General features: G+C 46.6%; 2 protein-coding genes across 3 annotated transcripts; both read left to right on the top strand.

Moving 5' to 3' along the window:
- Positions 1-70,471: 70,471 nt before the first annotated feature.
- Positions 70,472-84,626, top strand: SALL4 (spalt like transcription factor 4). Of its 2 annotated transcripts, none has more exons than XM_033075346.1 (4): positions 70,472-70,589; positions 78,055-80,580; positions 81,098-81,405; positions 82,454-84,626. In XM_033075346.1, the coding sequence occupies exons 1-4, from the start codon at positions 70,520-70,522 to the stop codon at positions 82,862-82,864; spliced, it is 3,315 nt and encodes a 1,104-aa protein (XP_032931237.1). In that variant the 5' UTR covers positions 70,472-70,519; the 3' UTR covers positions 82,865-84,626. The 2 variants fall into 2 exon arrangements, with proteins under 2 accessions (XP_032931237.1, XP_032931238.1); XM_033075347.1 differs by lacking the exon at positions 70,472-70,589 and adding an exon at positions 71,166-71,226.
- An 8,421-nt stretch (positions 84,627-93,047) lies between these two features.
- On the top strand, positions 93,048-141,724 carry LOC117004228 (probable phospholipid-transporting ATPase IIA). Its single transcript, XM_033074846.1, has 28 exons — positions 93,048-93,139; positions 99,726-99,870; positions 100,184-100,297; positions 101,922-102,030; positions 107,450-107,508; positions 108,373-108,424; positions 109,518-109,612; positions 109,895-109,975; positions 110,159-110,234; positions 112,256-112,332; positions 112,896-113,056; positions 113,690-113,832; positions 114,514-114,626; positions 118,435-118,647; positions 123,254-123,415; positions 127,549-127,641; positions 128,509-128,592; positions 130,003-130,173; positions 131,827-131,925; positions 132,179-132,268; positions 132,710-132,854; positions 134,287-134,351; positions 135,096-135,251; positions 135,579-135,643; positions 136,379-136,487; positions 137,742-137,799; positions 139,638-139,841; positions 140,912-141,724. The coding sequence occupies exons 1-28, from the start codon at positions 93,072-93,074 to the stop codon at positions 141,046-141,048; spliced, it is 3,144 nt and encodes a 1,047-aa protein (XP_032930737.1). The 5' UTR covers positions 93,048-93,071; the 3' UTR covers positions 141,049-141,724.
- The last annotated feature ends 364 nt before the right edge of the window (positions 141,725-142,088 follow it).

Raw genomic sequence — 142,088 nt, 5'->3', positions numbered from 1 at the left:
CCACACACACTGTGGGCTCTGGAATTTTAAAAATATTTGCACAGGTTGTGTGTGAGCAGGATGTGAGGCTGCCCCTGGTGTGGATGGGAGCAGCACTTTGGCTGCCAGGTTCTGCACCCCTCTGTGTCCTGAAAACACAACCAAGGAGGTCTAAATCTGGTTTCTATCCCTTAAAAGCCATATCTTTTTTAGCCAGTTAATGTTTTGACTGATGAATATTATCCATGTTCTGTGCAAAAAGACAGAAATTCTTTTTCTGGTTTCCTGGTGTCTGTCAGTGAAGTCAGATACTTTAAAAGGTTGAAATTGAGATATAAAAGAGTCATCCCTGTTGCTGTTATAATATTAAAAATAATGATGGGACATCTTTTCAGAATGGTAAGGAAAACTAAAAAGAACTTTCAGCATGGTTTGGGAGAGATCCATTAATCTCCAGGTGCCATCCCAGGGCAATCAGCTGTGTTCTGTGCGAAGGCAGGTGTCACCAGACTCTCCTCTTTCATTTCAAGGTGAAGGCCCAAAAAATGCTGCCCTGAAAGCTGGGAGGGGTTTTTACCTTGGGAGCAGGAGGGAAAGGTTGTGCTGCAAGTTTGGATCTTGTGGAGGAGTCCATCCTGCATTGCTGACTGCAGGGCTGTGCACTCCAGGCTGCTTTACCTCAGCACCTGTTCTCCCTGTCCTCGGAGAGTGGAAAGAGTTTACTGAGAAAATCTCAAAAATATTCAGTGGCGTCTTGCTCCATTATTTTAATTTAAAAATTAATTTAAACCTTTCATGGGAAGGGTGCTCAGGCTTTGGCAGGGACTGCCCAGGGAGGTTGGAGCCCATCCCTGGAGGTGTCCCAGGAATTCCTGGAGGTGGCACTCAGAGCTCTGGGCTGGGGACAGGGTGGGGATCAGGCACAGCTGGGACCTGATGGGCTGGGAGATTTTTCCAACCTCAATAATTCCATGATTCTGTACAGACCTGCTGGAACAGCCTGTAGAATTTTCTGGGGCATTTTTCTTCCTTTTGTCAGCCAAAGACACACCAGTGGAAAGACCACATCAACCTCAGCTGCCCACAGAGGGGTGGGAAATGGTGATGCTCCTCAGGAAATGGTGATGCTCCTCAGGAAATGGTGATGCTCCTCAGGGTCCTCTCCTGTGGAACCCCAACCTTGCAGAGCTGAGTGCACACTGTGCAGTGGGAGGGAAGGAAATTCACACCTTAATCACTGCCTGGGACTGGGGATGGAAATATCTCATTGTTAGGGCACAGCAAATGGAAGATCAATAGATAACGAGGTGAGGAGCACCCAGAAGAGGCAGAGGTGGCAGGGGCAGGCAGGAGGATGGAGGGAGGGCTAGCCATGGGCACAGTGAGATTTTTGCTGCTCCTGCTGCAGTTTGGGCTCCTCTGCTGCTGCCCATGCAGCCACTCAGGGCTGACACACACCACACACAACAGTTGTTCACAGAATTTCTTCACTCCTGCATTTGGATTAATTGAATCCTGTGCAGGCCTTATCAGGAAGAGCTGTCAGCAAAGAATTCCAATAATCCAATCAGGAGGTCAGGAGTGCAAGAATAAGTATCTACAAATCGGATTGAGAGAGCCAAACGTGGAGCTAAGCAATATTCCAGAGATGGCAGAAGAGATGATTTCACCACGTTGCTGATATCATTAATGGGCATTGATAAGTTCAGCAAAACACCCCTGTTTTGTTTATTGTGCTGGAAAGGTGAGAATCTAAAATGCTGATTCAAAAGGCAGCAGAACAAACCAAGAAGTGTAAATTGGGTGGTATTAGCACCTAAACAGCCCCAGATTTCTCGGGCTATTTTATGAATAACAAGGAGTAAAAGGAGGTGTCCAGTGTTAACCACCAGGTGAAGTACAAAGCCATTGATAACTGAGCAACAGATGAGTGAAGAGTTTGTTAAAAAAAGATAAAATCATTGGTCATGGGACTGCTCATGTCCAACATCACCTAAAAATAGCAACTATTCCGCAGTGCAGGTACTCAGGAATATTGTTTGCATCAAACTGTTCTTGGGAGGAAATATTTCAAGTGAGTGACTCAAACCTTACTCACTTCTTGTTGTGTGTTTCCTGTTGCATTTATCAGTCTGTTAACCTGAGCTGTCATGTAAAAATGAGAGAGGTGACTGAAATACAGCAAGTCCACCTTGCAGCCTGGTTTCACCTGTCAGTCTGTTGATTTAAGTTTTGGGATGGGTTTTGGTTTTTTTGGTTTTTTTTTTTTTGGTTTTTTTTTTTTTTTTTTAGTTTTTTTCTTGTAGGAAATTATAGCCTCAAAAAGAGAGCTGCAGTGTGTGCTCAGGGCAGGACTTGGCTCTCCAAAAGGAAGGAGTCTGGGAGTTGGAGATGTGAAACTCCTGATGTGTCCTGGGACCAGGGGTCTCCTCTCACTCTTTCTGAACAATCTCAATTTCCTGGCTGCAGATGCAGGGTGTTTATCTGCATCTCCCTGCAGTGCTTGTTTCATTCCTGTCTGTGTTACAGGATGCTATCAAATGGTATTATCTGCATATGGCAATTAAACAGAATGAACTGAAGATGGGAGCGAGTGAAAAGTGCTCAGCTCAACTTCCCTCACACAGAAATGACTGGGAGTAACTTTGTGATTTAAGCCAGTGTGACTGAGAGTTGATTTGGTCTCTTGCTGACTGCAGAGAGGCTTTCCTGAGCCAAGAGGTGCCTCTCTATTGTAAAACTTTGTATTTCTAACCTTTAACATCTTACCAGGAGTACTGTCCATTGCTTTCACATCATTATCTGAGTTTAAATACCTCTTCTCTGGGCTTAATCTTTAAACCTTGCTTAGTGCTACCTTCATACTTAATCATTCTCCTGCTTTGCAAAGCACTTGGGCATCATTCCGATGATAAATTTCAGCTTCATCAGCCACTGACCCACATATGCTCTGCAACTGCCTGTCCCCACAGGTCCTGGGGTAATGTTATAATTAAAGAGCAGCTGCTGGCACATCCAGGCTCCATGGGCTCTGTCATCAAAGGGCAACTGATGTCCCACATTAACTGAATGGATCTCTGAGGAATTTCAGTGACAGAAACCAACTTTGGAGAAATCACAGCACATCTGCCTTGTCCTGGTGCTTGTGCCTCAGCCTGGAGCTTTGGCCATGAGGTCTTGGAGCACACAGGGACCACCACCCATCCCCACGAGGCTGATGATTAAAGCTAAATAGCAGAGGAATCTAAAAAGTCCTTTTATAAATCAGCAAAAATGGATACAGGCAAATAATCTTGTGTTTGGTGTATGATTAACCCGTGGAATTTACTGCAGTGGGATATTACTGAGGCAAATAGTTTAGTAGGATTTAGGGATTAGAGACATGAATAAGAAGAGCATTTACTGGTAACCTTCTCTAGGTTTAGGAAAGGTAATTTCTTCCTGGTGCAACTCAATACACGATTGAGCAAACACCCACCAGCATGGGGACAGGCAATGCCTTCTCCAGCCCGTGGCTCCCAGCAGCTCTCAGGGACAAGGATTCCCTTCCAGGACAAGGTTTTTCCCTTCCAGGACATGGTTTTTCCCTTCCAGGACAAGGTTTTTCCCTTCCAGGACAAGGTTTTTCCCTTCCAGGACAAGGTTTTCCCTTCCAGGACAAGGTTTTCCCTTCCAGGACAAGTTTTTCCTTCCCAAGACAAATTTTTCCTTTCCTGGAGCAGGATGAGGCCCCAGTGTCCTTGTCAATCCAGCACTGTCCTAGAGCCCAACTTCTGCTGTGGGAGGAATATTCTGGCCCTGGACCATTCCACACCCTCAGTAGTTTGGGGCTTTGCCCTCCCACCTTTTTTTATTCCTTCCCTAATTTCCCAAAGCCAGTGCCCTGTGCAGTGATCATTATGAGTAATGGACAAGCTCATTTATTATAAATCTGTTTGGGGTAGTTAACGAGGCCAGGTTTCTGTTTAACAGTCCCACTGTAACCTGCTTGGGAGCAGAGCTGCACTCCACACATAATGACCTCTTAATGCTTCTTATTTATTTATTTAGAGGCAGTATAAACACCCTAGGCCAGAACTCTGTGGATACATCAGCCTGCCCCCAGCAGCCAGGATCTGCTGAAATCAATGGGGCTTTACTGATTTACATCCCCTGAGAATCTCCATGTAAAATAAATTCCAGCCAGGAGGTAGAAGATATATGGATATGCAGAAGTCAGATAAATTGGTGTGTTTGTATGGCACACAGACATTTCAGGGTCAGCAGCAGGTACAGAAATCAGAGTTCCTTTAAAAGAAAACTTCACGACTAATCCGACTTATTAAAGCTGATTTATGTTTGTTAAAAAACAGTCAGGTGACAAGTGACTGATGCATATCTTTATTTGCCTTGGTGTAATCCTGCATTTCTGTTTTGCACTGGCAGCTCGGATGTCTCTCTGTTTTCAGGTCAGAGTCTGATCTCAGCTGTCCCAAGGAGGGTGGTGCAGCACAGCCCTGCTTTGTGTGCACGCACAGAAAAAACAGCTTTTGCAACACTGCACCCCTCCTCACTCCAGAGCTGCAAACTGCCCTGTCCACCTTAAAAACAACAAAATGCCTTTCAGTCAAGAGCTTGCAAAATGCTTTTCAAACTGCCAGCCCAGCCAGGCGAGTTTTAATAACTGCATAATTGCATATTGGAATCATAATTGCAATAATTCTAATTTCCCCCCTGCCTTGACTGAGGTTACTCCTCAGAAAATGCCATGCAGGTTTTGCTCCGAGTGAATATGCAATTTGTGAGACCACAGTCCGTGGTGTGTGTGCAACTGGAAGTTGGATTAAGCTGAAAAAAGTGGAATTCTACTAAGGAATGTTAGTGTTGCATATTTTGAGTGCATAGTCCTCACTGATTCATTTCTCTGCTGCTTCCTCCCCCCACCTCAGGATGAAAGAACCACCCAAAACTTGCAAAACAACCATTTCTGTGGGTTTTAGTGATGCAGCCTTGTCCCTTAAGCCATGACTACTGTACTATGACTTATTATAATGCTGTGCCATGAAACACCTCATAAAAATGTTATTTCCTCTGCTTTCTTCTGAACCTTTACAAGAAAATTGCTTTCAGTCTGCTCAAATCCTGTTACTTTTCATAGCAGCCTCTTCTAAACAGAAGCAGTGTAATTAACTTAGGTTGATAAGAACAAACCAGAAAAAATAAGGGAGATGTTTAACTTTCTTTCCCCCCATTTTGTTTATTGTTTTGTCACTTACCAAAGGTTGGAAGGGAAAACAAAAAAAAAGTAATTGGATGGTTTATAATTTGTGACCATTTAAAAGAATAAATGACCTGAATCAAAGGTCAAAGCCTTTGTGCTTTCTGCAGTAGAGAGGTTTTTTGTTTTGTTTTCTCCTGAATCTTTTTATACTGGAAAAAAAAAAAAAAAAGAAAAGAAAAAAATTTAAAGCGGAGTGAAATAAAAATCCTCCCGGGGCGCGTTCGCGCACGCCGCGGCTCCGAAAGGCCCTGCACAGCTTCTGATTTAAACGCCTCTTTTCCTTAAAGCTCGCAAATATCAACAACATTCCTGCACACTGTAATCAAATACTTTCCCAAAAAGCCATGGAATGTGCCATAATTTGTCAAAGATCCTCACTGACAAGTTTTTAGTAAAGTCCACTACAGCAAACCCTCCTCGGCCCCCTTGACCCACGTAGCAAGAGACCTTTGACCCTATTTGGGCCCCTTTTATGAGCTTCTTTCACTCTGACCAGATGGCTAAACTATCAAAGGTTTTTATGAGTAAAAACTGCTTTTCAAACCCGCAAGTTGTATATTTCTCTCCATGTTAATGTGAACTATCAACCCAAAGGCTTTAACGGGGAGCACAAAAGGTGCGGCGCAGCTGCCGCATTGTGCCGCCGGGGTGGGGATGTTTGCAGAGTAAACAGCTGATGGCCACATGAAGACAGTTTAAGGCCAAATAGTTTAAAAAAACACCCATCCCAAACCTAATAAATTATTTTTTTTCCCCCCCCGGATATTGTTGGGGTGTTTGCATATTCATTCCCAGCTCCCCCCAGCCCAGGCTCCCTCCCTGCCTGGAGAGCGCTGCCCCAGTGGCAAATTAGGACTAATTAGGCCAAATTGTGTCAGAAACAAAAATAGAGAGATTGCAGACTTCTAAATCAGTTTGAATTTCAATGCAAACATCTCTGAACACCTGGACATCACTTTCTTAGAGCTGTCTTGTCCCTTGCTGCCTGTGTGCTCTCAGAGTTGCACTGGGAGGATTTTTAATCTGAGATTTGTTGTTACTGTACAGTTCAAATGCTTTTTTGTTGTTATTTTAATGTAATATACTCCTAATATATATTTTATATATTTTTCTATAAATTATTAATATACTGTATATGTTATTAATATACTGTAGGTGTTTCACAGCATTTGGTCTCCCTGCTTTTAACATGTATTTACTAACTTCCAAATCAAGATCCTATAAATCACAGAGAGATTGATAAAGAAAAATCATACCCTCCCAGGCTTTCCCAAGAGAGCTAGGGAATATAATCTGCTCTTCCTCTTTCTCACAGGTCTCCAAGAGCTCTTTTTTAACCCTTCCCATCCTGGCATGCCCTTCTCTCTGTGGAGTATTTGTTTCATTAATGGAAATTCTTGTGTTGTCCAAGTGGGAGAACACATTTGGCAACAACTCCATTTCACATTCTTAATGAAATCACTTTTATGCAAGGTGTTCCTTTAATTCACTTGGAAATGAGGGACTTAACTGGCTATGTGTCTTTTTGAGTCAGATATCCTCTCCTCTCAATTAAAATCACAAAAGGGTTTTGTTTGAAGGAAAACAGTGGAGTCCAAGTAGGAGAAAAGATAAATATTGGGAAGTTGCTTTAGTGAAACCAGAATGTCTAGTGGATCCTGTGGTCATCATGCCTCTGAAATCTCAAATCTCAAATCCCAAATCCCAAATCCCAAATCCAAACCCCACAGACCAGGGCTGTGTCCTCTCATCAGCAGCTGCTCAGCCCTACTGTACTTGGAGCTGTCAGTCACGTCAGGAGAACAAAATGTACAGGAAAAGAGATGTAAAAATGTGTCAAATTTTCTCATACCTGAGAGAAACGAGAAATCAGCTTATCCTTCCCTCCTGTCTAAAGCTTTTCACTTTCTCAGATTTCTTTACATGTGACTTGTTAATCCATCAGTCTTGTTTATCCAACCAGGTTTATTAATGACAAATGTTGCTGGCCTTGCTGAGTTATGACTGTAAACTGAAAGAATATGAGGGCCAAGGTGAAAAGGTGATTTCTTTATAACAGCTGTAATTTATCCTGGGCTTTGGCCAGGCCTTTGATTTTGGACTGGCCCTGGATATAGTATTCCTACTGATTGCATTAGAATAGCCCTCAGGGGTCATGCTGAATTCCAGGGCCCTGGAACCAGTTAGAAGAATGGAAGATGACCATATGTGCAGGGTTAGGGAATGATAATAAGGTGCAGCACAATACCAGCCTGGGTGTTGTGGAAATCCTCTGCTCTGCCTTCTGCAGGCTGTCATTCATATCAGCATTGCATAAGAAATGCACCCCAGCCTGGGCAGGGGGAGGAGAGAAGCAGGCAGGAAAAAAGAAATTAAGTCTCTTAGTTAGTCCTTGGGTTCATTAAATGCCTCCTGCACTGGGAGGGTTTGAGTGTCTCGTGTTTCCTCTGTGGAGCTTTTTGAAAGGACAGGAGAGGCCAGTGCCATCTAAAGCAGCTTCAGCAATTGTTGTCCCCAAGTGTCACTCCTTGTGCAAAAGGCACCCTGGCCTTGTCCCACAGAGAGGGGGGAGAGGAGAACATGAGGGGCTCGTCCCTGGCTGGGTGTTCCAGAATCCAGACTCAGGAGCATCCCCTGGCATGGTCAGCTCTGTGCCAGGGGTGACCTCCCCTCCTGGGGCTCTGAGCTCTGTCCCCAGCTCTAGGGGAGCTCTCACCTCCTCCAGCCTGCCTGAAACCATCTCTTAACCAGCAGCACATCCTCACTCTTTCCTCTTGAAACTGCTTCCATGGAATATTGAGAGTTTAAAATGGAGTTGTAAGGAGAGCACAAGAATGTGTGTGATTTTCCTAAGGTGGGGTTAGGGCACAGCATTGCAGAGGTAAATGGGGCTCTGCTCTAGCAAATACTTGCATTATTTTTATTAAGCAGAGAACTTACCATAGCAACCAACTTTATTTTCTAATGTGCTGTTCTGAGCTGCAAATCATAAGAAAGCACAGGAAGCAGGAGGGCTGGGCTCACCTGCCCTGGAGGCAGCTGCATTTCCACTTTGGAGGTGCAAACAGCTGATCCCACTGCAGTGCCACTTGTCCAGCTCAGTGACACACACTGCTAGGGACAAGTTTTCACAGGTGCAAGATTGCCTTTGAAAAGAGATCAATCCACCTCTTAAAGCAGTTTTATTAACTGTTGACAATTCCCATTATTTTTCAGGCATGGCTGGTGGCACTGTCACTTTTGGCCAGTGCTGGGGTGGCTCTGCTGGCCTCAGGGGCTCTGGCCCTGCTGTCCCTGAGCCCCACAGAACACAGCTGCTGGCTCAGCCAGGGCAAACCTTTCAGTGTGGGGAGCCAGCCTGGCTCTGGGGCTTGCACATAAAGCTGGACATGCTGCTGCTAATCCTGCTGCCTGCCAGGCTGTCACTGCGTGCTGCAGCTGTGATTTGCAGCCAGGCTCTGCCTCAAGCCGCTGTTTTCACACCAGTCAGTCTCTATTAGCACACAGCCTGGCCTCAGCTCCTCCTTGCATCTGCATCTTCTGGCCTCTGCAGTGTTTCATCGTTGCCATGCATGAGCTGATTCATGGTCCAGCTGTACTTCATAAATCCAAATGATGCAGGTTTCACCAAAGGTCAGTGTGAGCCTGTTCTGATTCACCTTGTCAGGGCACATCTGAGCATCTTCCTGAAGTGCAGTGAATGCTGTTCCTGGTCAGTGAAATGCACGCCCAACCTTCCTCAGAGGATGAGCTCAGGCTCAGGATCAGGAGGGACACATTAGGATTTGCTGGGAGGTGGAAGGAGAGGGTGAACATTTATAAGGCATTTGCTGCAAGAATTTAACATACAAAACCACTCAGGCCCCAGTTTTGTGTTCTTCACAGGGAATATTTCAGAAAATGCACCTTTAAATTCCTTTATGTTTGGTGGCACAACTAACAGCAAGGCATCAATCTGCATTAGCAGAACACAAGTTATTTGAGGTTCCATTACTAAGTATGGAGAGGCTGTGAGGTTTTACCTCAAAACCCACTTTCCATTTCTAATGAGGGAAAACAATAATGTTTATTCACATGTCCTTGTTTCTGAGCTGTGTTTCATATTTTTCTGTGTAGTACCCAGAGCCTAAAGACACAGGGATAAGGTGTACCTGAGTATTTGGGGAGTGGGCAATCAGTGGTCCTGATAGAAATGCTCCACATCTCATTAATTAATTAAGAAGCACTAAAATAGTCACTTTTGCACCAATTCTTAGCCCAGCTGGAGTTAGTGGTGCTGCGGTGGGGTGCTGCAGTATTCCCAAAGCACTGCACCACTGAAGGTGGTGCAACAATTCCCTGAAGGAGAGCAGGGCAGGCTGGGGCTGTCAGAGCTGCAGTTTGTCAGGACAGGGAGTGCTGACTGACAGATCCTTGCAGGGCTGGCTGGTGCAGTTCCCTGCCTGCCCCTGTGTCATTCTGACTCTGCCTTGCTGATAACTGCCTGAGAGGTGGGAGCAAACAAAACTTCTTCAATTGTTCAGGTAGATCCGTTTGTCAGCCTGCCGGGTGCTCAGTCTGACACTGCTGCTTGTTTGCCCAAAATTTGGCACTCCTCGTTTAAACAGGCTCATTAAAAAGGGCAGTATGAAAGTTGTGTCCCTCAGTTTGGTCCTAGAGGGCTGGGCAGAGCCCTGGAATGAGCAGGAGGGAGGGAAATGAAAGCTTTCCCAGGTAACTGCACCTTGGGCTCACATAACGCAGAGCCCTGGCTTTATCTGCACATCTGACATGCCATGGCCTCACTTGCAGAAAGCTGACCTCGTGTCAAACAAGATGATCTGACCGACATTTTCTATTTCTGGAAATGATTAATCTGTTTAGAAAAAGTTCAGTTAAGAAAAGCCTTATAGTTTCCTTCTACCTTTTCATTGATTTCTTAAAGATTGAGTTACATTTCCCATTTGTTGGAGACTGAGAAGTTGCTATTCAGAGAAATTCTGATCCCAGGGCTCTGGCTCCTGCTTTTGAGGTATTGGCAGGGGCTGCCCAGGGAGGTTTGGGTCCCATCCCTGGAGGTGGCACTCAGTGCAGAGCAGTGAGCAGCTGTAATTTCTTGTCACCTTCACCTGCACTCTGGACAACAATTCCATCTCAAAAGCCACACAATGCCTCCTTTACCCCACAGAACGGCAGGCTGGGTTCTCTTCTAATCTGTTTGCATTTCATTTTTTCCCAGCCTGTCCTGAGCTATAAATACTCCCAGGAGCCATTAGGCTCCTATCAGATATGTTCATATTTGCCCTTCTTTTGGCATTCCAGTCCCCAGCTGAATCTGATAAGCAGATCAGTCACTGCCATGTCAGCTGAGAAGAGCAATGCTGTACCTTAATATTTGTCATCATTACCCAACACACCCATGCAGAGCAAGCTGTGAGGAATGCAGGTTTTCATGCTTTATCAGCTGTAACTAAACATCTGGTTACAAAAAAAAATGAATCACTCACAGTTAATGAAGGTTATGATTTCATATAATCCTTTTGAAGCAAAACAAATTCCACTGGAAGAATATAATGGATTAACTGTGGAACTGAGTCAATTGAGGTTTTGCCATCAGTTATTTATAACCCATCCAGTTTCCATTCTCAGCTCAAACTTTGTTTTGTCATTGCCAGCAGGACTTTTGCATCTCTTTTTAAATGTGTTCTCGAATGCATTCATTTGGTAGTTTCCTAGAAACATAACCACTGGTTTAGTTAGGAGGTCAAGCAGATTAATGTAGTTGGTGGTACTGAAACACTCCTTTTAACAAGTGAAAATAAAATGCAGGTATTCCTTAAATTCAGGTTCTGAGTGCAATACCAGGGTGCAGCTGCAGAGGTGGAGGAGCTTGGCTTTCTGTAGCCTCCCCATCAGCAGGTCTGAACTATTTCACACCCAGCAGGAAGATCTTGGCAGTGCCCTGCCAGGATGAGGAAGGAAATCCCAATTTCCCTTCTGAGAAGGGAGGGGCAGTGAGGGACTCTGGTGCTCAGAGCTGCTGCCCAAGGTGGGGAGAGCTGGAGTGGGCAGTGCTGTGCTGGGCAGGAGGACAGAGAGGCAAAGGAGGGAGATATTTCATGGTGGTGCTCGTGGAGGGAAGGTTGAAATTGGCTGGGAAGAGCAGGCAGGCAGTCTGACAGCTCTGGGCAGGGCACACCAGCAAAGACAGACCACAAATCTCCCAAATTGGAAAGGGATGTATGAGTGCTTCAAAATCACCAAACAATTTCCTGGCACAAGGGTGACAAAATTTTAGGACATATTACAGAGCAAATGAAAAGTGCTTTAATGAAGCCTCTGAATTTTATTACCTAACAGATTATGATTTATCTTCATGTAATTTGGACTATTCATTTAATTTCATGTTAAAAACAAAACTAAATAGAACTGCTTGCTTTTTAAGAATGCTGCTCCCTGCACCCCTGAGTCTGGGATTTAGCAGACTAATGGGATCAGTCATCCCCTACTTAAATACATCCTGGGCAGCATTCAAAGGAATGTCGTTGTTTGTGTCCAAACTGGGCTGTCCTCTTGTTAGCATCTCTGAAAATCAGAGAAGATCCTGGAGGTGCTGGTGGTGCTGGGTCAGGGCAGGCTGTGCTCTCCCTCCCTGCTGGTTCTCCTTGACTTGCCCTCTGGTTTTGAGACTCAGTGCTCCACGTTCAGGGTGCCCAGGCTCTCCCCTGCCCATTGCTGGCTCCTGCCAGCCCCAGTGCCATTCTTGGGTTGGAGGGGGTGAGGGACAGTCGTGGCCAGCTGGGCTGGGGAATGGGCAGCAGGAAAACCTGGCAGCAGTGGGAGCAGTGGGAGCAGTGCTTTGGCATCCAGCCTGTTGCTGTCTGAATCCCTAAAAACTCAGGTAAAACCAGAGAAAACTCACATGAAATAAAAGGCATTAGTGTTGGGTACAGGTCAGGGCTGACCCCCAGAGAGAACTAAAACTCCCTGTGGGAGAAATCCCAGGGGCTCAGCTCTGTCCTCTCGTGCTGCCATGAAAATCCAGAACCGTTTGCTTTGATAAATCTGAAACTGGGACAAAGCCACTACAATTAATCATTGTTAGTGATTAATTAGTGATGAAGTACAAAAGCAAATGGATTCAGGATCTTTGTGGAAGGCGAATATGAGCACAAAAATGGAGTTGCTTTGCCAGCCCTCTTTTTGCTGGATAAAGTTTCACATCCTTCCAACAACACCCAGTTGTCTCCTCTGTGGAGCAAAGATCTCCCACTTCTTTCACAAAGCTTCCATGACTTATCTATTTTGGTTTTTCCCAGCTGCTGTTGTAAAATCTGTTATCTTTAATGTATTACCCTGAAAAACAACACACCTTTGAGAAGGCCAGTGGACTGTGACATAATTAGATGCAAAATGCACATCTAAAAGCTGTTTACTTCCTGTAACACCAGGATAACTACTAATGAATCACCGACTCTGGGGATTCTCAGTTTGTAACTGGATACTCCACAAACTTCCTATCAGATCAACAATGATTTCTGTCAAAAAAGGGGGGGAAAAAAAGAAAAGTGGGGGTGGGCAGGTTTTTTTTTTCCCCTGAAACCAGAGTTTCAGAATATGCAGCAATTCTAAAGCATTTTTAGCATGTCAGGCAGAGTAGTCATGGTGAGTTTGAAGGGATAAGGGAAGATAAAGTGTATCAAAGCAGGATCTGACACTCCTGATGCTATGCAGACCTTTCTTTCTGAGAGCATCTCGCAGGCTGGACTGACAGCAGGGATTAATCCATGCAATGGCAATAAACAATAGTTGAAGTGGGGTTGAGTCCTAACACCTGGATGTTGTGTTAGCAGCAGCAGAGGAGCCTGTTCCGTGCTGGGGGTGAATATATTATAATATCAGATATTATAGAGGAGTGTGACACTGTGGCTTTGCCAGCCACAGGTAAAACTGCTCACACCTCCTTTGTGGAAGGATTCTTTTTCCTTTTTTCCTTTCTTTTTGTCCATGGCTGTGAGATACAGATGAAATGATTTAGCACGTTTCTATAGGGCCCTCATTGCCAGGTATGAGCAGCAGATATTGTGTGGTGATCTCCAGACACATATTTATCCATATTTTAACAATATTTATGCATATTTATCCATTTTTTATCACTATTTATCCATATTTATCCATATTTATCTGTATGTATCCATATTTATCCATATTTACCCATATTTATCTATATTTACCTGTATTTATGCATATTTATCCATACTTACTCATATTTACCCACATTTATCCATACTTCTCCATATTTTATCCATATTTATCCATATTTACCCATATTTATCCATATTTTATCCATATTTATCCAAGACCACCCTTTCCTGAGGAGCACCTTGAGGTGGGTGAGGTGTTCCCAGGGGTGAAGCCAAGGTTCCCAGGCAGGACAGGGTGTCCCCTGTCCCAGTCCCCTGTCCCCTATCCCTGTCTCTGTCCCTGTCCCTGTCCCCATCCCTGTCCCTGTCCCCTGTCCCCAGCAGAACCAAGTTTGTCACCTCCGCTGGAGCGTGTCAGCCCTGCTGAGGGTGCAGCAGGGACAGCACGGGGAAATCTCCCTTTATCTTCCCTGGGGTGGCTCTTTCTGGTTATAAAACTTGCCCAAAAGTTGGGCTGAGGAGGCTGGGAGGGCACAGAAGTGCTGGAGGCTCCTCGGGGAAGCGAGGCCTGGGAGGGAAGCGAGGCCTGGGAGGGAAGCGAGGCCTGGGAGGCCTTTTCTCCATTTTTGACCTCATTTACTCTCGTGTATTATCTCTGACTCCTCAGGGTCAGCCTATGTAGGTCAGGGATTCATTGACATAAATGTTCATCTCTCCTCTTTACAAGGAAAAAAAAAAAAAAAAAGGCAGGCGGGAGAAAAGGGAAAGTTGGACAGATTGAGAAGGCCCCAACAGAGAGATACAGTGGGAGAGGGACTGGAGCAAAAGGAAAAGTTCTTCAGGTGATGCTTTGGGCCACCAAGGTGGAAAATATGGAAAATACACCCGTGGGAGCCAGCAGTGTGTTTGGGAAGAGCCCTGGTGTGCCTGGGAGCAGAGCACTGCCGGCATGGCACACACAGCCAGAACAGCCAGGAACAGCCAAGCCAGGACAATCACCTGCAGGGTTTAATTATCCTAGTCCTTACTGGGAGATCCCTCAGAAAACCAGATAAATGGGTGTGTTTGCTGGTTTATGTTCTGTTGCAAGCATTTTTTGCATTCAGCAGCACCAAGAGATATTAATTGAAAGTCCAATGGCTAAAATACTTGGCCAAGATCAAGAGAGATTTTGCTTAGGAAAACAAAGAACTAAATCCAGATTTCCCAAATCCATGTGCAAATTCCAGCCTGCCACTCTGGGTTACCTACAATGAATAAAATCAACCTTTAACGAGGGACAAGATCACGTTTGGCTGTATTTGTGTGGAGGTAGAATGACTATTCCACTTTCACCTGTCTCATCTGGCTCTTTATACCCACCCAATGTTTCCTCAAAAATAGCACAGGGAAATATCAAATCTATTTTTGTGAGCTAACCATTCTGTGTCAGCTCCTGTAGAGATATTAATTTGAATCAGTAGCTGTGATTTTTTTTTTTTTTCTTCAACTCCTTTCTCCGTCTGGACAAACAGTACAATTTCATCCCCTTCCTCTGCTCTTGGCCAGTGTATTTAGATGTTACAGAAGAGATTTTGAACACACTGAAGGCTTGCCAGGCCCAGCTCTGGGGCTGGGAGGCAGGGAGGTATCTGGAATACAGGAGCCTGACTAATTCAGTCCCACTCATGTGTTACTGGAAGCCTTTCTGCTAAATTCAGGCTTACCATCAGCCTGTTAATGTTTACAATGTGGCTCTTTTGGAATAGATGGGAAGGATTTGCAAAGTGAATGTGCCTATAAAATCTCTTATTTACATGCATCATTTGAGTGATTGTGTGTGCAGAAGGACAATGACGTGAGTTGTTTCCTATGCAGTGTATTCAGCACTCTCAGTCTTTTTCATGCAGCAGCGTGGGCACTGTGGGGTTTTAGGGGCATTCATCAGTGCCCTCCTCTGTAACCTCACAGAGTTCACTGCAACTCCATTTCAGGGACTGTTAGATTTCCAGGAGGAAAAAAAAATTAAAAAAATTTAAAATGCATCAAGCAAGGCTTGGAAATCCGGGCAGGCAGGCAGGGGAGTGCTGCACATCTGGGCAGCTGCTCAGCCTGGCAGAGTCTTTGGAGCCCACTCATTTCCACTGCCTGATGACTGCACCTCTGTGGGCTTTGGGGTGGCTTTTAACCAATTTCAGAAGCTGTTTCCAGCCATGAAGGCTGTGCTTGGGAAGGGAATGTTCTTGCTGTGGTTATGAACACGGGAATGGCTGATGGATGAGCTGTAATTACGTAGGAACCACTTTGTGAAACATCTGATGGTGGAGCAGGAGGAGCCTCTGGGGTTTAGGCTTGGTTTTACCAAGGCTCATCACAGCTTGTGCCTTGCTCCTCTCTCAGCTCTCCCTGTCTTGTCCTTCCATGAGGACATGAGCGTGGTGGCTTTTCCCAGCACACAAGGATGTTCAGCTGCTCTGAAAATTCTGGAAGCTTCTAAAACACAGATAACACATTCACAGCATTGGCTGGATGTCAGTACTGTATTATCAGTAATAAAGCCTGTAGGGTAAGGAGCACCTTGCAGCAGAAACAAATCTTGCTCACAAAATTTCACCTGCCTGTGATTTATTTCCTGATCCACCAAATATTGCTTACAGTTCTACAACATCTTTGGATCCAAGTGTTCCAAACTTTCAAAACAGGAACTCCCAAGGTCTGGCAGCAGCACTGGTGGTGGATGCTCATCTTGTACATTTACATTCATTGAACTACTATATTAATTTTTTTAAAAAGCAAATGAAGTCTGTATCCAGCTCTGTTTGGTGATGAAACAGAAATTAACCTTTTGTCAACAGCTCTTAACAGGAGCTGCAAAGACTTCCTGAAGTGCGGAAACAGCCGAGGAGCAGCAGAACTCTGACATCTGAATTTTAATACAGCAACCCCTTAGGAAGCTGATCAGGAGGGGAGGGGGGGAAGTATTTGTGCAAAATGCTTTTATTTGACTGTTTTCTCTCCTTTCAGGAAGAGTAGTTGCCCTAACAATGGCACGAATGTAGTGTATCGGTGAGTTGTATCCCTTGAACTCCAACTTACAGAACAAAAGACTTCTAAGAAGCATCCATGCAGCAGATGTTTAGTTATCTGAAGTGTCAGAATGCCAATTAGATATTGAACATGGCAGGAGGAGGGTGGAGTTTCCAAAACAAATGAATGATGAATAGGAACAGTTCCCGAGTTTGGTCTAAAGTCCTGCTGTTCTTTTGTAAAATGATTTGTGGCAAATTTGTTTTGTCACTGAGGCATAGTTCCCCTTCAGGATTTAAGTGATTTTTATAATCACTCCAAGGAAACTTTAAAAAAAAAATAAAAGGAAAAAAAAAAAAAAGGAGAAAGAATATGAGGATAAAATGCTTTATTTGTTATGAAGAACAGGGTCTAAAAATGAACATGTTTTAAAGTGTAACTAAATAATCCTGTCTTCCATGTGGTTCATAGATAGGGGCTACTCCCCCACAGTGAAATCCTAGCCTTGCATTGCAATAGAAAGGGGATTCTTTCTCAGGAGGGAGTGGGGGGGAAAACATGAATGAATTCAGTGAAAATCGTTTGTTTCACAGATTAAATTTTACATTTGATTGCTAGCCAGTGCCAGGGCAATCTTGTACATGGTGGCATGAAGGGGGTTAAAAAAAAAAATCAACGAGGTTACAAAATGCCTCTCTAGCTGACTTGCATTTTTATTGTCATTGACCTCAGTAAATCATTGCTAGAAATTAATATAACGTGGACATTTTCAGCTCAGTGCTTTGCCTGGCGTTGTGTTTAAAATACTCATCTTTGACTCACCAAATGCTCCGGATTATTCTTCTAAACAGTCCCACACGACTTGCAAATGTGCTCAGGACAAGTGATCCTGTGTGTCCCTGGCACAGAAGAAGAATACTGGACAGTATAAAATCCCAGGCAAGGCAGCAGAGAGGAAATTGGACTTGCATTGACTTAAATAAGCGAGTGCTGTGACAAAATTGTTTAGTTCTCTTTTGACCTTTGGAGGTCACGTTTGACTATTTATGCTATCTCCTAATGCTCTGCTTCTCCCTGCCTGGTAACAATTATGTGTTTATGCTGTGCTCTGCCTTCCCAGTTGGTATATTAAACAATCACTAATTACTGCATAAAAATATACATTCCTGGTTTGGAGCTTCCTGTAAGCCACTTCCAAATGCTCTATTTAAACAGCCAAATGAAAACCTCTGTGTTTTAGTCCTGTTGGCTGATTTGTTTAAAACAAAGGCATAGAAACCAAAATACTAAAAATATTACTTTTCTTTTTTTTCCATATGGGAATAAATAGCAAGATTTATTTTGGGGAGGAAGGAGTTGAATGATGTGGGTGGACTTGGAGTTTGTTTGCAGCAGCGTTATCAAAGGAAAAGCTCAGCTGAATTGTAATGGACATTTTGTGCTCATCTTTACTGTAGTATTTGACCCTTTTGTCTTGGGAGGGGCATTGTTAAGAAAGCTGAGAAAAAGGCTTTTTACTCTCCCACATATGACAACTGCAGTCAGGTTCAGCAGGAAGGACAATAAGAATGCAGGGTCTCAGAGTGACTACTGAGTTCTGCTGCTTTGAGAGCTCTCCCTGCTCCCACTGAGCTCCACAGACCTTGCTTAATTCCAGAGGCTGCCAAGGCAAAGTGAAGCTAATTTAAGGTTAAATCCTGATGCTCATATTTAAGTACTGGAGTGAAAGAGATTTGATGTTTAAGATACTCAGAGATTTCATTTTTCTACTAAGCAGCAGCCACCAAAGACTTTCAGAAAATATTAATAATCAGTTTTCAAGCTACTGTAAAACCTCTTTGTTTTCTTTTTTATTACTATTTCTCCTGCCTTTTTATAAATTGTATATCCTTTAGTTCAATGCTGCAACTTGAAAATAATTCAGGCAATTTGTTGTTGCTACCATGGAGAGACAGATTGAGCAATTCCCCCCACCAGGGTATTTCAATGCATTTCAATAAGGCTGTTAAGCACCACATAGGTCATGCACTTTGCCCACCTGGTTCTTTGGTGTGTACTGCTTAAAAACAGAGGTCTGATAAAAAATTGGTTATAAAATACAATTTTCTTCTCTCACCTTTAGTTTGCAAACTTTAATTGCACACTGAGTGTTCCTCAGAGAAATCAGTTCATGACAATGACAGTGCTGGGTGACTTCTCTGCTTCCTGGCTGGACTTGGTCTTTCTGCTTTTACCTTGGAAGTGCTGGGCAGCTGCTCCACAGTGAGTGTGAATTGTGTCTCCATGGCTCAACCATGGGCTGTTTTCCACAGAACCACCACTGAAATCCGAATACTGTGTTCCTGCCTTGTACTGAAATTAAACCAGCACCATGGTGTTTAACTGATGCATGTGCTGCTGCAGGGAGGGGACAGGGTGCTGGGACACCCCAGAGCTAGGATCCAGCACAGTGACAGAGCTGGGACACCCCAGAGTCAGGAGCCAGTACAGTGACAGAGCTGGGACACCCCAGGAGCCAGCACAGGGACAGAACTGGGACACCCCAGAGCCAGCACAGTGACAGAGCTGGGACACCCCAGAGCCAGGAACCAGCACTGGGACAGAGCTGGGACACCCCAGAGCCAGCACTGGGACAGAGCTGGGACACCCCACAGCCAGGAACCAGCACAGGGACAGAGCTGGGACACCCCAGGAGCCAGCACAGGGACAGAGCTGGGACACCCCAGAGCCAGGAGCCAGCACAGTGACAGAGCTGGGACACCCCAGGAGCCAGCACAGGGACAGAGCTGGGACACCCCAGAGGCAGGATTCAGCACACAGTGACAGAGCTGTGACACCCCAGAGCCAGCACAGGGACAGAGCTGGGACACCCCACAGCCAGGAGCCAGCACAGTGACAGAGCTGGGACACCCCAGAGGCAGGATTCAGCACACAGTGACAGAGCTGTGACACCCCAGAGGCAGGAGCCAGCACAGTGACAGAGCTGGGACACCCCAGAGCCAGCACAGGGACAGAGCTGGGACACCCCAGAGGCAGCCCAGTGCCAACCCTTGCTGCCCATGACGTTACAGTACGTAAAGCAGTGAAACAGGGCAGGAAAGCCATTTCCCAGGCTATTTCCTGATTTCCTGCTCTCTGCATTCCTGCACATAAACCTTTAATTCATTTCAGAATGCAGAGGTCATGACAAAAAGGCAGAGGATAAATATACCCTTCTGACAAACAGAAGGGTGACAGCAGTTTTTAGCTGGCGGTTTTGGGGCCAGGTGTTTCCCATACACTGTATGGAAATGTGGCCGTGTTGTGTTAGTGTTCCAACTGTAAACACTCTGCAGAGCTGTGCTCCAGAATCATTTCTTGAATTAAGCAAGGCAGAAATGTTCACATCTATATTTTCTGTCTATCCAAGGAGATTTGGGGTTACAGGGACCTGGGGACTGCATGGTGTGAAACGAGTCACAGAATCAGGATTTGTTTGTTAAATGTCCTGCAGTGAATTGCTGCTCATGCAGGAACTGCACGTTTCATATTCTCTTATGATGGAGCAATGCAAATATTTGCTATTTAGTAACAAAGCAGCCAAAGACTTCACTGGCAAAGAGTCCATTCTGTGATCTCTGAGTATTACACTGCAATTTTTTGTTGTGGTTTATTGTGGGAACAGACTGTGAGTGAAGGGAGAGTTTTGTCACTATTATACAAGAGGAAATAGGTTGGACATCAGGAAGGAATTTCTCCTTCATGCTCAGGGCTTGGCAGGGGCTGCCCAGGGAGGTTTGATCCCCATCCCTGGAGGTGTCCCAGGAAGGGCTGCAGGTGGCACTCAGAGCTCTGGGGACAAAGTGGGGATCAGTTACAGCTTGGATTTGATGGTCTTGGAAGGTTTTCCAACCCAAATGGTTCCATGGTCCTGTGAAACAGAGGGATGAGGTACAAAGCTATGACTGGTGGCAGTTCTTTGCCCAAACACTGTGCTGTTCCTTGCAGATATTTTTCAAATAAATATTTGGGCTGTTGGAATGGTGAAACAGAAGCGTGGCCTGCACTGTGCTGAGCTGAGAGTCATGCAGAGAATCTCCCAGCAGAGAGAGAGGCAGTGAAAATTCTGCAGTGCAATACAGAATCCATGGGATTTGGTCCCTGCCAGGAGGGCTGCACCCCCCAAGGGCAGCGTGGCTGCCCACGAGCCCCAGCTCAGCTCTGGGGACGTGCCACAGTCCAAGGCAATAAAGTGGAGGAGTTTTGTTTAGCTAAAAAATCTTTTGGATTAGATGGCTCAACTTCAAATGATCTCTCTGATAAGCTGAGAGAAAATACACACCCTCAATTTGCTGTTATTTGGAAAAGAAGATCCTGAAGAGGAAAGGGATAACTGTGAGTGCCTGGGAGCAACGAGTTCAGGGGGGTTGCAGATGGTCCTTAAACCATGAGAACCTCTGGGCTTCCCTGCTGAGACACTGCTTAAAAAGATATCTCAGTGCCTTTACCTCTTGTGGCTTTTGGTTGGTTTGTTTTGTTTGGTTTTTCCCTGAGCAACAGAAAGATTTGATCATTCAAATAAAACTAGAGTAGGACCTGCCCTGAAAGATATCAGGAAAATATGAGGATGGGAGGCTGATCTCCCTACTGCAAGCACAGGATTTTGTGTTGTGCTTCCACTTGCACGAGGTGTGGGATTAGCAATGATCTGTTGGACCAAAAATATTCTGGGCTGCTAAGTGAGGATAAGGAATAGCAAAAGAGATTGGAGAGAAGATGGATGGGAAAAGAAAATGAAGATGGATGAGAAAAGAAAACTCAGTTTCTCTTTTTCTGCTCTCTTTAGCTCCATCCTCAGCCCCAGTCCCCCCTGTGCAAGGATTTCCAGTCACCCAGCACAGCTGAGAGCCCCAGAACAGGAGGGGTGGATGGCACCCAGGAGCTGTTATCTCCAGATCAATGTTTCCTGCAATCCAAACCACTGGAAATGAAGGGATTGCAGCTGCCCAGATGTCACTGGCTCCCAGCAGCTCCCAAAGTGACTTCTCTCCTTGGAAAACTGAACTCTGCACTTTCCTCACACATCAGGTCTCCCAAGGGACATCCCTGTGTCATTATCCCTTATTTTGCCAAGGGTGCTGGCAGTGGGTGACCAACACAAACCTCCTCTGCAGCTCTTCCAAAAGCTCTGATAAAACCTGGAAAATGCTGCTGAGAAACAAAACAATGCCCTCTGCACATCACAATTGTTATTTGCTTTAGAAGTCAACTTGGTTTCATTAGATACCAAAGTTTGAAAGCAACCTTCAAACAACCCTCCTTGCCCCCATCCTCCAAATAAAATGTGGAGGAGATAAATAGATTAGGGTCCTGTTTGCATATTGATAAGGAAAAGTACATTACATCAATGTAACCAAATATCTTATCACAGCCATTGCAGACTTCAAGGTCCCTATTAATATGAGAGCAGGGAAAACCTGAGTGTTGAAATCAGCTCATGAAAGGGTTTGGTTCCCCTCAGTTTTTATGAAGTGATGTGGATTACTGTTAGCCAGGGACTGAAGGAAGTGTGGCATCCTCTGAGATGGTTCAGCTGACCTAAGGCTCCTTAAATTCCTCCTGTGCTTCGAAGTGACTCATGTACAGCAAAGTTTCCCTCAAACTGTGGCAGCAATTCCACCTGGCAGCATCTCCTTCATGCACCAGCTCCTGCAGACTGAGGGAGCACAGCTTCCCTCTCAGAATTTCTTTTTTTTTTTTAAAATGTTGAAGGGAATGAAGTGATTTTGGAAAAGGAATTTCTAAACCCAGGATGTGAGTGTTGCAAGGATGGATGTGGGTTTTGTTCAGCTCTTCACCTGACTCTGCTTTCCTGCTCAGCCACCTCAGAGGCCTCTGGTTTTGCTCTTCTCCCTGGACAGCAGCAGATTTTGGTGTCCTTTTCGTGTGTTATTTTAGCTCCAGAGTGGATATTTCATAATGTGATGATTTCCTTTAATGTTGGTCGTTCTGCCTGGCCCAGCCCTGGCATGGGAGCAGGGAACAGGTTCTGTGCTGGAAATTCAGCACAGCCTGTGGGGAAGCAGCAGCCTGAGACCTGCTCAGACACAGAGTCTGTGACTCTTCCTCTTCTCAAACTGGGTAACACGATGGGATTCAGCTTGGCCCTTGCACTTTATCCATCTGTGACGGGTTTTCCATTTCCAAATTTCCCCTGAAAAATAACAGAGGGAGTGGAGGAGTGTTGTGGGATCTGACACAAAGAAAATCTGCAAGCCTGCACTCAGATAAAGGACAGAAAAACAGAGAAAAGCAAAATTGTCTATATTTAACAAGGTGGAAACATGAAGAATTAAAACCCCAAATCTCATCTATCAACTGTGAGGCACTGCCAGCAGTTCCTTCCCAAAATCCCAAAATCCATGAGTGAGGGGAACAGTAAGGCAACGTTTTCAAAGTTTCCTTTTTTTCTTTCTCCTCTCAGAAAATCCGGGGGACTCCAACCTGAATGATTGTTGCATGCTAAATAATATTAGCATTTAAATAGGGCAGCATTGTAGTTAACAACTGGGTGAGAGTAATGGGAGGGTGGCAGTGCTGGGTTCACACCTCTGGCCCTTTCCTACCCTCAGCGGAGCAGGGAGGAGGCAGCGCCTCTCCCCCTTTGTTTGGGATCTTTGCAGGGATAATGAAGATCCAGCAGCAGCTATAAAAAGCTAAAATCCTAGGCTTGTCTTTCAGCTTCCCCTCCACCTGCCTGCAAACCCATGCCTTGCTCGAAATATGACCCTGATCAAGAAACTCTCCATAAGCTGCTCGAAACACATTTCAAAATTCTCTTTTTATTTCGTTTAATAAGCTTGAACAGGCTCTTGCCCGTAAGGAGGCTGCACAGAATATGTGTATACTCAGGTGTCCTCATTGTCATGGCTGAGATGTTGATATGTTGCCATGGAGGAAGGCTATTAATGAGAGGAAATTAAATTAGATCACCTCTGTGCATTTATCTGCACGCAGCACAGCTTCAGTCTCGAGGAGAGGGAGTTCTTGTGGGAAAGCAATTAATAGATGCAGGTGCACAGGGAAAAAAAAGCATTTCTTACAGATCTCTGAAGGATGCAGATGATATTTGGGCTCTTTGACATGCTAATCAGCAAATTTCACAGATACCAGCTGATTTATTTCACACAAATTTCATAATTAGCAAAATGTCCTGTTTTTCCAGAGTTCATTTCCAAAGGTAACAGATGCAGTTGTCTAAGGCAGGGATGTAAATCACCTGCAGCTGGTGTAGAAAGCTGTTAGAGACACCCCAGCCTTGTGGTGCAGAATGTGGGATCAGAAATGCCCAAAAATCCCAGAGTGCTGCTGCAGAGATGAGACACCAAATGAATGTGAGTGTGAGCTGGGACAGGCAAGGCTGCAGAGGAAAGAGATGGATTCTCTGAAAACAGGGCAGGAGCCATGGAAGGAGCTTTGTGTCAGCAGGAATGTCCTGCCCCAGATCCGAGGAGATGAGACCTGAGCAGAGGCTGGACCAGACACGGTGCTGACAGCTTGTTGGGCTGTGTGCTTTGGGGTTTTCCTTCTTTTCCATGTCCAGAGGAGCCTCTTGTGCCAGCTTGAAGGAGCTGGGTTTGCTCCTGGAGGGCTCCAGAGCCAGCAAGGTGGGCAGGACCCTCCAGCCCATGGATCTCCCTCCTTCTGACTCCCCTAATGAGGAAGGGACAGTAATTACCAGCCACGGCATCTCTGACCAATCAATTCCCACTCCGTGACAATTCTGCACTTATTCTGCGTGATGGGGTGACAGATGAAACATTTTATAGCTCTAGGTAGTTGTCCTCAGTTTAAAAACAAGGAAATTGAGCCCCAAGGTCACCAGAATTACAGTCAGGTACAACACAAGGTATTATCACAGGATAAAAATCCACCTTCTGAACAATGAGATCAGTAGGAAATGGCACAAACTCTTTATTCTGGAAGGAAACTCAGTAGATTATGAAAAAAATGTAATTAATACAAAATACATAAATTATACATTAACAGTGTTGTAGCAATAAACAAATATACTGAATTTCAATAATTACGTCACCGAGGATTTTTCAATAGATCTTTGACTTCTTTCTTGAGAGATGTACTTAAATTAATTTGGATTAAGAAAAGGTACAGTATATTTACTGAGGTTTTGTCCCAAGGAGAATGAATTAAGGACAACTTTTCCTTCTCTGCTCAGCCACAATCCAGTCGAAATCTGAACAATGAATTCTGCCCCGGGCTGAAATCCTGTACAAGCCACAGCCCAGGGCGAAATTTCAGAGATGAGCCACGTGAGCCCTGCAATAGGAGCTGGTGATGATAACAATCACTGCCAAACCTTTCACCGTGCCTGTGCTAGTGTGTGGCACTATAATACAATTTCGTATGTTAAACAACAGATGTCAAACAGAAGAAAGGAAAGAGGCCTTTGCTTTTCTTCTGTTGTGGACCTTGTTCTTCCAAAGCAGCCATTTTTTCAGTTGCCATGACAGTGTTAATAGGAGTTTATCATTTTCCCATGCCTGCTGCATACTGATGAGGGATCAATTCATGAGTGTTATCTGTAGGGCTGGGAGGGCCCAGCACCAGGTCCCTGCAGCATTCAGCACCTCCAGCCCCAGATTCAGAGCAGCACTTTGTGCTGGGCACCTTTAATCCAGGCTGAGGATATGCAGCAGCCAGGGCTAACGACCCAGTGCAGCCACCGAAAAGTTTGATTTGCTATTTCCTGACCTGTGCTGGGGGAAAAGCAGCTGTGAAATATTCACAGAGATAAGGAATCCCTTCAGCTGGGGGGAGAGCTGGGATTTCTTCGAATTTGGCTGAACTTGGAATCTTTTTCCTTTGGAGCATTCAGGGGGGAAAGGCAGATGTCACCTTCTGCAGGATTTCAGAGGTGTCAAGCACCTTCCTCAAATCCAGCAGTGAAAACAGATGAAGAAATTTGAGATTAGGGACTGGCTGCAGAACTGGTGGGGGTGTGATTAAAGTGATGCTGAGCAGTTTGAACCTAAAAGTTTAGGAATGCCACAGCACAAAATCCAGCCCAGCATCACAGATGGGAAGGTGCAGAGGCTGCTCCTGCTCATCAGCTGCTCTGGGAAGTGTGGGGTTGAACTGGGATTTTTCACATTTGTGCTGTGATTTATCTAGGAAGCAAAGTGAGTTCAAAACAAGGCCTATTTCAAATGCATTATATATCATCACACTGATAATGCCACGGATTTCTAGATGTAGATTTTTCACTCATTTTCCTTTTGGCTTCCTGTGTTTGTTTTGCTACTGTAAAAGCCCAAAGAAATGAGAGCAGACCGTTTTCCCTTTTCTCCACGCAGATTTTTTTTTAAAGAAATCTGAAAGCATTTTGGTACTTTTTTTTTTTTTTTCAATTCTTTTCCTTTTTTTTCTTTGTGTGTGTGTGTTATTTGCAGTTGTTCTTTTATCACTATCTTCAGGAAGCAGCATTACCATGCTGCAGATAAGAGGCACATCCAGATGTGCATATCAAAGGATGAACAACTACTTATTAAGAAAAACTTCTTTTACTCGGAGCAGGGTTCAAAGGAAGAGTAAAGTCTGAGGCATAAGCGACAAAACTGTCTGGCAATTCTGTGCATTGTCAGTCTAACACAGAATGGGGGAGAAAAAGGTTTCATCCCCAAGAAATGGTTGCAAAATGCATGTGGAAAGGCAAAAATACTCAAAGAGCAAACACCCTTCTACACAGTGACAGCATCACCCATTCCTTTAATTTTTGTGCATTAAAAAAAATTAATTTGTTGATATATGCTGCTTTTTTTTTTTCTGTAATATAAAACAAAAAGTTCCCAGGGAAAGGCAGATGAAGCCAAACTTGTGATCCCATTTGGATAATGCTGGGAAATGCCTGAGCTTGCAATGACTGTGGCAAAATATTCCTGTGTTACCCAGCATCTTCAATAAAATATTCTGTGTTCTCTTGAAAACTGAAGGCAAAGCGTGTTCAGCTGGCTGTGTCACTGTAACCCTGGTGGAATTCAGGGCTGCAGCTGGACTTGGGGTGACCCAAGGCAGGGATTGCTTCTCCTGAGGAGTGTGAGCAGCTCCTGGGCATGGCCAGCTCTGCCTGGGGACAGGGACAGGGACAGGGACAGGGACAGGGACAGGGACAGGCTGCAGCTCTGGCTCTGCTGGGAAAATGACTGAGAACATAATTTCCCCTTCTCTGCCACCATTTCCCCCTTCTCTGCCACCTCCTTTCTTTAGGGACACCTCTCACAGAAGCACCAGGCAGCCAGGAAAGAACTGAGTGCAGTAAATGCAGTTTTCTGAGTGCAGTAAATGCTCTTTTCTGAGTGCAGTAAATGCAGTTTTCTGAGTGCAGCAAATGCTGTTTTTTCTGGACAGTTGCAGGATTTGCTCCCTGCCCTGGTGCTTTAACACACCCTGAGCTAAGCTGGAGCAAAAATCCCAATTTCCTCTCTGTTGCAGGTTCAGTGGGACAGCCCTGGGTTAGATTTGCTGAAGTCCATGAAAATCAGCTTTTTTCCCTCTGTTTCCCTGTCCTCTCCCACCAAAGGTTGGGAAGACATCTCCAAGGAGGGTTTGTGCTTTCTGAGAGCCCTGCAGTGCCCTTGAAACAGCTGGACTCTGAATATCTGAAATTACAGCTCATTCAGGAGCTGAAATGTAAAAATGCTGCTGAGGTGCAGGACTGTAGGACTGGGAATGTGATGGGAATGTTGGGGTGAGCAGGATGTTCTCATCCTGTAAATGATCAGGGAAACTCAGTTTGCAAGCAGCAAGATTCCCCCTCCTTCTCTGGAAGGCTTTTTGACACATTGATTATTTATAATCAATCTTTCACTGCCAGTAAATTGAAATAAAATCATATTCAGGTTCCATCCTGGCAACAAAACAACACAGGACAGTTTAGTTTGGATAAATCACTGCAAGTTTCTGAGCTCTTTTCATCTTTAGCTCTGTTGAAAATATGAGATTGCATAATGCACTCCTGTGTTTTATATAACAGCCTCACATGGCTTCACATTATAATTTCACATCACTTTTACCTCAGAGTTTCTAACAGGTCAAGTAACCTTCTGATTTCATTTAAAGTTTCCATTATTCTCTCCTGAAAAGGAAAATCTAGCTCTTGTTTGGACAGCTTTGGTAACTCCAAAGGAAAAATTGGGCATTATAGTGAATACAAAAGATTCACTTTCCATGCATTAGGCTTTTGAATTGCTTTCTTAATGCAAAGTTGGACAGGAGAGTATAGGCAGGGAAAAAAGATCATTTTGTGTCCATGGTCAGATGTCAATATTGACAAAAATAAATGGAATGTAACAATAGATCCTTGCAAAGATGAAGGTCATATGACTAAAATGTCTAAGCAGACCTTGCACTGTGGCTGTATTTTACTGCTGTTTGTGATAAATCACTGGGTCTCCCCCCACCCTTGTTTAAAACATGCAAAAAAAGCAAATCTGGAATTTTAGCCTATTTTAGGCAATAATAGTGAAGGTGATTATGAACTGCAGCGCTTAAACAATGACAATAAAAATAAAATTAAGAAAAAGAAAGCAAGAACTAAGCCTAGGGAGGTCAGGAGTGCTGGTGTCTCTGAGCTCTGTGCACATCTCACCCCACTGCACACTTTGAAATGTGTTTGTTCCAGACTCTGAGGATGCAAAGTGCTCTCCCTGCCCTGGGCACTGGCTGAGCTCCAGTTTGTAAATTGGGTTAATTACTGAATGTCTGTCAGCTCACTGTGCCTTCAGCTCAGAGTTTCCCTCGTGTCACACTTCCTTGCCCAAGTCCATCCCTGGTGAATCAGTCTCTGGGATTCTCCCAGGTTTTTGTTTCCCAATTAATGCCATTGTTGGGAGTGGAAGGGGCTGCTCAGCACTCAAACCTTCCCCTGGAGGCTCTTCCCAAGGTGGGGAGCAGAGCTCAGCCTGCCCAGCCCGTGTGGCACCGAAACCCTGAGCAAACCCTGCTCTGCCCCAGGGACCCTGGAGAGCCCAGCTGTGTGAGACCTGTGCTCAGCAGCTCCTGAGGATGTGGAACTGTCATCACTGATGGTCTCCACACCCAGTTTCTCATGGGTTTGCTGTCCTACCTCTTCTATTTTATTCTATGGGGTCCCTAACCCAGGATTGCTGATTGTCTGAATGTCTGGGTGTCTTTGTGAGACTGAAAGATAAACCCCTGGATGCCCAGTGTTCCCTGTTCACAAATATGGACAGACACTGTAAAACAATTTTTTAAAAGTCAAAAACCATTTCAAGTACTTCAATTTCCAGCTGATTTATAGACCTGATGCAAGCTATTTTCTTGACATGAAATAATTGTCTTTTTTTTTTTTAATTACTCATTTTTTTTATGACCACTGCAGTCTGGGAAGTTCCTCACATCTTGTCTTGCATGACAAAAATCGACTGTTGAGTTCAGTGCAGAAGACAAAGCAGTGCACAAAGGTTCTCCAGCCCTGGCATTGTCCTCCCTGAGTGCTGAACAGCCCCACCGAGCCTGTTTCAATTACACTGCCATTTCCTAACTCAATCCAAAATATTTCTTCAAAAGGCTCATCTGGTTTAGGGTCACGATCATAGGTGGAAGGTCAGTTAGTCATTGGCACAGACATTCGCTTCTCACTCAAATCATCTTTCATAAATCTTCCAGGAATGCAGCAGTTTATGCAGGAGGAGCAGGGTGAGAGATACACAAAATTTCCTCCAAATTCAGTGTAAATAGAGTTTTTCCTTGAGAAAGGAGGCAGTTTCCCTAAAAGGAGGAGCAGCTGCATTGTCCCTGAGCACGGGAGGCTTCTGTCCAGCACAGGATCTGCCAGGGAATTGAATCACTTGTTATTTATGTGATGTGCATATAATAATGCTGGGCTCAGCCACTGTCTCACCTCTGTGTGCCACTGTCACCTCTGTGTGCCAGCACAGCTCTTGTGAGGACAGGGATGAAAAAAACTGAGAGGAAAAAAAATTCAACAAAAACCACATCATGATCGCTTTATTTGCTGTTTTATTCAGTTCAGGACATGGAGCTGTGCCTGCCCCAAGCCCTGAGCAGGGATTTAACCTGAGCTCTCCTGGCAGAGCCAGGTCCCCAGGGATGCCCTGAGCTGTCACCTCCTCCCCAGCAGCTCCTGGGGTCTGCAGCCACCCTGTGCCAGTGCTGGGCTCATCCCAGCTGGGACAATTTTATTCAACACCCAGAGGCTTTTGGAGAGATTTAGGCGGATTCATTTCTCTGATTAAGGATCTGAGTAGTCTGGAATTCTTGCTCTGAACGTGGCCAGTCTGGAGTGCCCTGAGCGAGCCTGGGGCTTGTCTGATCTGCTCCAAGTACAAAGAGCCTGTCCCAGAAAACCAGCAGTGCTGCCACTGAATGGCAAAAGGGAAGTTCCTTAAACAGCCGGCAAAATAAACTATTTATAGATGCAAAGAGGAGAGGGACTGTGCCCTTAGTTGTGCTGGAAAATGTACAGAAATTGTCTGGATGCTTCAACTTTCTTGTGTAAAAAAAAAATAAAATACAAGAAAGGTTCAGTTCCATTCATTTCACAAAAGTGTTTTCCCTCGTTTGGAATAGTTTGTGAAGTTTGGTAGGTGAAAACTGTTAAAAAGATGTCAAGTGTTAGCAGCAATAAATCCATATTGGTTTTGCTTCTTAAAAAGATTACAGATTTCAGAAATCCATTCTAGGGATTTATCCAGTGCCAGCAGAACTTTTAGTGCCTCTCATAAAAAATATATGGGCTGATTGTCCCCTCCTGGTTATTGGTAGAGCACAACAAAAGAGTTCTGAACATGGGTTTGATGATGAGGTGTGAAATGTTTCAGTGATTTGTTTTGTGTTTGTTCCTTTCATTTCTAGATCACTCATGACAAACAGCAATGTATCAGCAGGACGAGACAATTTACCACTGCATGAGCTAAAAGGGGAAAAAAGTTCCATACATTTTATATCCCTTTTGTAGTCACTATACTGCTCTAAAGATGACCGTGGGTCACAGAGCCTGTGCTCAGCAGTTTATGGAGTTTTATCACTTCTTTGGCTGATCTCACCCTATTTATTTTAGGCTCCTCAGATAAGGATGGTGTTGTCTGGGCTCTCTTTCATAAAACCCCCTTTCCTGACACCATCCCAAAAATTACTTTCTCGTTAAAATAAAAAGCCCCCAAACCCCTCAGCTGGAGCTTTTCCCCCTTCTCAACTGAATGGATTTTTCCTTTGTTTGTACATGACAATTTGGGGGGGGAGAGTTTTGTGCTTAAACTGCTCATGTGACAGTGTCACATGCGTATCAGCCACAAAAGGAGCTTTGGCATGTTATGTATAAATCTCCATTAAGAGAGAAAATAGGCAAGTTTTACGTGACTGGTATCTCATTCACAATAATTAACTCATTAACCATCTCCAACCACGAGCAAAGGCAGAACAAGCAGCAGAAGAAGCATTTTAGTTGTGGCACCTACAGGAGCAGTCAGAATTCTCATCACAGCCTCTAGTTCTCACGGTGTAAAGTCTTTATAAATGACAAGTTGTTCATTTAAACCTCTTGTCCTGATTTATGCAGGAGGGGAGCCTCTGTGATAACGTGCTGCCTCTCTCTTTTTGTAGACATTTCACCCCAAGCAACTCTCAAATTTGTTGCCTGGTCTGACCTGAGTTTGAGGGGGAGGCAGAAGTCTCAAAGATTGTGATTCATTCCATGAGAAGTGCTGGATATCAGAGAAGAGCATTTTTATTTCCAGACTGCAGAAAGGGCTCAGGTGTGTTCAGTCTTTATTGGGCTGTGAAGTATCCAACTGCAAAATGCACAGGAAATCCTCATTAATGTCATTGATGCTCTTTCTGTAAGATTTCCAGCAAGTCAATCCCTTACAGTGGGCAAAACCAAAAGGACATGAGCACCACCAAGAGAAATTACTGTAAGGCAGGTTTTAAATTTGAGACAAGCCTTGTAGTTTGTTCCCAGCCCTGCTGTGCCAAAGACACTCAACCCCTTTCATCTCTGCCATGTAAAACTAAAACCAAGCGAGCTGCTGGAACAGCCTGGCAATCTTTATCTCATCCATCAGCATTTTATGATAATTTTGGGTTAAAACTCTGCTGAAGGCAAGTTCCTCTCTCTGAGAGTGTCACCACATCCCTGGCAGGGCACAGGGAGCTGCTTTTCCAGAAACCCAGTGTAACTGTGCTGTAGGACAGTGACCACTCAGGCAAGATCCCTGCATTAATACTCTGGGAACCTCTGCAATGTCCTGTGCCCATCCAGGGCTGGAGAAGAGCTCTGGTGGTTTGGACAGATCAGGTTGATTCCCTCAGTGTCAGCCAAGTGTGAGCTCCCAGAGCAGGAGAGGGAAGGACAGTCCCAGCCAGGTGTCTGGGCTGTTCTCCCCTTGGCAGAGCTCAGGCAGGGCTGCTGGCATCGAGCTCTAAAAGCAGCAGTCTGCATCAGGAGGAAATGGGCACATAAAGCCATCCCCTGCAGAAGGGGACATCCCTGAGATTATTCTGGCTTTAAGAGGCTTTTTAATTTGGCCATGGGTGAAATGTGGATTCTGCAGAGAGGTTCTGATAAATCTCTCTGTGACAAGAGGCAGTGGACGAGTCCCAGGGACAGATTCCCTGCAGGTGTGGAAGGGGTCTGTGCCCACCCAGAGCTGTCAGCTGAGGGCAGGATCTCTGCAAAGTGCAGCTCAGCCTCCAAAAGGCTTTGATCAAACATTCTGGGGGGAGTTTTCTTCAATATCACAGCCTACCTGAGAGATGCACTCCTCTTGTCACGACAGTTTTCGTTAATAATGTCAGAGCAAGGTGGAAGTGGAGGTGAAGGTGACAAATAATGAGTAGGTGTGATCCCAGGCAGTCTGCTCAGTGTCTGCACAATTTCCACTTGTCACAAGTTGGCTCCAACACTCAGGGCTGTAATTCATTGCCAGAGGTGCTCCTGTGCCTCACCCCCAGCAGCACAGCACATCCTTTGGGAGCTGCAATGTTCCCCAAAAACCTGGGGGACCTGCTAGTGTTAGAAAATGGAGCTGAAGATGTTCCTGGGGAGGGGGATTGCCAGCAGGCCAGGCCAGGATGGGCACAACCATCCCAGCATCGCCAGGCACCAGCAAACCTTGAATTTACACAGTCGGTCTGAGCTGCAAATTGATCTAGACCTGTTTGTGCATCCTCTGAATTTCCTGGCTTCACTATTTGGTCTTTTGGCTTCATTGAATGGATTCCCTTCTTTTGGGGATGGTGTGGAAGTCCTGTTTGCATTTAGCCCAGAGGAAAGGCAGCTTGCCTTGGTGCTGTGGGCACTTTGGGAAGGAAATCTGGCTGAAATTGAAATTGCTGCTCCCATCATAACTGAACGGCACTTCCTTTGATGCCTCCCTTCAAATGCAGCTCTGATGCTCGCTGGCCATAAATGCAGCCTGGTCCCTGCCCTTGAAAAAGCTGGGGAAGCACATAAGTGATTCTGGTATTTTCCTGTTCCCATTAAAAATGCTCCACGTCCTGTATTTGCACGGCTGCCAATGCGATTTCGCTCCGGCCTGCTAAGCTCTTTTCACTCTACTGTAGGTCTAATTGTACAGTTTTTTCCAAAGAGAAACGCCAGGTTTCCCCCTTTCCACGGGCAGAATGCTCCTGCTGTGACCCTGCAGAGGCAGGGGGGGCACTTCCAGCCCCATTTCCTTCCCCAGGGCAGCGTCCCTGGCTGCTGTTTGCCAGCTTGCAGCCACACCTGCTCCAGCCCACTCAACCCTTTTATGAGGAAAACCTTAATACCTTCCAGTAAAAGTCACTGCCACCCCCTGAGCCTCCCTCCCAGCTCCTCTGCTCATCCCTGGCTTGGATGCATTTGGTATAAACATTTCCTGGAGCTCATAAACACCTTCCCCATTTATCAGGGCACTGAGAGATGTTTATTGGCCAGAGAGAAAGCTCTGATGGGATCAGTGCTGCTGGAGACCCCCTGATCCCTCCCCAAAGAGGGGCTGAATGTGGGGCCAGGTTGGAATTCCCAGTGTAGGGCTCCCCCCAGTTTTTAATTGCTGCTGGTGATGATTGCAGCTTCAGCAGGAGCTGGTGAGCACTGTCTGAGCAGAGCCCCTTTTACAGCAGTGCCTGCACGGACCAAATTGAGGGAGGTAAAAGGAAAGGGCTGGGGAGTGGGGGAGGAAGAGGAGATCTATAACTGGCATGTTAATAAAACTCCAGTTTGTCACTTCAGCAGCACACCCTGAGTGTAATAACTAAGCTTCCTTTCTATACCCCCTATGAGTTCCTTTGTATTGACAGATGCCATTTGTTCATTTACGACGTGATAATAAAAACCTTCAGCTTCACTGAATGTTGTTCTTTTCCTCCCCTGACACTGGGGCACCAAATGGTTTGTACTGCACTCAGCAGGCACTTTTCATTAAAGATCATGCCATGAAAATGAACTGTATTTGAAAACCATTTAGGAGCAGAAGTTCTGCTGCTGAATAGGCTGCACAGAAACCTTCCCAGGAGCCTCACACACGGATGGGGGCTCAGGGGGGTTTGTGTCCAGCAGCATTTGGGATCCAACTGCTCAAATCCCTGCAGCACTGATTCTCCACTGCAATCAGCTTCCTGCGGCTATTTCTTTTTTTAAATCTCCATCTGATTTTAAATGACTCAGAAAGTCTTTCTTTGTGCTTATCTGGGTTTCGTGAAACTGGTGATTTCAAAATTTTCACACTCATGCAAATGAAGCCTAAACTGCAAATTTGGATGGCTGAAAACGAACATTTGAGTTGATAATTAAGCCTTTATTCAGGAATGCTTTAAACGTGGCTCAAACCATATTTTTAAGTACTGGTCAAAATTCAGGCTGGGACAGCACCTGTGACTGTGATTTGATTTGCAAAGTTACAGAATGCTTCAAATTCCCACTGAACTGAGCAAAACATGAATGCACAGCTTTGGGCTGGGCCCAGGGGTTTGCAGTGCTCTGTCCAAAATGTAGCACGGTAAAAAAAGTTAAAAACAAAGCAATGAACAACATTTGTTCAACACATTAATGAATTTTAACCCTGGGCAATAAGTAATATTTCTCTCCCTCTGCAGAGTCAGTTCAGTAGTTCTGCTGTGAGTACAAAGAAATAATCTGCATTAATTATTTCTATTTAAGCAAAAAAAAAGTTATTATTGAAGCAAAAATAATTCACCAGATTGGGACACAGCCACACACTGCACTTTCTAAATAGCAACAGAGTGCTCTCAGCATTTTCCACAGGCAGAACTCTAGAAAGTCATCACCAGCTTCTGTCCTGCAGTAGGACAATGCATTTTTATTATTTTTATTATTATTATTATTAATAATAATAATAATATTGCATTTTACTTTACCAAATACCTGTAAAAGAAGTGATTGCTTACCACAAAAAAGGTGCTAATAACTGTTCTCATCCTTCCCTGCCCATCCAGGAGGGACTTTTATCACCAACATTATCACTTGTTGCCAAACAAGTACAGAGATGTTAGCCCCGAGGATGAAATAGTTTAATCATGGGGAAACAATTTGCAGTGCACAGATCTCAGCTGGTTCCCTTTCATCTGCTCACAGTTACTCAGCGACTCCCGAAATTCTGTTTTGTAGCTGTAATAAAATTCATTCACTCTAGCACGCACACACCAAATGGTTTGGCCAGTTCTGAAGTGTTACAGTCACCTGGAACAAAGACAGGATTCATAAGTTTGCAGGGGGAGGATTCTGGGCTTTTTAAATCACATAAACATGATATTTGTCTTTCAAAAAATAAGCAAAGTGGAGATTGTAGATGTGGGGTTTGTCTCTAGGTTTACAGCATCCATGTGATGCTGTAATCCATATTTACACGTGTGTTCTCACTCTCTGCACAGATGCACTTTGACTATTAAAAAGCAGCAGTTACACTTATTCAATAGCTCCTTTTAATTAGTATGACTAAAACCAAGCAATTACTTATTGGCAATTTTTTGTTAGAATATAAATAATTTTAACTTCGTTGGAGCTGTCTATCAACTTCTAATTTGCTGCCTGAGCGAGCCCGTTCCTTAAACTTTGATTAGACTGGCAATATCTGCTGTAATATCTCTTAAGAAAGTGCCCTCTGACACTTCAAAGCCCTGCAGATCCGAATCCCAGCAGTGGAAATACACGTCTAAAGCTTTTCATATTCCCTTATCTCTTCCTCTCTCGCACAAAAATGACTTTTGCTGAGCGCAGATAAGATCTGCCTGTAAGCACAAAGCTCTGGGGTTAATTCAAAGCTCTTCTCAGGCTCCCCTGCTCCTGGGGCCGTTATTGTGGTCATGTACAGAGAGCCAGAGCTGGGTTTAGCTGGGACTGAGCACAGAGCTAGAGCTGGGTTTAGCTGGGACTGAGCACACAGAGCTAGAGCTGGGACTGAGCACACAGAGCCAGAGCTGGGTTTAGCTGGGACTGAGCACAGAGAGCTAGAGCTGGGTTTATCTGGGACTGAGCACAGAGAGCCAGAGCTGGGTTTAGCTGGGACTGAGCACAGAGCTAGAGCTGGGTTTAGCTGGGACTGAGCACAGAGCTAGAGCTGGGTTTAGCTGGGACTGAGCACAGAGAACCAGAGCTGGGACTGAGCACAGAGAGCCAGAGCTGGGTTTATCTGGGACTGAGAAGAGAGCTAGAGCTGGGTTTAGCTGGGACTGAGCACAGAGCTAGAGCTGGGTTTAGCTGGGACTGAGCACAGAGAGCCAGAGCTGGGACTGAGCACACAGAGCCAGAGCTGGGACTGAGCACACAGAGCCAGAGCTGGGTTTAGCTGGGACTGAGCACAGAACTAGAGCTGGGTTTAGCTGGGACTGAGAACAGAGAGCCAGAGTTGGGTTTATCTGGGACTGAGCACAGAGAGCCAGAGCTGGGTTTATCTGGGACTGAGAACAGAGACCTAGAGCTGGGACTGAGCACAGAGAGCCAGAGCTGGGTTTAGCTGGGACTGAGCACAGAGAGCCAGAGCTGGGTTTAGCTGGGACTGAGCACAGAGAGCCAGAGCTGGGTTTAGCTGGGACTGAGCACAGAGAGCCAGAGCTGGGTTTATCTGTGACTGAGAACAGAGACCTAGAGCTGGGTTTAGCTGGGACTGAGAACAGAGAGCCAGAGCTGGGTTCAGCTGGGACTGAGCACACAGAGCCAGAGCTGGGCTCAGCTCAGAACTGAGCACAGATCCAGAGCTGGGCTCAGCTCAGAACTCATGGCCTCCCTCAGCTGGAAACCTCCTGGGCAGCCTGGAGCACCCCCTCTGCTCCCTCTGCCTCAGTTTCCCCCTGAGTGAGGAAAATGGGCAGATTTTGATGTTTCCCAATGCCAGCAGTGCTGTTGTGACACATCATATTCAGCTTCTCCCTAATGGGGACCATATAAATTCCACAGCTGCTTTATCTGATGCAGCAGTCGTGAGTCTGCCTGTCTGGAAGATGCTGCTGCTCTCGATAAGGAAACATTCCTGCTCCAGAAATTCCTTCTTGAGGGAAGGGCGAGGAAGGTCTCAGTCATGTTCTGTGAGCAGGTGCAGGGCAGCAGCAGATTCACGGTCACATCCCTGTCCTGGCACCCTGTGGGTGGCAGTCTCTGCAGAAATGTGCAGCAAGGTCCCTGGAGAAGGGGGACATCCCTTGGCAGGCAGCTCCTGCCATTTCTGCAGTGCCAAGGTAGCCCAGATTGTTGGTCACTCCTTTTAAACAAACTGGGCAGAAATTACTGCTCCCGTGGGTTTGGTTTGTGGTGTTTCTTTAAAGGAAAATAATGGAAATTCTTATTCTAATCTCGTTTGAAAATTAGATTTTAATGTGTTTAAGTATGCAGAGAAGTTCTTGACTTAACCACTGCAGTGGCCCCTGAATATTGAATATCTCTGTTCATTTTGGGTGGCAGCTGAGGGCACTGGGGTACAGAGATGCTTTCCTTACCTTCAGTGGCAAACCAACCAAAAGAACTCCAGAACACACCTCTGTCCCTCCACACGCAAACAAAAATCAGGTTTCTGGGTTACAAATGCCAATGGGCTGCCATTGATACACCACTGATCTCAGGAGGCATTAAACAAACAAACAAAAAAAAAAAAAAATAAAAGGCATTTTACCAGGTGAAGGCTGTATTGATTTGAGACTGGCAGTGTCCCAGCTGGGCACAGGTGATGCCAGGGCCATGGAAATCCTTGGGAAACGCCTTAGTGCAGCTTCTGTGAGCCCTGATCTGCTCCTGAGCCAGCCAGCAGAGGCACAGGAGTTTTTGTGTGTTTGTTATTCTCCCCTTCCCTCCCCACTTTTCATCTGATTCCACCTCCCTGCAGCCAGTCCTGCAGGGTTCACTCACATAACCTGTTTATTACTTCAGCAGTTCACAAGAAACATGACTTGTCTAGTTCTGTTTATAGAGCATGTAATCATTAGAATAAAATAACAACAAAGATCAAATCACCCTCTGTGTTTAAAAGTGACCTGGAGTTTTCCTGGGACAGAAGCACTGCTGGGAACTCCTCAGAGGCTCTGGGCACCTCAGCTCCAGCCTTTGCCATTTGGAACAATGCACATCATCAGCTTTGTTGTGCTGTGTACAGTTATTTATGCTTTGTTGCTATGGCAGTTGCCTCTGAGAGGTGGGGATGTTTTGTCAGTCAATTGGAATCAGATTAATTGAGCCCCTTCTGATATAAAAGTCTCAAATCAATACAGTGTTCACCTTGTAAAATGCACTTTTTTTTGTTTGTTTAATGCCTCCTGAGATCAGATGCATTAAAATCCACGTGGAACTAACTTCTCTTTCTCTTCTCACCCCCACACTTCCCCATATGTGGTTTTGATTTTCCCCTCAGGGTACCTATGGGAGGTCTGGAAAACTCTTGGGAGCTTTCAAAGAATGTTAATATGTATAACACTGCATTTTCAGTTTTAAATGCAACATGTAAAGACCTTTCTTTTTGAGGATAAACAAGTAAAGCTGCTAGTTAAAAACTATTTGTAAGAAAAAGTTCCCACTTGCCATAAAAAAGCTTAATAACATTTAATTGTATTTCGTGGCATTTTGCACCCATAGTATTAAGCTTTTACAGTTCCTTGTAAAATGTCTGGGCAACACCGACTTTTCATTCTTCTGAGCTGGTTTTTAACTCTTCTTGATAAGAATTTTCCACCTAATGGTGCAGTACAGTTTTCTATTCAAACCCTGAGCATTTTGTTTGCCTCAGAGCAGAATCTGCTCTGTATCTGCAGTGATCTAACAAACCCCATCTCTGCCTGATGCTTTCTGTGAGCTCTGAGATTGCAATCACAAGTGGGAGCAGAGCTTTTTGCCATAAGTAATTCTGCAGATAACAAGAATAAACATTTATAAGATCAAACTCTGCAGCTGGAGCACAAAGACCCAGCACCTCTGGCTAGATGGAGATTTCCTGGTGGTGATCAGCAGCATTAAGTTATTGGTTATAGCTGCACTGCCTCATTTTATCCTCACTCGAAGAGTTGGCTGGGCAGTGCTTCAGATAAAGACTGTGAAATTTGATCACTGGAACTAAAATGGATGGCTTAGCTGCCTAATCTCCTCCATCCCGTTATCATCAGCTCCCAATCCCCTCCCCACACCATCCCTCAAAATTGGGAAACAGCCCCAGACTTTTGGGAATATCTGCTGGGTTAAAGCAAACAGCTCTGCCAGGCTGTGTGGCCCCAAGCACAGCCACAGGTGGAGCTGGGGGGAGCCCCAAGGAGGGAATGGAACTTTTGGGGAGATGATGGCACGTTTGTCTGTGGGATCAGCTTGTTAAAGTGCAGATTGCCTCGATAGCAGGGGGATCTGAAAGCATCTGATAACAGATTGTAACGTGGATAATCTGCCTCCAGCCCAGCAAATTGCCTCTGGAGGCTGAGTCCTGGCAGCCCAGGGGAGGTTTGGGGTGAGCCAGGAATTGTTCTGTGCTCAGCCACCAGGGCAGCACTAACAGGGCACAGAGCCTGGCTCTGCTCCCCCAAAGAGACAATTCCTCCTCGAATGCAAATGAGGAGAATTCATGTGGCAGGATGGGTTATTGATCCCTTCCCTGTGGATGCACTCAGTCCCCAGATGTGTTTCCTTTGTGCTGGGTCTCTTCCCCACAGCCTGGCACCCTCCTGCAGATGCTCCAGGATTTCTGCCTGAGCACCACCCATGGAACTTCCTTCACCAGAATCACTTCATGTGAAAAAAAAAAATAAATTTACTACTGATCACACATCCCTTTTCATCCACAGATCTTACTGAGCTTCACAGAGGGGAAAATGATTCACATTTTTGTGATAACAGTAGTAAAGTACAACTAAAATCCTAGTTTAAAGTACAACTAAAATCCTGCTTTAATATCAGGTGTTTATACCATGCTGCAGGAGGATATAAACACATAATATCCCGGATTTTTAATGTATTAGGTACTGAAATATTTTTAGGGGGGAAAAAAGTGTTTTCTTTTCCAAATTGCTTCAGTCTCTTTGAGAAAAGATAAGAAAGTGGGACAGAAAGCAAATGGATTGGGTTAAGGACCTGAAGCTCTGCAATTCCAGAAATATAGGTTTATTATAGGTTTAATATAGGTTTAATATAGGTTTAATATAGGATTAGATGTTCACTGGACACTCATTGGGCATATTGATAAATCATCCCCATGTGCACTGTGCACCAACAGAAAGGAGCTGGTGCTGATTAAGGCAGCTGCATTATCCAGGATGTTTTTAGTGGGGTTTTGCCACTGCTCTGTCAGCTCTGGCTCCTGCCTGGGCACCAAGTCTGTGCTCTGGGCAAGGGGGAATGTCCCAGGCACAGCTGGAATATTGCAGCTGGAACTGGGGCTTGCCTTTGCTCTTCACACTGCTCTTCACATCAGCATTGCTGCAAGTGAGGAAATGCTGGCCTGAGTGAATCTATTATTGTTATATTTATGGATTTCTTCTACCTCATTTCAAGTCGAATGTCCTCTGTCCAACAAGAGAAGCCTCAGAGCCCCACTCCCATCCCCCTTACCAGCCAAGGACAAATTTAAAACTTGAGGGCAAATGTTCCATAAAACGCTGCCCAACCCTTCGCAAATTCCCTGCATAACTCTCACATGCATCCCCCAGCTCCAGTCCATCCCTACCCCAAAGTTGTAATTTGCCCTGCAGTCCTTTTCTGTCTCTCCCCTCTCTTTTTTACAATCTCTGAGATGGCAATTAGCTCAGGGATGCACTTAGAGCTTCGCTTCAACTGCAGATCCCTCCTCTCACGGCTCTGCTGCTCCCTGCTAATTTAAACGTCCTTTTGCATCACTCCAATTCTTTAATTGTTCCCTCCTTATCGCACATTTGGCTCATGCTCTCCAGCACGGTGTGGCAATCACAGTCCCAAAGGCAAACTGGACTTGGTTTTGTTAAAGAAAATCCCCTGGGGCAGAATCGGTAAAGCTGAAGGAAAAACCAGCACTGCTGGAGCCGACCATTAATGCAGATTTTTTTCTCTGATAGAGCTGACAGAGCTTCCAAAGAGGAGCAAGCGTTGTCATCTGCATTTTGGAGGTGTAGGAGTTACACCTGATGGATCCAAAGCCAGAGCTTTGGGGGATTCCTGGCTTTTCCTGAATTATGATATAAAGGGGTTTTCTGAATTATGGCATAAAGGGTTTTCCTGAATTATGGTATAAAGGGTTTTCCTGAATTATGGTATAAAGGGTTTTCCTGAATAATGATATAAAGGGTTTTCCTGAATTATGGTATAAAGGGTTTTCCTGAATTATGGCATAAAGGGTTTTCCTGAATTATGATATAAAGGGTTTTCCTGAATTATGGTATAAAGGATTTTCCTGAATTATGGCATAAAGGGGTTTTCTCAATTATGATATAAGGAGTGACACAGCAAGGGTCAGCCTGACCTTCCCCTCTGCAGGTCCTCAGGGATTGTGGATTTGGTCTGAAATACATGCAGTGAAATGTTTCTCCTGCTGGGAACCTCAACTTTTCTGCCTTAATTTAACTCTGTCAGGGTGTCCAGGGTGTCCCCTGTGCCTTCCACACAGAGCAGATTCAATGGCACAGCACAGACATGTGAGGTATCAGATAGTGAGGCACCAAACTCTGGAGCAGGCTCTGGGAGAGCAGCACAAAACTGAGAATTCAAAGAAAGCTGTGCCTGTGTCCATGTCCTGCAAAATGGTGCTGTGCTGAGCCAAAAACTGAATGTGACCATTGGAAATGGCACAATTAGAAATGGCACAACTGGAAATGGCACAACTGGAAATGGCACTTTCCTACCCCTCCAAATTCCTGCTGCTGTGTATCAACATCCCCCTGGTGAAGTTAAAGCAGCTCATAAAAGTGTGAAGCAAAAAGTCCAAACTTACACGGGGACTGCTCCATTTTCTCTGTGTGGCCATAATGGGGTTATTTATGGGACATGTAGGAAAGATTAAAGGTTTTCATAATAAAGGAAAGCGAGAGCTCAAGAACTGGGTGCCTCCTAACAGCACTGGCTCTCAAGGCAGGATAAATCACCCAAGCAACCATTAAAACTTCAAGAAGATTGCTTGTAAACCTCCAAGCCATGCCAATAAAGCATATTCCTTGCCATGGAGCAGCCCAGATGGAGGAGCTCAGCAGTTTTCAGAGCTCAGGGCTGGGTTTACCCCTCCTGTCCTTCCCTTCAGAGGGCTCAGTGCCAAGGAGCCGCTGTGGGATCGATGGGATTTGGGATGGGGATCACAGGGACAGCAGGAGCTGGCACCTCCCAGCTCCACCCTGCCCTCAGCAGCTCCCATTTCTCACTGTGCTGCTTCCTGGGGGTCTCCCATCACAGCACAACCTCACAGACACGTTTTTATGGGCTTCAGGAAGTCAGGAAAATATTCCAAGGCCCTTCAAGGTTCTGGTTCATTTGCATTTTAAAAAGTCAAGTCTGCCTGTTCCTTCCACTCTGCAAGACCAAGTGGAAAGTGCAATAAATCACATTTCAGCTTGTGTGTGGCACAGCACCAGCCAGGGATCCTTCCCTGAGCCCTACACCAGAGAAAAGCCCCAAACCAAAGCTTTTTATATTGTTTCTCCTCATCTTTTTTATGTTTGGTTGTCTGGTTGGTATTTGTTAGTTAAGCAACTGTTCAGATTTTGTTTTGTGTTGGTTTTTTCTTTCCCATTTCTGTTTCAGGAAAACCTAACCCAGATTTTGAGGTGTGACCCAGAGGAAGTGCAGGGGAAGGTGATGAAGGAGTTAATCTGGCCCAAGAATCACTCCCAGAGATGGATCATGCCTGGTTCTGGATTTTCCTCATGCTTTATTTCTTTTTCAAGCCTTGCTCACGAGAAGTAACCAGATCCAATTTTCATTTAATTCTTAAACTTGATTTAAGAGAGAGGAGCAAAGTTATGAAGAGTCTTAATTCTGCAGACTGCAGGGTCCCCATGGGGTGTTCAGTGATTTTCTGGGGAATTCTGAACAGCCTGAATTCCCACAGCAGCAGCTTGGCTCTTACTGGGGGATTTCTGCTGTTGCCACACAATAAATCCCAATTCTTATAACAAAAATAAGGAAAATCTACCAATAATCAAACCACTGATAGTTAAGCAATTGTTCAGATTTTGGGAAGCATTTTTTTCCAGACAATATAGGAAAGTCTTTCTGGGACAGAAATGGAGTAAATATCTCATAAATGCATTACCATTGGTCACCTGTGCAAATCAGTGGAGTGTGGCAATGACAGTGCATTGTCATTCTGGTTTTCCATGGAGAAATTCTAAAGCTGTGCAGGAGGAATTGTCTCATTCAGTTGAAATCCATGGATCTCTGTTTGATGACTTTGGTGCAAGCTGGGATTTAGTAACAGGAGGAGATGGATCCAAAGCTCCTGTCCATACAAACCAGGCTGTCACAGTGTCCTAAACAACCTGCAGATATCTCAGCTGCCTGCAGGCCTGGCTTTAAACTCATAAATATTCCAGTCCCTGAATGAAGGAATGAAGCAAAATGTCAAGGAGCTAGAAAAACATTTCTTAAAAAATTAGGTTGATAACATCATCAAGCCAAAATCCTACATTTTTCCAGGGAGGAAAAATGAAGAAATCTCAGAGCCAAAACTCTCACAGGTGAGTTGGGTGCAGACACGAGCACTGGGTGCTGGGGGCCATGGAGGGTGCTGGGAATTTCCTCCCAAGCAATTGGAGCCAAGTGGGGAAGGGGGAGCTGAGTCTAGGAACCCCCAGGAAACCCCACCCTGCTGCTCCTCCAGCCTTGCACTGCTCCAGGAAACTGAGCCCAGCACTTGGCACCTGAGTGGGGACAGAGTTTCCTGTCTGGAGACACCAAACTGTGCTCCCTGCATTTGCTTTGTCTGTGGGAAGGTCAAAAGCACTGAAGCATCAGTCCTGCCCTCAGACCAGAGCAGGAGAAGTGAATTGGGAATATAAAAAACTGGCAAATGTGAGGCAAGTCCATGAAAATCTCATTTCTATTTATTTCTGCTCCTTTACTCCCCAGGTATTTGTGTGTTGCCAGCACAGCCTCAGTATCTGATTTTTTTGATTTCTTTTTAAAGTTTCCTCCTGAATGAACCATCCAGAATCCTCCCAGAAATGCCCATGGGAGTTGAAGTCAGCCTGGAAATCTTTCAAAGGACCCCGAAGATAACTGCACTGGCTCTTCTATTGCATTTCCATTTTATGGCATCTTTTTATATTCTGCAGTAGCCTTTTCTGAATAAAAATGAGACAGCCTCTTAAGAGGCCTTTTTATTATTTGCATTTGGCAAAAACAGCCTTAATGAGCTGTTAAGAGTCATTCCCCAGTCCTATTGTTGGCGATGCATGGGAGCCTGTAAAGTGCTGAAAAGCCAAAAGACAATTTATGATCCCTGATGCTGTCCCTTCCTGAGACAATCCCGCAAAAGGAAGATATCTGCCGAGTAGGAAGTCCCATTATTTCAGTGCCTGAGTAACTTTTACTGGAGTCATAACTGTGGAATTCGCTGTTTTCATTTCAGAGCTGCCCCCAGCGATGTCACCGTGATGTGACATGAGTCAGGGACAGCTCCCCATTCCTGCCGGGACGGAATCAACAGCACCACATTCCAGGCAGAGTCAGCTCCTGAAACTGCTGCTCTTCTGCTGGCTGCAGGCAGATGTTCTGTGAGAGGTTCTGTGAGGTGTTCTGTGAGAGGTTCTGTGCAGATGTTCTGAGATGTTCTGTGAGATGTTCTCTGCAGATGTTCTGTGCAGATGTTCTGTGAGAGGTTCTGTGCAGATGTTCTCTGAGATGTTCTGTGAGATGTTCTCTGCAGATGTTCTGTGCAGATGTTCTGTGAGAGGTTCTGTGCAGATGTTCTCTGAGATGTTCTGTGAGATGTTCTCTGCAGATGTTCTGTGCAGATGTTCTGTGAGAGGTTCTGTGCAGATGTTCTGTGAGGTGTTCTGTGAGGTGTTCTGTGAGATGTTCTGTGCAGATGTTCCGTGCAGATGTTCTGTGAGGTGTTCTCTGCAGATGTTCTGTGAGATGTTCTGTGAGATGTTCTGTGAGATGTTCTGTGAGATGTTCCGTGCAGATGTTCTGTGATATGTTCCGTGCAGATGTTCTGTGAGAGGTTCTGTGCAGATGTTCTGTGAGCTGTTCTGTGCAGATGTTCTGTGCAGATGTTCTGTGCAGATGTTCCGTGCAGATGTTCTGAGATGTTCTGTGCAGATGTTCTGTGAGAGGTTCTGTGCAGATGTTCTGTGCAGATGTTCTGTGCAGATGTTCTGTGCAGATGTTCTGTGCAGGTGTTCTGTGAGATGTTCTGTGCAGATGTTCTGTGCAGATGTTCCATGCAGCTGTTCCGTGCAGATGTTCTGTGCAGATGTTCTGTGATGTGTTCTGTGCAGATGTTCTCTGAGATGTTCTGTGAGAGGTTCTGTGCAGATGTTCTGTGCAGATGTTCTGTGCAGATGTTCTGTCATATGTTCTGTGAGATGTTCTGTGAGATGGTCTCTGCAGATGTTCTCTGCAGATGTTCTGTGCAGATTTTTTATATTATGCATTTAAGCATCCCAGTGCCCACCCCAGGCCTGGCTTCTCCTCGGAGGGAGGCAGAGCAGGGCACAGAGGAGCAGACCTCGCTCATTTGTGCATATTTGTATTTATATTTGTATTTATATTATTTATATTTATATTTATATTTATATTTATATTTATATTTATATTTATATTTATATTTATATTTATATTTATATTTATATTTATATTTATATTTATGTTATTTATATGTTTTTTATATATTTATATACAAATAATATATAAATAGCACATAAATATTTTATATGTTATCAATATTATAGATACATATATTATACACATAAATTTAAATTTAAATGTATATTTAAATATAAATTTAATATTAATTTTATATTATATATTTATATTTACATTTATATTTCTATTTAAAATTTTATTTATAATTACAATTATATTTATATATATATAGAATTTTTATATTGCATTTCTAATTTTTATGTTATGTATTCAATATAATATTTATAATTTTAATATTTATTTTACATTTATTCTATTTCTAGTTCTAGTTCTATTTCTAGCTCTATTTCTATGTTTCTATCTATTTCTATTTCCATTTCTATATTTCTATTTCTATTCATATTTCTACTTCTATATTTATATTTCAATTTCTATATATTTTTATATTTATAGATACATTTATATGTTTATATTTATATATATTTATATTTATATTTATATTTATATTTATATTTATATTTATATTTATATTTATATTTATATTTATATTTATATTTATATTTATATTTATATTTATATATATTTATTTATTTGTCCAGAGGAAGCCCCAGCTCAGGCTGAGCTGTGCAGCAGCCCATGCCGATGTGCCTGTGCTAGAGCGGTTTTCACTGAGTTCAGTGAAGATGACAGAAGTAGAGTTTAGAACAGAATTATAAAGCAGGTGAGTCTTATTGTAATTCTATTTTCAACAATTCCCTGCTCATAATTTCTATTTTTTAATTATTTTTCCTAAAGAATTTGTGGGTTGCAAGACGGCTACCAGGAATGTTTTTGTTATTTGAAGGATACAGCATTAATTAATAAAAAATAACCTGAAAGAAAAACCACAGAAACTTGTAAAAGCCTAATTTAGTTTAGTACAGAGTTATAGAGCATCTCCCTCTTGTAGAAACTGGTTTGTTCTTCTACAAAAAAAAAATTCCAAAATAGCTAAATTTCCATCTTGAGTAAGAACTGGGGTTTACCTCCGGGTAAAAGAAAGGAATAAATAAAGGAACTCATTAAAGCCGGCCATTTAGCCGAACAATGCAGCTGTTTTGCTGTTTGCCTGAGTTGTTGCATGCAGCAGATTTCACAAAAGAGACACTTTGGGTTTTTATCCCCCTCCCACCCACCTTCCCCAAACCCATCAGCACAGCCCTGACCCTCTGCATTGTTTTTAAGGCAAAGAAAAAAAATCTCCAAGTGAACAGTGACAATGAGTTTTCATTACCAAGATTAAAATTAACAAATCAGAAAAATTCAGGATGGGATTTTTATTTTTTCCTCCTTCATGCTGCTGCTTCAGAGAAAGTCTTTGACCCCTTTTGTTTGTGCATCTTCAGGCTGCAAAGTTAATTTAAAGGGGCACTGCCAAGGTTAGCAAGCTCAGAATTGGATTTGACTGGCTGTGCGTGTTCCCTAAGAGCTGCTTGGAAATTCTGCACAGTTCTACATCTTTTTATCTTAAAGGGAAAAAAAAAATTCCTCCAGGGAAATACATCAAAGCTGCAGGTCTGACTCCACGGGCAATCCTGCAGAATCTGCCCTGTACAGAATACAAGAAAAACATTTTTGAAGGAAAAACAACTTTGTAAGGTTCCCAAAGGGATGAGTTTGGTTAAAGAAGGAAAAGAAGGGGATTGAGGGAGGAGGAGGGGTCTGAAACTCAGAAACCAAACCAGCACAGCAAGGATTTGTCCGTGGCTATGGGGACACTTTTTATTGCTTAAATAACTTCAGAGTAGCAGCCTCAAATTATTTTCTTCATTTTGTTCTGAAACCATCACGTATTATCCATTACTCACAGCTATAATCAAGCCCCATGGAATTATTCCTGCAGAACAGAACGTGGAGCACCTGAGCTGGATTTTCTGTGTCCCCTCCAGCCCCTGGTGGGTTTTCCTCGGGAACTGAGGTGTGTAGGGTCTGAGATCTGCAGCAGATTCCATCACCCCCTCTCTCCATGGGCACGAAAAGTCATTGTCACTGCAGGGAGCTCAGGTGGGCTGGGAGCTGTCCAGCAAGGAGAGAGCCCCAGATCCTGCCGGGAACAGGGAAAATCCAACAAAAACCGGGAACTGGGAATTGGCACTGCTGGGGACTGTGCAGAGCCACAGGGAAGGGAAGGGAAGGGAAGGGAAGGGAAGGGAAGGGAAGGGAAGGGAAGGGAAGGGAAGGGAAGGGAAGGGAAGGGAAGGGAAGGGAAGGGAAGGGAAGGGAAGGGAAGGGAAGGGAAGGGAAGGGAAGGGAAGGGAAGGGAAGGGAAGGGAAGGGAAGGGAAGGGAAGGGAAGGGAAGGGAAGGGAAGGGAAGGGAAGGGAAGGGAAGGGAAGGGAAGGGAAGGGAAGGGAAGGGAAGGGAAGGGAAGGGAAGGGAAGGGAAGGGAAGGGAAGGGAAGGGAAGTCTCTCTTGAGGAGCCCCTGGTCCCCAGCCCTGCCTGCACTGGGGGTTCTGTGCCACTAGAATAATCTACATGAACAATTCTCCAGGGTTTACTGAAATATTTAAAGTTGGCTATGAGCAGTTTGTTGAATCAGGACCCAAAATGGCACCTCCTGCTCATATAAATTACATTTTAAAGCTCATTTTGGAGCATCATAGTGAAATAAACCCTTATCTCAGTACTAATAAAAACCTAATACTGTTTTTTTTTTTTTTAAATACACTATTATTGGTACCTTTCTGTAGCAATTCATGGCAAGAGAAATGCTGTGCAATTCCTGCTGACCTTGCTTCTTGATCAACCTGATAATTAATAGGAATAGAGAGAAAACCCTGTATTGCTGAGTGCTGATCAGGCAGCAAAGGCACTCTAAACATCTGAAGAAAAAACAGTTTGTTAATTGCTGTCTAGACAGTTTATTGCTGCAATAAGATCAAAACACAGAATACTGAGGTTTGTGGTATGAATCATGCAGACTAAACAATTGTTTTATTGCATTTACAGAGCACTTGATTTATAATGCAGTCAGCTCGGTAATAAAATTCCTCCATTGTATATCCTGAATAATTTCACCTCGTTTCACATCTCCCTGCCCGAATTCTGCATGGAGATGTTTTAAAAATGTCTGGGTGGAAGGGGATTAGTGCCATGTGTGTATAAAGTTGCTTATCTGGGGTCTCTGTTGTGTCAGCAGAGGATTCAGTGCTCACCCAGCGTCCATCCCCTGGATCAGCTGTGCCTTTGGGGTGCAGATTCGTGGGGAGTGCCCAGGGAGGCACTGCAGGCACAGCCAGGGCAGGGTTCATCCCACTGCACCTTCAGCCCAAAGGGATCAATCACACAAATGCCTTTCCCTCTTTTTTTAAACTTTATTACTCGACAGAACTTCCCTAAGAAGGAAGATTTATCTGGCTGCTTCTTTGGGCATCTCTGGGGGTGAAAGGAGCTTTTTTGGAAACCAAGAAACTTCTGGGATGATGGGAATTCCTCTTTATTAAGCAGTGAGCTGGGCTGAGGGAATAATTGCATGAATTATTCTGTGCAGGGAGCCAACATTCCCTGGGAGCACCAAATGCTGCTTCTCTGTTTTGGGCAAGACATCTCTGTGTCATTGTCATTTCCCAGTTTTGACACATTATAATCATCCCAATGTCCCTGAAGACCAAAGAAATAACAAATGAGGAGGAAAATCAAACCAGAGACCTAAATCTGGAGAATCCCAGTTCTCCAAATGCTGGGCTGCCATTCTGCACCCCCTGAGTGGAAATTCAGCCTCTGACTTCCCTGCATCCCAAGGTACCTGAAATTTGTGAACTTGATCAGTCTGACTGCTGGGGTAGAGCAGGATGATATTCCTCCCTTTATCACTGCCAGTTTAGGCAAAGATTGGAAGATTTTGAAGGAAGATTTTGATGGAAATGCTGTTTGGTAAGTTTAGATAAATCCCTTTAATTCAATATTGGGGGAAAACAATCCTTGGAGGATCCTTTGCCCCTTGGAGGTTCCTTTCCCCCTTGGAGGATCCTTTGCCCCTTGGAGGATCCTTTCCCCCTTGGAGGATCCTTTGCCCCTTGGAGGATCCTTACTCCTTGGAGGATCCTTTGCCCCCTGGAGGATCCTTTGCCCCTTGGAGGTTCCTTTCCCCCTTGGAGGATCCTTTGCCCCTTGGAGGATCCTTACTCCTTGGAGGATCCTTTGCCCCCTGGAGGATCCTTTGCCCCTTGGAGGTTCCTTTCCCCCTTGGAGGATCCTTTGCCCCCTGGAGGATCCTTTGCCCCTTGGAGCACCCTTTGCCCCTTGGAGGATCCTTACTCCTTGGAGGATCCTTGGAGGATCTGTGCTGGCTCATTGCTGGAATTTGGGTGCTGTCACTGAGCTGATCTCCAGCAGTGGGGAGGGGAGAGGATAAGGGAAGGATTCTGAGTGGGGAAAGGCACCAAAACCTTGCAGAGGCTGTGAGCAGCAATTGTGGGTGCTGGAGGGGTGACAGGGAGAGGTGACAGGCAGGGGTGACAGGCAGGGTGTCACAGGTAGGGGTGACAGGGGTGACAGGTAGGGGTGACAGACAGGGTGTGACAGGGTGTGACAGGCAGGGGTGACAGGTAGGGGTGACAGGCAGGTGTGACAGGCAGGGTGTCACAGACAGGGTGTGACAGGTAGGGGTGACAGGGTGTGACAGGCAGGTGGCACAGTCAGGGTGTCACAGGTAGAGATGACAGGCAGGTGTCACAGGTAGGTGTGACAGGCAGGTGTCACAGTCAGGTTGTGACAGGCAGGGGTGACAGGCAGGGTGTCACAGTCAGGGTGTCACAGGTAGAGATGACAGGCAGGTGTCACAGGCAGGGATGACAGGCAGGTGTCACAGGTAGGTGTCACAGGCAGGGTGTGACAATCCCTGTCCCTGTACCCTACCAGGGCTCCCAGCTCTGGGGGCAGTCAGCCCTCAGAGCTCTCTTTTACATGGCTTTAAACGCTGTGAGCAGCATTTCTGTCGTTTATTGCTGCTCAATAAAGTTTTATCTCGTGCAAGCCATGATTTATTTACTCCATCTTGCAGAACAGACGTGTGCTCTCTCCCACACCAGCAGGCCTTTACCAGATTCATAAAATGTGTTAACAATTCATTTAAAATCCATAGCCAGGGCAGGCCCAGCTCCCTGCCAGGGCACTACAAAGCAGCACACGTGCCCTGACGTGTGGCTCACGCTGGCAGGGTGTGCTCTCAGCCTCTCTGGACTGCCCAGCCAGCCAAAAAACATCTCCACATCTCCCCTCAGCACTCAGCTTTTGCTAATTTTCCTCCTCAGCTACCAGGAAAACACAGATTGAGAGTGGTGGGTTTAGAGAGTGGCTGGTCAAGAGTTTATCTGCAGCTTTTCAGGTCTGCACTCCCTGCCTGACAGGGCTCTCACCTGCAGCTTTGAGCACACAGGTGAGAATCAAAAACCTCATTAAAATGAGGATTTGTTATCCCTCTGTGTCCCTGTGGGAAGTTCATCTTCCTCTTCCAGAAGGGTGTGGCTTTGGTGACCTTTTGTGAATGGCTGTGGAGCATCCCTGGTAATTCCCTTTTCCTCTTTTGGGGTCACTGCACTCTACCTGCTCACAGCACTGCTGGGTTTATTTTTCCAGCACCACAGGACCCTGAACCTGAGGCACAAACCTCCCAGCCCGGGCTCCTCTCAGCACCATGCCCCTCTCTGAGCCTTGGCCAGGCAGAGAAGACTCCAGGGAGCATCTCAGGCTTCCTTAACCTCTGGAATCTCATGGGATTTGCACAATTCCCAGCCCCAGGAGATGAGATGTAATTTATCTCTGCAGTTCCCTTCTATCCCAGCTCTAACTGGGAAGCACAGTCTGGTGTTTGTGAACTCCAGGGGGAAAAATTATTGGCATTTCTGTGCTGCCCTGAACAGGGACACCACAATTTTGGGGTGGGGACAGGTCCCAGGGCTGTGCTGCAGGCTGCAGGGGAGCACCCAGCTGGGTGAGCATTCCTCACCACGTTGCTCCACACAGTTGTGCAATATTTGGCTTATTTGTGCAAGATAATTAATGAAACATGGCTCATTGGCACCAGCATCCCCAGGGACCCCAAAGCAAACGGGGGCCTTTGAAGCCTGAGAGGGCCTTAAAAGCAGAAAACATTTACCACAAGTTTATTAAACCAAGCTTTACTGGTAATAAATTAGCAGCCTGTAGACAGGCCCTTATCTTGGAAAGCTGGCAAGGATCTATGAGAAAAATACAGCAACAATTTCCAGTGTCCAGAGCAGCTTTCAATCTGCCACTCAGCAGCTGCTGGTGCACTGGGCTGCCAAAAGCCCCAGGTTTGGGGCTGGGATGTCCCTCCCTGGGCAGGGGACAGCCCTGAGCCCCAGGGATGTGCAGCTCTCAGAAATCCATGGAGGATGGAAGCACTGTAACCCCTGGTGCCCAGACTGAGCTGGGGGTGCCTGCTGATGCCACTGCTGGGTTATGTGATCTCCCTGTGCCCCCAAAGCACCGGGGGGTGTTTGCACATCCCTCACACTGCCCCATTGTATGGGAAGTGATGCTGGAGCCTCTCCTGAGCTGCTGAACAAAAGCTCATTGTCTGGGGGTGTTACACCCCCCACTGCTCTGCCCAGCACCTACACTTGGGGCATCAAAGTGGGCTGAGCTCACATGAGAACTGTTTTTTTTATTATTATTATTATTTCTCTTTGGGTTTTTAATGGCATTTGTGCAGGTGCACAGCTTTAAAAATGAACTTTTTCTCTCAGTGTACAGAGTTGGTTTCCAGATTCCAGCTGGAGCAAGAGCCATTCACAGCAATCTGAAGTTTGGGTTTTAACAGTGATCTCCGAATTCTGTGTTGCATCACTGAGAATTGCTCAGTGTTATTTAATAATGATGTGTTTGAGTATCTTTCTTTTCAATCTGTTTTATAGCTGGGGGCAGTCTGTGCAGCCCAGCCAGTGCTAAATCAAGTCAAGGCAGTTGAGGATGTGTGCAGCTATTCATAAAGCTCATTTTAGTGCAAATGCTGTCTTAGTTAATAAACAATTCTGTTTAATTGCAGAGCCAAGCCTTATGAGCCAGGCAGCACAATCTCATCCTGATGAGTGCTCAGGAGGGACAAGAGCTCTGGATTGTGGCTGTGGCTTCATGGAGCAAGGGCTCAGAGCATCCTCACCCACCACACCTTCCCCAGTCCCCATCCCCTGATTTCTGTGTTTGAAGCTGGATCAGATCCCTGGGCTGGTGGCAGATTTCAGAACAAGAGGGGCCAGCACAGGAGGGATTTTGGAGCATGGCAGAGGCAGCAGGAAGGGAACCCTGGATGGTTGGAAACCACAACTGTGCCCAAGCCTGGTGGCACTAAGGGTGGTTTTGGCCCCAAGCTGCAGCTGGTGCCTGTTCCCTTGGGACAATCCCTTGGGACAATCCCCTGCAGGGTTGTGCAGGGCATTGAGGCTCTGTCTTCTGAGTTCCTGCAGGGCTGAAGCTTATTTGTACATCAAACAAGGCCCAGTTGGAGTCTAGCACACAGAACTGTCCCCTAATATAACTCAGCTGTGTGTGGATTTCGTTGCAAAGAAAATACAGGAATGGCTTGCACCAGGTTCCCTCATCAGCCAGGACATCAGTGCTAAATGTTCATCTGACTGTGTGTGAAAAGAGGTGCAGTGGGCAGAGTCTGAATAAATGACAATTTATTCACAATCACCTGAAATATTTGGAGTTACAGGCACAGGGGATCTGAGTCAAGCCACTTGTCCTCGTTTCTGTCACCCAAACACTAACCCTCTATAAATCATTAATTTCCAGACTGTTTATTATCCAGGGGAAGTAACAAAACAGGAGTATCACATAACACATCCTAAGAATGCCTTGTTCATTTTAAGAGCAAATAAAACTAAATAGCACCAAGTTGTTACTGATGCAGCCTAGGAGGCTGAGCAGAACACAAAAAGGGGCCTTAATCAGGCAGGGGCCACAAAACAAACAGGGCAAAAAGAAGGGGAAAAAGGGTTTGGACAGGAGTGGCCACACGTAGCCATCTTCACACAGATATTCTTTGTTTGCTGTCCCAGGGAATTGCTCATTGCTGCTCTTGGAGCAGCAATGGTTTCCACAGCTGCTGCTGCCTCCTTTCTCACAGGAACAATTCAACAGCTCTCCCCAGGCAGAGAGCAGAGCCTGCCTTCCAAAAAATCATCATCACAATTAATTACTGTGCCAGGAAAGGAAACTTGTGGTGTTTGGTCAGCAGGGCCTGATGTCCCTGATGTCCCTGATGTCCCTGATGTCCCTGATGGCTTTGGCATGTGGCACTGACAGGGCAGGCACAGAATTCCCAGCTGAGGATGAGCAGAGGGATGCTCCCCTGAGCTCTGAATTCACCTTGCTGAGGATGCTCCAGCACCCAGAGCCACCTTGTCCCCAGTGCCACCACTGAGGTGCAAGCAAACGAGCTCAGTGAGTGGGAGCTGGGATTTATTTTGTGGCCTGTCAATGGGGAGTGCTGACAGCTGGAAATGCAGAGAGCCTGGCAGCTCTGCTAATACAGCACAGCCGGCTCTGACCCTCCCAGCCTGACTTTCTGTCCATTTAGCTGAAATGCCTCCCAACTTCCCCCAGTGGAAAGCCCTTTTCTGGGCAATATTTCAGGGTTTATATTGAGCTGGGTGTTCTGCTGGTCACACTTGTCAGGAAGGCATTGCCCTTCTAAAAGTGATGTTGGCAAAACTGGAATCCAGGCCTCACACGTTACTTTGCTCCATATGGTATTTATTTTAATCTTTTAAGGTCCCAAAATACTCTATATTTACAGTTGCCCTTTAAAGTTATTGTTAGTTACAAAATATTAGAAACACAGTTTCATCTATAAAATGTGTAATTAAATTAATCTTTACCATACTTTTTTTTACCTCACACAGGAAGCATTTAGTCTGATGAATACCAAGGACATGTAATTAGTACTTTATACCATAAACTAGATTATAACTTACACTGTCCACCCTGGCTCCAAAAATCCTGGCAGATTTTAATTCAATTGCTGCCTTTATCTGGATGAAAGCATTTGAATTCAATTATTGGTTTGATTATTCAGGGTGGATTTGTGCCTTTGTATGGGTTAGATGTGGTGGTAGTTTTAAACACAGGTTTAGTGGAAGTCTCAAATTAGGCACTAGCATCTATATTTAGGCCAATACCAGAGTTTAAATGCTGAACATCTGATTTTTCCAGCTGAGGTTTGCCCAAGTTGGGGTTTAATGGGAATCAAAGACAGTAAAGGGACACTAATTCTGAGGTGTGTCTGAATTCCAGAGGAATTGGGCACCTGAAATGCTCAGACTCTTCTGGAACCCCCCTTCCATGCCTTAGGCACCCTTCAGTGCCTAAATCCCTTCCAAAACCTGGCAGGGCACTTTGAGATTTACCAGAAAACCAAATAAAATCTCCTCATTCTCTGTGATTTGTCCTTTCCATTTCCATTTCCATTTGTCCATTTCCATTCAGAAATTTCAGATATTTTCAGCACCAGGACACCCCTGAGGTGGATCTGCCCATTTGTATTTCAGCTGAAGGTGGGTTAGATGTGGCTGCAGTTTAAGGATGTTTATCCAGGGGCTGGGGATGAGCAGGATCTGCTTGGGATGGATCAGCAGGATCTGTCTGGGGTGGATCAGCAGGATCTCCTTTTGGGGTGGATCAGCAGGATCTGTTTGGGATGGATCAGCAGGATCTCCTGTTTGGGGTGGATCAGATCAGCAGGATCTCCTGGGGTGGATCAGCAGGATCTCCTGTTTGGGATGGATCAGCAGGATCTGTCTGGGGTGGATCAGCAGGATCTGTTTGGGGTGGATCAGCAGGATCTGTGTGGGGTGGATCAGCAGGATCTCCTGTCTGGGGTGGATCAGCAGGATCTCCTGGGGTAGATGATCAGGATCTCCTGTTCTGGGTCCCTCCTGCAGCTCTGTGGGACACAGCACAGCCAGCCCATTTATCCTGCTCCTCCAGAGCCAGGCCTGTGTTTACAGCAGCTCGCTCAGCTCCCTCCTAATGCACATCCCCAGACCCACCTCTCACACACATCCCAAGACATGTTTATGAAAATTCTTCATAAGCAAAATATTTTACTCGCATGAGGGAGTTCAGATCCAGAGCAGCTCACTGCTCAGCACTCTGCCTGTGCATCTTTGATTTGGGAACTCAGCCTCAGCCCACCCACATCACACAGCACGTGGCCAGTGCTGTGCTGGCCTTGCTGCAATCATTAAACACCATTTGGAGGTGCCAAGGTGAGCTGGAGGAGAGCAGCTGGGATTTGGACCCAGGGCTGGGTTTAATTCTTTAAATGTGTCCTTAGAGCAGGTATAGATCCCTTCACAAAGTGTGTTCCTGAGCTGTGATCCTCTCAGCTAACTGGGCAATCTGTTCCATCCCTTGGGCTGCCTGAGCATCCCTGCCCTGATCCTGGAGAGACTTTGGGCTCTGCCTGTGGGTGCTCAGCACTTCTGAAAACCAGGCTTTTAAAGATTAAACAATAACCCCACTCCTGCAGGAAGTCAAATCATTTAAAATTTGCAGAGAGACGCATAAAAAGGGGACATGACACTCGGGAGGTATTTTATTCTATCAGACAGTAACTTCACAGGAAATGCTTTCTCAGGGAAGTGATTTATTGCACTGTGGGACTCGTGGCCACCCAGAGAAGGATTTTAAAAGTGTCATGCACACACGGGATGGCAGAACTATCTTTGTTTAACTGCTAATGGCATTTTGGTCTTCAGATCTGATCCATACTCTGATTTTCTGCCCAACACAGAACCAAATGTGGTGGCAGATTATCCTGCTGGTGTTAACACCACCTCTCCTGAGCATCAGATGGTGTGCAGTCTCAAAACTCGTCACTGGGTGAGACAGGCACCTTCCCCTCCTCCTGCCTTTGTTATTCCTGTCCCACACACTCGTTTCTGTTGTCCTAAAACCGAGTTTTGGTGCTCACACCCTGCAGGAAAGGTGAAATGTGCCTCAGAGAGATTCTGCCTCTAAAAGACAGAGGGGATGAGCTCCAGAGCCCAGCTCAGATAAATTCCCTTCCCTGGATGCTGCTCTGCACCACACTGAGCCCACACACCCCTGGTCCCAAAACTCCAGAGCCATCAGGATTCAGGAGGGCAGCCCTGAACGGAACTCAGCCTTCTGCTGCATTATTTATGGCAATTCTCTCCTGAGGGAGGGAAAAAATAGAAGAAATATTTACCATGCTTTTAAAACTCATAAATCTAACGAATCAAAGGCAATTTGGCAAATCTGTCTCATGGCTGCAGGCCCACTCTGGATCTCTGTGCCCACTGAGTTAAGCTCAGCCTTGCTGAGCATCTTTCCACCTCGAGGAATCAGTCACAGCCCATCCATCACAGGGTCCATCCCCAGCACCAGAACATTTCACTTTATTCACCATCCCCTCCCTTCCTGCCTCCCTCAGCAATTCTTTCCCTTATTCCTGATACCTTTCCCAAGTTGTAGCTCCACAATCCATTTACCTGCTGTGATCATCACACTAAAACCAGACTGGGACTGGAGCTCAGATCCCAGCAGGCTGAGATCTGATTTCCTGCTTGTTTTATTCCCCTATCATTGATAGTGTCAGGAAAACTGAATATTCACTGAGTTCAGATGAATAAATTCCACATAAAAGATAAATACAGCATTATGCTCATAGTTCCAGGAGTAAAAAATCCCTATAAAGCACAGGTATACACACTCACACTGCCAGAAATTAGCTTAAATTACCCCAAAAACTCCAAAATTTCCTGAAAGTTATCTGAGACTTTAATATATATAAATATATATATATGTATATACACATAGAGGTTATATGTAAATACTGGAAATACCTATATGCTAGAAATACACATACACTGAAAATGTTCTGTTTACTTTCTGAGGGTTTATGACCTTGGGATGAACCCCACCAAGACCCCACATTTTCAAGCTTTCCTTTATTATCCCATATTTTAAGATTACTTCAGAGATCTGCAGAAGAAAGGCTTCTCTTACAAGCATTTGTTTCTCCAGGAACATTTTCTAAATGAAACCTCAGCTATCGTGGGAGCTGGAAACCTGAAACCAAAGAGTTTGTATCAAGAAACTGCTGGATGTGAGCAGGGAGGGACTGAATAGTGCTCATTCATGTTGAGTGGCCATCAGCTGGCTCTGTAATTGCAGAGCCCCAAAATTATGGAAGGTTGCACAAATATCCCCTCACACCATGAGTTAAAACCCCTTTTTCCTGTTTTTTTTTTTTGGCACACGTGGATGGGACTTCCATCATGTTTCAGAGATAACAGAATTACATGGAATTCTGAATTACAGAATTACATGTAAGGCTTGGTGTGCAGGTGAGATTGGATTGCCAGAGTTCAGGAGGGGCTCTGGGCTGTCTGTGTTCCTCCCAAAGCAGGAGATTCCGAGGTTCTATGAAATAAATTCAGTTTTTCCTGGGGTAAAAGCTAAAAGCAGAAGGAGGAAAGGAGCTGATGGGTACCAGAGCCTGAGGTGTCCCCATGCCCCCATGTCCCCATGTCCCCATGTCCCCAGCAGGGCTGTGGGGATGGAGCTGCAGGAGATGCTGTTCTCTGCCTGTTCTCACAGGAGCTGCACACCCCTCTCCTCGGGCTCAGGAGGTGAATTCCTGCCTCCCTCTGTCCTTTCCCTCCTGTGTCTGTGTCCCTAAAGCAGCTCAGGGAGCTGCAGCAGCCCTTGGGACGATAACCCTGTGTCTGTGCAGTGACAGGAGCAAGCCTTGCCTGGACACACCGATGTCAAAGCCTTGCTAGGTCATTTATTGACACCAAACCTGATTTTGGTTCCTGCTTGACTCTGCAGACACCTCAGTGCTTGACCTTGGGGAGCATCCCAGTGCTCCAGTGCACAGCAGAGGATTCTGGAGGATTTCAGGAGTTCTGCTCTGCTGTACATCCCACGGGAGGTAAATCCAGCCTGGCCCAGGGAGTTCATCCCCCTGCAGGTAACACCTGCACCTCGACCCTTCCAGCCCAGGAAATAACTTTGTGCTGCTGGAGGGAGCATAACATTTCTGGAGATGACTTCAGTGGGTCTCTGAATGCCCAGGTGCTTCCCAAATTTTGATTTCCCACCCCCCCCAAAAAAAAAATTAAAAAAAAAATATATATATATTTTCAGCCATTTTAAAACTTGTGGCTTCAGACTCCAATAACAACTTGAAAAGGTTTTTAGGATTTTAGGAGTTCTGCTCTGCTGTACATCCCATGGGAGGTAAATCCAGCCTGGCCCAGGAAGTTCATCCCAGGTATTCTGAGTACTTATTTATTCCCTGCAGGGTTTGGGCAGCTCCATTCAGGGTCAGAAATGAGCCCAGCCTGGCCATGCCCAGCTCAGAGCTGCACAGCAAACCCTGCCTGCTCTGAATTCAGTTTGCTTTAAGCACCACTCTGTTATTGCTGCTGAAAACAGATCCAGGCAGAGCTGGAGGGAGAAATCCCCGCAGTTCACATTTACACCCTGCACCCAACAGACCTCCCCTTCTCCGGAAGAGTTACCAAACGCATTAATTGAGCTTCAGGGTGGTTGATAATTACATAATTGCAGACTAATTTCCCCTTTCCTAGAGGTGCAGTTGCCCTGGTGGCAGAAATCCCTGCAGAGTTTTCCAAAGGCAGCGATGCTGCTGGGCTCCATGGGCATCTCCTTCCTCCTGCAGGGACCCACACTCACTGTCTGTGCCCATGGGGCTGAGGAAATGACCCAGCTGAGCCTGCAGCTTTTTTTTTTCTTTTTTTTTCTTTTTTTTTTTTTTTTAACTGGGTTATTTTTCAGCCAGTGCAGCACAAAAAGAACAAAAGCGAGGTGGGAGCTTTAGGCACGGTGCTGTTTGTGCTGCTGAACTGGGAGGTTTGGGCTCAAACCCTGCCCAAATCCTTGCCAGCATCCTTCCCCTGCCCATGGCTGGCTGGGAGCAGGGATTTGGCTCATCCCAACCTGCAACTCCCCATCCTGGCCCCTGGGCTTTGCCGTGCTGGGTTTAACAGCCCTGAGCACACTGAGAATAAAACCAGGGCCAGGATGGGGATGGGGATGGGGCTGCTCACCAGCAGTGCTGATTCCAGTTCTGCCAGAGGCATCAGCACCCAAATTCAGCCTGCTCAGCCTTGATTTCACCCAAATATTCAGGCATCTCTGATTTGACCCGAAATTCAGGCATCTATGGTTTCACACAAAATTCAGGCACCTCAGCCATCATTTCATCCAGAATTCAAGCATCTCAGCTTTGATTTCACACAAAATTCAGGCATCTATGATTTCACACAAAGTTCAGGCATCTCTGATTTCACACAAAATTCAGCCTGCTCAGCCTTGATTTCCCCCAATATTCAGGCATCTCTGACTTCACCCAAAATTCAGGCACCTGAGCTTTGGTTTCACCCAAATTCAGGCACCTCAACCTTCATTTCACCCCAAATTCAGTCTGCTCAGCTTTGATTTCACCCCAAATTCAGTCTGCTCAGCCTTGATGCCACCCTTTCTCCCCTGGGCTGGACAGGGGTTCTCTCTCCCCGTGGGTGTTGAGCAGGGCTGGTGAGGATTTTCCACCTCCAGCCCCTGCAGGTAACACCTGCACCTCGATGGGCACTTCCAGCCCAGGAAATAACTCTGTGCTGCTGTAGGGAGGATAAAACTTCTGGAGATGACTTCAGTGGGTCTCTGAAAGCCCAAGTGCTTCCCAAATTTTGATTTCCCACCCCCCCAAATAAATAAATAAATAGATAGATAGATAAATAGCTAGCTAGCTAGCTAGATAGATAGATAGATAAATAAATAAATAAATATTTTCACCCATTTAAAAACTTGTGGCTTCAGACTCCAATAACACCTTGAAAAGGTTTGTAGGAAACAAGTCTGCAAATGTATTTAGTGTATGGAAAATGATTTTCTGAAGAACATACAAGATGTTCTGTTTCACCTAATTCTCTGTATTGATTTCTGTGGCATCATCTTCTTCCTTCCCTTTTTCATCTTTTAATGCATTTCTATTTCTTCCAAACACACAGAACTCCTCGATTCTTTTACAAAACAGAACAAAGAAGTTTTCCTCCCCAATCAGTAATTCTCTTTTCTTTTGTAATTGTAAAAAGAAACTCCTGAAAAATCAATACATCGCTGCCAAGTCGTACACAGCCGGGAATGGAGCAAGCTCAGTAAATAAAGGAAATTGCATTTTTTTCCTCTTTGGTCACCCTTTAGCACAGGCAAGGTGACCGAAAATCTCTTTGGGAGCCATTCTCCCTTCCCTCCCCGAAAATTTCCAAGTTAATCTCGGAGATGAAAAGAAAAGTTTGAAAAGAATTGTTCTTGGCTGGCTCCTGGGGTAATCTGAGCCCTCTCAATTAAGCAGATAAAGATTGCTGAAGATGTCCCAGAACAGAAATCAGAAATCCCAGCTGCAGGGAGGAACCTGCTCGGTGCATCAATCCTTCACCTGTATCAATATTTGGGGATCATTCGCTCTCTTGATGTGCAAAATTGAGTTTGGGCACCCAAACCTAATGAAAGCAGCTTCTGGTGGAAAAACCTCTCGAATTAAAATATCCAAGGGGTGGTTTGCAGGTGAGAGCTCAGATTTTCCTGTGAGGCTTTTTGCCACTTTTGGGGATTTGGGGGGCTCAGGTGGGAGCTGCTCCCAAACCCAAGGGGCACAGAAGAGATGTGCTACCAGCTTGATTTGCACCTGCAATTAAACAGACACCCAGGCCAGCCCAATTTACACTGCAACTTAATTGCAAGCATAAATCTTGTGTATACAAATGACAAATAAATAAAACCTCTCCCAGACACCCATGATCTGTTACACAAAGGAGCCAAGAGTCCTATATCTCCTTTTTTTTTTTTTTTTTTCAGGTCTCACTTTGGCCACAACATTACTTTAATGCATTTGTGTTTTTGGCTAAAAATACCTAACTGTGGGGTGTCAAAAAAATAAATCAGGACCAGGTTGGTCCTGGCACAGTTAAACAGGGATGATGTTAGGAATTAATCAGCAAAAAAGTGTGGGGAAACACGAGTGTGGGGGTATAATTAATTCATAAATAATAACACATTAATAAATATAATCATTAATAATTGTACAAATATATATTATTAATTATATATTAAATATTTAATATTTTATTATTTATTCCAGTGTCCTGTGAAGGGCTTTGCTGCTCTTGAGTTTTGGAGGAGAGAGCCAGGACTGTGTTATGAGGAACAGCCCAGGGGACTGGGGTTTGCTGAGGCCGTTTTTCATTTTCTAAATCATATTTCATGTGTGACTTTGACTCAGGGCTGAGCTGTGCACAACCAAATTTCAGTGCAGTCCAAAGGAGGAGCTGAAGAAAGGGAACAGCCAAAACAGAACAAACAGCACCCCAGGCTGGGAGTTTCCTTTAGAACACCTCTCACATCAGAATTATTTCCATTAAAATCGAGTGTTTGGGAAGCCTGGGTATGGAGATGGAATGGAGAAAGTTTGGGCTCAATCATTTGGTGCCTGGGCCAGGCTGGAGCATCCTCTCAGTCCTGCTGGGATCCCCGTGGGCTGAACTAGGGCTGGGTGGAGGTGGAATTGTCATTTCCTTTGGTCTCACGGCTGCCGCTTCAGTTAAATTTTGTTTTTCTCCCCAAACTGTATTCAGGGGCTATGAGCTGTTATTGTGATAAGCCTGCCCAAGGTGTGACCTACTTAACCACTGGCTGGAGCTCACAGGAGTGAACCAAAGGCCACAAACAGGAAAAGATATCATATAAAAAAAGAAGAAAAAAAAAGTTTTCAGGCTATTGTCCTTTAGGTGCAGCAAGGTGTCAAGCACTGAGCCAGCCCGGGACCATTGTTCACCCAAGAGCCCCTTTCAAATGGAAATATCTGCAAAAGCCACAGCAGCAAAAGGAGGTTTTGCCTTCAGTTGTGGCTCCAAACCCCCCAATAAAACCTGAGGCCTATTAGTCCATACTTAGGACTTGTTGCTGGCTTTTAAAGCTTCTTTCAGGCACAGTTTTAGCCTAATCTGGCTGTGCCACCACCAGGGGCAAGATTAAAAAGTGGCAGGGTTACCTTGCCTTGACTTGAATGGATGTCAGGACTCTGATTCAGGGTTTTTAGGAGGGAACTCCCTGTTAGAAAATATCCTGCTGGAGCTCCACGAGCTGCATCCACACAGGAAACAGGCTCAAGGATTTCCAAAGGTTTGTTGATTTTTCAGCTTTCATGCTCCGAAGATATATTTCCTTTGAAGTGTCTCAAATAGGGTAGTATCCAATTATATTTGTAATCCCAATCTAATTCAATCAGGGACTCCAATTATAGCTGATCTGCCTCTTAATCTAGTTAAAGTCTGTGGAGTGGACTGGACCTGAGCTAACATAACTACATTAAAATTTAAGCTGTTGATCCGGGGATAACCAAGTTACAAGACACAAGCAGCTGAAAGGTGGGAGGTTTGCAGTGGAAATGGATTTATCCTGCTTGACTCCAAACCCTGCACCAGCTCCCTCACAGCCAAACCCCTGCCAGGACTAGAATTATGAAGGGCCTTAAAAAGTGAATTTGTTCTGAGCCAAACAGAACTGATTTCACTTTGGCTGGTGCTTTTCTTCCTCCTGAATCCTCCAGGGAGAGGCACCTCCACAAGAGCATCACCTTGAAACTCTCTGGAGCCTTGCAGCTGCCTGGCACCTTCCCTGGCACCTTCCCTGGCACCTTCCCTGCTCAGCTGTGACCTTGGCACATCTGGAACTGCCAGGCTGGCACATCTGGAGCAGCCAGACTGGCACATCTGGAATAGCAAGCCTGGCACAGCTGGAGCAGTCAGGCTGACACATCTGGAGTAGCCAGGCTGGCACATCTGGAGCAGCCAGGCTGGCACAGCTGGAGCAGTCAGGTTGGCACATCTGGAGCAGCCAGGCTGGCACAGCTGGAGCAGTCAGGTTGGCACAGCTGGAGCAGCCAGGCTGGCACAGCTGGAGCAGTCAGGCTAACACATCTGGCACAGCCAGGCTGGCACATCTGCAGCAGTCAGGTTGGCACAGCTGGAGCAGTCAGGCTGACACAGCTGGAATAGCCAGGCTGGCACATCTGGAGCAGTCAGGTTGGCACAGCTGGAATTGCCAGGCTGACACATCTGGAATAGCCAGGCTGGCACAGCTGGAGCAGTCAGGTTGGCACATCTGGAGCAGCCAGGCTGGCACAGCTGGAGCAGCCAGGCTGGCACAGCTGGAGCAGTCAGGTTGGCACAGCTGGAATAACCAGGCTGGCACAGCTGGAGCAGCCAGGCTGACACATCTGGAGCAGTCAAGTCGGCACAGCTGGAGCAGACAGGCTGGCACATCTGGAACTGCCAGGCTGGCACAGCTGGAATAGCCAGGCTGGCACAGCTGGAACAGCCAGGCTAACACATCTGGAATAGCAAGCCTGGCACAGCTGGAGCAGTCAGGTTGGCACATCTGGAATAGCCAGGCTGGCACATCTGGAACTGCCAGCCTGGCACCCAGGGGTGGCACAAATCCACCCTCACCTCTCACCCCAAGAGTTTCCTCAGGCACTGAGCTGAGCTGATACACCCAGTTCTGTCCAGCCTAATAAATAACATTAAAAGTGGAATCTTAATTTCAGTGGGCTCTTCAGCATCTCTCAAAATTCAGACAAGAATCCCTCAGTTCATTTAAAAGAATGCTGTTTTAAATGTCATCAGACCTGGAGATAATGCATTGAAATCAGAGTTTCTTGAGACAATTAAGGCAGGCAGAACACACCAGTCTGAGTCTTGGACAAGAAATGAAAGTGGGAAAGTTGGAATGGGGAGAAGGAAGGGATGAGATTCTTCCACACTTGGTGCCAGGTCTGTAAATTGTGAGGAGGGACAACACTCAGAGTAAATTCTGCAAACGCTGAAGAGTGAGCATGCTGTTCTACCTGCAGCTCCCCCTCCCTCCTGGCATAGAGAGTAGAGCACTAAAACTGATCATTTTAGATATTCAAGTCATCATTCCAAGCTAACACTTCATAAAAAATATATAAATTAATCAATTTTTGTCCTTTTCTCTATCAGCTTTTATTTGGATAATTTTGTGTTCATTGCTGTTCATGGTTTTAAGTGTCAATGTTTTGGTTTGGGTTTTTTTCCTATTGACTTCCAACCACAACAGTTGAAGACAAGGGATTTTCTAGTTGGTGATAATACTTTTTTAAACTAAAAGCTGAGTTTTCAAAGAGCAGATGGCACCTCCCAAACCCGCTGTGAATCTCCACTAACAATTGGTTACCAGTCCTTCACAAAGTGTGCCATGGACCAAATTCAGCCATGGAAAGTAGCCAAATTTAGCACTGGGATATAACTGATAAAAGTAATTGGAAAAACTGCTGTAGCAGAAGAAATGGCATTAGGTCTACCACATTAAAAAAATGTTATTAATCACAGTCATAAAAGCAGAAAATGAAAGCTAATTTTACTAAGTAAAAGCCCCCTGCTAAGTGGTATTTTGACATCTGAAAATAATTCAGTTTCGATCCTGGTGCTCTGCTGACATGAGCAAGGAAATTGATAATTCTCTCTTGAGTTGCTGTTTCCAGTCATCCCCACACAGACAATTTTCTCTGCAAGTCCCAGGAACACAAACCTGGAACCAAACTCGGTCCTGCCAGGACAGGCAGAGTGTTCCATGTCCCTTCCATGAGTTGTTTTTTGGGAGAACACACATGGAACAACAAATGGATAGTGGAGCAGCACTGCCTGCAATTCCACCGTGGTTTCTGAGACAAGGACACGGGGGGAGGTGTCCTCATCTCCTAAATTGCATTTTCACTGCCATCTCATTCAATGTTTCACTGGCACATTCAGATATTTTTTGGTATTCCCTAAAAAAAAAATTACAAAAATAAAAAAGCCTCATAGTCCAATTCCAAACCATGTACTGATTCACCCCACAGCACTGCTGGCCCTACACCCCTGAAAATGGGACAATAATGAGCCAGCTCCCAGGCTCCATTACAGCAGAGTGCTAAAAGAAAGGTTTGTGTACCTTGTCTGGGAGAAGAGGATCTCACAGGATTCCTGATGCTCTTCCTGAGCTGTCACTGGGCCATGAAATTCACAGCAGACAAAGCCAAGTTACACCTACCCCTGATTTTAGGGTTGTTCAGAAGTGAGTGAGTGTTTGGAATTGAACAAATATTGCAGAGGAGGGGGAATGTTATTCACTTAACAGCCAGGTAATCCATTCTGAAATCCTGGTGCTCTTGGGGAGCACCTCTCATTCTCAGGTTGCATCTGACATCTAATTAATACAAGATATTGCACAGGGACACTCCTCATGCTGTGAGAAATCAGAGCTGATAAATTCACTCCTGTGCAGGTGAAACGCTGGGGCATTTTAACAAACAGCCAGAGGTTTGTTTGTTTACCTGCCTAACCCACATGCCTCTCATTCCTGCTGGCTGGGAGCTCCTTGGAGGGTCTTCCAAAAAGCCACAATTCCTGTTATTGCCTTGTGTGGCACAGCTGAGCTGAAAGTTTCCAATGTTGGCACAAAGCTTAGCAATTAACATGTTCCCTGGAATTGTGTTGGCCTGAAAATCCATCTGGAACTCAGGAACAGGGCTCAGGTGAGAGCCCAGCCGTGTTTGCAGTAACAATTCCCACAAGGAAGCTGCTCCAGCAGAGCTGTGGCTGCAGGATCTGCAGCAGGACCAAAAGCACCCCCAGGCCAAGCAGGGACCTGTTCCTGAGGTTTCTGGAGAATTGTTCTCCATCCTTGTCCCACTCCTCCTCTTTTCCCTGCTCAGTCCCACCTCAGTGCCTCTGCCTTGCTGCCTGTGCTGTGGGTGAGGTTTGGACCCAAATTCTTGATTCCAATATCCACATTAATTCAGAGCTTTGTTCCCTCTCCAGGTGATGATTGTCACACAACACAAACTCATGTCTTCAAAACTTCTCCCCTGTGATCAGGTTTGACCGAGTCTAAAAAAAATGAAGATGGAGGATGGACTGGGGGAAATATAATCTTTATTTTGCTAAACAGGAGAAAAAAATCCCTCCATTATCATAGTTACAATGGTATAAAAGGAGTTTAAGAGGAGTCTCCTAGGTTTGGGGTGGGATGGAGTCTGGTCTGGAGGAGTCACTGCCCTTGCCAACATTCAGTTTAACACCCTTATGAACTGCTGCTGAATTTGAATGTCTGGGTCTGCACTCAACCTTGATTAACTGGTCCAACAATGAATGTTAATCACCCTGATTTACATTGCCTGCAGAGCTGTGGTCAACTTCATATCAGCAACCTTGCAGCTCCCTGAACATGTTCCAGCAGGGAGCTTGCAGGAGTGCAAGCCAGGAGCAGGGCAGGAACACCCAGCCTCACAGACACCACCCAGCCTCAAAGACACAGAACTTTTATTTGTCATTTTTTGGCTCTCCAAGCTATAAAGATGTAGGTAACACATAGGAAAATACATTTTTAGTTACATTGGATTCTGAATACATTAAAAAAGACTTTAAGTTTTAAACTTGTGTGTTCTTCCCAGCAACAAACTGAGCTGGTGAGAGGAGACAAGGCAGATTTCAATGTCCTTCACCTAGGTGGGAGTTGCACATGTGCATACACAACACAGGCATCCTCAGCAAACAGCCAGTGGGATTTTTCCATGGATGTAACCCTTCTGTGGTGGCATTCTGCAGGACAGCAACTTCCAGGGCTGGGCAGGGCTTTGTGGTGGCAGGAGCTGCACGTGCTGTGAGGCAGGCCCTAGGAAAGCTCCTGTTATCACTGCTCCTGGAAACCCCTATCAGGGACAATGCCACAGCTCTGTTGGTGGCAGAAGATTGTCCCTCTGGACTTCCCTTAAAAAAATAAATAAAATGTCAAGCCCAAAAAGGAAGCCTGCTATTTTTCAAATCCAGGAGCTGTAATCATGCTAATCCATATGATCGTGCTAAAGCCAAGCAAAATGCCTTTTGCATATGATGTAATCAGCCAGGGCAGCCTATTTATAACCACCAGGGCTGGGAACACCTTCCCAGAAAAACACAGCCACGACAGCTTTCCCCTGCTCACACTCTTCCTCTTCCTCCCCATATTTTTCACTTTTTTTGTGCTCTTTTGCCTACTGTTGCTGTCTTCCCAGCCTTAAATACAGCAACTTTTAAATTTTTATTTTAAACTAGTGCTTCCCATGCATTGTATTTTATCCGTGTTTTAGAGCTGTGCTGAGTGAAATCCCAGCCCTGTGAAATCAATACCAAAACTTCTATTGATTTCATATAATATATTCCTTTAAATTCAGTACAAATGCTCCACAGGAGTTGTCTATTTTAAGTATGGATCTACTGTACAGGGCTGCCAGTCTCTCAGCTGGATACATAAACCAGCATGGTTTAATAAATTCATTGGTGTGGCTTGGGAGCTTTATGTGTAATAACTGAAAATCTGTTGGTCATAGTGAGCGTATCAAGTGTAAAAGGAGAGGATTCATCAATGTGAATATCTATCCGAGGATCGATTGGTATCAATCTTGTTTAACAGTCTATTTCCTCAGGACACACTTTGGGAACAAAGAGCATTTCCAACTGTTGGTTAAACAAACAAATATAGAGAAGCTCTTTGGGCAACATGGGGGTGGAGTAAACAGCAGATAAAAATGGTCAGCGATTTCAGATACCTGTAATCTCTTCCATTTTACATTAATAAATACAGAGTTTCTCTTGATGTAACATGTTCATTAAAGTGCCTCAAGAGTAGGGGGTTTAAATAATTTTTTAGCTTTTGAGCTCCACGTTCAGTAGTTGTCCAAGGAGGAGGGTGACACCTTCTGCTCTGCAAGATTTGTGTTATCCTTAGCTAAATAAAACCCCCTTATGAGACGCTATAAAAACAAAACCAGCCCCCAGGAGGACTCAGAACTAATTAGATCAGGATGCACTGCTTACCTTGATCTACAACATTAAGATATTTTATGCCTGTCCCATCCAGGTCCCCCCTCCTCAAGCACCACCAAAATAAAGATAATTCTGACCAGGACTTGGCACGACTGTGCAGAAGCACAAATTTTAGTGCAGAGCAGATGTTGTACAGCCCCCGGGGGTTTTGCAGGGTAGAAGTGCCAGTGGAGAACCAGGTGAAATGAGCCTGTGCTGTTGTGCAATGTCCTGTGGCACTTGTGAGGCTGCCTGAGGTGCCACGGCTTCCTCCCTGCTGTCAGAGTTGGGTTTTCCACTCTGCAGCACCTTCTGAACCTGCCCATCACCTCGGGTCACATTTGGGTTTTCCACTCTGCAGCACCTTCTGAACCTGCCCATCACCTCGGGTCAGAGTTGATTTTCCACTCTGCAGCACCTTCTGAACCTGCCCATCACCTCTGGTCACATTTGGGTTTTCCACTCTGCAGCACCTTCTGAACCTGCCCATCACCTCGGGTCACATTTGGGTTTTCCACTCTGCAGCACCTTCTGAACCTGCCCATCACCTCGGGTCACATTTGGGTTTTCCACTCTGCAGCACCTTGTGAACCCCCAAAACCTGGGCTGGATGTTTCTCAGCTCTGCAGCTGGGCACAGGCAGGAAACTGAGGCACAGACCCTGCTCGACTGTTTGCTGATGAATGCCATGGCAAGTGCACACCGAGTGTGAACCTGATCCTGCTGAGCCCTCACCCCGCGTCCTCCCCTCCAAATCAACTGAACCATCTCTCCATCAAAGCAATCTCTCTCCAGTGCTTTCCTGCAAACCACTTCATTTTTCATAGACAGACTTGGGTATGTGTGTTGTTCCACATTAAATTAAAAAAAAAATCAAAAAGGAATCAATCACAAAGATTTTGCAGTCCACATCTCCAATCCATCCAAGGATCCTCATTTTTGCTTTATGCGAGATCCGTCTGTTTTCAGTGGGGATGGAGGGCTCGGGGTGACTCTGCTGTGGCACTCGGGGGTTTCACAGCTCAGCTCAGTTTAGTCCTGGGCTCAGCTGAGCCGGGTCCTGCAGTCACCTCCAGCCACCAGGACTGTCCCCAATGTGCCACCCAGCGCCGGGGGCCACCCGGGGGCAGATCTACCCGTGGCTCACGTTCCCATGGAACCCAACAGCCGAAAAGGGGAGCAAAGATGAAAATTCTCCCACTCTGCATTAACGCAGTCAGCTCAGTGTGGGAAAGCACTCAAAGCGCTGCTGCTCCGACTTTTTTCACACGAGCCTTCACGTGCATCGCGTTGGTACTCGCTGTTAAAAATACTACCGGCTCAGCCTCCCAGAAAATGAGACTTTTAAAGTCTTCAAACAGCTGAACCAAACCAACCTAATTACGGTCTGCATCCGCTTTTAAAGCCCCTCCATCGCCCACCCCACGGCGGGGTTTGCCCCTCGCGGCTCTCGGTGAGTTCCCTTTGCCACCTTGGCGAGCCACAAAGGGGGAGCGGGCATTGTGCGGGGTTTGGGGACAGCGGGGGGGACTGAAGCACGGCACAGGTGAGGCAGCAAGGCGCTGTCGGTGTGCGGGCTGTGCTGTTTGTTTAGCGGGGGAGGTGGCCGTGCCCCCCCGCAGCCCGGGGAGGTGGCCCGGGGCTCGCACGCCTTTGTCGCCCGCCGGGGCGGGCCGGGCTCGGGGACTACATGGCCCAGCGTGCCCCGCTGCGCGGATCAATGGGGCTGATTTGAATAATCTGTGAGCCCTTGGACTCAGGCCAATCAGCCGTCAGGGACCCATGATAAATCGCAATGCATTATTGATAATCATAATTACTCTGACATGCGCATTCCGCCCAAATTTCCCAACTCCAGGAATTTGTTGTGAAGAGGAAAATAATTGCTACTATTGCACGCTCCCGATGCTGGTGCACCATGTCGCGACGGAAGCAGGCGAAGCCCCAGCACATCAACTCCGAGGAGCAGCCCCCAGATGCTGCAAGTGGTGAGCGCGGAGGGGGCTCGGCTGCTGCGGGGGGCGCTTCCCGGGGGGCTTTTTCCACCCTCGTGCTTCACCCCCCGCTCCTTTCCCCCCACGAGCCGGCTCTCGGCTCTGCTTTTTTTTCTTTTTCTTTTTTTTTTTTTTAATTTGGTGTGGGGGGGGGGTTGAACTCCCCCGCGAGCCATGGATGGGGCTCCGGGTTATTTTTTTGGGGGGGTTCAGTTTTTGGGCGGCTGCGGAGCGCAGCGCTCGCCCCGCGATGCCCCGAGCGCCCCGCGGTGCCCCCGGTGCCCGCGGAGCCTCCGCCGGGACCCGCGGGGGCCGCGGCCGCGTGCGAGGGACCCCGGGGGGATTTGGGGGCACCGGGGTGAAGGGCTGGGGGAGCAGAGCCAGGAATCGCAGATAACTTCGGAGCGGTAGGAAATGGCCCGGGCTGCGCTTCCTCGGTGTGCTTATTAGCACTTTGTCGCGAGTTAGGTGAGAATTTTTGTGGGGCTTTTTAAAAGAAAAGAAAAAAAAAAAAAACGGGGGAGAAAACCTCCACGCTCGGACTATTTTTGTTGGAGATCACAATCGCCCTGGACCTTTTGTAGCTTGACCTCCAGCCATCTTTGATTTCCGACTTCCTAAAATAACTCCGGTGAGCTAATACGAGGTGTGCGGAGCGCTTTGTATTTGGGCAGCGTGGGGGACCCGGCCACCGCCGATCGCTTCCCGGCTTTGGGGAGCTCGCATTCCCGGCCGAGCTGCGGGAAAAGGAGAAACCCTTGGAAAAGCAGCCGGAGCTGGGCGTGCAGGGAAGGGCGGAGGGGGCACTGGCTCGCTGGTGGCCCCACGGGAGCGGGGCTGGCCCGGGCTAGCGGAGCAGCATCCTGCCGGGGCTGGCGGCTCGCTGTGCCCGTCCCCAGCCCGGAATGCGGCGGGAGGAGGGCACGGCACGGCCCGGCCCGGCTGGGCAGCGTCTGCTCGGAGTTGTTGTGGTTCTAGTGCCCGAATGTTTCCGTGTGCCCCCCAAGAACTTTCTTTGGGTTCTTTTGGGACTGGTTTTGTTTCCGTGCCTAGAAGTGATCAAAACCCGTGCACGTTACGGGAGCTGCTTATTCCCAGCCCGCAGGAGGTTCGGGCTCTTTAATTTTTTTTTTTTTTTCTCCTCCCCCTTCTCTTCTTTGAGTCGAAATGTGCAATTGTTGGGTCCGGTTAATGGTGACTTAAGAAACAGCATGCTGGCCAGAAGGCAATAAATCCCATGTTTAATGCATGACTGTTTTCCTTTGTGCATATGGTTAGGTTGGGGGATGGAGGTGATGTTTCCACATGTAAATCTCTGCCCGCTGCTGGAAAGGCACCTCCGGCCCCGCGCTGAAACAAAAGGGTTAATCACTCCTGATGCGGCCGTGGGGCGGGGGAGGCGTGCGGAGGGAGGGAGGGAGGATCGCTCCACACCGCGCTCTCCGGGGCAATGGCCAGCTGCTTTTTTTTTTTTTTTTTTTTTTTTGTTATTGTTGTTCGTGCTTTTTTTTTTTTTTTTTTTTTTTTTTTCCTCCCTCCCCATCCCATTCTGGATTTTAACAACCAAACCCTGGATGAAATCCCTCCGAGAGCCCTGAGCGGCCTCCCAGCCCGGGGCACCTGGGGAGGATGTGGGGATCCTGCTGCTCGGGGGATGCTGTGGGTTTGGGGGGTCGGGGCAGGTCCTGCACTGAGCCCCGGCCTGCGGGATCTCCGCTCTCCCAAATACAACCCTGGACCGCCCGCCAATCTCCCAAAGAGTCTTGATATTCCCCGCTCCAGGTGTGCCCGTAAATAATAAGTGATGAAGCTGCATAACAAAGTCGAAATTCCGCAGGGATTTGTCTGGGGCATTAGCGAGGATATACACGTAATCGTAATAATAAAATCAAGCCCTTATCTCCTTTTTTGCAAGTATTCCCTTTTTTTCCGCAAAGCGATTTGGGACCCACCTCTGTGAACAATGCAGCGGGTTAAAGTGTCCCGCGAACCTGGGGATCCATTAACAGGTCAAAAAATCAGCAGGTGGTCACAGGGGAATAATGCTACATACTGAAAATTAGCATTTCCACAAAGGGCTTGAAAATGCCTATTGTGCCGGATTGCTGCCATTAAAAATCGGATTCATTCTTAAAAATACAGTATCAAACTGCAACTTTTTTTTTTTTTTTTTTAAATCAAGGTAAAATTAGCGTAGCTTTGCTTCAGTTATATCTCCCATTCGTGCGCTGGAGAGGTATGTTGGACAAGGCTGAAGAAGGAAAGCCCAAGTTTGTGGTGGTTTATCTTAGGTTTGATTTGGTTTGCCCGAAGCTGCTGTCGGGGTCTGGTTGGTCCGGCCCGGGGTGCGGAGCATCCCTGCCATGCCCGGGGTGCTGCATCCCTGGGAAGGGGGAGAGAGGGGATCGGGGGGGATGCCCGGCTTGTTTTCCCTTTTACGTGAGTGAAACATTATATTCATAGCGGGGATGGAGCCCTTTCGGGCTCGGCGGCGATGTGACGTTTTGACAGAGCTGCTGCTCTAACCTTTGCCTCCTCCTGCTTGCTGTGGGTGGTAAGTTGATGTCAGGCTCACAATTAGGACTCTCATGCAGTTGACCTTGGCAGCGGGGTTTGTGCCGTTTAGCTCGCTCTTAAACACCGTGCGAGTGTTAAGTGTGCTCCGGGCCAGGTAGGGCCGGCCGGGGCGGGGGGCTCGGGGCCGGCAGCAGCGACAGCCCAGGCTGCGGATCCGCGGGTGGTGATGCGGGGGATGCTGGCAGCTCAGGTGGGTGCCGGGGTGGCGGTGGCCCCGCCCGGGGTGGCGGTGGCTCCGGTGGGGCCGGAGCGTGGGCCGTGAGTGCCCTCCACCGACCGGCCCCGGCAGCTCCGGGCGGCGAGCGCCGCTCCCCGGGGGCTGAGAGCGCTCCCGTGGGCCCGGAGGGGGCTGAGAGGTTCTGAGCCCTCCCTTGGGCCTGGGGGGCTCAGAGGTTCTGAGCTCCCTTTGCCTCTTTTGGGGAATTCCGAGCCCTCTTTGCCCCGGGGGCTGAGAGGTTCCGAGCCCTCCCTTGGGCCCGTTGGGGCTCAGAGATTCCGAGCCCTCCCTTTGGCCCGGGGGGCTGAGAAGTTCCGAGCCCCCTTTCCCCCTGTTGGGAGAGGTTCCGAGTCCTCTTTGCCCCGGGAGCTGGGGGTTCCGAGTCCTCCCTTTGGCCTGGGGGGTGCTGAGAGGTTCCGAGCCCCCTTTGCCTCTTTTGGGGGCTTCCGAGCCCTCTTTGCCCCGGAGGCTGAGAGGTTCCGAGTCCCCCTTGCTTCGGTTGGGGGGTTCCGAGCCCCCCTTTGCCCCAGGGGCTGAGAGGTTCCGAGCCCACTTTGCCTCTTTTGGGGAATTCCGAGCCCTCTTTGCCCCGGCGGTTCCGAGCCCCCCACCTTTGCCCCGGGGTCTGGGGGGTTCCGAGTCCCCCTTGCTCCATTTGGGGGTTCCGAACCCTTCCCGGGGATTCCGAGCCCCCCCTTGCTCTGTTTGGGGGTTCCGAGCCCTTCCCGGGGGTCTCAGCTCCTCCGGAGCAGGGCTGTGCCCTCGGGGCTCTGCCCCTCTGCTCCCCGCTTCCCCCCGACTTTCAGCGCTTATTTCGCTTTTCCCAACCGCTTGTTCGCTGTGGTTCGTTCTGTGTCCGGCTGAATGTCTCTTGAAGTTGTGGCTGGGCCAAAGGGTGGATTAGTAGGTAGTTAACAAAATAATTAAAGCCTTGAGAGAGGCTGCTGTAAGCACGTGAAATGCTGAGTGTGGGTGTAACGCGTTTGTGCCTCCTTGTTGGGTACAAAAACGCGGCCGATAAATTCAGAGTAGAAAGCATCGAGGCCTTTGGAATATCTCTGTAAGTTGTCACTCGTGCGTTTTACTTAAGAAAGTGATTTTTGTCCTAGTTAGAATGCGTTAAATGGTGTTTGAGAGTGGGAAAAGGGCGATTCGGGGCGGTTGAGAATTTTTGGGAGTGCTGGATTTGCAGCTGGGAGCAGCAGAAAAGCACCGAGGAGTGGGACCCTGGGGGCAGAGGGGCTTTGGGGACCTTGGTGGCAGAGGGTTTGGGATCTGGTGGCAGAGGGTTCGTGTCCAGGAGGGCAGTGCAGGCTGTTCATCAATCCTCCAGGAGTTAATTTAAACCAGGGAAGAGCGTGGTTTTGTTAACCTTAATGTAGAAGTAGTTGGTCAAATGTAGGCTGTGGGGTAAGTAAGCTCACCAAAGGTATTAAAGCGGAATAAAATAAAGTGGGTGGGAAAGCTTGAGTTTTGTTTCAAGTGAAATAAAGTTGAGAAAAAATGTCGCTAATGGTTTCGATGAGTGGTAGGCCAGCAGCACCTCTGTCGAGATCACATCAAACCAGATTTACTTCATCCTTTTACTGTTTTCCTTAAAAAAAAAAAAAAATTCGAGCGGTGTGGATTTTATCAGCCTTCCTTGTCGATGACCGCCTTGTCCTACACAATAGTGGATTTTATCCATCCATTTGCCAGTGATTCAATCTAACCCCCCTGCTGGGTTTACTGCATTCTTCTAACTTATTGGATAACGAGATGCTGAGAGATAACATTCCTGAAATTCGGGGGTGGGGAGATAAAAAAACCACGGCAGAAGTGCTGTCCCTGGGAAGCCTTGGGAGAGGGTTAAGCGAAGTGCACAGGGAATTGTTGTGGCAGGGCAGTCCTGGGGAAGTCCTGGTGCAGTGGGGGCAGAGTCTTGGCACTGGAATCCGAGTTCGGGCCTTTATTTAATTCGGTGCCCAGGGCTGGGCTGGGTGCTCTGACTGCAGCCCTAGGGCTGGGGACAGGAGGTGGTTCCACATCACCGTGATTTTTCACAGAAGCTGTTTGGTTTTTACAGAAACATTCAATTGCTTCTTTGTTATCCCAGCTACTGTAAAATAACGTCCTATTTGTGACTATCTGAAACTCTTTCTTTAAGGTAAACGGGAAAATAATGCATAACTTCCCTATTTGTTGTGCAGCGAGTTCTGAATTGAATTTATTCAGAGTCCCAAACTAACGCTTCACTGTCAGAGAAATTAAAATATGTGATAGGGCAGGGCTGCCAACTTCTCTCTGCCCAGCGCAGGGACCTTCACTTTACAGGAGTTTCTTTCTCTGAGATGGTAACTGCTGCTTAGAGCCAGAAAAGTGATCAGAGTTCCTCAGAATAATGAAAATGAGGAGCGTGGGCTGTGCTGGAGATTGGGAAAGGGGCACTGTGATCTTATCAGCGTAGAAGTAGAAAAATAAGAAGTATTATCAAGGGAAAGGAGATAAATGATCAGATGCTTTGAAGCAGTTAAAGTTTGAGGACTTGTCTAGACATTATCCTGGAATATCTCCTTGGGGGTGGGCAGTGGTGTTTGGTGCAGACATTTCTGTGCCACTGGAAAAAGTAAAAGCTGAGGCTATTTTTTAATATTTCACTATGTGGAAACAGTGTCGTTCTGCCTGGGAGATGGGACTGGGAAAGCCCCAAACACTTAAAGATTTGGAAAAGAGATTTTCGTGTTTTAGCATATTTTATGAAATAGGAAAGCAGTCGAAGATCTCTCAAGTCAGTGTAGAGTGGTTCTGGAAGTTTATTGTCTTTTTTTTAACCCAGGTACCTTCTTTCCAAATATATCTGCTCAGACTCATGCAAAACAAGTTTAAAATAATCTATTCTTGATCCGGGTTGACTCTGACCAGGTTCTGAATCGTGTAGTAGTTGTACTTGTCTGTGGGCTGGACTTCTGTGTGGTTTTAGAGTTAAATTAGTTTTAGAGACATCACTTTAATGATATTTGGGATGGGAAATGTGTGCTGCTTGTTTCTTTCACTTACAGGAGTTGTTTGGGCTGAAGGGGAAGTGTTTAATTCTCCCTCTTTAGGTAGGAGGCATCCAAACATTTTTGATCACAGCAGTGCTGAGAGCTCCTGTCCTCCCCGTTCAAGGACTTGTGCAGGTTTGGATTTATTGCTCTGCAGATCCCAGCAGAGTGGCCTCTATACTTGCACATTTTTGTAATTGATCAAGTGTTTATTTTTAAAAGTAAACTTCCACATCCACTTCATGCCACGCAACATGAAACAGTCGAAGTTTGTAATTTCTTACCTCAACAAGGGCACTGTGTGCATTCAGCAAAGTTTGCAATATCCTCCCTCAGAGCGGTTTTACACCCCCCTCTAGCACAGTGATGTCTGAGTTGTCACCTGGAATGGTGACATTTGCACAAAGCAAAGCCTCAGGAGGCTCCTGAGCCTGCAGACCTGGCCTCACCTGGCCAGGTGAGTGGGACTGGGCACGGTGGGCGAGTGGCACCATTCCAGTGCCCACTGGGGCTGGGTGAGGTGACCTCACTGCCTCCACCAAAATGGATAAATCACAGCTCCAGGATGTTCCAGCTGCTGAGCCCTTCCCTCTTCCCCTCCCTGGGAAGTTTTCAGTTTTCCCTCCTGCCCTGAGCTCTGCCCCGCCTCGAGCAGGCCCTGACTTTGTTGTTTGAAGGATGGCAAGGCTGAACAAAAACATCCTGTTTTGGTTATCATTTCTCTTAACCTCTTCCAGTTCAGATATTTCCCCGAATTTTTTTTTTTTTGGCCACATGCACATTCTGCTCAGTGTGAGCTGTGGGGTGCTGGTGGTGGAAGGGCAGGAGTGAACCTGGAGCCCAGCTTGGCTTTCCTTGCCCCTTCCCAAAAGTGGGTGAGTTGTGGGTGCTGCTGAACGAGGCCTCCTGCCAAGATCGGAAATGCCCTGGTGCACTTCTGCAGGCAAAACTCGTTACTTGTATTATTTTTAATAATCATAAGTATCAATGCAGGCTCATACTGGAGCGTCAAGTTTCAGAATTTAATCATGTCATTGCTACTGTGTCTATGTGAGATTATTTTGGGGTGTGTTTGCTTTTGGAGGATTTAAGAACTGATATTGGCCTTGCTTTGCTCTTGTCAGCCCTCGGATTGTAATTACTTTCATAATGGCAAAGTGAAAGTCATTTAGATTGGTACAGTAAAAATTGCTCAAAATTCCGTGTTAATGACCTTTTACGAGTTTCTGAGAGATAGGTAACAAAGAATTAGAACCTGAAGTGCAAACAGCAAGTAATTTGTGTGGTGTTTTGCTCAGTGCTTTAATGTTCCTCTGTCCTCGTGCTCCTTTTAAGCTGTTGCAGGTGCTGCCTCGCAGATATGTGGGGTATATTACCTGTGTAAAGGGGTTTGGGATAAATCTCTTAACTGAGATTTGTGAGAGTCCTTTTATAACATGTGTTTTCTTGTAAACTGAACTGAGATGCAGATTTGTTTGGGGTTGTGAAGGAATTGGCATCAAAACAAAGAGCAGAACTTCAGATTGATCTGCAAACTTGATTATTGTATCTTTAATTTGCAGTTCAGTGGAGCTGGTGATCTTAATGGTGAATGCTTGGTCTAAATCTAGCAATTAATAATGTGACTTTCTTTTATTTTAAGGGAGTCCACAAGACGTCCCAGGTGATAGAGATGGTGAAATGAGTTCCAAAAGGTGCCGCACGGAGGAAACCAAAATCTGTGAGAAATGCTGTGCAGAATTCTTTGTTCTCTCCGAATTCCTTGAGCATAAGAAAAATTGCACTAAAAATCCGCCTGTTCTAATCATGAATGACAGTGAGGGGACAGTGCCCCCCGAGAGCTTCTCCGAGGCTTCTCTGGGCGCCTTCCCGAGCGAGCGCATGGACAGGACGCGCAAGGACCTTCAGGCCAAGGGCTGCGCTGGCTCCCTGGAAAAGAGAGAAGGAAAAATGGATGCTGAACCTGTAGGAGGAATGTACCTTAAAATAGAACCCCCCCTGACCGCTGCAGCTCCCAGCCTGAGCTATCTACCAAAACCCAAAGTACCCAACACTAACGTGACCCTGCAGACCATCCGCGGCACCAAGGTGGCCGTGAACCAGCGCACGTCCGACGCCATCTCCTCCTCGGCGGCCGGCTTCAACGCCATCCCCATGATCCTGGAGCAGCTGGTGTGCCTGCAGCAGCAGCAGCTGCAGCAGATCCAGCTGACGGAGCAGATCCGCATCCAGATTGCCATGATGGCTCCCCACGCCCTGCACCCCTCCATCGCGGCCGCCGCCGACCCGCTCAAGGCTCTGGGGGCTCACATGTCCCAGCAGCTCTCGGCTGCCGTGGCGCTGATCGGACAGAAGGCTGGAAGCCAGAGCCTATCACTGGAATCCTTGAAGCAAGGAAAACTACCTCATTCTAACACTGGCATTGCAGCTGCCAGCTCGCTGGCTGCTGGGCTCTCCTCCTCCTTCCCCCTGAAGCCAGACGGGAGCCGAGGCCTCCCCGGCTCCATCTCTCAGTTCCCAAATCCTTTGCTACCTCAGTCCTCCGGCTCGGTCATCTTCCAGAACCCGCTGTCGGTCTCGTCCGTGATGGATTCCTCCAAGAAGGGGAAGGGGAAACCCCCCAACATCAGCGTGTCTGAAAGCAAGCCGAACGCAGAGGAGCCCTTCTTCAAACACAAGTGCAAGTTCTGTGGGAAGGTCTTTGGCAACGACAGTGCCCTGCAGATCCACCTCCGCTCCCACACCGGGGAACGACCCTACAAATGTAACATCTGTGGGAACCGCTTCACGACCAAAGGAAACCTCAAAGTGCATTTCCAGCGTCACAAAGACAAGTACCCCCACATCAAGATGAATCCTTACCCAGTTCCTGAGCACCTGGACAATGTTCCTACCAGCACTGGAATCCCATATGGGATGTCTGTGCCACTGGATGAGTCCAACCTGATTGTGGACAGCAAACCTCTCCTAACAACTCTGCCTACCTCTGCGGCCACCAGCGCACCTCAGACCATCTCCAGCCTGGCAGGCATCAAGGAGTCTCTGCCTGGCGCCTTCTCCAGCGAGCTGCAGTCCAGGCCCTCTCCCGAGAGCGAGGGTGGCTCCTCCTCGTCGGGGGCGGTCGGTCACGAGTCGGGAACGGAGCAGAGCTTGAGCTCACCGCAAGCTGCCTGCAGCGTGAGCATCTTCCACGTAAGTGGGTCAAACGAGCAAGGCTCGGAGACATCAAAGCTCCAGCAGCTGGTTGAAAACATTGACAAATCCACTGCGGACCCCAACGAGTGCCTGATCTGTCACAGAGTGCTGAGCTGCCAGAGCTCGCTCAAAATGCATTACCGCACCCACACCGGGGAGAGGCCGTTCAAGTGCAAGATCTGTGGCCGTGCCTTCTCCACTAAAGGGAACCTTAAAACTCACTATGGTGTGCACCGGGCCAACACGCCTTTGAAGATGCAGCATTCGTGCCCCATTTGCCAGAAGAAGTTTACAAACGCCGTGGTGCTGCAGCAGCACATCCGCATGCACATGGGCGGGCAGATCCCCAACACGCCAATGCCGGAGCCGCCCTGCGACAGCGCCGAGCCCGAGCCCGCCCTGCCCGACAAGAACGGAGAGCTCGGGCGCCCGGAGGGCGTGGTGGAAAGCATCGATGTGGAGGATGACATGGACTCTCAGGACGGCCCCGGGAGCTCCTCCAAACCTCCCACTCCGTTTGATGCACAATCAGAGTCGCCCGCCGCGGCCGCCGCCTTCTCCGGGGTTCCGGCGCTGGAGAGCCAGATGAAGATTGTCGCCTCCTCGCTGAACTTGCAGCGGCAGAGCAGTCTCAAATCCAGCGACAACGGCTCGGCAGAGAGCGATGGCCTGACCAACGACTCGTCCTCGGTGCTGGGAGATGCCGACTACCAGAACGGCCGGAGCCCCGCCGCCTCCGAGGCCGCGTCCCTGCAGGCGCCGTCCCCGGCCAACAGCCAGGCTGAGAGCGTCAGGTCCAAGTCTCCTGCCTTCACCCAAGAGGATTCGGGCACGGGGAGTAAATCAGAGGGCGCTGAGAGCGCTCCTGTGGAGGTGGAAGGGGTGGTTGGAGCTCTGGATTTAACCTACGGCAATATCGGTCGCAAGGTCATCAAGGAAGAGCCTGGGCTCCACTTTGCAAATGGAGAGTATGGTGAGTATAAAAATGCTGGCAGGGATTTGGGGTGGGGCAGGAGGAAATCAATCCTAAAAGGACCAACAGGAAACCAAACTTCCTCGGCTTTCCCCTCTTCCTGCTCCTGTGTTTGGATGAGGGCATAGGTCCTGTAAAGTTTTCCTGACTAAGTCAGGCCCAAAATTCAAAGGGCTGGAGTGCTGTCATCTCCTTAAAATTTAACTAGACTGTGCCCTTGCTGTATTTCATGGGCTCGCTTGATATCTCCTTATAGCTCTTTAAAATTGAAATTTGTGTTTTAAGGGGAGACTACTTATCCCAAGAGTGTGACATGGAAATCCTGAAACAGTTTGTGGGGTTTTCAGGCTCTAGCGCTGAGGTTAAGGTTGATCTAAATTTGACCTTAAAGACTTTCTGCCTCATAAGCTCACCAGCAAACCCAGGGATGATCTGATTTGTTTTGGGGTATGCTAGGAAGTGTGGTGGGCTCTGCAGAATTAGGCTGGGCTAAGCGTGACCTTGGCTCGTTTTCCAGGTCGGAGCAGTATCCCAGCCGCCTTTGTCAGAGCCCCACCAGCCCTGATCAAGATGGAGCTGCCCAGCGATCGTCCCCTCAGCACTGGCCACTTCATTGGGCCCCCAGCTCTGTCCCCTGGGGTGGCCCCTCTGCTGGTGCCACGGCCCAAGTTCTGCCGTCCTGCCAAACAGCACATCTGCACTACCTGCGGCAAGAACTTCTCCTCCGCCAGCGCCCTGCAGATCCACGAGCGCACCCACACCGGGGAGAAGCCCTTTGCCTGCACCATCTGTGGGAGAGCCTTCACCACCAAAGGGAACCTGAAGGTGGGTCCTGTCTGCTGTCATCTCCATTCTTTGTGGAATAAAGACTAGAGATGGATGTTTCTAATATTTGGCCTGCTTTTGAGGCAGCACTGATTTTCTTTTAGCTCCTCCAGTACTTACTTTCCACTCCTGTCTCCTTCCTGAGTTTGTTCACACAGTTTTTTGTGTGTTACTGAGATCACCCTCAGGTCTTTGCTGCTGTCCTTGACTTTCCTTTTGGGATGGAAGGGAAGGCTTAGCCCTCAGTAAGCAGATTGCTTTCTTTTTCAATTTGGATTTGGATGTGTCAGGACAGAAGCATTTCATAGACTGCTACAAGATGCTGCCTGCTGAGTAAATGCATTACACTGCGCTGCTTGGAATTCTGTGAGATGAGGAGGGATAAACTGGGATAATCCTGAGATGGCACAAAGTGCTTGGGGATTGTGTCTAAGCTCATACTGAAGTGCTGTGAGTCTGTCCTTCTGCCAGATGAATCCATTTGCCCTGTGAGGGACTCAGCTCCCTCACTTGCACAGAGGCTTCTCCTTCCCTGTGAGAACCTCTCCAGGCTCTTCAATCCTCTTGTGTAAATGCTGATGGAGAGAGAAAATCCTCTGCAGTGTGTGAGCAGCACCTTGCTGGAAGCACCAGCAGAATGTGGTGTGGAAGATTTCAGCTTAAATGAACCTCTCTGTCAAACTTTTTGGCTTTTTTGCATTACCCAGTGTTTTTTTCAGTGTGGTCTGTTTTCAGCAGATAATGTGGCTTCTGTTTTGGGCAGGGAAAAGGGTGTGTTTGCCAACACCATTTATTCCAAGTGTAAAACACAGTCCTGCCAGCCCTCTAGCAGCCAGCTGCAGAGAGCCCTGGTGATGTCAGGCAGTGGAGTGACTGTGCCAGGAGGGGAACTCTGACAAGAACCACCCAGCTTAAATACTTACCTGAATACAGACAGAGCAAGCCTGACTTCTTTGGGCTGAGCAAAGCAGACTTTGGGTCCACCATGAAAGAGCTGCAGCATTAATGATTCCCTTAATTAATTAATGCTTTCCCCCCTCTCCATAAGGTCCACGTAGGAACCCACATGTGGAACAACTCAGCCAGGCGGGGCAGGCGCCTGTCCATCGATAACCCCATGGCTCTGCTGGGCAATGACCCCAAGAAGGTGTCAGAGATGTTCCCCAAGGAGATGGTGGCCCCCTCGGTGAGCATCGACCCCGCCGTGTGGAGCCAGTACGCGGCCGTGCTCAGCAACGGGCTGGCCGTGAAGAACAACGAGATCTCGGTGATCCAGAGCGGGGCCCTGCCCGTGCCTGTGCCCGGGGGCTCCCCCCTGAACTCTGCCCCAGCCTCCAAGGTGGACACAGCCCAGGCTGCCGCCTCTGACACGGAGAAGGCTGCTGGTGCTGCTGCAGACAGTGTGCCAAAACACCAGTTCCCTCTCTTCCTGGAGGAGAACAAAATCGCCGTTAGCTAAAGACTCGAGAGGAGTTGACCTACAGAAAGAACAAATATATATAGACACAAACATATATTTTTAAGAGATTCCACTTCGGCCTCCTATTTTCCTATTGACGTGCAAATGATTTTATGGTTGTCTTTGTAAGAGTTGCCCAGAGTACAATCATGATATTGCTTTGCAAATAGTAATTAATAAAGAATAGGATTTCCTTCTATTTGGAAAGATGCGGGTCTTGCAAAGTAGTTCTTGCGTGTGACTTTAACGTGTACAAGCCTTACAGAAGTTTCTACAACTTGAAATTCCAAAGGTTAGAATATTTACCTCTTTGTTTAGAGTGATAATGGGGGTTTTGAATAGAGTGGAAACAACCTACTGTCGATGGAAAAGCTTCTATTTACTGATGAGAAATGGAAACTATTAATGCGGGTAAATATCCTAGAATGTCTGCCACCCTCTTAGAATTTTTCTGTTTGGATTTTTGGCTCTGCGTGGTTTCTGAATGTACTTTTTCTTTATAATGGCTATAAAAACGACAAAGTTTTGTTTTTGTTTTTTTTTTTTAATTCCTTTGGTTTTTTGCCTCAGAAGTTCTATGAAAAGCAAGTTGCTGTTTTTTCTTTAGTCATTGCTCCTAAGTAATGAATTCTTTGTTTGTTGACTGCTGCTTATTTAATGCTACTACTTACTAGGACAGTCCTTCAAGTTATAGTGCCAAAATTCCTGCTTCCAAAGATGTGCAGTTTTTCCTAGATGTTTTATTTCAATACAAGAGCCCCAAACAAGCATGGGTGGGTATGTGTATATACTTTTGTTTTGTTTTATTTCCTCTTGAAAGGGAAGACTTGCCTTGGGAAGTCAGGTCAAAAAGCTCTGCAAGGAATCTCAGGTGACTGTTGCAATTTGCCATGGGAACTGGTTTCCTTAGCAAGAGACTTTTTGTTTTTATTTTATTTTTTTTGTTTGGGTAATTTAGGAGATCAGTCTATGTAAACCTGTATTTAAATATGAAGTATTCATGCTTAGGTTAAATGTTTTGTGGGTTTTTGGATGGCATTCCTACTCTGGTCATTAAGGTTTTTTTGGTGGTCTGTGAGCTTGCACTCCACCAGAATTTAATTAATGATCCATGTGTGTTTATGAAGGTTGCTGGGATAGTCATCTGGATTCTAAGTTATCTACCTCATTTTTTCCTTTTGTAGTTGTAGTGTCTATTTTTTCTAATAATGACCACTGTAATGACTGAGATTCGAGCAGATGCTTCCATGCACTATGTGAAACCAAAACCTGATGTATTATTAGTGGAAGCACCTGAGGAGTTGCTGGACTGACCTTTCACTATTCCTCGAACGCCTGCTGGAACTGGAAGTGTAATGGGATCTGAACCAGGCTGCAAAGGGAGCATCTGGTGTGGAAGGACTGGAGGGGGGAAGGAAACCTGGCTGGTGACTGCAGGAAATCTTCAAGTCCAGTCTCTGTTGTGGAAGGCCCCAAAAATGCAGATTACCAAAAGTTTGTGTGATGTTGTTGCACCTGATTCTTGCTTATGATCTCTGTATGCCGAGTTGTGCCTTTCCTGCTGGACTTGTGGGTGAGAACATACCAGTACCTGTTTACACTGTAAAATGGATATTGTTACGTAGACCACGCAAAAGGCATCCCAATTGTCACGTTTCTACATTGTGAATGTATGACTTCTAAGAGTTCTGTAGTTTTGAGTATCTACTGATGCATTTCTGTTGACATTTTTGAGAATAAATTTTGGGATGGCTTTTTCACACTTGGTGCTTAACTTTTTTCTGGTTAAAAAGGTTTTTGTCTCCTGAAGAGCAAGTTCAAGAGGCAGCATGCTGCTTCACTGCAGGGACCTGAAATCCAGGAACTGCTCAGGCTTTAGTTCATTGCTTAGAGCAACAGGAGTTAGCAAGGAGTGGAGGAGTCTGAGATCCATCCCTCAGCAACAGCTGGGGTTGGGTTGTGCCAGGGATGTTGATTTCCACACTAGAATGAGATGACAAGAATATGTGCAATCATTTTTGTACTGTGATCATCCTACAAAGGGAAAAAATAAAATACTAGGTTGTCAAATTGCCAGTGCCTGAAGATGCTGGCTGCATAGAAAAGGGATAAATAATTTCCCCTAAAGAGCAAAGAAAAACAGTTCTGAGAACAGCCCTGATAAAATGGAAAAGTGCTGAGATCCTGGTTCTTGCAACATAAACCAGCAACTGCATTTTGCCCTTGGGAGGTAACAGAGGAGGAAAAGGGGTGCAGAACCAGGGAGCCCTAAAATTGCATCTTTCCAACATCAGAGCTGCCTGCTCGTGGTGCTCCTTGCTCAGTCCTTGGCAGTGCAAAGAAAGGCAGAAAGCAAACAGTTGTTTTCTTGTTTCTGCCCCCAAGCTCTGAAGGAAGGACAGATCTGAGGTTTGGGAAGCTCTGTCCCTTCCAAGGTGGGCACTGGCTGTGCCCAAAGCTGTGCCAGCCAAGGCAGCTCCAGGCTGGAGCAGGACAAGAGCCCTGGCTGAGCTGCTGCCAGCAGGTCCTGGATGTTCCCAAGCACCTGGATGACAGGGAGGAGCTCTCTGAGCTGGTCTCCACAATACCTGGATGACAGGGAGGAGCTCTCTGAGCTGGTCCCCACAACATCTGGATAACAGGGAGGAGCTCTCTGAGCTGGTCCCCACAACATCTGGATGACAGGGAGGAACTCTGAGCTGTCCCCACAACACCTGGATAACAGGGAGGAGCTCTCTGAGCTGGTCTCCACAATACCTGGATGACAGGGAGGAGCTCTCTGAGCTGGTCCCCCCAACATCTGGATAACAGGGAGGAGCTCTCTGAGCTGTCCCCACAACACCTGGATGACAGTGAGAAGCTGAGCTGTCCCCACAACACCTGGATACCAGGGAGGAGCTATCTGAGCTGTCCCCACAACACCTGGATGACAGTGAGAAGCTGAGCTGTCCCCACAACACCTGGATAACAGGTAGGAGCTCTCTGAGCTGGTCCCCCCAACATCTGGATAACAGGGAGGAGCTCTCTGAGCTGGTCCCCCCAACATCTGGATAACAGGGAGGAGCTCTCTGAGCTGGTCCCCCCAACATCTGGATAACAGTGAGGAGCTCTCTGAGCTGGTCTCCACAGCACCTGGATGACAGGAGCTCTCTGAGCTGGTCTCCACAACACCTGGATAACAGGAGCTCTCTGAGCTGTCCCCACAGCAGGAGCTGCTCCTGCTGCAGGTGTGTGCAAACAGGGCTGGGGATTACCTGGGAGAGCTGAACCCACGCCTGCAGGAAGGCAGTGAGGTGAACTCCCCACAGTGGCAAACGTGCTCAGCCTCCACCAACATCTACAGTTGCATCTGAACAATGGAGAGACAGCTGATTGTCGTGTGGCATTTCTGGTGTGAGTCAGGAGCTGATGGAGCAGAGAGCTCAGTGTGTGCTCTGTCTCTGCTCATCAGCCTCTCCCCTTGCCTGGAGGAGTTTCCTGCTCGTGTTTATTGCTTACCTTGCCCCTCACACACAGGCTTTGCTGCTGTGTAAATAGCATATGTGCTTGCATGAGTTAAGGTAAAATCTGGCTTGCTTAAAATGTTAAATTTGAACTTCAACGTTGCATTGCTTAAAGCAAAAAAACCTGAACAGCAACCTGGAAACCTTAAAGCAAAAAAAACCTGCTTTAATGTATTACCTCAAGATGTATTTTAACCTGCCCTTTCTGTTCAAAGGCTCCCCAAAAGTTGATGGGAACTTTGAGGAAGGAATTTGACAGTTGTGGATTAGCAGCTGAGCTCAGGGAGCTGATTTGCCTGGCAGTGGGGTTGGCAAATACAGCTTGGAGCAAAGGGAAGTGACCATGGAGCTGGGATCAGCACAGGGAAAAGGTGCTTGAGCAGATGGGGTGGCAGAGAGGGGCTGAAACAAAGGAAAAGAGATGAGTATTACACTAATTATCTTTTTGTTGTTGTTGTTGAAGGCCAACCCTTGCAGGGTTTGCAGTCTGGAGTTTGGGGCAGTGATCATTTCTGTCTGCAAAACCCCAGTGCAGCAGAAAGCTGTCCTGGGTCTGTGTGATCCCAAGAGGTTCGTGCTCCCAGCCCAGGCTCTCCTGGTGCTTTTCTGTGCTGTGCTCAGCCCAGAGGGCTCTCTCAGGCTGCCCTTGCCTGCTGGCCGGGCTGGGCTCACGTGTTTGACTTCAGCTCACATTCACCACTGACCTAGAAAAGCTCCTGGCACTGCACAGCCACAGCAGGACAGGAAACAGCTCAGAGGCACAGAAAGAACCAGCAATTCCCCCCTCCTGGAGCCCATTACCAGGCTATCTGTTCTGTTATCACAGCTCCTGGTTTGTGCACTCTCAGTTCACTGCATGTAAAGGGCTGTGCTTTTTGCAATGTTCTGATTGCTGTCTGGTTTATTGGAAAGCTTGTTTGTTAATGCCTGTTAGAAGTGATTTTGTGCTGGACTTCCCAGCCACTCTCTGGCAGCATCACTCTCCTTTAAACTCCTCTATTAACATATCTGATTGCCACATTTCACAAGCCAAGGATTCGCTTCCCTGACTCAATTACTTGGTGCAGAAAGTGAAGTCTCAAGTCAGAATGAGAACAGGTGGAGCTCATTGTGGGCCTTATTCCATACTTGGTTTGGGTAAAATCCACCCATGACCAAACATTTGGGTAAGTGTCTCTCTAAAAAAAACTAAAACCTTAAGTCCAGTAAATTCACAATCTCTAGTGCTATTAAATAGATATGTGTATTTATCTTGTCCCAGCACTGAGTGCCACATCCAGCCCTTCCTTGGATGGGGATCCAAACCTTCCAGCCCCTGCCCAAGCCTGGCCACCCTTTCCAGGAAGGGAACAGAACTGAGCTGAGCCAAAGCACTCAGTTTGTGAACTCATGGCAATCTGAGGGCCAGGAACACAAACCAGGGCGTGTTGTGAGCAGGAGGAATGTCTGGGGAGAAGAACGACAATTAACCTGTGTTCTCAGCGTTGTAACACAGAATCAGCCCTGGAATCTTCTGTTCCCCTGCTGTCCCCAGGTGCTCCCAGCCTTTGCAGTGCTGTGCATGCTGACAGAGGCTGTTTGTAAATCAGCTTCCCTGGGCTGCCTTTGCAGCCCTTCAGAGTCCTGTCCATCCACTTGGCAAAGTTTGTTTTAGAAAAATTTGTCTCCGTGCAGTCTAGATGTTCAGAATACCAAACATAACTTTTTAATTTTTTTTTTTTTGACACACTGTTTTGGTTTTCTTTCCCACGAAACCAGTTTGATTACTTAGGTCCTTAAAGTTCAGCACACACTCAGGTGGTTTGCTGCCTCAGGGTGCCTAAATTTCTGTATGCATTAAAAAGTACTCCACCCCTCTGAAGTCCCAAAGTCTAGATTTCAAAAACATCAAATTCCTTCATTACTTATTCTTCTGTTTCCCCCTCAGTTCTTCCAGCCTTAAATGACAAAATAACTACATTATATAGGGATTTTGGTTTTTACTTTTTGTAAAAGCTGCGCATATAAAATGTGTAACAAATATTTTCAGATTACAACTTTGTATTTTTTTATCACACTCACAGGAGGTGTAACACAAAAACAATATGGCAAGAATTCACAGAATAGAACATCAAATAGCCAGATCATTTCAAGAACTAACAAAATACAAACATAAAATGCAAGTGGGAGTTTATTTGTCTAGAAAGCCTTTTTCTTTCTTCATTCCTTAAGCTGACAGCTGTCCTAGCTGAACGACAGTTTGACTATTATGGCTTTAAAAATTAGGTGCTAAAGGGTTGTTTTCTTCTTGATCCACAACATATAATTATGCGAGGAAGAAAAAGATCCTACACAAAGACTGCACTTCCTCAGAGCAGCGTGAGCAGTGTCTGCTCTGAAACTTCATTATGAGGATGCCAAATGTTCCCTGCACAGCAGAGCCCGTGGCAGTGGGAGCTTTATTGTAGTTTCCCTTAGCAAGTGTTGATGGATTTATGGAGGGCTTCATTAAATATGGGCTTAAAGGATATCCGCTATCGCCCACTTGTCAAAAGCAAAAATAATATCAAAGCCATGCGTGCAGCCCCGAGCTGCAGGTGTTAACAGTGCCCCACGAGCTGGGAGTGTTTAACTCCACAATTCAGTGCTCTGCTCTTGTCTGAGCTCAGCCTTCTCCCACATAAACTTCCAAGGTGAATGCAGCCCGTGGAGCTGAGGGCACTTGGAGCACGATCCCAGCGTGCTGGTGCTTGGGGCTGTGCTGTCCCAGGTTGGGGTTCTGCTGTCCCCCATGGGGCTGTGCTGTCCCAGTTTGGGGCTGTGCTGTCCCAGCTTGGGGTTCTGCTGTCCCAGATCAGGTTCTGCTGTCCCAGCTCAGGGTTCTGCTGTCCCAGTTTGGGGTTCTGCCATCCCAGCTCAGGGCTGTGCTGTCCCAGCTCAGGTTCTGCTGTCCCCCATGGGGCTGTGCTTTCCCAGTTTGGGGTTCTGCTGTCCCAGCTCGGGGTTCTGCTGTCCCCCATGGGGCTGTGCTGTCCCAGTTTGGGGTTCTGCTGTCCCAGCTCAGGTTCTGCTGTCCCAGCTCAGGGCTGTGCTGTCCCAGCTCAGGTTCTGCTGTCCCCCATGGGGCTGTGCTGTCCCAGTTTGGGGTTCTGCTGTCCCAGCTCAGGTTCTGCAGTCCCAGCTCAGGGTTCTGCCATCCCAGCTCAGGGCTGTGCTGTCCCAGCTCAGGTTCTGCTGTCCCAGCCCAGGTTCTGCTGTCCCAGCTCAGGTTCTGCTTCCCTGGCTCTCAGTGGCTCCATGTCCAGGACTGGGTGTTTTTGGCAGGCTGGCTCTGATTTTGAGGGGTGCAATGCCACAGTCCAGGCCTGTTCTGGTGCTGTTTGAGGAACAGTGATGTTCCACAGCACCTAACCCCCCTCTGCCTGGCCCTGGGCAGGATCACCAGGCAGCACTGACAGAACCAGAGCACACAGGCTCAGGCTGTGCAAGGGGAGATACAGGTTGGATATTAGGAAGAAGTTTTTCACAGAAGGGTGATAAAGCACTGGAATGGTCTGCCTGGGAAGGTGGAGTCACCATCCCTGATGTGTTTAAAAAAGCCTGGATGTGGCACTGGGTTAGTTGAGGTGTCAGGGCTGGGTTGGACTCGATGATCTCGGAGGTCTCTTCCAGCCCTGAGAATTCTGTGAATTTTCCCAGTGTAGGAGCCAAGAGCTGCAGGTTTGCCCTTGGCAACCAAAGCCTTTCCCCTGCCTCCCTTCCAAACGGGGCAGCTGCAAACACAGCCCTGGAACAAAGCTGAAATCCCACATTCAACGGGCTGTGCTTCCAGACAAAGAGGGTGCACCCTGGTGTTTGTAAAACATGCACTTATGGAATCAGATAATAACAGGTACAAGAATAATGGCATGACTCGGGCTGCCTGTGGAATTATAAACATTTTGTTCAGCCAGTCACACACCTTTAGTGTGAGCCAACTCCTTAGATGTCAGAATTCCCTATATTTTGACACTCAGGGGAAAAAAAATAAACCCAAAAGTAGTTCCAAAATTGAATTAATCTTTCAGTTTATAAGAAGTGAAACAGGATATAATTATTATTAATTTCCTGTGTGTTCATCAGGAAAAAAAATAGTCCTCTGCATAAAAAGCCTGATTATTTATTTAGTAGCAAAACTATAATGGAAGAAAATTTATAGCATATTGTGCTAAATGGGCAATGAGTACAATTTGCAAATGCAATGTCAGAACACCAATCCATTGTTTGAGTGGGAAACTGGCAGCAGGACTTGAAGGAGTACGGGCAGACCCCCAAAATACAATTTACTTACTTGTTCTTTGGTCAGTGGAGCTGAGAGACCTGGCTGTGTTTGAGGATCAGTGGGGCCCTGGACAAAAAAAACCAAAACATAGATAATGATTTAATATTCTGGAAAGTATCTCAGCTCCTTTTAATCAGCAGTGGTGCAGTAAATTCTGGAGCTTGCAGGGCTCCTTTGTGAGTCCCAAGTTCTGTGCTTGCAAAAACAGAGCATCAAAGCAAGCCAGTGGCATCAGAAAAAAACAAAATCTGTTTTTTCATTTGATTTAGCAATTCTAACTTCTCAGACTGAGGTTGGAGGTTTTCCCTTGGGCATTCCTTCTCAATGGGAGGATGAAAATCAAAGGCTTGGAAAGCAGGAGAGCTCGTACCTGCTGGGAGTGCTGAGGTCACAAGTGAATTCCTTCCTGCAAAGCAAATATTAATGTCACAAATATGTCAAGGAGTGGGTTCAGTGCATTGGGCTGCAGCCTGGTCTAGATCCTCCAGATCTAGATTTTCTGACTGGAGATTTTCTAACTAAAAATCAGAAGTGTCTCAGTACAAGGCAGAAAATCAGAGCACCCCTAAGGGAGGCTTTGAGCATTTGTTTGGCTGCTCAGGTGCTGAGTCTGCAGGCTGCAGGGCATCCCTTCGCTCCTCCTTTGGGATTTTGGGACTGAGTCACCCCACAACACTCAGTGCTTCCCCCTCCCAGGTTCTTGGATGTTGAATTGGGCAGGAATGACATGGAGGAATTTCAGCTGCTCCATGAGAAGGAGGGATGTGATAAAGTTCTGTCTGATCACAAAGGTATCAAGGGCTAAAATGTGGTGTGCTTAAAAGAATGTTGGGTGTTTTCAAACCAGCGCCACTTTCACATCAAAGCAAATGAAAATGGGATTTGTTAAGTTTTATTTTAATCAAGGCTGGAGGCTCAGACTGGCATTTCAGCCTGTACAGCGTTAGGGCAGTGGCTTTGTGGCAGTGGTGTGACTTTTGTGTGGACTTCTGGTCAAGTACAAGGTCCTGTTTAGGTTCTCCAGTCGGTCCTTTTACTAAATTATAATTTGCAGTGAATTCTAGCATCATATCCTTTCATATAAAAAAACCCCAGATGTAGAATATGAGAAAAAATAGAGCAAATATGTTTTGTGAGCTGAAGTGTTTGTGGGAGAAGGGATTTCTGTTTCTATTTCAATTGTCTCCATGAGGGGGTAGGAACAGTAGACTGGGAAATAAGAAATTAAAACATGGTATTACTTAATTGAAATACAGCCTAAAAATCAATCCTACAAACAGTTTTTGTAATAAGACAGCCCAAGTTGGGATGGCATTGGAAATATCTGTGTAAACAGACTCAGTACTGAAATTGGTGTAACTCTTCCTTGTCTTGCTGAAATGTCCTCATTGCAAAATGTCAGGATGACTCTGCTTCAACAGCATGGAAAAACATTAAATGACAGTTGCAGGTTTTGTGCTGGTGCAATCCATAGTGTGCAATGAGATGCCTGAAATCAGAAACAAAAATGCTGGAGCAATTTGTGCCTAAATTTGCAGAGGACATCAGAATTTGGATCCAGAAACGGGCGTTGAGAGCAGCGGGTGAAGGTGACAGAGCAAGAAGGGAGCGAGCAGAGGCAGCACCAAAACCCAGCCCTGTGAGGCGGGTGGGATGGAGAGGAGGGAGCTCGGAGGGAGGCAGAGCACAGCGGGGCGAGCTGGGGGCAGGAGGGGAAGGACAGGAGGGCTCAGCTGAGGCTGCGAGAGACGGGAAACGAGCGCGGGGAGAGAAAGGGCAGGATGGGGTGGAGGGAGAGCAGGAGACGGCTGAGGGTGGGGCAGGGTGGGGCTGGGAAGGGTGGGGCAGGGCGGGGTGGGGCAGATCTGCCCTGCCCGGTTTGGGGCGGAGCGGGCCCGACGCCACCCGACCCTGTGGAGCCGCCAGGTGCCGGTGGAGCATCACTGGCATCACTGGCAGCCCGGTGTGGCGGTGCCCAGTGCGGTACTGCCCGCTGTCGGGTCCAGCCGGAGGCGGTGCCCGGTACTGCCCGGTACCCAGTGCCCGTCCAGCCGGAGGCGGTACCCGGTTCCCGGTGTCGGGTCCAGCCGGAGGCGGTACCCAGTACCCGGTACTGCCCTGTGTCGGGTCCAGCCGGAGGCGGTACCCGGTGCTGCCCAGTGTCGGGTCCAGCCGGAGGCGGTGCCCGGTGCTGCCCGGTTCCCGGTGTCGGGTCCAGCCGGAGGCGGAGCGCCGGGCGGAGCGGACGCGGCACCTGCGTGCTGGCAGCGGCGGCTCCGGGCCGGCCCCTCGGCGGTGCCGCCAGACGGCGGCGGCCGGGCTGGGCTGGGCTGGGCTGGGCTGGGCCGGGCTGGGCGCTGCCGGCAGCGCATCCCCCGCTCCGCTCCGCCCCACAGCCGCGGCCATGACCGACAACATCCCCCTGCAGCCCGTCCGGCAGAAGAAGCGCATGGACAGCAAGCACCGCGGAGGGTGAGCGGGGCTGTGCTCGGGGTGCGCGGGGCGGGGGCGGCCGGGCAGGAGGAGGAGGATGAGGATGATGAGGAGGAGGAGGCAGGCAGGCAGGCTGACAGGTTGTTCCTGACGCCATTGCCGCGGCACGCCCGGCGCAGGGCAGGATCCGGGCGGGGAGCGGGGACAGCCCGAGCGGGGACAGCCCCGGCCGGGAGCGGCTCGGCCCGGCCGCCTTGAGCGCCGGAGCCGCGGGCACGGCGGGGCAGCAGCGCCCGGAGCGGCCGTGTCCGTGTCCCCTCCGCCGTGTCCCCTCGGCCGTGTCCCCGCCCGGCTCCTGCTTGTCACCATCCATCCCCGCCGTGTCGCACGGCCGCGCTCTCCATCCCTGTGCCGTGGCTGCGGAAGAGCGCAGAGCATCCATGGCGTGTGTAACAAAGGCCCGGCTCCCATTAACTGTATCCGCACAGAAACACAATATCCCTGCGAGCCGTGTTGCCGCAGCCCGAGTGAGCGATGCGTCCCTAAAGGATGTATATGGATGTGTTCATAGCGGTATTCCCGTGCAGGGAGTTAAATGGGAAAAATGGTTTTCCGATGTTCTTCCATGATGGAATTGCGCCACTGTGCAGACAGGTTGGTTTGCACACAGCAGGGTGTGCGTGGTATCCGAGTCACCTGGCTGTCAGTTATCACAGCCTTTCATCCGTCCCTGGAGAATTTGGGATTTTTAAATGTGGCGAGTGATGTTGGCAAAATAAACCAAAATATTGAAGGAAATCTTCAGTGTTAGAAGAAGGGGGAATACACGTTTGCCTTGTTGTTTCTGGTTGGTGGTTTGTGTTCAGAGTCCTGTAACTGATGTTGCTGTACAGTTTATTCAGCACTGTTTATTCGGATTTGTTCCTCGTTGGCACGTTGTTTCTGGTGCCCAGGTGTGTGTGATGCAGCAGTAATGCCCCTGCCCGTGTCACACACATCACTGAGCGAGTGGCACAAGGTGCAGCCACCACGGCCTTGCGTGTGGTGACGTGATTGAAGACAGGGAGAGGTGGAGGCCCGGGAAATTTCTCCAAGCTGCTCGAATGGTTTCTTTTCCTGGAGTTCTGTAATCTCCAGCAAGAGCCTCTCGGGTGTTGGATGTGGTTAGTGCTGCTAGCAGAACCTGCCCTCAGCTAACCCAGGCTATGGTTCATTGCCTGGGGATCCTGCCTGATTAGCAGCCACAGAGAGGCTTTCCCCTGGCAGCAAAACACTCCAGCAGCACGGGAAGGAAGCTTGCCTGGGGTTTTTACTCAATAGCAGTTGAAATAAATTGGATTTGGGGTTTCTGTTTGGTGCAGTAATTGTTTGGGGGTGGGATTTGTCACACATGAGGAGCCCTTGTTTCAGTGATGTGATCACTTGGTGTTTGATCAAGTGATGGATAGCAAAGCCAATCTAAACCACAGAAGAAATCATCCAGCAAGTGAAGGGTCCCTGGTGTCACAGCCAGAACAGAGTCCTGGGAATCCTCAACCATAATCAAGGCCTCCTTTCTTCTGTTCCCTGAGGAAAAACCCAAACAGAAGCCATCCAATTTATGTTCCTCCATGCTTATGAAAACCAGGATAAGCAAGTGTTGATGGGCTTCACTTTACCATGGCCCCAGCTGATTTCTGCTGTGGGGGCTCCCCACCAGTGGGGTGAATTTTCAGACAGATTTTTGTTGGTGTGATCTTCTGGAGTGGGGAGCAGATTAGATTTCTGGTTATGAATGACTGTAGAAATCTTTGTTTCTGTTAAAATAAAAGTGAGAAATGCCTATTTCACCTGTAGGGCAGGTGCCATCCTGCAAGCCTTTCATCATCCTCAGCCTCTGGCATGCTTTGCCAGGAAGCCAGGGAGGAACTGGCTCAGTAGCCTTGAGATGAGCGATGGCTCAGCCAGCTCATCTGGGCTGGAGAGGAGCCACGTGCTGATGAACCCAGTGGGAGAAGTGGGGATCTGCTCCTGAGCACAAGTTCAGTGTGGCTCTTCTTGCTCCCATCAAAGGCTGATCTCTGAATTCCTGTGCTGTGTGCCTTGAATCCAGCCCTGTTCATCCTGAGGCTTTGTACACGCTGGGAATCACTGTGAGAGCTGTGCCAGTGAGGAGGGCGGGGGGATGAGCTGCAGCGTGGATGGGATGGGAAATGGAAATGGGAAATGGGAATAGGGGATGGGGATGGGGATGGGAATAGGGGATGGGGATGGGAATAGGGGATGGGGATGGGAATAGGGGATGGGGATGGGAATAGGGGATGGGGATGGGAATAGGGGATGGGGATGGGAATAGGGGATGGGGATGGGAATAGGGGATGGGGATGGGAATAGGGGATGGGGATGGGAATAGGGGATGGGGATGGGAATAGGGGATGGGGATGGGAATAGGGGATGGGGATGGGAATAGGGGATGGGGATGGGAATAGGGGATGGGGATGGGAATAGGGGATGGGGATGGGAATAGGGGATGGGGATGGGAATAGGGGATGGGGATGGGAATAGGGGATGGGGATGGGAATAGGGGATGGGGATGGGAATAGGGGATGGGGATGGGAATAGGGATGGGATGGGAATAGGGATGGGATGGGAATAGGGATGGGGATGGGAATAGGGGATGGGGATGGGAATAGGGGATGGGGATGGGAATAGGGATGGGGATGGGAACAGGGGATGGGGATGGGAACAGGGGATGGGGATGGGAATAGGGATGGGAATAGGAATAGGGATGGGGATGGGAATGGGGATGGGGATGGGAATAGGGGATGGGGATGGGAATAGGGATGGGATGGGAGTGACTCTGAGCTCCCCACGGCCCAGTTCAGCCAGGGAGGGAGCTGCAGGTTCCTGGAGTACCCTGGGTGCTCTGCTCAGCACATGACAGAGTGTTCCCCTAAATAGCTGCTGGTGTCACTGCTCAGTCCTGCAAGGCTCCCTGTGCAGCAGCACACTGCTGTGCTCGTGCTGCTGCTGTGGGAAAGGCCTCGGTGCAGAGCTGCAGGGGATGGAGAGGGAATGAGGCAGGGAAGGAGGAGCTTTACAGGAACCCTTGAAGAGGCTGTGCCATTGTGCTGCCTGTGTACTCTGGCTCTGTTTGAAATGGCAAATTCCATTTCAGAGTCAACAGAGAGCCAGGGCAGCTCCTGCCCTCGGTGTGCCAGTGTGGGTGTGCCTTGGCACGTGCAGGGCTGGGGCTGGGCTGCCTTCCCACAGCCAGGCTGCAGGAATTGCAGCTCTCCTGCTCCCTTCCAGAGCCATCCAGCTGCACAGCCTGCAGCAGGAATCTTCCAGAACGTTTCACAGGGGGTGGCTCATGTGCAGGTGTGTAGAAGGGTGAGGTGGTTGTGCATGGCTCTGGCTTCTTTAGCCATTGAAAATTTGTCCCCTGCTTTTGGAATAATGCCACGTGGGGTTGGTTTGTGTGTTAAAGGTGCCAAGCTCAGCCCATGAGGGCCACAGAAACAATCTGAGAAAAGGGTTTGGTTTAGAAGTGACTAAGTATGTCAGTGAACTTCAGCACTAATTTGACAAATGCTACCTCAGTATTGCACAAACGTGGCACTATTTTCCCACTGGGTTTGTTTCACATGGAAATATTTTTTATTTGATCTTCAAATAGTTCTCCATCAAACATGCTGCATTTATAAATAAAACCTGCTTCTTGCTAGTGGCTGTTCACCTGGCAGCTGACAGTCAGTCTGCTGTGTTACTGCCTCTTGCATCATCACTGGGAACGTGTTTTTGTAGCAAATACAATCCCAGTGAAGTGCAGAGCAGACCTGCTCTTCAGTTCCTGCTGCTCCTCTGGATCCCTCTGCAGATCAGGGGCAGCATCCCTTACAGGGCTGAGTTTCAGGTACAGTTTGCATCCAGAGAGATTCTTATCAGTGCTTGTGACTCCATCTGAGGATTTGTGAGCTTGTTTCCTGTTGTTATTTTTGCCAAGTTATGATTTAAAATTGCACAGTGCTGTTTAAGCTGTTTTCATGGTCTTTCTGTAAGGTGGTAATTTTTAAAGTCCATAATTTACTCTCACTTGCTAGTTTTCTATACTGCAGGGGTTTTCTATACTTGCAGGATTGTTCAGTTTCAAAATAGAGAAGGAGACATGTTTAGGAACGTGTTCTAAACTTTTATAGAAAACTGTTTACATTTCTGTAACTTTGTGATTCCTGTTCTTGGAAAGTGCACATTGATTTTATCCGTTTCTCAGCAACAATGTAAACTCTCAGCTGTTTTTCTACACAATCTTTCCTTTTCCAGGATGCCGATTTCATGGTGGAAAACATTTTATTATTCCTAATAATGCAAATAATTCTTTGCCTGAAACTTCCTCCTGTGCCACTGCCTTTGCTCTGAGCAGAGAATTTTATAGCAATGAAGCTTTCCCTCATCATCTGCATCTCTGAGACTGACTTAAAAATAGGGATGGTAGCCAGAGAAACAGCAGATCACAGAACTACACAGGGACAAATAAAGTAACTGGAAAAAGCTGACAGCTCCAGTCAAAAGGACTTTTTATTTAGTGGGTACCAAAACTAATCTGAAAACACATTTTATGTGCTCAGAGTACTTTGTTTCTGGTGCCCATATGGATACATTCTTCTTTTTTACATTAAGATGATTCCATTTCCAGAGGAGAAAGGGAAAAGGAGAAGTAATGATCTTATTGATTCTTCCCCAGTGAAGTTTAATACATCACTGAAAAGTTTAAAAATGATTAAAAATTAAGGCAATTGGCTGCCTTTGGGAGGAGTGATAAACATGTGCCAGCAAGAATGAGCACATGGTATTGTGCTTGAGAAATTACTCTGTTCTCACCAAAACTTCATTTTTAACTTATTTCAGCAATTCATGGGCTGGCACTTGAGCAGTGAGATAACTGTGAGATATTTTTCTATTTGCTGTGAGATAACTTTCCTGCTGGTGCAGGGTTTGGGTGGGGGATTGCTCTGTGCCCACCCAGCAGAGCCCAGGAGAGGAAAACACAGTCCCAGGGTAGGTGGGGGTTAAATTCCAGCGCTGGGGTTGAGGAGGTGCCTTCAGAACAAAAATCCTGGAAGGTTTATGGGGTAAAAGTCAGGATTTGCTGTCAGGATTTCAGCCCCTGGCACAGGAGCTGCTGGCTGGGGCTCAGCCCTGGGCTGTGATGTAATTCCTGAGCTGGGACTCTGAGTGCTGAGGAACCTCCCCAGTCAAGTGTTCAACGTGGGGCTCTCAGTGCTGGCTGAAGTATTCTGTTCCCTGGTGATTTTTTAATTAAATACTTGACAGAAACCTCGTGCTGCCAGGCTGTGCAGGAGACTCCCAGCAGAAATTCTGTTTATTCTGTGCTTGGGCATCGATGCTCCTGATATTTGCCTTCAAAACTTGCTAGGCAGGAAGTTTTCCTTCTGTTTGTGTAATTAGGTTTTCAGTTTGCTTTCCCTGTAATTCAGGAGGTTGCAAAAGCTGACTCCAGCCAGGCAGGGATTTCACACACCTGTTATTTTTACTCAGCAGATTCTCCCATGCCCTTTCCTGCTCATTCTTGGAGCTGCATTATTTTTAGGCTGTTTCTCCAACCCTGTAGTAGCACAGCATTTGTACATTGCCATTCTTACAGCAACAAGAATGTTTGTGGGGGAAATGCTGCAAGGGGTCACCCTATTGTAAATATTATGATATAGGTGTGGGGGGAGATTTGCTGTTGAGTACAATCCCTGTGAGAGGCCCAACCTAAAAAATAAACAAAGGTAAATGGTTTCAGATGTCTGATTGCAAGGACTGACTGATTTTTCCTAACTGCAGAGCACATGATGATGAAATAGGGTGTGTGGACACTGGATTTGCTCCCTTGGGTAAAGCTGCTTTTTGGAACCTTTTCTCCTTTGTGAAAGAAGGAAAAGCACTTTTTTTTTCTGCCTTTTTTAAAAAAAATCTGTATTCTGTTGGAATCCAAATGCCACCATTTCCACTACTTTCTATTTGAATATATTTGGGATGCAAGTGGCTATTTATCTTAGGTCTTCACCTGCAAACACAAAAGCAAACTGCAATTGAAAGGCATCCAGCTCATAAAATACACTTTTCTAGTAAAGCTTCTGAATTTGAGTGTTTAACACCAATTTTGCTATTTGTCTGGTCTTGGTAACCCACTGCCTTTCAATGTGGAATTTATACCCAAGAGCTCTGAAGATTTTGGTGACCAATGTGGCTGATGCTGGCTCTCCAAAATCTCAGGAATTCAGGTGGTCTGTTCTTACAGGCTCTCAGAAAGCTGCAGTGACAGCAGAAAAATGCCCTTTTTGGGCTCTGGGAGGTGAATTTGAACAGAGAGGCTTTTTCAGCAAGGATGGCTGATACATCTCTGCATCTCTCCTGAAGGACCTGCCCTGGGTTTGATCCCATGCCTGGAGGAAGGATTTGTGAATGGGGCAGGGCAGGGTTTTCTTCTCCAGAATCCACAAGGGAGGAGCTGCTGGTGGCCTCAGTGCCAGGCTGGGGGTCCTGGGTGGCTCCTGGGGCAGGGGGGTGTGACCCAGGGCAGTGTGTGAGACATGAACTCATTAATGAATTAATCAATGAATTAATTATCCTCCTGCAGGTGCTGTGAATGCTTGAGATGCTGTGGGAGGAGAGAGCCCAGGCCCCGGACTGTGTGGCTTGGGCACCCAGAGAAGAGGGAGCAGAGGTACCCCCGCAATGTCATCAACAACCAGAAGTACAACTTCTTCACCTTCCTCCCTGGGGTAAGCTTGGCTAAAGTCACTTCTCACCATCCCACCCCAATGCTGCCCCCCATTTTTCAGTGGTTTTACAGGAGGCCAGTGCAGAATCTGGAGCTGGAGGAAATGATGGGGTTGTGTTTGGTTGGCTCCTTGCAAAAACTGCCTGAGGGCAGCAGCAAACCAGACCCAGAGCTGTCCTGAGTGTCCAGGGCTGCCTAAAGCTGCCCCAAGCCAGCACTTAGTCACTAGGAGAGCATGCAGAAATATTTCTGGTGGTTACTTCAACATGCATAACATCCTCTCTCCTCTCTTTGTCTGCTTTTTATTTTTTTAGGTGTTGTTCAACCAGTTCAAATACTTCTTCAACCTTTATTTCTTGCTCCTGGCCTGCTCTCAGTTTGTGGTTGAGATGAGGCTTGGTGCCCTTTACACATACTGGGTTCCTCTGGTAGGTCATTCAAGCTTTATTTATCCAAGAAAGTTTTGGTGTTTGACAAAATTTCTTGTGCTGCTTTTTCTGTGGGGTGTAAATCCTATTTGTGACTTGCTTCCTGAGCCTGTGCTGTGCATGTTGTAGGGTTTAGACTTTCAGTGCAGTGAGATCCCTGGTGAAAGGCAGAAAGAAGTGAAGCTTTGGGACACTGCAGTTAAAATTCTATTTGTTTTAAAGCCTGGACCTCCATGAATTCCCTCTCAAATGCTGTATTGCATTTGCTGTGTGAACTTGCTGCTGGTTTTGTCAGATCCTGTCCTATAAATGAAATAAATTAAAAATACCTGACCACAGAGGATCTCTCCCTATTGTACAGGCAGTTGTAACTTGTCTGTGCCAGGTGAGCAATTGGAATTTGCATATGAGCTGCCAGAAAGCAGGATAAGGAAATTCTTCATTCATTACTGCTGCCAGTACAGGTGTTGGGGCTGGAATGACAATGAGGTGACACAGTCAGTTGTGGGAATATTTTGGGGTGATTATTTGAAGGCTCTTCAAACAGCTGAAACCTAAGCTGCAAATAGCTGCTACTTTTTTAGTTTTATTTTGGAAAGCAGGTAAATTTATAGGTAAATGAACAAATGCATTTCATTACTTAATTAATTAGATCACATGTTTAGATACATGTACAGACTACAAGCCTGGAGTTTAATCTGACATCACCTTGCTCCATTCTTAAAGTTTTTTATTGACAGAGATAATCAGTATCTGCTTGCAACTTTCAACACAAGTTCCAAAAGTTCGTTTTCTGTGATGCATGAGAGTATTTTGACTGTGTAGTGAGTCTGAGCTAATAGTCTGTGGTAGAAACACAACTCTGTGATACCAACCCCATAAAGAATTGGTTTGCATTAATAAATAATTGTATTTTATATAGTGAAGGATGTGATGTGAGCATTTCCTCACAGCAAGAGGAAATGAAATGACTGCTCATATGCACAGAAAAGTAGGACTGAAGCCCCAGTCAGGCAAACATGTAATTACACCATGAGTACTGCACATAAATATCTTCAGAGTGTCATTTGTGGGTGAGTGTCTGTACCCATGGAGGCACATCCTGCTCTGTTTATCTGTGTGCATAAAAAGGAGCTATGCAGATTTCTGTATCCATTTCTACACAAAGAAATCTCCCAGATGAGTTGTGCTGACTTCAGTGGCCCTGAGCACTGAGGTTGGGGGGCTCCTGCCCTGCCCTGGGTGTCTCAGGCTTGGTTACTCAGCTGTGAGGTGAAATGAGATATTTCTGACATTCCTCAGGGAAACTTCACCGAGATTTTCATGGGGATAAACTTCACAAAGATGTGCTTGGGAGATTGCCTTTACAAAGATGTGCTTGGGGAGAGCCCTGTGATAAAACTGGGGACTTTCTTAAGCAAGGAGTCTGTTTTGCAGCAGCTGGTGTGTGTTTGGTTCTGGGGGTTTGCACAGCAGCACCTCTCCCTGTGCTGATCCAGGCAGATCAGATGAGGAAATGCAGATTGCTGGCGCTGGCACTGATGAATATTGCTGTTATTAGAGGCAGATGTGGTTTGTATGGCTGACCTTTTGCTCCCTGCTGTTCCCCCCGTGCTGCTGGCAGGGGTTCGTGCTGGCTGTCACCGTGATCCGCGAGGCGGCCGAGGAGATCCGCTGCTACATGAGGGACAAGGAGGTGAACTCGCAGATCTACAGCAAGCTCACAGCCAGAGGTGGGCTCAGCTTCAGCACTGCCAGGGGCTCTGTGCCCAGCTGTGCTCCAGGGTGGCTCCTCAGCTGGAGTCTGGGGTTTTTGGGGGGTTCATGGAATGGTTTGGGTGGGAAAGACCCCAAATCCCACCCAGCCCCACCCCTGCCATGGCAGGGACACCTTTCACTGTCCCAGCTGCTCCAAGCCCAGCCCAGCCTGGCCTGGGACTCTGCCAGGGGCAGCCACAGCTGCTCTGGGAATTCCATCCCACCCTAAAAACACCCTAAACCCCTCTGAGGTGAGAGTTTGTCAGCAGGAGTGATGAGGATCCTCAGCTCTGGCAGGGTCAGCTCCTGCATTTCCTGTGTCCATCCCCTGTCCAGCCTGGCCTTGGACACTGCCAGGGATCCAGGGGCAGCCACAGCTGCTCAGGTAATTCCATCCCACCCTAAAAACACCCTAAAACCCCTCTGAGGTGAGAGTTTGTCAGCAGGAGTGATGAGGATCCTCAGTGCTGGCAGGGTCAGCTCCTGCATTTCCTGTGTCCATTTCCTGTGTCCATCCCCTGTCCAGCCTGGCCTTGGACACTGCCAGGGATCCAGGGGCAGCCACAGCTGCTCAGGTAATTCCATCCCACTCTAAAAACACCCTAAAACCTCCTGAGGTGAGAGTTTGTCAGCAGGAGTGATGAGGATCCTCAGCTCTGGCAGGGTCAGCTCCTGCATTTCCTGTGTCCATCCCCTGTCCAGCCTGGCCTTGGACACTGCCAGGGATCCAGGGGCAGCCACAGCTGCTCAGGTAATTCCATCCCACCCTAAAAACACCCTAAAACCCCTCTGAGGTGAGAGTTTGTCAGCAGAAGAGATGAGGATCCTCAGCACTGGCAGGGTCAGCTCCTGCATTTCCTGTGCCCATCCCCTGTCCAGCCCTGGTTTGTGGCTGAGCCCAGCCTGGGGCTCAGCTGAGCCTGCCCCTGCTCTGCCCATTGTTTCCAGCTGTGCTGTACCTAACAAAGACATTTAAATTCTCATTACAACAATCCTGTGCTGCCTCACTATGGAGTTACTCCTAATACCATGACAAAGATGGTGAGGTCAGAGTTGTCTTTTAAAAAAAGGGAATTTGAGCAAGTTTTGGTTCTTTTCCGTTTCCAATTTCTTAGTTATAAAATTTATACCCCTGAATTAAGATGCAGTGATGGAGGTGTAGTAAAAATATGCTGGATTTGTAGGAATAAGGCTGCTTTTGAAATGTAATTGCCTAAGGCTGGATATATTTCACATGCCAGGAGTTATGGGGCAACTCCAAACAGGGGAGTTTGAGTTTCTGAATATTAAATCCCCTTTTAATAACGTGTTCTTACTACAACACTTAAAATGCTTGGCAACCAACAAAAGCCTCATCCAAGAGGGGAGTACTACATCTATTTAAAGATATAAAAGAGTTGCCTTCTGGATTCTATTCAATGATCTATAAGGGGCCTGACCTCTCCTTTAGTTCTTTTCATATTGCTATTACGTTTCCCATGAATGATTTCCCTCCCCCCAGTCCTTTAACTTTTCTAATTTTGTGAAAGAAACCAAGGAGGATTGGCAGCTGGGCACTAGCTGAAAATCTCAGGCCACTGTATTTAACATGAATTTTGTGCACAAACAGGAATGAGACTCTGGTATAGTTCAGAGTAGAAAAAAAACTAGAAAATTATTTATGATTGTCACGGGGTTTGGGGAGAAAAGTAATTTTCTGTCCCTCACTGAGTCTCAGTACTGAATTTTTTTGGGGATTAAAGACTCAGGATCTCTGGGAATTACCTGGGAGCAGGGAAAGGCCTGGTGAGGCTGGGGATGGAAATTTGGGGTTTGATTTCTCTCACCCCTTGGTACAGCCAGGGGAAGGAGCTGGGTTTGCAAGGGAGAGTGGCAGCAGCTCAGAAGTAGAAGCAGCAAACATGAAAATAAATCTGGAACAGCTGATCTGAACATTAATTTTCAGAGTGGCTGACAGTAGGACTTGGGCTATTTACAGGCTGATTCTTTTTTAGCTGCTGTTGAGCAGCCCAGGTCACACTGCAGGGCTTGGCACAGCCATGAACTGAGACCTGATGACAAAAAAATCTCCACCCTAAACCTTTTTTATCTTTTTACCCATTTATGTTCCAAAATGATGAAACCAGCAGACTTCTGGAAAGCATTTTTTTTTTTTAGTGGAAAGCTCTGCATTTAAAGGACAGTTGTTTGGATTGTTATAAAAAATAATCAAATTTCAATCCCCTATTCATGAAGCCACAAGCCTCCCTGTGTTCAGGGTCTGTGTTCTGATCTGTTTGATGGAAAGCTCGAACTGTGCTTGCAAATTCCTGGCTTGTTTTTCTTCTCCTGCAGCCCCCCTCCCTGGGTAACGCTGCATAATGGAGAGAAACTCCACAGAAAAGTGGGAAGGGACCTCCTACTGAGGGGTGCTACTTAAGATACAGATCATTGGCATTTACCAGCCATAAAAAAACCAATATTTTCCCAAACTCTGCGAGTCCTGCTCCTCAGCATAAGGCTACAAAAGCCAAAAGTTTGGTGCAGCACATCAAACAAACCCACCCCCTTGTCTTTTTTTGTTTTTTTTTTTATTTTTTAGATGCATTTAACTTGTTTTATTAAACCTCTGGCTTCATCTTTAATTCCAAATTAAGTGTTTGGAGCTGTACTTCAGTGCAGCTTTGCAGATTTTTGTGCAATTTTGATTTAAGTGCTCACAGGACAACAAAGGGCATCTTTTCTGGGTAATATATTTATTATTTGAAATGATCTGCTTTCTGGTACATCCATCATGCTGCAGATTTGGTGATAATTTCAAAAACCATACCTTAAATTGGAACAAACTGTTTGCATTTGATTATGTTTACTTTGTTGTCTTTAAGAAAGATAAATCAGGATACAGCAGAGAATGAAACAAATACCAGACACATTTTAACAACAGATTTTTTTGAATGAGAGATCAAGACTAGTTTATTTTAAAAAGTGATAAACACCAATTTCTATTCTGATTAACTTAAGGAAGTACAAACTGGAAGTGATGGAAATGCTAGATAAACCTGTGTGTGTTTAGAGGAGGCATTTCTAGTCTCACTTTAAAAAAAAGGAGTTTATAATTACAAAAATACTCAAATAGCAGAGCAGTACTGGGAAATGGAGCAGTTGTGCTATTAGCTGGTTTTAAACATGCATGAGAAAACATTCAATGTTTAGGTGGCAGTTCCCCCACAGAAAGAAAAGGGAATTACAGAATTCCCAAGATCAAAATAAAACTAATTCGAGTAAGTTGCTTTATGGGAGTGCTGAGTCAAAGGAAACATCTGGTGCTGGGCACACTGCAGAGATGTCACCCACGGGGCCAGGGAAGCTGCAAAAGCAGAATTAGCTCCCTAAAAAGGGCATCTCATTTACCCAGCAGTTATAAAAACGTGTGCTGCTTAGCAAGGTCCCCTCTTTGTTTTAGCCTCCGACAGCTGAGCTTGGGAGGGTTGGGAACAGACAAATCTGCTCCAGCTGCTTTGGCTTCTCTCATATCGGAAAAACTTTAAAGCAGATGATGCTGTTTTCAGAATAATGATCCCCAAAGCCTTTTATGTGCGTAATGATAGGAAATCATCACGTCACAGCTTTGTCCAGGCATTAATTTTTCTTTTGCAGAATGGTTTTTTATCTCATTAAGGAAAACCTTACACAAGTTTGTTTGCCTGAAGCCTGCAGGTAGTGATGCTTCTGCTGACAGTCACAGAGAAATCCTTGTGATCTTTGAGAGAATACAGAAATTATGGTTAAACAAACCCACAGCTTTTTGCTCACTGGGTGGGGAATGGCTGTGCCTGTGTGGGGAGAGCACACAGGTTTTTTTTTTTCCCCCCCTTTCCTTTGCACAGGAGAATATTCAAAAGCACTTTTTGTTGTTTTGTGAATAACCGTATTAAAAGGGGAGGAAGAGATGTTATCTGTCAGACCCTTTTAGTGTCATAGTACCTAACTTTGTATAGCCCATACAGAGGACTGCCAGGGATGCTTTTTTTGATCCTCTTGGAGTGCAGCTTTTCTTTTCAAGCCCCAGCGTAATGGACTCTTAATCCCCGGTTTGCTTCCTGCCCCGGCAGAGATGTCTTCAGCCCAGCATTCATTTTGTTTACCTTTTTTTTTTTTTTCTTCTTTTTAATTTTTTTCTTAACCAAAAAAAAGAACCTAAAAAAAACCCCTCCCAAGGCAAACTCCAGAATCCATGAAAGACCTATGAGATATTTGTGAAATGGGCCATGACTGCTTATAATTTGTAGGAATAATTACAGCATGCAAGGAAGTCTGCATTTATTAGCAGCAGTGATGAAGCATGTTGTTAAGCACACAGTGTGTCACCAAAGCAGCAGGCTGCCCCCAGCCCAGAATGGCTTTCATTGTTAATTTGGAGCAGGAACACTGAAGCATATCCTGAGAAGGATGCTAATGAAGGGACTGCCAGTAGTAAAATCCCAGTGACCTTTGTGCTTTGTGCTAATTTCTATTCCCCCTCCCTTCCCCCTCCTGCTTCCCCCTGAGCTGCTATCTGGCCAGTTAGCCCGTGAATTTTGAGGTACAGTAGGAGTGTTGTCCGTGCCAGGGGGAGCTCCACGTGCCTCCCCCACTTCCACTCAAATCACAGCAGATTAAAGAGGCTTTTGTTGAAATATAACAGACACATAGAGGCAGGGCTCAAATTAACTGATTATAAATCACTAGTTAGTCTGAGGAGCCAAATCTAGAGCTGGCTAATGATTTGAAATTACTAGCCAATTGTTGAATTAATCCCCTGTTTTTAAAGCAACTGGGAAATGTTTGACAGCTGCACAGGAATAAATATTTACATGATTTCTGTAGGACTTGTTCTCTGCTTGTTTGGCTGGTCCTGCAAGAGGCAGAGGGGAGGTGGCAGAGCTGAGCCAGATGCTAGAGCTGCAGCAGGGCAGGAAATGAGCCTGGATTTTGGATGGACCCACTGTGCTTTCAGCTTGAGAGTGAGCTTTACATCCTCAGGCACCTGAGGAAAAGGAGCTGGATGTGATGGTTCCCTGCTGTAACTTTGTGCTCTTGCTCTCTCATCTGCCTGATGCTGGAAGCATTTTTGGATTCCTGAGTTAAGAGGACAAACAGGAGTTTAAGGAGCTGTTGCAGAGTTATGGCCAGGCAGTGCCTGGGGCTTTGTGCAGCCAGGGCTGAGTGTGGAGCTGTTCCAGGAGAGGCTTTCAGCCCTTTCTGGGAGCCCCAGCCCTCAGTGGGCTCAGGAACTCTTTACAGGGCAGCATTGCCTGGTTCAGTGGTGGAAACATTTCCCATTTTGCCCCCACAGTGCAGTGGAAGGAAGGGAGGGGACCCAAGCCCCCCAAGCCTGTCCTGCTCTGCTCTAACACCAACACCTTTCCTTTGCAGGGACTGTCAAGGTGAAGAGCTCTAACATTCAAGTGGGGGACCTCATCATTGTGGAAAAGGTTTGTCTCTGTAGTTATCTTTCCTGTGTAATGCACTTTTTGTTGTTTTTTTTTCTCTTTTGCAAGACCATAGAAAATGAGATTTTTTTTAAGCCCTACTTACTTTACAATAGGCTTAGAATATCAGGTGTTGAACACAAGTCAAAATATTTAATCACTTTACAGGGTTCCCCTACCTCACCAATAGCATCATTATTTTTATAAATGGGGGTAAATCTGTAGGTGTGCACCTATAACCTCATTTTTTACTTACACTGTAGCAAATAAAGAGCTTCCCTATCCTGTGTGTGACTTTGGACACAGGTTAAACACCTGGACCAGATGCAGCATCCAGGTGTTTGTTTGGGTAGAAGCATTGCAGTTTTGGGAGCCCCAGTGGTCCATCTGTAGGTACTGGTATATTCAGGTATATTTCCCCCTTTGCACAACTTTCAATGTGATTTTTTGAACCCACTGATTTTATGTTTTTCCCACCCACTCTCTGCAAGCAGCTGTGACCTCTAAAACCATAAATATGAAAGTACTCAGCACAAAAAGAGAATCCTGGTAGCTGCAGATTGCAGATACAACCTTTCTGCTAACATGGGGCTCCTTGAAAGGAAACCAGCACTCGGTTAAGATTTCTTCATCCTTCTAGAATTACTCTCCAGCCCTTTTGTAAACCTAACCCTTGGGTCTGGTCAGTGGGAGCTGGCACCAGTTATTACCCTGCACTTGGAATTCTGCAGGGAGGCGAGTTCAGGATTCAAAGCAAACTGAATCCCAAGGTGCCAGAGGAATCCTCTTTGTGCCTCTGTGCTCTGGGGAAGGCTGCACACACGAGCAGGGCTGCCTGCACAATAATGGCCTTTCTTCTCCTCCCAGAACCAGAGGGTCCCTGCTGACATGATCTTCCTGAGGACGTCGGAGAAGAATGGTAAACATCTGGAACCAATTGTCAAAATGGCCATTAACCTTTCACTGGTTGTTTGGAGAAAATTATCTTTTGGAAATGTGGAAGAAATAGATAATAGTAAAATTTTAGGGAGAGAGGGAACTCAAGTGGCTTTATGGACCACCACTTCTCAGGATGTTGTGCTCTAGTTTTGTTTGCTAATCAAAGAATGTAGGGGTTGAGTTCAGGGAAAATTAATCTGGTTGCATTTTAGATGTATTTACTTGCTGTTCAGGCTTGTTTTGTTAAGTGTGGCACAAGGAAATGTTTGATCAGAAGGATTATAAAGCAGATTAATGGGAGCATTTCAAATGTCTTTGAAAGTATAGCACAGAGAATTCTGGTCTAGTGCAAGGAAAGGAATGTGGTGCAGGAACATCACCCTTCCATTATTAACAAATGCAAACCAGCCACTGCTTCCAGAGAAAGGAGAGGAATATCCTGGAGGGAAAACCATCCCATGGGTTGTGTAGGTGTGCCCAGGGCAGGGTGGAAGGGTCCCTGACTCTGTTCCCATCCCCAGTGTGAAAAACACGGTTTATTGTCTTGGTAAAATTTAAAAGGTTTAATAAAAAGGTAATAGGAGACACACATAAAGTAAAGGGTTAAAAGGCCGGGTGCTTGGCAAGTTGGGCTGCTTTGGGAATGCTCCTTTAAATACATTTTATAATCTATTAACTTGTTGCATATTCATAGTCCTTTATGCATAGTTTAACTTTTTGGGGAACTGTTTAGCATGGCTACTTTTTGGATTTGCTTTTTTAGAGCATGTGTGTTTCTTGGCTTGTGGTTTTAATTTTTTTCTTATAATTTTTTAATTTGGGTGGTGATTCCGTTTTTTGCTGTTGGTGAGTGTTGATAATTGTTGTGTTAGCTGTAGGGTTTTTATTATATATTTACAGGCTGTTATTTTAACTAGGTGGGTAGTTTAGGTATATTATTTTTAGAAAACTTTCGTTGTTAGAAGGGGAAAAAAAGCCTATATCCATACAGAAAAGCTATTTTAACATTATACATACAGCATTTATGTTAACATTTGCAAAAAACCAGCGATGCCATGTGCTGTAACCCCCAGGCTCCTGCTTCCTGCGCACGGACCAGCTGGACGGCGAGACGGACTGGAAGCTGCGCCTGCCCGTCAGCTGCACCCAGCGCCTGCCCACGGCCTCGGTGAGCCCCTGCCCAGCCTCCCTGCAGTGCTCCCCTGCCAGCTGTGCCTGCTGCAGGGCTCCTGGCAGCCTGCAGTCCCTGTTCTGGGCACACACACCTGGTGAATTCCAGGGTCTCGCAGGTGTCGCTGCAGGAATCCCCAGTGCTGCCCCAGCTGTGTTTGCTGTGGGGTTTTTGGGCTGCTGTGGGTGTCAGTTCTAAATCGTGCTCAGTAACACTTAGAGAAGAATTCTGGTAAAGCTTCTGTGCATTATTAAGCTGATGGATGTGTCTGTTTGACAGGACCTGCTGCAAATCCGCTCCTACGTCTACGCAGAAGAGCCCAACATTGACATCCACAACTTCGTGGGGACCTTCACCAGGGTGAGTCTGCTGCATGAATCATCCAGAGCTTCACCAGGGTTCATGAAAACTCTCCATCCTAGCAGAAATCCCTCTGCCAGCTCGCCCAGCATCCCTCTCCAAACACCTCTGTGGGACTCCTCTCATCCTCTGCTCTTTGCATTACTGGCAAGTTTATTTCTTTTTCTCTTTTTCCTGTTGTAGGAGGACAGTGACCCTCCAGTAAATGAAAGTTTAAGCATAGAAAACACCCTGTGGGCCAGCACAGTGATTGCATCAGGTAAGGTGGAGAGCTGTGTAAAATTGTTTTTAAGGGAATATGTTAACAATTTCTAAAGTTATTTCTGTGATGGAATAATAATTCTGTCAGTTGGAGAAATTAGCAATTGGAATGAGGTTTCCCTGTTGTCCTGACACCTCTGGGGAGCTGAGCTGACATCTAATTGCCTCTTGGACATTCCTAGATGAGAAAGCAGTGGAGTGGCCTTTGGGGCCCTTCTTTAGCATCTAGGAGCAGAATAGCACTTAATTGCTGTGCACATTGACATCCTAATCTGTAACAGAAATGGTGTCAGATGGATTCTGGAACACAAGCTGAGATGAAAGATTTCCAGGTAAGTGCTTCCATTGAGTTTGTCCTATATACTCTTTAAAAAAAACAAAAAAATCAAGTCTTTGACAGATTTTGACTCATAGATACGATGAGCTCCCGAGGCCTGAGATTAATCATTGCCCCCTTTAGAGGCTGTCAGAGTAAAAGCCTGGTTCCTCTCCTGCCCAGTGTGTTTGCAGAGTTTGCTGGGCAGCAGCTGGAGGAGAGTGGAATGCTGGAGTCCAGCTCTGGAATTAAACTTGTCAAATGGAGGGACTTGACAGTGCGTGGGCAAATATATTGTCAAAGGGTTTATTGAATTGAGTGTTTGAAATGGTTTGAAATGGTCACAAACCAACTGGAAACACTCCTTTTTTACAGATCAATGTCTCTTCAAGCTTTTTCTATCCCTGGCAGGTGCTTCCTCTCATTTTGACTGACTTATGAATTACAATACTCAATTTTGTTTCTCCTGTGGTAATATCAAACAGCATGCTGCAGGTTATTTCTGTCAGGAGAAAACCTGGCTATCATTTTTGCTCTGCAGTGATGGAAGCAGTGGGGCTGTGCTGCCATCTCACTGGGGCAGCCCCTGGAAGATGGAGCAGAGCAATGTGTCTCTCCATCTGCTGCAGCAGGGCTGGGTCTGACTCTGACTCTTTGCAGTGGATTTGGAGTGGCTGTGCCATCTGCTGAGCTCAGTTGTGATGATCTTACCACCACCTGCCATCTGCCTCCAGAGATTTGTTGTTGTTTTTGGGGTGTTTTTTTAAAGGAATGTTTCTCAGTCTATTTTTAGAAACCACCTCTCTTATCAGCCTTATTTAAAAATAAGTCACTTGTTCAAACTTTGGTCATTAGTTAGAGCAGGGGAATAGTGGAGTATAAAGTAGCAATGCATTGGCAGTAGTGTTTTTTTTAGAGTTGGTTTTCTCCATTTTTACAGACTCCTAGCACTGGGTGGTTAGACAGCTTTTTCTTCATGGCTCTTTGCAAAGTCTCTAAGAGAAAACCCATAGAAACCCTGTAATTTCTCATGATAAACTGAATTATTTTTCTGCAAGAAGAAAATGGAGAACTCTGTTGCTCTCAGCTCTGTGGCAAGTGTGGGACAGAGCATTCAAATCACTGATGGGCTCCCAGCAGCTCCATCTGTTACAGGAAGGTAGGAGTTGGGATGATTCACTTCGTGGCAGGAGCAGGATTTAGATGAACACTTAAAGTAAATTGTGGATTTTAAAATAAGGTAATTTTGTCTTTGAGCTCTGGAATTCATTGGATTTGCTCTGATTGTATCAGCCTTTACCAATGAACAAGCAGAGCCCAGAGCTGGTTTGGTTTTGACACAATGAAGTCTGGTGGAAGGCAGCACCAAAGTGGGATTCCAAGTGCTGGGAGGAAATCCAAGAATTCCTCCATCCCCACCAACTTTTATTTATAGTGTGGAGAGACAAGTGGATCAAAAGGGGGTCAGGGAAGCAGAGCAGAGCTGGCTGCTCTTCCCATGAGCTGCTGGAGTCCTGGTGCTGCATCCAGTCCAACCTGACACTGCATTACACCTGGGAGGCTGTTTCCTTTCAGTCTGTGTTTTCATGGGTTCTGCGCTGCAGATACCAGATTTTTGGATTTCTGGTTGTTCCTGAAATTAGCCTGCTGCAAATCCTTTCCACCTGACAGTGTTTTTATGGAGGAAACCTCTGTGTGTGCAGGTACTGTGGTGGGAGTTGTGCTGTACACGGGCAGGGAGCTGCGCAGTGTGATGAACACCTCCAACCCAAGGAGTAAGGTATGGAGAGGAAGCAGGTTTATCATAAATAAAGGTCAGAAATGAATCATTTTTTAAAAGAAAACCCTTCCAAATACTCTGTGCACACACCATAGGGACATGGAATAATTGATATTTTCCAGCCTGTGATTTAAGGTAGTTACCACAACAGAACCTATTTCTCCCAGTTTTTTAAATCCTATTATACACCTGTCTTCTCACTTTTTTAAGGTTGTCAAAACCATTGTTTTATCTGTTTATAATGAGACAGTCCCAGTTAGAATAGAAAAGCTTCTTTTGCTGCACTGGAGCAAAGCTGAGACACAGTGCAGGGGTGGTTACACAGCTCTTGGCAGCGTGAATCCTCTCACACCTCTGCATCCTCTGCTCAGCTTCTGAGGGATGGAAACCTCATTTAATGAGCTGGCAAGAGTATTGATTATAAATTTAAATGTCTGTAGTGTTGTGAAAGAGGAGAAGCTGACTGTGGGGAGTGGCTCTTTGGATGGAATGGCAGTTCACTTTTTTTGTGACATTGCACTGAGCTGACATCACCTGTGTGCTGAAACCTCTCTCTGTTCTAGATTGGCCTCTTTGATTTGGAGGTGAACTGTCTCACCAAGATCCTGTTTGGGGCTCTGGTGGTGGTGTCCCTGGTCATGGTGGCCCTTCAGCACTTTGCAGGCCGTTGGTACCTGCAGATCATCAGGTTCCTGCTGCTGTTCTCAAACATCATTCCCATCAGGTGAGGAGAGCACCTGAGCTCTCACCCGTTCCTCTGTCCACAGCCAAGCAAGGCTAGAAGGAGAATGAAGTTACTGTTCAACATAACAGCTGCTTTGTTGTTTGTGCTGAATTTGTTCAGCTTATTGACCCATTCACTGGCTCAGGCTGTGGATTAGGCATTTAAATTCTCTGTGTTTGGGCTGCCTGGTCACTGTGATAACAACAGAGCAAAAGGAAAGGAGGGTGTTTTGTACAAAATTCAATTAATTATGTATTTAGAGGGCAATGAAACTTTAATATTATGCCATATTAGTGAGTAGATTAGTAACTTACTTTGGGTGCAGGACTGGGATTCATTTCAGCTCCCTTTTTAATTTGCTCTCTGGTATCCATCACTGTCCTTACTGTGTCCAACTTCCCTTCAAATCATACCTGCTCTTCTCATTGCAATTTTCTCATCTTTGAGTCACAGTGTAATTACATTTGCCACCAGAGCACTGACTTTGAATAAACTTCTGAAATTCTCCTCTGGCACCTCAGATTCACTGTGGAACTCATCCTTTCATTGCACTGTGGCAGTTCACAAGGATTTTTCCCAAACTTAACCTGGTGATACATTTTATTTTCCTTTTTTGTGTTTCCTGCTGTGCAGTTTGCGAGTGAATCTGGACATGGGGAAGATTGTGTACAGCTGGGTGATCCGCAGAGATTCCAAAATCCCTGGCACTGTGGTTCGCTCCAGCACCATCCCTGAGCAGCTGGGCAGGATTTCCTATTTGCTTACAGACAAAACAGGTATTGGTGCAGAAAATACAGCTTTGAGTCACGGCATCTTGTTTGGATTTTGTTGTGGTTTTGGCCAGGAAAAGAGGATAATGTGAGATTTCTTTTGACTGGAAGAAATATGCATTTCCTGTCACTTTGACAATATGATTTAATCAGTTGTTGAAAAAGTCACGGTTTTTTTGTTCTGAATGTACTATAAGTAAGGTAGGACAGGAATATTATACTACTTGAAGTGGTACTTAAAGCATGCTATTAAAACAAAAGTTGAGGTTAAAATAAAATTAAAATCAACTTTTTAGAGCTAGCTTTCAAAGCCAGGTTAAAATAACTTATACAGGCAGAAGCTCTCTGCTGCTGAGCTTTTGAAGCTGAGCTTGAATTGAAAGCCTGAGCTGGAATGAAAAGCTTGGTCTGACCTGAAATCCTGGTCTCACTGGAGTAATTTCCAATTTTTTTTTTGGTTCCAGTGGGACCAGAACTGTGCTTGCAGCTCCTGCTGGCACTGACTGTGGGGTGAATCTCATTTTTATTTATGCACCCCTCTTGCCAGGAGGGTTTGTTAATGTTGGGTTTTTTGCAGCCTGGGCTGTGCTGGGATGCTGCAGTGACCAGCCCAGCTTTCTGTGGTTCAGGATGGGGCTGTGCTGAGGGTTGGGGTGCTGCTCCCACTCCCTGGTGCTGCTTTTCCAGGGACTCTCACCCAGAACGAGATGGTTTTCAAGAGGCTGCACCTGGGCACGGTGGCGTACGGCCTGGACTCCATGGACGAGGTGCAGAGCCACATCTTCAGCATTTACACACAGGTAAAAACTCACCCCCTGCTCCCAAAAAATGCTTTCCACATCTCTGGGCTAATGGTGAATCGATGTGCTGGGGATCTGTTTAGGAGCTGCTTGTGGGAAGTGTGAAGGTCATTGGATGTTTAATGCATAATTGATGTTGTGATTGCTCGTTGTGCTCTGGGGGTTGTTTCACATCATGTGTGTGCCTGTGTCCTGCTGCTGAGAGCTAAAATAACTTTTATTTAGATATCCAACTATCTCTTTCTTTCTCCTCCCAACATTTGGTTCTTCTCTTGGTGTTGATACCCTTAAATGACAAAACTGTATTTAAAAAAACCAAACAACAAAACACAAACACCCCAAATCACAAACCCCCAGACTTCAGCTTTGTTTGCCTTCATTTTATACTAAATCCTCGGAGAAAACTTGATTACTGGTTAATTATTTGCCCAAGTGTTCAGCATTTTTCAGGAGCGTTTGGGTGACTGGCTGGTCCAGTGTGTGAGCAGTGACAGTAAATTAGAACATCTAATCACTAGTGTGGAAAATAACGTGTGGAATTAGCCTGGTAATGGATATGTCTTATAAAACTTTCAAGTGAGATTCCTTGTAATGAGAAGCATTTGCTGGCCATGATTCATTTCAAACTGTAGTTCTTATTCTTTGCTCTTATTTTTACCATGTTGTGGCCCTTTGACCTGGAAGTGAAACTTTTGTCCTCTTGACACTAAAGGTTAACAGAGCAGGAAACTGGATCACTGTGTGTCCCTTCTCCAACTGGGATAATTTAGTAATTGTGCAATTATCTGAAGACTCCCATTCTGATACTAAAAATAGTATTAAAAAATAAATGAACGCAATTAAGATTTTCTAGCTCCATGTGAGTCATCTGGTTTGTGTTTTCACCAATTATATTCTCTTGCACATGAAACCCAGGTGACTCTGAACTTCCCAAACCTCTGGTTTTTTGTGGAGTAAAAAAGTGGGTTTTTTGTGGAGTAAAATGTGGTTTTTATGTGGAGTGAATAAGTGGTTTCTCTGGGTCTTTTGAGGTTGGTGTTTCACTCTTTTTCTTGAGAGTGACCAAGAGGCAGTGAGGCCTTTTATCTCCTTTGGACAGTATCAGATTGGATGTGCTCTCAATCAATAATCATATACAACTAACTTTCCAGCACAGAGAAACATTAAGATCAATAAAATACAGTTTTGAGGCATATAAGTGGTTCCTTTTGGACACTGGTGTCCTGTTGTACAAATAATCTAAGAAGATTTTTTAAAAGTTATTTTAATAGATAAATATGGGATTTGTTTCCTCGGGCTAATCTGTTATGATTTTGGATAAATTTTGTTCCCTTTTGCCCCTTGTGTCGCGTTTCCCATTGATTTCAGATTTGTCTTCACTGCTTGCCTGCTGTCCATACCACCACTACACCTGCCAGTTATTTGTGCTTTTCCCTCAAGGGCAGGGGGGTAGAAGGAGCAGGGAGGTGGAAGCACAAACAGATTGCTCACGTACTGGATTTGCAGTACAGGGGCTTTTCCTTGTCCCAAAATCTGGGTGGGCTCTGTGTGTCCTGAACTTCTGTCCTATTTATGTTACAAACCATTATATTTCTTTTTTTGCCGTGTATCTTATTGCATAACAACCCATCAATACCTTTGCTATTACCTATAGCCCATCCTAACTGCTAACATCATCAAATTCATGTTACTGTGTTCTAATTACAAAAGGTCAGTGTGTTACAGTTTTAAGTTAGAAGTTGTTTTTCAGTTTTCTTGCAGTGGAAAATTCTGAGCTCTGTCTACTACTTGCAACATTGGTTTTCTTGTTTGCCTGTGAAAATCTTTTTGTAAATTTACCTTTTGTTTTGACGCCTTAAGTTTTGAGTTTTCTGTTCTGCTTGGGTGAGCCTTTCTGTTGTGCTTAAGGTGATGAAGACAAAATAGTCTGATTTCACCTGTGGGCTTCAAGGACAATTTCTCCAACGCTCAGGCCCTAAGCATAAACAACGTGAAAAGGGGAGGGCAGGCCAGAGAGCAAGCCAGGAGGATGAAACTTCACAATTTGAGACTGTTGATTGGATGGTTGACTGCTGTGTGCGAATGGACTAAAATCTGTAAAGGTGTGGGATCTGTGAAGGTGTGGGATTTATAAAGATGTAAGATCTGAAAGGTGTGAGATCTATAAAGGTGTGAGATCTATAGAGTTGTAAGATCTGTAAAGGTGTAAGATCTTTAAAGATGTGATATTTATAAAGGTGTGAGATTTATAAAGGTGTAGGATCTATAAAGGTGTGAGATCTGTAAAGTTGTAGGATCTATAAAGGTGTGAGATCTATAAAGGTGTAGGATCTGTAAATGTGTGATATTTATAAAGGTGTGAGATCTTTAAAGGTGTGAGATCCATCATGGAGCCATCCAGGCAGGGGCCAGACCTGTGGCACTGATTCTGTCAGGGTGTTGAAGGCCTGTCAATAAATAGGGATAAATGAGGAGAAATAGAATTGCTAGGGAGTGCTGTAAAGCACACAAGTGTCGTAAAACTTGCTAGTGTGAAAAACACGTTTTACTGTTTTGGTAAAATTGGCTGCTGCCGTGCTGGGGGCCAGGGCAGGAGGAGCGGCCGGGAGAGCCAGCGGGTCGCTGAGTTGAGATGACAGCCGGTGAGCGTGTGCTGGGCCTGCAGCTGGCACAACAATTATCAACACTCACCGGCTGCAAAGGGCCAGACCAGCACCCACGTTAAAAGGTGAAAAGGAGACGATTAAAAGCCCAAGCCAAGAAACAGGCATGCTGTAAAAGGCGGACCCGAGGAGTGGCCATGCTAAACAGTTCCCAGAACATTTTGACTATGCAAGAAGGACTGTGACTAATCAACATGCTGATGTATTGTGAAGTGTATTTAAAGGGGCGTTCCCAAAGTGGCCATGCTCTTGGCGGCCTGCCAAGCACCCGGCCATGTTTGCTCTATGTTTGTTTCCTATTGTGTTTTTATTAAACCTTTTAAATTTTACCAAGGGTGAAATGTGTTTTTCACACTAAGGAGTGCCATAAAGAGCGGAAGTGTAGTAGAAGCCCGTTGCTAGGGACTGCCATAAAGGGTGAAAGTGTCGTAAAACTAGCAAAACTGTTGCTAGGGACTGCCATAAAGCGCAGATGTGTCATAAAATGGTTGCTAGGGACTGCAGTAAAGCGTGGCAGTTGTGTAAGAAACTGTTGCTAGGGAGTGCCGTAAAGCACGGAAGTGTTGTAGAACTGTCGTGAAACAGTTGCCAGGGACCTGAGGTTGTATATCATTAAATATGGGACCGGGGATACAAAGCAGAGGTACGGGTACCAGGAGGGGACACACAACCAGGAGCGCTATGGCTGACAGGGATACAAGATAACAGGGAAGAGAAACAGCAAACAACTGGAAACATTTACAGTTTACAAAGACATAACAGCTAACATAGGCAGCAATTTGGTAGAGACGAACTTGCATTTGGGGAATTTATTCCCCACGTGTGGCACTGAGTTCTGCCAGGGTGTGGCCTTGAAGGCCTTTCAATAAATTTCCATTTTATTTCCCCTAACTCTGTGTGGCTTCTGTTCCAGCTCCTCTAGGCATCAGTTTGAGGTGGATTTAATTTATGCTCAGAGTCATAAAAGCCCCTTCTAACTCACTTACCTTTTCCTTTTTCAGTTACCCAGTGAGACTGGCTCAGCAATTCTTGTCTTCTATATCAAAACCTGTTGTCATTTCTATCCCTTCTTTCCCTTTTACACTCAAAGATCTTTCTGTACCACACACAGACCTGTGTGTCCAACCCTTCTCTCCCGCCCGCAGCAGGCGCAGGAGCCGCCGGCCGTCAAGGGGCTGTCGGTGGCCACCAAGGTGCGGCGCACCATGAGCAGCCGCGTGCACGAGGCCGTCAAGGCCATCGCGCTGTGCCACAACGTCACCCCCGTCTACGAGTCCAACGGCGTCACCGACCAGGCCGAGGCCGAGCGCCACTACGAGGATTCCTGCAGGGTGTACCAGGCCTCCAGCCCCGACGAGGTCAGCACAAAGCATGCTCTGGTTTGGGGTGAATTTGGGGAGGAAATTTTTGGATGGGGATTTTAGGAAATGGATTTAAGCGGTTCCTCTTACAGACTGTCCACTATGATGATTCCTGCAGGGTGTACCTGACGAGGTCAGCACAAAGCCTGCTCTGGTTTAGGTTAAATTTGTGGAGGAAATTTTTGGATGGGGATTTTTAGGAAATGGATTTAAGCAGTTCCTCTTACAACCTGTTCACTATGATGATTCCTGCAGGGCGTACCAGGCCTCCAGCCCCAACAAGGTCAGCACAAAGCATGCCCTGGTTTGGGGTGAATTTGGGGAAATTTTTGGATGGGGATTTTTTTGGGAACGGGTTTCAGCAGTACCTCCTACAGCTCGTCCACTATGAGGATTCCTGCAGGGTGTACCAGGCCTCCAGCCCTGATGAGGTCAGCACAAAACCTGCTTTGATTCGGGGTGAATTTGAGGAAATTTTTGGATGGGATTTTTTAGGAAATGGATTTAAGCAGTTCGTCTTACAGCCTGTCCGCTATGGTGATTCTTGCAGGGTGTACCTGACGAGGTCAGCACAAAGCCTGCTCTGGTTTAGGTTAAATTTGTGGAGGAAATTTTTGGGTGGGGTTTTTTTAGGAAACAGGTTTAAGCAGTATCTCCCACAGCCTGTCCACTACAAGGATTCCTGCAGGGTGTACCTGATGAGGTCAGTCCAAAAAACTGCTTTGGTCCGGGGTGAATTTGAGGAAATTTTTGGATGGGTTTTTTTAGGAAATGGATTTAAGCAGTTCCTCTTACAGCCTGTCCACTGTGATGATTCCTGCAGGGTGTACCAGGCCTCCAGCCCTGACAAGGTCAACACAAAGCCTGCTCTGGTTCAGGGTGAATTTGTGGGGCTGTAGTGCAACTGGAAAATTGGCACAGAGCTGATTTGCACATTTACATACATTCAGAATATTCCAGGCAGGGTCTGGGTGTCCTGTCCCACACTGGACAGGGTCTGGGTGTCCTGTCCCACGCTGGGCTGGGCCAGGCTTTGCTTCCCTGCTCCTCTCCTCTCCTATGGGTTGCTCTCCCCTGGAAAGGCAGCATGCAGAAAGCCACTGCCTCTGCACTGAAATGAGTTCTGAATGATTTCCAGATGGTTATTTTTATCATCTGCATCTAAGTTTTTTTTCCTCCTAAAGCATTTACAGGATATTTTTGCACAGATTTCTGTTTATTTACATATATACTGTGGTGTATAATGAAGTCAATGTTTTTTTCTTTCACTCTTTATACTGTTCTGCCCTTAAAATATTTACACAGCAATTTGTCTGAAATACCCAGGGGATATTGTTTATTTGTTTTACTATAGCATGATAACTAATCCTTCCAAGATTATTGTTTAAATTCTTTTTTCCTTTCTTGTGATATCTTAAGTAGAGAATTACAGCAGGTTCAGAAATCAGATATGCTTTGCTGCACTGAGGAAATCATGTCTGTAGGTCTTAGATATACAAATATTATTCAGCCATGCTCAGTATGTCATCCTAGATGGTACAAAATGCAGGAGCTACACAAGTGGAGCCCTTGAGAAAGGAGTAATGCTGTTAAATAACATTCCCTGTAGGGGAATGGCTTTGGACTCCTGTTAAAGCCAGCCTTTGAAATCCTATATCAATAAAATATTGCCATGGCAGGGAAGGTCAGTTTATGAAATGAGTACAAAAACTTGTATTCTCTTTACTTTAACAGCAAGGGTAATTTCTACCAGTTGGCATAGGATTCATTTCCTGTAACAGAAAGCAGGATTTCCTAAATTTGTTTCCTGTGCACGCTGCCATTTAGAAGTCTTGAAGTATCTTTATTCAGGTATCAGTTACAGCCTTGGGGCTCTGAGGGCCAGTTGTCAGTTGTAGCCATACAGTAACTAACAGGGGAAATGAAATAGATATAATCTGATCAGAGATAAGAGCCCTGGGATTCCTGGGCAAACAGTCTGTAACCCTGACAGGGCGGCAGCTGCCAGGACATGAAAGGGTGCAGGATCAATTGGTCTCTGCTCTGTCTGCCTGCCTGGGCAGCCTAGAGGGGACCCTGCAGAGAGCTCATGGCACAGAAGGATCAATTTGTCTCTTTAGAATGAAATTTATTAGTCGATATCCACTTCACTGGTGGCTTGGGTAATTTAATTGTCGCAGAGAGCAAAGCTGGAGGATCCTGTGCTGGGCTGCTGTGCTTTGAAATGCTCAGATTGTATCAGCCTGCCTTGGTTGGAGCTGCAAAATGCTGGCAGGGACTTCATTGATTTCCCTCATCAGTGAGCATGGGCTCCCTTTAAGGTGTTTGAGGGATTTCAAGCCTGCTTTTAATTCTCCTTCCTCTAAGTTGTAAATATACTTTTGCATTTTGAATATTTCTCATCTCTCTGCTGTGGCTGAGAGCACCTTGAGTTAGGTTTGCAGGGGGCAGAGCAAACCTTTCTGACTGATGTGGAGCTGGGATGTGCATCCCATCCCATCCCACGATCCCATCCCACGATCCCAATCCATCATCCCATCCCATTATCCCATCCCAGACAGAAGAGCTGTCAGTGCCATGGGTGGAGCTGTCCCCCGGTGCCATCTCTGACATACTGCTCATCCATCTGTCCCTCTGCCCAAGGTTTTGCTTTCCAGAGCTTTAGGATTGCAGTGAGATGTTGGCAGGGAAGCAGGGAAGAGTGTCTGTGCAAAGATCTTTAGCAGGCTGAGCTGGGAGCAGAGTTTGTCCTCCAGGCACTTGGAGCTCACCAGCACAGGCAGAAGAGGCTGCACACACTGAACATGGCACAGCATCATGCTGGAAATAATTCCCAATAATTATTTATTAACCAGAGTGTCAGAAAGCCAAGCTCCATCTCTGTTCTGGGAGGCTGCTAGGAGGATTATCCAACTCACACTTTAATGCACTGAGGATGGCTTGAGGAAACTTTTGAGAAAGACAAGCTTGAAGGAGCCTTTGATTTGTTGTAATCTTTGTGAGTAAGCCTGCACAAACTTGTTAATATTAAGTCAAATATTGATTCAAATTGACTTAAAGGTCTTTCAAGGCAAAGCCAACTCAATTACTTTTTTTTTTTTAATCTGACAACTTAAGACTACTTTATGAAAGGAAAAGTTTGGTTTAGGTTCTCTTTTAAGCTTTTGGATGAAAAGGAGCTGAGTTCAAAAAGCTCCTTCAGTTAGTCCCAATTGTATCAATTAATTAATAATTCGGTGCAAGTATTTACAGGTTCTAATTTTATTTGTATCTCTTATATGTGGCTTTCCAAAATCAGTTTCATTTTTAACTGAGGTATTTGTGTTTGCTGGAGGCAGTAGGGGCAGAACCTGAAAGGCAGAAGGGATAATTAACCTTCAAGTCGACAGCAGTCATGTGCCCAGCACTGCTGTGCCTTTGAAAATGTCACTGTAAAACACTTGCAGTATTTCATGTCTGTTTAGGGAAAGGATCCCTTGGTCCTTTCTGGGGCAGTGATAGATGGGCTCCTGTCAGCTGCTGCTCCATCTGTTACTGCCTAGACAGCTCTGGAGCTAAATCTCAGCGAGCTCAGGCTGAGGTGGATGTGTCAGCTGAGCTGGGCACTCTGGCCCTTCTCAGGGAAGTGAAATAAAACCTTTGGTTTGTGGCATGGCTCTGGTTGCAGTTGAGGGAAAGCTTGTAGAGAACTCAGTTGTGTAGGTCCTGAAATAGAGGCTGCTATCAAAATGATCCTCACATCAGTTAAACCTTGAGCAATCTGGGGGTTGTTTTGGGGTTTGTTTGAGGGGTTTATTTATTTTTTAATGTTTAGGGAAGACACTAAGAAATGTCTGAGCCAGCCTTCAGCTGTCTTGCTGATCACTGCAAAATTGTTGAAATCTGTTGATGAGCTGTTACTACTGAACACATAGAAAATAGCACAGAGTTTGTTTTGTTTGGGGTTTTCTAATATGAATTTTTAATGTGCTGCATTAGTGTTTCTGGCTTTGAAATTGTCAATCCAGGGTGAATGCATCCTTTTGAATTCTTAATTTCACAGACAGCAAGCTGGGAAATCACTCTTTCCAAAAGTCAGTGTTTGTAAAGGGATTTCCCTGAGGAGGTTTGGGCTGGGTGGGGGATCCCAGTTCCTGCCCTTTTCTGGGGACTGTCCTTTGGAATGAAATCATGGAATCATTTAGATTGCAAGAGCCCTCCCAGAACATCAAGTCCAAGCTGTGCCCAGTGCCCACCCTGTCCCCAGCCCAGGCACTGAGTTCCACATGCAGGAATTCTTTGGACACCTCCAGGGATGGGGATCCAAGGCTCCTTGGGCAGGCCCTGCCAAGGCCTGAGCTCCCTTTCCATGGGGAGATCCCTGGGGTGCAGTGGAATTTGCAGTGGAATTGGCAGGGATGTGACCATGGGCAGTGCCACAGCTGCACCAGCCTGAGCTGGGCTGCCCAAACCAAAGGGACTGGGTGAGGAAAGAGCCATGGAGGAGCAGCTGTGTTTATCAATGGATGTGTTTGGTAGCACCATTAATGACTAATGAATTAATGACTGATGAGTTCCCTCCTCTTGGGAGGCTGGAGCCCTCACCATGCCCTTCTCCTCTCAGGTGGCCCTGGTGCAGTGGACAGAGAGCGTAGGTTTGACTCTGGTGGGCAGAGACCAGTCCTCAGTGCAGCTGAGGAGCCCAGGGGGGCACATCCTCAACTTCACCATCCTGCAGATCTTCCCCTTCACCTACGAGAGCAAGCGCATGGGCATCATCGTGCGGGTAAGGGCAGCGTGGCCAGGTAAGGCTGGGCTCAGCACACCTGGGGGGGAGCAGGGCTCACCTGGAGACAGCCAGGGCTCACCTGGGAAACACCCAGGGCTCACCTGGAGACAGCCAGGGCTCACCTGGGAGGGAGCAGGGCTCACCTGGAGACATCCAGGGCTCACCTGGAGACAGCCAGGGCTCACCTGGGCTGGCCTCCCTGCTCACAGGTGTCACTCAGAGCACAGGAGGGCAGCCAGGCAGGGCAATCCACTCCCTCCCTGGGTGTGAAACACTGGGAAGAGTTTGGAATGTGAGCACATGGCCCAGAGCAGGGATGGCAGGGAGGTGAGCTGAGAGGCTGAGCTGGTGCAGAGTCATCACTGTGTTCAGTCTGGGAATCCCAGACCCAGGGAGTGCACTGAGCAGACACTGAGTGTTCCCACAAACTGCCTGTGCTGCAGGGGATACCTGCCACAAGGGCACTGTGTATCCAGGTCAGTGCTTCAGATTAATTACTTCTGTAATGGAAATTGTCTGGAGGTTCTGGGCAATCTTTTCACAGCCTAGAATTAAAATATTATCAGCAGAAGAGGGAGGACTAAAGAACCTCCTCATTGTTTTTATTGCAAGTGCAAGCTTTTGATGAAATGCTGTTTTATCAAAGTTGTAAGAGGTGGAGAAACCATCAAGGCCATGGTGAGCTTCATTAAATTGTGTTTTTATGCTAAACAGAAGTGAATGCCCTGGAATTTTCTTGTCATGAGTGTAAGAGTGCTCCTTTTTCTTTCCCCTTCTTTGATTTGAAGTTTAGTCCTTTTAAATTACCTATTATTTATCTCCTCCCTCACTAGGAAGAAAAAGGTTTCTAGTTTCCATTTCTCTGTTTAGATTTTGCAGTTTGCATTTTAGGCAAAACCAGCAAAACTCCCACTTGTGGTCAGTGGGAGCAACATCAGGCCTAGATCCTGACTGTAAATACCTTTTAAGAAGCATTGAGAAGTGAATTGTCTTTATTTTGTGACCATTCAGCCATAAAATCAGCTCCCTTGTGTGCCCTGTGCAGAGTTAGGGTTGAGTGGCAGATGTTGACTGCCTGGGTATTACTTTGCCACGTTTCTGTATGCTCCAAAATATCTTCAAGCAGGGTTTTAATTTCCATTAAAAAAAAAAAAGCATTTATAAATAGGTAGTTAGCAAGTAAAATTGCTTTAATTAAACACACATGTGTGTATGTGTGGGCACTCCATTTGGTTTGCTCCACAGCTTGAAGGGTGTTCACCTTCTCAGTGCATCCCCTGAACTGTGCTGCTTGTTTAAAAACAGAAACAGGGGGAGGGAAAGCAGCATGGAGCATCCAGGAGAAAACACACCCAGGGAGGGAGATGGAGCTGCACTCAGCACTGAGTGAGCAGAGCCAAAGGGAAACATTGCTGCTCACCTGCACAGGTACTGCCTGTCCTTACAAACCACAATTTTGGTGAGAATTTTGCTTGCTGCCAGCCTGGGGACAGAGGTGAGCAGAGGTTCCTGTGTCCTCAGTGCTGTCCCTGCAGGCACCATCTCCCTGCACATCCTGTGTGCCCTGCCCTGAGCAGATCTCCTTCAGCACTGCTGGGAAATAAAGCAATGCTCAGTAGTGAAAACAAGTCACAGATGCTGCCTGCTTTGGGATATTTCTGCAATAGCTGAGTGTTTCCTTGCACTCAGCTGTCATTTCTGTACCTGATTATTTCAGTTCTAAGAAATGCTGTTCTAGCCCAGCAACCTGCTCACCATAGTGTGCACTGACTTGTCTTCCTCTTTGAAGGAGGCCTGTTTGTTTGACCACAATATTTTCCATTCTTCGTTTTCTTTGCGTTTTTTTTTCCCCTTAGCCCTGTGGAATGATCTTTGTTGTTGTGCTATTGTCATATCTGGAATTGAAAGGAGCCTTTGAACCGTGGCCAGAGGCAGACCATGGTGGAAAAAGATGCTTCCCCAAAACAATATAAGTGGCAAATCTGTGTGCAGATTTATAGGGTGATCTTGCCATGATCTGAGAACGCACTAACCTCCTCCTGAACTCGGGCAGAGGAAATGACTAATGCAGGGAGATAGCTGATACAGTATTTACATTGGACAAAAATTCTAAACTCTCTTAAGCCAGCTCTGCAGCACGGGAAGTGCAGTCTTTATTCAGTTTCCTACAGAGATGTTGTGAGACACTCTTTAATCAAATAATTTCACAGATAAACCTTTACCTTTGGCTACTGCCAGAAGTGCTGTGTTTTATTTAAGCAGATTCTGCTTGTTTTGGAAGAGTGACACCCCTTTTCCTCTGGGGATGTGGGATGTGTATCACTGTGTGAGGGCTGGATGTTCCAGAACATTGAAAACCACACTTCTAATTATGAGCATCTTCCTTGTGAATATCTCTGTGAGCTTGGCAAAAATATTCAGCTGAGGAGCCTCATTATCCTTGGCTGCTTCTTAATGTCCTCAGCAAAGACTCTGCTTTTCTTTACAGTTTTAGTGTCTATTCAGGTGCTACATTATGCCTTTTATTTTTTTTTTGCTATGGATTTAAACTCTGCCAGTGCCACAGGACCTGGGGCTTTTAACCTATTTATGTGCAAAAACCTCCACCACTGATTTCTGTAACAGTGGAACAGACTGACTGAAATACTAGCTGAGAGAATGAAGAAGTGTCCACTTTGCTTTTCTTTAATTTCTCTTATTCCTAAAGTACTTTGGCCCCTTCGTTCACAGCTGTTTATTTCAGACCTTCCTGGGCTTTTTTTGTTTTGCATTTTAAATTTGTTTTTATCCCTGGTGGCTGTCTCGGTTTACAGAGCAATTTGTTTCTTACTCATTGTTTTGTGTCTTTTGAGGAAATTGCCAGGGTTTCCATTAGCTTGTAATACTCAGAGCTGTGGCTTCCTTACATATCTGCCTGCTTAGAAGGGACTTTTTGATTTGTGGTGATGTAAATATGCTTTGCTTGCAGCCTATAAACTCCTTGTATCAGATAAGGCAGGCAGCAAGCTAAGCTTTCTGTGGCAGGCATGAGCTTTAATTATGCTTATTGCATCTGGTGTAACAGAGCAGGTAAATCAGAGTGATTTCTACTCTGCTGGGCTCTGTGCATCTGTTTTGTTGTTTCAGGTGAGCAGGGAATCAGGTTTGAAGGTGAGGGCTCAGGTTATTCTGGAGGCACAGGCAGTCAGGGCTGGGAGGGTCTGTGTGGAGCTGATCCTCCTTGTCTAGAGCATTCATTGCTGCTGTGAGGAGCTGAGCTGCAGCTGGGCAGGCATCTCCTTCTGGCCCCAGACAGGCAGCTGAGCCTCACCTGCCCCAGAGCTGGCAGTTCTGAGCCTGCTGTGCTGAGAATTCACCCTCACTTTGCTGAGCCCCCAGATCTGTTCCCACTGTCCCAGCTGAATCCCCAGATCTGTTCCCTCTGTCCCAGCTGAGCCCCCAGATCTGTTCCAGTGTCCCAGCTGAGCCCCCAGATCTGTTCCAGTGTTCCCAGCTGAATCCCCCAGATCTGTTCCCTCTGTTCCCAGCTGAGCTCCCCAGATCTGTTCCCAGCTGAATTCCCCAGATCTGTTCCCTCTGTCCCAAGTGAATCCCCCAGATCTGTTCCCAGCTGAGCCCCCAGATCTGTTCCCAGTGTCTCAGCTGAATCCCCAGATCTGTTCCCAGCTGAATCCCCCAGATCTGTTCCCCCGTCCCAGCTGAATCCCCCAGATCTGTTCCACTGTCCCAGCTGAATCCCCCAGATCTGTTCCCCCGTCCCAGCTGAATCCCCCAGATCTGTCCCACTGTCCCAGCTGAATCCCCAGATCTGTTCCAGTGTCCCAGCTGAATCCCCAGATCTGTTCCCAGTGTTCCCAGCTGAATCCCCAGATCTGTTCCAGTGTCCCAGCTGAATCCCCAGATCTGTTCCCAGCTGAATCCCCAGATCTGTTCCAGTGTCCCAGCTGAATCCCCAGATCTGTTCCCAGCTGAATCCCCAGATCTGTTCCCAGTGTCCCAGCTGAATCCCCCAGATCTGTTCCCAGTGTCCCAGCTGAATCCCCCAGATCTGTTCCACTGTCCCAGCTGAATCCCCAGATCTGTCCCACTGTCCCAGCTGAGGCTGGTGTGTGTCTGTGCTGTGTCTGCAGGATGAATCCACAGGAGAGATCACGTTCTACATGAAGGGGGCAGATGTGGTGATGGCTGGCATCGTGCAGTACAACGACTGGCTGGAGGAGGAGGTATGGGAGGGCAACTCCTGCCAGAGCTGCCTCTGTTGGGGGGGACCTCCCTGCTGAAATACCTGCAAGCCACAAGGTCACTGATCCTGGAAATTCATTGGATCAATTCATTCTTGGTGTCAGTGGAGAGTTCAGCATATTTCATCTAGAATAAGTTCTGTAAATGAAATGGGTTTTGCTCAAAACTGATTGGCACTCACCAAATTCTGTGTTTGGATCTGTTTGAGCCTGAAGGGTCCAACCAATTTCAAGACTCTATTTGGCAGATTTGCACTGGGGTGTGTTTGTCAGGTTAGCAGTAATGGTGGCACAGAGTTCATGGAATCCCAGAATGGTTTGGGTTGGGAGGGACCTTAAATCCCATCCCATTGCACCCCCTGTCCTGGGCAGGGACACTTCCCCTGTCCCAGGGTGCTCCAAACCCTGTCCAGCCTGGCCTTGGACACTGCTAGTGGTCCAGGGCCATCCTCAGCAGTAACTTCAGTCACTGATTCTGTGGTGTTCAGATGAATAATAATGACCTGGTCTTATTTTAAAGAGTTAATTGTCAAAGATGTGAAGTCTAGAAATCCCAGGCTTGTGCCCTTTTACTTAGTGAAAATGTAATCAATGGGATTGTATTTGCCACCCTGGTGTAACCAGGACATTTTTCTTCCTGATCGCTGGGCTAGGTCCCAAAGCATTGCAGATCCCCTCTTTCCTCCCGAGTTTATCATGCACTTTATCAGATGTTACAGACTCCCTGGGCTTGCTCAAATGGGATGGTTATTTTCTTAACCTGCTATCTTGCACTGCCATCTCCACAGTGCTGTGCATAAATCATTTCAGTGGAGTGCAGGTTATGGTTTGCAATGTGCTCCTCTGCAGTGTGGGAACATGGCTCGGGAAGGCCTGAGGGTGCTGGTGGTGGCCAAGAAGTCTCTGACAGAAGAGCAGTATCAAGACTTTGAAGTAAGATTTTATTTGTTTTTTCTTCCCTTTGTTTTTAAACAATGAATCACTGAAGTAATTCTCACAAAACTCTTGTGATAATGCTGCCTCTCACCCCCAGCTCTCTGCTAGAATTGTTGTTCTAAAGTGTCTTGATATTCTTTTAATCAAAGTTGCTTTCCAAGTGACAAGGATGAAGTGTTTATCCCAGTGAGGATCCTCTCAAGCAGTTCCTGAATCCTGTCTTGTAGTCTCCTGTGGTAATAAATTCTGCAAATTCTCATCATTTGTTAGACAAGTTTGGGAAATACGTTGGTTTTAATTTCCATTGTTGCATTCTGACATCCAGGGAAACTGCAAATAACTAGAACACAATGCAGGCAGCTCCCTGCAAGCACAGGCTCCATGTGTGGGGTTTGTCTCTGCCCTGGGCTTTTCCAGGCAGGCAGGATGGGAAGGGGAACTGTTTGGTTAGTACAGGGACGTGGTGGAACTGCTTGGGACTCTCTGGTGCCGTGGGTTCTAGAGGTGTTCCCTGTGGAGGGGAGCTGGTGGCAGAGGCTGCACTTCCAGGGTGCAGGGGAAAACCTTCCCCAGAGCAGGGGGAAGTCACAGAGGGAGGCTGGCTGTGTGTCCCTGGGGCTGGGCAGCCCTGTGTCCCTGTGACCTTTCTGTGTGTCCCTGTGACTTTTCTGTGTGTCCCCTGTGACCTTGCTCTGTGTCCCTGTGTGACCTTGCTGTGTGTCCCCTGTGACCTGTGTGTCCCCTGTGACCCTGCTGTGTGTCCCTGTGACCTTGCTGTGTGTCCCTGTATGACCTTGCTGTGTCCCCTGTGACCTTTCTTGTCCCTGTGACCTTGCTGTGTGTCCCTATGGACCTGTGTGTCCCTGTGTGACCTTGCTGTGTGTCCCTGTGTGTGTCCCCTGTGACCTTGCTGTGTGTCCCTGTGACCTTTCTGTGTGTCCCTGTGTGACCTTTCTGTGTGTCCCTGTGACCTTTCTATGTGTCCCTGTATGACCTTACTGTGTGTGCCTGTGTGACCTTTGTGTCCCTGTGACCCTGCTGTGTGTCCCTGTGACTTTTCTGTGTCTCTGACCTTGCTGTGTGTCCCTGTGACCTTTCTTGTCCCTGTGACCTTGCTGTGTGTCCCTGTGACCTTGCTGTGTGTCCCTGTGACCTTGCTGTGTCCCTGTGACCTTGCTGTGTCCCTGTGACCTTGCTGTGTCTCTGACCTTGCTGTGTCCCTGTGACCTGTGTGTCCCCTGTGACCTTGCTGTGTGTCCCCTGTGACCTTGCTGTGTCTCTGACCTTTCTTGTCCCTGTCACCTTGCTGTGTGTCCCTGTGTGTCCCTGTCACCTTGCTGTGTGTCCCTGTGACCTTTCTGTGTCTCTGACCTTTCTTGCCCCTGTCACCTTGCTGTGTGTCCCCAGGCACGCTACGTCCAGGCCAAGCTGAGCGTGCACGACCGCTCTCTCAAAGTGGCCACGGTGATCGAGAGCCTGGAGATGGAGATGGAGCTGCTGTGCCTCACTGGGGTGGAGGATCAGCTGCAGACGGACGTCAGGCCCACGCTGGAGACCCTGAGGAACGCTGGCATCAAGGTCTGCCTAAGCCAGGGCTGCTCCAGCAGGAGCAGGGACCCTCTGGAGTGTGTGGCACTGTCCCAGCTCCAAGCTGGGAGGGTTTCAAACATCACTTTGGGAGCAGAACGTACTGCAGGTGGTAAATCCCAACACAGGAGTGTGTCACCTCTTGTGCTGTTCGTGCCCTCACATGCTCTGGCTCCTCCTGCAGAGGAAGGAATCGTGTGGGCACAAGGGAGGATCCAGCAGGAGATTTTTGGGCAATTCTTCTTTCGGGGAGTTGCATGAAACAAAGCAGGTTTGTGGTGCCTGAGCCCCCGTGCTGGGCTGGGAGCTGTGGATATCCACGTTTTCAGTAGCCACTAGAGGGGAGTCTGAGCCAAGAGAATCAGGGAGTGGATTTTTTTTTTTTTTCCAACTTTCTGGGCTCCAGCATCTGTGACTCCACACCTACAGCCTGAGCTGTGCTGTGGGAGCTGCTGTGGTGTCTGCATAGGTTCCCTCTCTGAAAACTTAGTCAGCTTTGCAAAAGGGGAAAAAATTGGATTAAATATTCAGATTTGGGTAAGAAAAGTAGGTGAAAGGTCCTGGTTGTGGTTTCTCTGCTTTAAGTTGCAAAGTGAGCAAAATTGTGAAGCCGTGCTGTGAATACAAAGCAGGGCTGTGTGTTTGGGGCTGAGGCAGGAAGGGAATTCAGAGCTTGGGACAAGCTCCCAAAAGTGCTTTTTGTTTGGGGCCATCCCTGTAAACAACAGACTTCAGCAGAGAAGTGAGACCAGGGAAATCAGAGCTCCCCAGGGATGTTGTGGTCCTGGCCCAGCACTCCAGGGATTTTCCTTCTTTGCCCTCACCTTGGCTGGAGGTGGGGATGGGCTGAGCACTCCTTGCACTGCAGAGTTCATCAGGGCATTGCCTGTGAGGATAAACCCAGAGAGAAGGGGGCCTTGCAGTTCAGGAACAAATAAACTAGTCTTTGTGTGGGTTTTTTGTTGATGTTTTGGGGTTTTCTTAAGGTTTTTTTATTTTTCATTGAATATTCTTGGGCAGTGTCTTGAAAGAATTAAAACACCAATGGAAAAAACCAAAGTCACTGTGATATATTTACACTGGAGAAGGAATTCCCAGCCATTGTTGCTGACATTGCTTTCTAACTCCCTCCCCTCACCAGCACAAAATAAAAGGAGCAGTGTAGATTTAAAAAAAAAAATCTACAAAAAAAAACCTCAAGCAAGTGAGTGTGTTCCAGACGTACACATCAGCACTGAGCTAACCCCAGTTGCATCATCCACATTTCAGCCTGGGCCAGGAGGGATCTTTCTGCAGCAGGGCTCGGTTGAGAAATGGCCGGGGAGGGACACATTAACACACAAGTACACATTTTTTAGCTTGCATTTTGTGGGTTTATCAGCAGAATCTTGAAATATTGCAGGTGGGAAAAATGTTACACAGGGTTTGTAACTTCCTTTGTGTCTCAGCCTCTTGAAGAGCTTTGCTTGCTTTCACTCGTGGGAATTTTCTTGCGTGTTTTAAAATAGATGTTTTGTAGAAGAATAATTTGTGTGTGTGTTTTAACAGTTCTTGTCTAAGCCTGAAGGGGCAGGTGGTACTTGCAGAGCTCCTGCAGACGTGGTTGTTAAGCTGTATTTAACACAAGAAATGTTTGGGTTTTAGGTGTGGATGCTGACGGGGGATAAGCTGGAGACAGCCACGTGTACAGCCAAGAACGCTCATCTGGTGACACGGACACAGGACATCCATATTTTCAGACTAGTGAGTAACACCCCAGAGCCTCTCTCAGGGGGCCCAGACTGGGACAGGAGGGGTGTGAGCTCACAGCTGCTTCCCAGCAGGGCATTTTTATTCCTTTAACCCAACTTTGTACCCCAAGTTGTTGTTTCTGTGACTGTGTGCCCTAACTCAGTGTGCTGCCTGTCCTGGCTGTGTCACTTCTGTTCCCTCTGGGATTCTTTGCTGATCTCCCAGCCCAGTGAAGCACACCTTGCTCAATTCCATCCTCCCCCAGGTGACAAACCGAGGAGAAGCCCACCTGGAGCTGAACGCCTTCCGCCGCAAGCACGACTGTGCCCTGGTCATCTCGGGGGACTCACTGGAGGTACTGGTGCCTCAAGTCTGGGCTTTCCTATTTCCCACCTTCTGTACTGCCTCAGTGTGTGACTCTGAACTTTGTATAAAGTGTTAGCCAGTTCTCCTCACAGTGTAGTCAGACAAAACAATCCTTGTCTAGCCTGAGAACCAAGGACACCGCTGCAGCTTCAGGCCCAAAAAGTGCAAATTGAGGAGAGAATCTGGGAGGGTGGGACTGCAGAGCCTGGAATTGGACAATGAACCTCAAGATGGAAATGGACCCAAACTGATAAAAGTGTGAAGACTTGTGACTTAGGGTCTATCTTGGGTGTGACCTCAGCCAGGCTGAATCCTTTGAGAGTTTTTAACAAATCCCTGCTTTATTCCTTTAGCTCTGTCCAGATCTAGGCACCTCTGAAGGGCCAGCCTGGCAGAGCAGGTGTAACCCAGGTGTGCTGTGTGTGCCCAGGTGTGCCTCAAGTACTACGAGTACGAGTTCATGGAGCTGGCGTGCCAGTGCCCCGCCGTGGTGTGCTGCCGCTGCGCGCCCACGCAGAAAGCGCAGATTGTGCGGCTGCTGCAGGAGAGGACGGGCAAGCTCACCTGTGCCGTGGGTGAGTCGGCAGCCAGGCAGCAGTGGCACCTGCAGGGTGTTCTGTTGGGTGAACACATCCTCTTGTACCGCCTGGGAATGGGGGTTTGGGGAGCTGTGCTTTTTTGGGGTCATGCAGAGGATGGTTGAAATTTTGCGCGTGGAAATTCAATGTGAAAATTCTCATCAGCCTGGGAATGGGGGTTTGGGGAGCCACACTTTTTTGGGATGGTGGAGAGGATGAAATTTTGCACGTGGAAATTCAATGAGAAACTCCTCATCAACCTGGGAATGGGGGTTTGGGGAGCTGTGCTTTTTTGGGGTCATGCAGAGGATGGTTGAAATTTTGCGCGTGGAAATTCAGTGCCAAACTCCTCATCAACCTGAGAATGGGGATTTGGAGGGCCACACTTTTTTGGGATGGTGGAGAGGATGAAATTTTGCACGTGGAAATTCAATGAGAAACTCCTCATCAACCTGGGAATGGGAGTTTGGGGAGCCACGCTTTTTTTGGGGGGTGGAGAGGATGAAATTTTGCATCTGGAAATTCAGTGCCAAACTCCTCATCAGCCTGGGAATGGGGGTTTGGGGAACCATGGTTTTTTGGGGTGGTGGAGAGGGTGGTTGAAATTTTGTGCGTGGAAATTCAATGAGAAAATTCTCATCAGCCTGGGAATGGGGGTTTGGGGAGCTGTGCTTTTTTGGGGGGTGGAGAGGATGAAAATTTGCATGTGGAAATTCAGTGCCAAACTCCTCATCAGCCTGGGAATGGGGGTTTGGGGAGCCATGCTTTTGTGGGGGGTGGAGAGGATGAAATTTTGCACCTGGAAATTCAATGTGAAAATCCTCATCAGCCTGGGAATGGGGGTTTGGGGAACCATGGTTTTTTGGGGTGGTGCAGAGGGTGGTTGAAATTTTGCACCTGGAAATTCAATGTGAAAATCCTCCTCAGCCTGGGAATGGGGGTTTGGAGAGCCACGCTTTTTGGGGTGGTGGAGAGGATGGTTGAAATTTTGCACCTGGAAATTCAATGTGAAAATTCTCATCAGCCTGGGAATGGGGGTTTGGGGAACTGTGCTTTTTTGGGGTGGTGGAGAGGGTGGTTGAAATTTTGCACGTGGAAATTCAGTGCCAAACTCCTCATCAACCTTTAAAGGGGCATCTTTGCAAAACAGAGCTTGAGCCTGACCAGGTGAGGTGCCACTGTTAATCTGGGAGCTTTGTTTCAGCACTGTACATATAATGGTGCCACCTACAAGTGAGACACATCCACCACTGACCTGGGGGGCAATTAAAACAAAACTTAATTTAAATTCATGATTTCTGTTTAAAATTTTGCTTTGGTTGATTGAGTCATTTCTTACAATATTTCATTGTGGTGCAGATGACTTTGGTGGGGTTGCAGGTTGCCCCTGTTGCTTAACTCCCAGTTTTGTTTGTGCTCTGCCCTGCAGGTGATGGAGGGAATGATGTTAGCATGATTCAGGAGGCTGACTGTGGTGTTGGAGTTGAAGGAAAGGTGAGATTACCTCATGTTTAATGAGAATTTCTGTGGCCAGTTTTCAAGCATGTCATAAATGAATTCTCAGACATTTGTGCAAGAAAGGGAGCAAGCTCCCTCAAGACTCATCATCAGAGCAGTAGCCCTGTCATGAGAAATAATTTGGCTATAAAGGAGACTACTGTTAAAGGGAGTTCAAATTCATTATTTGGTTCTTGGCAGAATCCCTGAATTTATGCCCTCATGGTTAGTTTGGGGGGTTGGATGCCTCAGGTGCTGGAGTTCTAATTACACTGATCAGATATACCCTGCATGCACAATTAAAAACTGTTCATATCAGTTTGCAAAACAAACTCTGGGTTAGAGCTCTGACTCCTGCACCTGGAGCTGTGTGGAGCTGCAGGACTGGATTGGCAGCAGCACACAGACTCTGCTTGCAGTCAGCCAGAATTGAACTTTTGAGACTGAGGGTTTGTGTTCAGCACTGACTTGATAGGAGTGTCACATTAACAAGTGTGCTTGGATCAGAATCCAGAGGTTGCTTGCAATTGGAGGCCAAGGTTCAAATGGGAATTCTCATGTTTTTACTCTTTGCTTAAAACCCACAGTGGAAGGAGAAATACTGAGGCAATGCTCTCCCTCACCTAACATACTGCAGATATTCCTGGAAATTCTGTCAGTGATAACTCAATAGCAACACAATATTCTTTGTTTGCAGTGCTGAAATGAGCTCCCTGTGCTTTTCCTTGCTCTTGTTCCCAGGAAGGGAAGCAGGCATCGCTGGCAGCTGATTTCTCCATCACTCAGTTCAAGCACCTGGGGCGTTTGCTCATGGTCCATGGAAGGAACAGCTACAAGAGGTCTGCAGCCCTCAGCCAGTTTGTGATCCACAGGAGCCTCTGCATCAGCACCATGCAGGTAAATGGGCCAGGAAAGGCTTTCCAAAGAGAGCTGGAGAGGCCAAATCATAAAGGACAGGTCTTGTGTCTCATCTGGAATGCTGCTGTTTCTTCTCCTGAAGATTTTCATGGGTTAGGGCTTGAGGTTGTTACTGTGATATGAAAACACAGGAGAACATTCCTGGTATTGGACAAATACCAGCAACTGCTCCAAAGGACTAAAAAGGCTTGATATTCCTTTAGTCTGTCTTCATTTCAGGAATGTTCCAGTTAGAACAGAGTGTATTTTTAAGCTGTAACTTTTACTGCAGTATCTCAGTGCCTAAAAAGCTCATTTCTTTTCTAGGCTGTTTTCTCATCAGTGTTTTACTTTGCTTCGGTTCCTCTTTACCAAGGCTTCCTCATCATTGGGTAAGAGCTCACTTTTTACTGGGAATGAGGAAACCTCTGCACAGTGATCCCTTCTGGGCTGGTTAACATCTCCACTCTGCTCACAGCACTGCCTGGAGCTGGATGTCAGCCTTGTCCCCTTCCAGTGCAGCCACTTCCAGGAACATTTCCAGCAGGTTTTGATGGTTTGTGAAGCAGCCCACCCTGGAGGAATGTTCCTGTGATCCCTTTCAAAGCAGAGGGACAGTTGTTCTGGGCTGGTGTGTGCACAGCAGTGAGGGGCAGTGCCAAGAAAAGGGACAACCCAACTTTAGTTCCTGTCCAAAAATTAAGACAGGGCATTGCAACTGTAATCCCACTATACCTTTTTATGCTTTTGAGTACATAATTAAAAAAACAGCAAATTCATCTCCACTCCCTTCTGATGCAAACAGACTCAACCCTGAGCTGTAGAGCAGACTTTGGGGTGGGCACAGGTCAGTCCTTGGCTCCACTGCAATATTTGAACCAGTCACTTGGGTATGAGTGTTCCTGACCAAAAATCAATCAAAAGTCAGAAAAACAGCAGCCAAGCAATCACATCAATCCTGATGGTTTTTTTCCTACCTGCAAAACTCTGGTGTGCTCCATTTGCCAGTTTTTATAATGTGTACATTGTTGGACACTTAAAGAATATTTTATTTCCTCTCTGGAGCCTAGCATTTGTTTGTTCACCCCCACCTGAGATAATTTGCTGCTCTCCTGCCTTCTTCCCAGGTACTCCACAATTTACACCATGTTTCCTGTGTTTTCTCTTGTCCTGGACAAGGATGTGAAATCTGAAGTTGCAATGTTGTACCCAGAGCTCTACAAAGATCTTCTTAAGGTGTGGGAGACTCTTGTTTGTGTGTTTTGCTTTAGGGCAAGATCCTCATCTTGATTTGGAACTCTTAATGTGTAAAGTCAAATAAATTGCCAGGAGATCCAGAACTTTATCAGGCATTTCCAGGCAAAATTCTGTTCAAGTCAAATTTGAATCAACAGATAGAACCAGAGTTCCTGGCAGTTGCTGATTGAATGCTGCATGAAATGCAATTTATTAAAAACGGCTGGAGAAGTAGAAGTTCCATTCTGTGGGAAATTCTAGGGATTTAATATTACCAATTTGTTCCATAATAAAGGGAAAACAGAAATTGTTGGGGATTTGGCACTGTCCTGAAGCCAGAAAAGGGAAGAGGGGAAGGGATATTTGCTCACTTGATGGAGGCAGGGGGTTATCCCAGAGTTTCTTCAATACAAATTTGACTGGAGCATGATCTAAGGTTTGCTTGCTGTGCCTTTTTTGTAGCTTTAGCATCTAAGTCAGGTCCTTCTCCTTAGACAAAGAAAACTTTATTTTATGTTTACCATAGAAATATCAGGAAGGTAAATTCTGTCTTAGGTTCCTTTTTAATTTTTTTTTCTTCTTCCCTGGAAAATGTTTTGAATAACTGGGGAATGAAGCCTGGGAACATCTTTCTTGCTTGGAGGAAAGGGTGGACTGAGTCTTCCCCAGCTCCTTTCCCTCAAGGGTTCCTGTTAAACAGATACTCTGAGAAGCACAGCCTGTTTTTCCAGAGCCTCAAAAAGTCTCCATCTGGTTTCACTTGCATGTTGTCTCTTATGTCATAAACCACTAATTCTTCAACCATCCTTAGGCCTGGTCTAAACATAGGGGGTTTTGTGCTGGTATAGCTGTGTTGGCTGGAGATGGATTTTTAAAATCTATCTGCCTTCAATATGAGGGTGATTTGTGTGTGTCTAGAAATACAATATTAATGTATTCACATCAGTGTGTGTACACACATCTCATATTTCCCAGTACAGTGACTGAACTCCTGAGGCATCTTTGCTCTGAATTAATTGTGTGTGCAGAGAGGGCCAGGCTGTGCTGGGGGAGCCCTGAGCCCCTCCATGCACCCAGAAAAATGAGATAAATAAAGAAAATAAACGAGCACTGCCTCAGGGCTGCTTGGTTAGTTTTATTTCTTTTTTTCCAAATCATCTTCCAGTTCTCTTTTGAATTTCTAAGTTGATCAATAAGTGAATTTTCATAAAAGAAAACCCCAATGGAGCTCTGGTTTTTTTTCCCCCCACCCAGGGACGACCGTTGTCATACAAAACATTTCTAATCTGGGTCTTGATAAGCATTTATCAAGGTAAGAAATCACCTCCTGCTCGTGCTTTAGATGTTGTAGTGTGTGTGGCTATCTAAGTTTTGGTATTGCAGAAGTTAAGTAAGGCATGCAATGAATTTCCCAAAGTACCCTTGTGGTGGTGAATATGGGTTTTTTTTTTGACTCGGAAAATGTTGGTAACGTTACCAAAGGAAAAAATGATCTAAACCCAAATATTGGCAGTAATTGGCAGTATTGGTGATGGAGAATTCAAACCTTTGTGCTCTTCCCATCAGAACCATCCCCTGGAATTCTGTGCAAGTTCCTTGCACTGCTGCAGTTGCCCCATCTGTAAAGCAGAGCTCGTGACTCTCCCTCCCTTTCTTTTGGGAAGAGTTCTCCAATCTATGGCTTTTGCAGTTTTTTGTCAACATGGAAAATGCAGCATCTGTAACCTTCTGTATTTTATCCAGAGATGGAAGTGGCATTAGTAGTTCTGGGTAGTTCTGATTGCTTCACAAGCATCTGTAACTCAGAGTCAAGCTCTTGTTCTTGATCATATCTCATCCACTCTAAATTAGGCTACTAAAGCAATTAAGCAAATGCCCTAATTACAATGCATTTTCAACAGTGGATGTAGTAATTTGGGTATATATCTAGGAAGGTCTTTTCTGTAATTTTGTCTTTTTTTTTTTAATCAAGTACCCTCAAACTCCAATGCTCTCTATAAGTGTTAATCAGGGAGTTGTAGAAAACAGATCAATAATGTGGAGCTAAAAGCTCAAACAGCAAAATTCCTTGTTTTCCAAAACTCTTTATCAACAGGAGTCCGAATAAGGGGTCAAAATAAGCAGGTAATCCTGATGGATTTAATTGATGTTGCCATCAGGAAGTGAATCCAGGAGTGTAACATCTCTAGGGTTAGCTTTATTTCCTGAGCTCTGTCACAGGGTCCTGCAGCAGGGATCAAGGGCTGGGGATGCTGGATATCACCATGGCAAGGGCAGGGCATTGAGAGAACACTGCCAAGGGGTGGAAGGCTGCAGCAGAGGGTGATGCATGGGGGGACAGATCCCTCCTTGAGCTCTCTGCTTACAGGGTTTGGTTCAAGTGACTCCACCAGAGCTGTGCTCAGTAACAGCAAACAGTGGCCAACAACAGGGCCAGTTGCTAGCAGAGATGAGCCTGAGCAAAACCTGAGCAGTTTGGAAAGTTCCCAGCTGGGCTGGAGCTCTGTGGCTGCAGCTCTGTGGCTGCAGCTCGGCTCCTCGCAGGTTTTCCCTTCTGGTGGATGTTGCTGGGGATTACTCATGCTGCTCTCCCCATGAGTTATTTGTGCAGGTGGCCTGGAGCAGCCCTGGCCGGCCAGGAGAGAGGAGCACCAACAATGCCTCGTTAGCAGATCTCTAATGGGATTCTCTTCGGGGGAGGTGGGAAGGGGAGAGACCTGGCAGTGCAGATTGAGGCTCCCTGTATCCACTGAGCTTTTCAACACTTTGCTGCCTCTTGGCACCGAGGCAGTGCGGTAGGATAAAGAAGAATTCGATATCTTTTAGCTTCTGAGTAGTGACCAAGTGCTTTTGTGGGAGTTTCATGATGTTAGAGACCTCCACTTGCCAAAACAGCATGTATTAATTTCCTATCTCCATGTGTCCATGAGTATGATAGACTGTTAGAAAACTTTGGGTATCTCTGCTGTAACTTTTCCCTGTCTTCTCATCACTTCTGTCTCCTAAATAGTAACTGATTTGTTGTCATTACATTCATCAGGTTTCATGAAAAACAGCCTTAGGTTAGGATTGTTTCAGCCTTTCCAAGACCTAACTGTGGGTTTAGAGCTGAGCCTGGTGTTTGACTGAAATAGTTCCATTCCCTTGCAGGTAGCATCATCATGTATGGAGCTCTGCTGCTGTTTGAATCAGAGTTTGTGCACATTGTTGCCATTTCCTTCACATCCCTGATCCTCACCGAGCTGCTGATGGTGGCACTGACAATCCAGACGTGGCACTGGCTCATGATCGTGGCTGAGCTGCTCAGCCTCTCCTGCTACATCGCCTCCCTGGTCTTCCTGCACGAGTTTATTGGTGAGGTTCAGTGCTCTGCTCCATCCAGGGCTGGATGGCAGCAGGAGCTGAGCTGTTGGTGCAGCTGGCAGCAGGCACAGTGACAGTGCTACCACAGTAAGCTCTGTGTCATCTAAGGCACTTGGAAGATATTTTATGGTTTCTTCCCACAGCAGAATGCTAGAGGAGGTGACCACCTTCAGTGCTACCCACTGAATCTCATCCATTCTTTGAGCTCCAGCTGGCTCATGTAGCAGTGGCCTTTATTTCCATGTGGGAACTTGGGATGGAAGATTGAAATCTCTGCTGTTGGATTGAAAGATTTGGTCTTTTAAACTGCCTCCTAAAACTTGCCTTATTTTATCTGTTCATTGAGGTCATTCTCATGGGTTTGGGGGGTGGTGGTGTTTTGGTTCCCTGAAGCAGAACTAATCCTATTCCCTGGCCAGAGGAAAAAGGATGAGGAGTTCCAGACTCCCCCAGTCACTGTTGAGTTGCAAATATCAGACCCATGGGCTTGCTCCAGTGTTCATTCAGGAACCACAAGATGTCACTGCTTCTTCCATAAAGCTCTTTCCCAGCTGAAGACAGCAGGGATAACTTCTCCCCTGGCTGGATCTGTCCTTGCATGTGGTTACACCAGTCCCATTTGGAACGATGCTTTAACTGTTTTGGTGAAGATCCTGAGGTGTTTTGAGTCCAGAGCAGTTTGCTGGGCTCAGCCAGGCAGCAGAGGCAGCTCCCAGGGTGGGAGCACACACAGTGCTTGGCAGTGCCAGGAGGATTTCCCTGGCTCAGGTGGGTTTGGGAGGGCAGTGACCTGTGAGAGCCCCAGTCCTACACCCCAGTGCTCAGCACATCTCTGCACCTTCCTGGGAAGGGCAGTGAGGAACCAGGTATCACATGAGCTCTGAACTTGGAGGTGGGGCAGTTTTAAGAATTATAAAATCCCAGAATGGCCTGGGTTGGAAGGGAGCTTAAAGCTGAGCTAGTTCCACCCCTGTGCCATGGGCAGTGGTAGATGGAGCTGCTTTTCTGCTGCCCAGAAGATCCTGCCCTGTTTTTGACTCAGTGCTCCTTTCTCCACACAGATGTTTACTTCATTGCCACCTTGTCGTTCCTGTGGAAGGTCACTGTCATCACCCTGGTGAGCTGCCTGCCCCTCTACGTCCTCAAGTACCTGAGAAGGAGGTTTTCTCCCCCCAGCTACTCGAAGCTCACGTCCTAGGGCTGCTCCTGGCACAAGACAAAGCCCAGCTGTCCCAGAACAAACACACCCCGTGGTAACCTCTGTTACCTGCTGCTGTGTGAGAGACTCCCAGCCTGCCCTGGACAGGAACCTAACGCCAGGAGGGAGTGTTGGAGGGTGCAGGCTCTGAGTTCATCCAGTTCTTGGCACTTTTGTTCTACTTAACTGGGGTCAGATGCATGGAACTGCGATGGCAATGGGTTTCTCTTGCATGGTTCAAAGTCTGTGGAAGCTGCTACCTGACCTTGGGATTTACATTTGACAATTTACAGTGAATTTTTTAAGTGTCTGCGCTGTTCTTTGCGTTGTGTTATGGGTTTTTTTTACATTATTCATCTTTTTGATTCAAGTAGTTACATTCTTTTTACATCTTGGAAATCCCTTAATGTAGGTGATGCACTGCCCTGCTGACAGCTGATTCCTGATTTATGGCATGTTGTTTCCATAATGGGGCTCCAGCCTGTCGGATCCACACACACAGGAGAGAGAACCTGAGCGTGCCTGAGATTTCCCTTCCGTTGAAATGGGGTCACCACGGTGATTTTGGAGGTGTCCAGCCGTTGATAAAGACAGAGAAGTGGTAGCTCAAACCCAGAGAATTCAGTTTTGTTTTGCTTTTGTGCTTCCTGTTAAAAGGAGCCGGTGACATAATAGTTTTACTCTGTATTTATTTGTGTAGCAGAAAATTATCTAAACTAAAGCAAATCCTCTTTGGAACAGAACTTTGCAGTTGATCATCCTTGAAATGTGTCGACAACGTGAGAAGAGACTCGTGCTGTTCTGCAGACAATGTGGCAGACGTGTCTTGAATCCTTGGAGACTGAAAGGAGAGGTCACAGAGCTGCTACTCCTCACAGCTCCATGAAATCTGTTTCCTGTTAGTGTGAAACTTTGAGGATGAGCTGCAAATAAGCAGAGGCACTCCTGGGTGGGTGCTTTAATGACACACTCCCTGCAGAGAGGCAGTTTTTGGAACCTTGCACTTGCTTGGCTCTAAAAACCAAACCTGAATCACCTGA

This window comes from Catharus ustulatus, chromosome 17, assembly GCF_009819885.2.
Source record: "Catharus ustulatus isolate bCatUst1 chromosome 17, bCatUst1.pri.v2, whole genome shotgun sequence".
NCBI lineage: Eukaryota > Metazoa > Chordata > Aves > Passeriformes > Turdidae > Catharus > Catharus ustulatus.
The sequence above is the reverse complement of the archived record's forward strand: the minus strand, read 5'-3'. Positions and strand labels throughout refer to the sequence as shown.

What these genes read in the sequence shown, in the direction of transcription:
- SALL4 (XM_033075346.1), top strand. Translation starts at nt 70,520, where the DNA reads ATGTCGCGACGGAAGCAGGCGAAGCCCCAGCACATCAACTCCGAGGAG. An exon ending in CTTTGCAAATGGAGAGTATG is followed by an intron (nt 80,581 to 81,097) that starts GTGAGTATAAAA and finishes CTCGTTTTCCAG; the next exon opens with GTCGGAGCAGTATCCCAGCC. An exon ending in CCACCAAAGGGAACCTGAAG is followed by an intron (nt 81,406 to 82,453) that starts GTGGGTCCTGTC and finishes CCTCTCCATAAG; the next exon opens with GTCCACGTAGGAACCCACAT.
- LOC117004228 (XM_033074846.1), top strand. Translation starts at nt 93,072, where the DNA reads ATGACCGACAACATCCCCCTGCAGCCCGTCCGGCAGAAGAAGCGCATG. An exon ending in TGAGGAACGCTGGCATCAAG is followed by an intron (nt 130,174 to 131,826) that starts GTCTGCCTAAGC and finishes TTTGGGTTTTAG; the next exon opens with GTGTGGATGCTGACGGGGGA. An exon ending in TCTCGGGGGACTCACTGGAG is followed by an intron (nt 132,269 to 132,709) that starts GTACTGGTGCCT and finishes GTGTGTGCCCAG; the next exon opens with GTGTGCCTCAAGTACTACGA.